Genomic DNA, 144,179 nt, shown 5'->3' with positions numbered 1-144,179 from the left:
GAAGCTCTAGTATTTCCCCACATACGTTACTGTTTAAGTGTGTGGGGAAGCTGTACGGTCACACAGAAGCGTCGCATCCAGAAAGCTATTAACTTTGGTGCGCGTATTGTTAGCGGTCTTAGACGGCGCGATCACGTGACTGCGGCGCTACGGGAACTGGGGTGGCCCACCGTAGACGAGTTGATCGCCGAGCGTGACCTCGCAAACGTCACTCGCATCATCGACTCATCTATCACTCCCGAACTTCTGCGCCAACAGTTCGCACTGCGAGCCGATGTGTCATCCCGCAGCACCCGCGCCGTGTCCGACGGCCGGCTGCGGCTGCCCCGGGTCCGCACCGAGTTTGCCCGCCGAAGTTTTCTTTATCGTGCGGCGAGTGCGTGGAACAGCCACAGGTAGTCAGCTGTAACTTGTCATGTAGGTATAGGCACGGTTCTCACATGTGTTTTATATTCACTGTTTTATGCCAGTGTGTCATTTTTTTATGTAGCACCTGTCTTGCCTAAGTGTTTTTACAATGTTTGTTTATTTGTCATTGACGTAGACACCATAAAAACCATGTCAATGGAGGGTCTTAATAAACTATCAATCTATCTATCAATAGGTCCGGCGAGGGTTAAGGCTTGACATTGTGTTGTCTACGATTAGACAGCTGATAACTCATTCCCGTACGTCGTAACTCTATAATGACCTTTGCTTATTGTCACATGTGCGCCGCATTCGCGATTGTTGCCGACGCCTGTTTGCACGTCAGCCCACCACAGTTGTTATACATATCGAAAAACCGATTAACTTTTAGGCGAAAAAGGCACTATTCCAGGCCCGTTTTTGATTTTTTTGCGATATTAGGTAAAAACAGAAGCTTCTTATCCTAGGAAAAATAAAATGGGAAATATTTCAAAGGTGGCACACTACCTTTAAATGCATTACCGACATTACCTGAGACATACCCCACCGCTTTGTTTGTTTGTTTGTTTGTTTTGTTGGGTTAGGCCCTTTCGGTCCAGTAAGACCATTTCAGAGCCGGGAGGATGATAGGATATAGGGGGAGACATTGGTCTGGGCAGGCACCCTAGTGAGTCGCCGGGGCTGAGCCCGTCCGAAGACAGGCCACCCAGCCCCAAGGCACTCACTGCACCCGGCTACGGGGTGCGCTCCCTCGGGAGCAGCGGTGCCGCTCCAAGGGAGCAGCCCGCATGAGATAAAGTTGCCTGTCCAGCCCGGAGGGGGGTGGCGGTGTGTAGGAGAAGGATTTCAGTATCCTGAGGATAGAAGCATGGAACGGTGTACCCCACCGCAGTCCGATTCACTACTCACTCATGTTTGCCCTGCTCCAGAATCTCCAAGCATTTGTGCCAGCGGTTTCTGGACTCGCGGCGGCCCGTCTTGTCAGCCAGGAAGCTACTGAGGAGGGCGATCACCATCGGCGAGCCCAGGCAGCGCCGGTGGATGACCTCCGCCTCTGGAGGCAACTGGTCGGGAGGCATGCCCAGACGGGTAGCCAGCAGCTCGCGCGATTCACTCTCGCTGAAGCCGCCCTTCAGCTGTGGCCGGAGGTCGGATTAGGTTAGATCAGAAGGGTAGGGTCAACTGGGTTCGGTCGGGTCCGCCCCTCGGTGCCTTGAGCGAACAGAGGTGAACAGAGCGGATTGCCTTCCGTTTGGTAGTTTGTTTTCTATAAAACAGCAACACAAGAGTGATGATGGCTGTCTTTGAAACAAGGGTACAAGAGAAGCAGATGCTCGTTACATGAAAATGATAAATAAATCGAGTACACAAGTTTCTGAGCAGGCGTTCACGTGATGGGGGGAGTAACTACCAGCAAAACTATTTACGGAACCAGCAGCAAGTCAAATGGTGGATAACGCCGATGACAGATCCGATAACTGACCTCCCACTCCCAACTCCGCCTACCGTCCAACCAGCGTCTGAGCCTGCTGGACGCAGGGGGTCGGGGGCACTCACCGCGACTGTCACCGAGCGGCCGTCCATGCGGTCGAGGACAGCGGCGTCCCGCGTCGTCACCGCCACGCACGCGCCCAGCTCGAACACCGCCAGCACCTCGGCCTTCCACACATCGTCCAGCACGAACAGGCACGGCCGCTCCAGCCGGTTGAGCAGCTTGCGCAGCCGCTCGCGCGCCACCTCAATGGTGGGCGGCAGCTGGGCGGCAGTGGAGCCATCCTCCGTCAGACGCTCGCACAGCGCCTGCAGCTTGTTCAGCAGCGCCTCGTGGTCGACGTCGCCGACGCTGATCCAGTACACGCCGCCCGGGAAGCGGTCGGGCAGCAGCTCGGTGTCTCTTAGTGCCTCGTTCATGCAGACGGACTTGCCGATGCCGGGCATACCGTGCACCCCGAGGAAATGATTCTCCTTGAGCTCCTTCAGATGCTGTCGGATTTCAGCGACGCACTGTTTGCGTGTGATGTGCGGGGCCGGCAGGCTGGGCACGGCGCCGGCGCGCAGACGCTCCTCCAGAGCTGCCTGCGCAGCCTCTGATTTAGAGTCGTTCAGCTCGTGGACGTACTCCTCCAGCTCGTCGGCGAGCCAGCGGTAGTTGCGTCGCAGCGCCTCCACCAGTGCCGGGAACGCATCGGGACCGCGCTGGGGCAGCAGCTTCAGCAACTCAGTCACTCGCTCCTTCCGAGTCGGCTGGCGGGCGAAAAAACAACGGTCAATGGTAGGGGAACAGGGGTAGCAAATTTTGTCTCAGACACTTTTGAACCGAAGGAATACCAGTTGATGTGGTGCTGGCCGCGACTTCGTTCATATTAGGCCCCTTTGAAAGATACTCTAAAGCGTTGTTGATAAATAATTTTCAAGTCACCAGCTAGTAGGATATACTACTCGGCTTTTGATATTTTCAATAAACAGTTTGACAAAAATTCAAATAAAACGACTTTCACTCCTCTGCGAAACTTCATGATTTAACCCGGCAGTTGCTGGGGTATTTCGCCACCCACCGTTTGCTGGGGGGGGGGGGCGTTAAACGCCCCCAGCCGATAACTCGAGAACCAATAGGCGCAGCGAAACGCACGAGGCGGCAAACGAAAGAACGTGACGAGACGCTTCAGATGAGTACTTCAAAGTTGAATTTTGAGGTCACAGGTCGGGTCAAGGTCAGGTCAAACACCTGAAATCGGGCTTTCAGTAGCATGGACTTCAGGAATTCGCAACGGGCGCCTCTCGTCATAAACTCTGTCAAAACGGTGCACAATCCATCATATAAGGCCTACAAGAGTGTCAGCTCCATGTAGGGGTCAGTCAAGCATAGGTCAGGGTCAAGGTCAGGTCAGCCGGGTAGGCACATATCCCCGAAAATCAAAACTGAAATTCGCAGCCTGTGACACATGTTTTATGGGTAATTTGGGGCGTAGAATACGATGGTGACATTCATTTTATCATATGTGTACGTGTTTGGCTTAAAAAGTTCAATTTAAGAAATGCATGTAGGTATCATGGTCGTGAAGTAGTCACGAGAAATTGCCAAGATTCAGTTCAAGATTTTGGAAAATGCGGAACGATAAGCAATAATCCAAGATAGCCATTTGATTGTCCATGGTATTGGCAGTGTAATGACGTTTACGGCATATCTGTATGTCTTTTTTTGTGATTTTATGATTGTTTGAACATATGCCGTTTTTGGTCGAAAACTCAGAAATCATGACGTCACTAAAACCTCGATATCTTAAAAAAATCCGACCGATTTCTTTGAAACTTTCGTCACAATAAACTTCAATCAATTCCCTACAGGTACCCAAAATTTGCGCCGTTTTTGGCCGGCGAAAAAAGTGGGGGTGTTTAACCCCCCCCCCCCCCAGCAACTCGGGGGTTAAGCCTGATGATTAGGGGGATACCATCAACTGAGTCATTAAAGGAAAAGGGCCACCTTTAACATGGGGATTGAAACTGAGATAGCCATCTTGTAGCCCGTGTCCGAAAACCTGGCTGTCTACCTCCTTACGGCCGATTTCGGCCTCCATTCGTAGTTATGTATGTATGTATTTATTTGAACGCCCACAGGTATGACACCCATTTACAGACGCAGTCCGATACTAAAACCTATAAATACATGTGCTCATGGGTTGTCAAATATAGGTACGTATAGTCATGTCAGAGAGATTAAGAAGGCTCTAAGAGACTTCATAAAAGTTCCTCGACTGGCGAATAGGTCCACAGATGCCACATGTTCGTACATGCCGTTCACTTGTCTCGGTAAGCGACAAAACATTCCGGCCCTTATCGTTTCCACCCTTGCGGTGGGTTCGTGCAGTATCGCCCGTCCTCGAGTCCGCCTACATGGAACACACAATCCAAACATCCCAACAATATCGGTGGACCTAATGCGACCAGAGAAAACCGAATGAAGAAAAGTGAGATCGCGCTGCACCAACCTTGCCCGAATACAACTCACACCAAAATGAGACAGAAGCTGATGGTAATCGAGAGACTGAGAGGGCCGTGTGGAATGAGTTGCCAGCCAGATGAGCATCTTATGCTGGATACGTTCCAGACGCTGTATATGTGTTTTTGAGGCCCCAGCCCATACTATGCTACCGAATTCTATCACAGAGCGAACGTGGGCATTAAAAGCAGTGATAAGAGGCTCAGGTCGAAACCGTCTCCCCCTCGCAGCACGAGAGGTCTGCAGCGAGCGCAAGTACACGCCAAGCGCCCGGTTCGCACTCCCGACGACGCCGTCGACGTGAGGCCCAAAAGTTAATTTTGAGTCCATGAGCACACCCAGATCGCGCATCACAGATACACGATCTAAGGTGATCCCATGGATGGAGTAGTCGAAATGGACTGGTTTAGTGCGGAGAGTGAATGTAATCTGTTTACATTTTGTGGGATTCAATTGCAGCTTCCAAGTAGTTGACCATGTACAGAATTTATGTATATCGTTTTGAAGGGCGACAGCGTCATCAAGCGTGCGAACCGGGCGGAGCAGTTTCATGTCATCAGCATACATGAGGCACGACGAGTTCAGGTAAGATGGTAAATCGTTGCAGAATAAAATAAACAAGATCGGCCCACATATGCTGCCTTCCGGCACGCCCGACCCAACACGGGCCCAGCCAGACGTCTTCCCGTTGACCACCACTCGCTGCTCTCTCCCACAGAGGTAAGACTCGAACCACCGCAGGGCAGAACCGGAAAGATGATAGGAGTGACGAAGTTTGTGCAGGAGAAGAGAATGGTTAACGCTGGTAAAGGCAGAGGAGTAATCGGTGTAAATAACATCAGTCTGATGGCCCGAGGCGATAGCGTCCCACAACTGCTTGACGAGGCAGGTCAGGTTGGTCTCACAGGAGCGTCCGGCCAGGAACCCGTGCTGAGCCGGAGACAACACAGGGGCCACGTGCACAAGTAACTGGTCACACACTACTCGCTCGAGAATTTTGGAGCAAATTGACAAAAGTGACACAGGGCGGTAATTGGCCGGGTCTTTCCTGTCACCTTTCTTAAAAATCGGCACCACATTAGCCCGTTTGTTGCGTCATCATCATCATCGTCATTATCGGCAATTTTAAAAGAAAATACGCCAGGAATGCGTCCTTATCCCAGGAATGCGTTCTTATCCGACAATACAGCCACCCGCGGCGAGGCTTTGGTTTTTTACCAATCAGCTCCAACCAGCTCAGCTTTAACCAATCAGCTTATCTGACACAATCCGACGAGTCTGTCTTCTGAACGCTGATTGGCTTGAGTGTGACGTCATCGCTATGCCATCATACAGTAGGTGCCGTAGAGAGTATCAACATAGTACCAATATGTTAAATAGTACCAATATGTTAAATAGTTTTAAATACTTTTTCGCGAATTGTGCACTTCTGGCACCAGTTTTAAAAAGAAAATGAAAAATAATAATGTCAAAATGAAAAACAACGATACCTATCTTCATATTTCACGAAGGTGGCCCTTTTCCTTTAAGAGGCCTTTATCGGTACACAACTACACATATATCAGTTCTCGCAGATGCCAGAGCGCCGTGAGGACAGTGATTACCTTTGAGGAGATGATTTCCAGGTGATCTTCATTAAGGACTCCCCTGGAGTGCAGGTGGTCGGTGACTGCGTCCACCCGGAGGTCCTTGACCAGTTTGGAGTGGGCCCTCTGCAGGGCGCGCCTCTGGCGGTCCTCCATGGCGGCCGGCCGCTCCCGGCGCCTGAGGGGGCACGGGTCGGGTCAGGTCAGACGGTACAGAAAGCGCCGTAGGGCACACAGGTCAAATACAGTCAGCTTTTGAAACATACAGGTCGGGTCAAATGATAGTTGATACAGTTTGTGACCGAGGCACACAGGCCAGTGCATATCAGGTCGGGCCAGGTTAACTGGTCAGTGAATCCACACACAATAGCACAAAGGTAAGAGCTATGGAGACAAATCGAAAACGCCTTTGACTTGGGCTCACATCAAATGTATTGATAAAGGAGCCCACCCGAACCTTCAGCTAAAGGTCTAGGCTGTTATCAGCAGCCCGAGCAGGATAAGATGACGCAACAAATATCGGTGCTTTGGACGCTATGGACTGCTGCCACACAGAGTCGCTGTTCTGATAGCATTGGGATTTGGGTGTTGTACGTAGCGGTACGTTCAGCATTGCCAACCGTCTCCAGTTCAAGCATATATTGCAACTTATAGGGGACAAACTAACTCACCTCCAATATCGAGGCTTAGGACACTCAGGGCTGCCGTCATACAAAGCCGCTATTCTGATAGCATTGGGTAGTTGGGTACTAAGTAGCGGTATGCTCGGCATTGCCATCAGTCTATAATGCAAACAGAGACTGCAACTTACAGGGGACAAACCACCTCAGCTCATCACCAAACACAAAACTCCAGCACTACGCACGTCTCTCTTCATCTTATCACATCCCATGTCATCTCACCCAAACGAACCTCACCTCACCTCACCCCAGCTCATCAAACCGTCCCTTATCATCTCACCTCGCACTGACGATATCTACGAGACGACACCCGACTCAGGTCCGACGGCCGCCGTATTTCCAAACTCCACCGCCTAACTCGCACATCACATCACATCCTCCGACCAACACATCCTCACACCGCCACGGCACGAATCTCGGCGCGGTCGCGTTCGCCCCTCTCCACAGCCTCGCTCGCCGCCCACTGCCCCAGCGCGCGCCGATGCCGGCCGCCGGCCGCCGCGCCGCCGGTGACTCATTGGTCTGACGTCACAAGGGGTAAGCAGCGGCAGCGATACCTGTCTGTCTCCTCACCCCTCCCCCCGCTCTGGGGTGTCTGCAGTCTGGAAGGCCCGCTGATGACCAGACGTCCAAAAACTCCCCAAGCAGTAAATGTATACAGAGAGGGACCTTGGTGTTTCTTCATCATGCATTGCGAGCGGCTACAGCTAGCGCCCTGCGTCGGCGGCGGGCTGCGAGAGGTAAAAACACGACTCTGCCATTCACAGCCCGGCGAGCCGCTCAATACCGCGACAAAAAGCTGCCCGGCAGCGGGGAGACGGTCAGGTAGACGGGGAGACGATTACATAGACGGGGAGACGGACAGACAGACGGGGAGACGACAGACAGACGAACGGGAGACGGTCAGACAGACAGGGAGACGGACAGGAATCAACATTGCAATGTTGAATTTTAGCATGACGCTAATGGTAAGCTGACACAGAAACGAGTGAGTTTGGTGCACATCGCTCCACTCCGCCTACCAACGATATCTCCTGCCTGGGCCAGTCATTGTCCCTGATATCAGACATCGACAAGCCCTTAGCGGACGCAGTGTCTGTCGGGCCATCAGAGCCAGGTGTAACTATGACCGATAACCAGCGACCACCGGCCATACATGCGCAATAGCCACGGAAATAGACCGAGGCCGACCTAGTTGCCACCGACAGGCTCCGACACGAAGGGATGTGCTTCGGGGGGGGGGGGGTGTCGACGGTAGGACCACTTCTGTGGTCACAACCGCAGCTGCGCAGTTCCTGGTCCCTTCCAAGCGGCGACAGCCTGAGATAACTCTCATCTGCATGGTGGCCACCGCACCGTGGGGCTGTAGCAGTCTACCCCACCCCACACAGTCGCTCATATAACTCGGATCCGGATTTTATCAGAGTCTGGGAGGCGGAGGTTTTTATACTCTCACGTGACAGCGTTCAATAGACTCCCACCAGCGATGCGTGATATGCAGCACCCTCTTTTTAAGAAAGAGCTGCGTGAGTGGCTTCTGAGGAGTCAGAATGACGGCTGATCAGACTCGCTGACGTTATTTTATATTATATCTGACGCCGTTCACTCACTCGTATGCATGCATGTGTGTTTTTATGTACCCACCTATTGCACCTGCACCGACTGTACCTTCTTGACTCGAGGCTATGAATAGCCATTGTATGATGGAATGCCTCACGACGTGAAATAAATAAATAAACTCCTTTGCCAGAAGCGGGGCGGACAGAAAATGTCACCGACAGATGGTCACCTTTCAGGCAGTTCAGTACTTATTCCGCATTTAGTGGGGATGAACCGGGTGCTGAGTATGTCTTTATGCTTCTTCATGAAATCACCGTCCCAATGTGTGTGGGCGCGCGGTGCTGGCGGCGGCTAAACCCGGAGCCAGGAGCCCTTCCCCCCCCCCGCCCGCCTCTCCACCGCCCGTCGCCCTGATAAGATAGCGTATCGGTCCGGTCATGGCTGCCACCGAGCGTGAGGGCGCGCGGGCAACGCGACGCGTCCCCGACCACAAAGACGACAGGGAACGCTCGAGATGGCGACCCACAACAGAGGCTCTAACGTCGCACGGCGCACGCAATCCACAGACCGCACACAATCATAACTGTGTCGCGCGTGTCGCTCACACGCGTGCAAAGATACAAAGGCCCGCTGATAGACTGACGAACAGAGAGACAGACGGAACCCGATGAAAAGAAGGACGGATGGGATGGGCGTGTTCGGTGGGGCCGTGACGCCTCGTGCTCGACTAACCCGTCACATTAGCCGTCCCGTGACGTCAGGTACGTATCCGTGACGCACTGTTCACAGCTTCTCGACGCCGTGACGTCAGCAGTAGACTGCCAGACGATAGGAGCGAGAGGGGCCGGCCACCAACCCCCTACCCACAGTCGCTGACCCGCAACCACACTGAGCACGGACGCAAACAAAGATTTCGAAACACCATGGCAGATAGGAGACCGATGAGTATGACCGAGCGACCGGTGAAGCCTACGGTGTCTCAGCTATCTTATCTGGGAATCAGGGATGCGGAGCCGTGGAAATTTCAGACGGCTCCGGCTCCGGCTCCGGCTCCGGAGAAAAAAATCGGCTCCGGCTCCGGCTCCGGCTCCGGGTGAAATGTTATGGCGGCTCCGGCTCCGGCTCCGGCTCCGAGTAAAATGGTCCGGCTCCGGCGGCTCCGGCTCCGGCGGCTCCGGCTCCGACTCAGTAAATCCCCTACGCAATCAATTAAATACGGGTGGAAGAAAAATTGGATTGGTTATACGCTTTAATAGTCGCTTTATATACGGTTATACGGTTGGTTATACGCTTTATATACGGTTATACGGTTATAAAGAGATTGGCTCTTTGCCATGACCGGCTCACCGCGTCCCCGCGCAAACGCACCTCGGAGAGAACTGGCAGAACAAAGGGCTAGGAAGCGATGGCATTGGAAACGCAGTCGCCGCGAATCGGAGTTCAGTGAACCATCGTAAGCTGACACCCGTCTCGGCTGCATTGGGGGGGGGGGAGGGGTGGGGGGTGTGTGGGATGAGACGGTGCTGGGAGTCGCAGTCCACTGCACTGGTTTGAAAACAATGGCCGTCACCTGATGACTGGTCCTCATGTTCTGGGGATGCAGTAGACGTGGGGGGGGGGGGAAGAGCAAACAGGAAGTTGTTTGCGTACTGTGGGATACTGGGGATATTCGGATTTTTTCATTCACTTGATGGCCCATGACGTAAGTACCATATGTTTTACTGCCTTGCACTGTCAAACCGAACTAGGTCAATTATTTTTTTTCCTCTTCAAAAAATAAAAAGGAGCCGGAGTCGCCCCCTTTTTTGGCGGCTCCGGCTCCGGCTCCGGCTCCGGGCTATATTGTTTCACGGCTCCGGCTCCGGCTCCGGCTCCGGGCAAAATATGCCGGCTCCGGCGGCTCCGGCTCCGACTCCGGCTCCGGCTCCGCATCCCTGCTGGGAATCCATGAAATACAAAGAAAATGGGGACGACTTTGTTGTTGAGTGAAACTCTCGTCACTTGGTGTCACCAGCGATGGGATGGTGCAACACCATTCGGAGAGTCCCTTTGAAACTGTCATCCTTTGAAGGTTCAATAAAGAGTTGCAAAAACTTACTTTGTAAATTCTAGCCATCCATTGCTGACACAGCATACGGCTTTCAGCACCATTAGCGAAGATAGTTCTCATGCATATGCTAAGCCTGTTGATAATGGGAAGCTATTTAATTGTTCCTGCTACCTCCTCCTCCCCGTGATCAGACAGGAAGCGGGATATGACACGTGCTGACTGGCCGGAACTCCCTGTGGGGTTCCGGACCCGTGCGGTGGGGTGAGACAAAGTGCCACGCGTGACCGACCTACGCTCCACAGTCCGGGCCACACACCCAGACGACACCCACTCGGTCGGTATACGGTGGTCACGGACGCTGCTCCTCGACATAGCGTATTGGGTAACAGACGGAACACGACACCCCCACCAGGATACAGATGCTGGTTTGGTTAGAGCAATTCGGCACTAACGTATCACAGCGTTACAAAAGACTTTCACTCAGACACCCGAGCGTCATACGCCATGATGTTATTCGTGACGCACCTGACATGATTAATTCATTCAAGTTCATCATGTCACATCCGTAACGAATAATGCCACACATATCTATCATGCTCTCACGCCGGGTAGACCAAGAATACGACGAAAAACACGGATTTACAGGGGTCCCGTGGCGTCTGTTATTATACTCCCCTTGACGGCGGGTTGGTCTCGTAGTCTCATCTTACACAGTGTCAACTGTCAAACACGTCACTCGTCACCAATGTCCGTCACCGAGCGGCGCAAAACATCACACCACTCCCGTCACGCCACCGTCACGCCGGTCTCGCAAGACGCGGCATGGCACGCGCCGTGACACAGGGAGATAAAGTTCCTTATCGCCGCTCGTCACAACCGTCACAGAACGTCAGATTCGTCACCTCAAAGGGACTCGGGTTTATTCTAGCCTAGTCAGGGTTATCTCGGCCCAGATCAGGTCAGCCTGGCTCAAGTCAGCCGTTCCGCCCAGGTCACCCCAGGCCAGCCCAGATTTGTCGTTCAGTCCATGCCAGCCCTTCAGCCCAGGTCAGGTCAGATCCCGAGGCCGTGGCCGGTTCGATAGACCATGGCTCTTCACCATGACTGTTCTCCAGCACTCTTTCAAGGCAAGACCGCAAGACGTAATCCATGACGAGCAAAGTGTGCCGTGACTCGGTTCGCTAGGCTTTTACTTCTGGACGGTCGCATAAAGAGGGATCAAATGAGTGGGAAGAATAACCAATTGGGGTCGTGCATACATACGATTGCGTATGTAGCAACTGGCATAGAGATCAACTGCATGACATTACCCTACCTGAGGATAGAGGATTCTCAGATTCACCGGCGTAAATTTGCTAACCATTGCAATTTTCAAGGTCACTTATAGCAGTGACCTAGCACAGGTTTCGGCACGAGTAGCGGTCACGTCAGCAGCAGGAGAAGTCTTCTGCGACACAGCACGAGCCAGCACGGCTGAGTCATTGGGCTGGCTGGCTCAGTGCGGAACCGCGGCGGTGGTCACAGCCATCAGCGCCAGGAATACAGAGGAAGGTAGGTATACACAAGTGACGGGCACTTCGCTCATGTTGGGACAGCCTCACACCAGGGCAAATTGGGAAACAGAGCACGGATCAAAGCCATGGGAGACGGGGTTCGGTTAACATGCTAGATGAGACCAGCCATGGCTTCAACAAAGGAGCACCTGACCTGTTGCTATGGAGAAATATGCCAGCTATCGATCCGCCGATAAGGATATCAGGCGTTCAGACGAACTGCCGATAATGCGGAATTACCGATAGCTAAATCAAACAGGAGATTATTGGACGTGGATAAACCCATTTTCACGAATGAACCGAAACATGCCTTGGGCATTATACAGACGAGCTTCCATCCATACGGAGAACACTGCATAATTACGATCAATGGATTAATGACGGTTTCAATTCCATAAAAGTCCAGTGATATGCAGACTGCAAGATACGTGTATACTTATTGCCAATGATACCAATGCCAGCCCAGAGCCAGCCACCGAGCCACTGATACCAGAGCGATCTCAGTCAGTTCAGCATTGTTACGACACGGCCCCCCTTCAGACCGTCAAAACAGAGGCTACGGGCGTTCCGTGTGCCGAGCCGAGCGGGACGGGGCGATGGTGAAAACGGAACACAGACCTGCAACGACAGAGACAGCGGCGTGCGGCGACATGACAGCGGCCCGTGGATATGACAGCATGCATATTAACAAGAGATGTCGCGAAAAGATAAGAACACAATACCATAAGAGGTGAGCTGCTCCCATATGGCGGTTTTAGTTAGGAACATGTCTGAGAAAGCTGCGCGGCGGGAGTGCGCATATCGCCACAGACTGCAAAGCATCTGCTATATCCGTGCATCCTTCCCTCGTTGGACATCGAATTTATAATGGGCGAGGTAAGGGAAAAACGCCGTTTTTGCGACGAGCTCAGTGGGCGGCATATGGACGGCACGGTGCCTTACTGACCCCCGCCTGTGACGCCTCACTGACTCCAGAGACTGCTCCACACCGATTACTCATCCGTTTTCCACCAGTCGGCTGGGCGCCACAGCCAAACAAAGAGCTCCATACTGCTCACACCGAGCGGCACGGTCCCAGTCGCAGAACTATAGACAAAAACGCCCTCACATAGGCGCTGCAATCCGAGGGCGATGTGTGTGGGCATAACGCACCGGCCCGCTGTAAGGTTGTTCTTCCATTCTGACCGTCCGATTCCGTCCCGCTGCCCCGCCCGCTACGTCAACTGTGATCCCCGAAATACCTAAAAGGGCGCTGGGAAAGCACTGGAGTTCGAAGTTCAAGGTGAATTCATCATCTAAGGGTGATCGTAAATGGTTATTGGCTATGATGAGGCATGGGGAATACCCGAGAGTAGGGCGTCACAGAGCCAGCTTCAGAGCCGACAGATGACTGGACTTCACTTACCGATACCTCTGTGACTCACCTCATTTATCACATACGGAAGGTACAGGAGCCAGTGCATCGCACACAGTCCCATATCACAAAGGTAAACAGGCACACGAGCCAGGGCATTAGGCAGCTCCAATATAATGGCGTCGGCTCAAACCGGAGGTGGAAGTCGGGACGCGAAACGCGAGCTGAAAACATCCGCCAAGCTGAATCATCCGCACATTACAATACCAAATCCACTCTGATTAGCTAACGGCGGACGGCCGACCGGGCGACATCGGACGGCAGGGATCTCAGACAACAACGCATATAGTCAGCAGCAAAGCCACACAAATTATCCAAACACAGAACGGTCGCAATACTGTACTGTAGGCAGGCAGCTGCTAAAATAGGCCGGAAGTGGCTAGTGTGGCAAGCATGGAGACGAGCGACCAAACCGCCGCGGTCTGCACGCTGCAGCTATCGTCAGCGTTCGCCAACGGTCATAAACTTTCCTTGCCACTAACAACATTCACGGACGCTCAACATTCACAACACTCACAAACTCCTCACAGCACTCACCAACTCTCACCAGTGCCCACCAACTCCACAGAACACACGATACTCACAAACAGCCTTCTCGTCAGCGCCTATCACACACACATGCACACATGCAGGCAGGCGGCTCCAGCAGGCGGATAGCTCGTAACAAACAGTCTGCTCAACAGGCAGACCCTGCGGACGGTAAAAGCAGAAGTTCGCCGCCCCGACTGAGGCCGGTTTGCAGCATAAAACCCAGCTGCAACGGCGACCGCGGTGGCGAGATAGAGCGGAGAGTGGGAGTGGCAGAGGGGCGGAGAGTGGAGGGAGAGCCATCGACATCATAACCGTCGTACACCACACAGCACAGCACCCCCGAAGACGAGAAACGAGTCAGAGAACCGCCGCAGCCAATATGTCGAGCGGCCGTCCGAGCTGCGAGCTGACCGGTGTTGCCAGCGGCCATTCTTCACGGTGACACGCTGGTAGGCGGTCCGACATTCCCTGGCAGGCCGGCGGACCGACCGGTGCCGCGGCAGTGAGACTGGGGAGGGGTCTCACGCGCCGCGCGGAGTCCGGAGGCCACATACTCCGGAGCGGGCCGCTCGATCGGAGAGGCCCCGATGGGTGACGGACCCGGGCTGACCAAACCAGTGTTCACAGTGTAGTGGTCAGACAGGCAGACTCTGGCACCCGCTCCGGCAGGCCGCAGACGCCGGCGGCTCGGCCGCGTGCCACGCACGTTCGGGGAGCGAGGAGCGGTGCCACCGTCCGGGCGCGGCACAAGGTCACGGCCGCCCGGTCACGGTTCGGTGGCCTGCGACAGGTGCCGGTCGGATCCGCCACCGAGGCAGCGCGCCTGTTGTGACGATAGGACTGCGGTGGCGATATCAGAAACTGCCGTTCAGCAGGCCATCTCTCGTAAAGAAGTTTTTGTCAGATAGGGAACACTCAGACTTAATTTAAAGCAGCTTGACACACCAACTAATTGGTATACCGAGCTGGTTCATCGTTATTCGGTGCAGACAAGTCTGACAAGCCAATGAGTCACTAGCATTGAGTGTTTCCAGGCCTGTCTTACATCATCTTCGGAAAAGGATTTGGGGATGACCAGGTATATAGGCGCTTAGACTCAGGCAACGAGCGAGTCGGTCGGCGGGGTCAATATCATTCCCGTCAACATGAAGCGAGCTGCGAAGGGACGGGCGTGAGGGGCGCGCAGCTCCACCGCAGCCGGCCCCTGACAGACGCATCCCGACTGCTGGTATTCTAATCCTGGCGTCATTGACATTCGATCGGAGCCGGCCTGACCGCCGGCAGTGCCATGTTAGTACGTTGGACCCGTGCAGCAGGTTCTCAGTAGACGGTTGTCAGCGCGTGTGTCTGCTCATCTCGCATCAGGCTAGTCAGTCGGGCTGATGTAGCGTGCGACCGTATCTGGTATCAAACACCTCTCAATCCCATGAGGTAGATAGTTTGACAAGGAAACAATCAGCCTGAGGATACAACAACACCATCGAGTCGAAAATCGGCCCAACACGACACCAGAGAAGAATATGCCCTCATACAGGACGGGCTGCAATCGTGCTAGCGTCTATCGTCGCTTAGAGCCGATCGTTGCAAGTGCACAACACAGCCACCAGCTACCTGAGGAGGCTATCTCATCGCGACTCAGGGCGGCGGGCGGCATCTATGCGATAGTCGCCTGATGGTCATAGCCCACAGACTCTCACCACGGCACGGTCTCAGATAGGACGGCGGCGCCGCGACACCCAAAGCCACGCGGAACCGGCAGCGGTCGCGCTACGACCGGCTTCCGGTCGCGGCCAGCTGACTGGACCGGCGCAGACGACGGCGTTCGACCTTGGCGTGGCGCTCGGTGGTGGCATGACCGGCACCGGGTCGGCCGGACAGTTCAAAGTCCAACTGGATAGGTGTTGGTTCAACGGACTCAGCGACCCAGAACGGGTCGTCGATTCACAGGTCGTGGCCCAGTGTGGGAAAAGTGGGATGGATTTGGCCTTGAAGCTATCAGAGACGGAACAGCCTGATCTGAAGTCTGATCAATCATTACATCAAAAGAAACCAGCCCCAGCAGCCGTCTAAAGCTTGCCATTCACCACAGCCCATCGACTGACCTCTGTCTGGCAGCTCAGCTCCGCGCAGATCCGGGCCACCGACACACCGTTCGCCGTCCGATCGAGGAACAGTCACTCCTCCGTCCTCCTCAGTCCTCACCTCAACACCAGCGGCTCAGCACTGCCGGACGCCAGCCTCACCCGCCGCCGCCGCCCACTGTGCGCATGCGCCCCCTGGCGAGACGGCCGGCGGAGGAGCCGAGCCGATACGGACGCCAACTCGAATGTTTGCAATGAACGAATCGAGATATCTGCACTCTGCAGTCACATGAGCCTCAGCGTATCGATAAATACCGCGCTAGAATGACTGCCAGTCGCGATTTGTGTCATATGAACCGGTAGACGGCGATAGAATTTACTGACTTTGCACAGTGGTCGCAGTGACACGGATGCCTACTGGCAGGTTGGGAGAGGATATGCCAGGCCCAGTGTTGTAATAACTTGAGTTGACAATGATTACATAATCCAGTCACATCTACCCAAAGTGACCAGCCGGCCCATCTACCTCGAGCGTCACAGAATCTGTACCTTTATATAAAGTGATGGAAAACGAGGCACATATCAGCGAGCTGTAATGGACAGGATAACTGAGCGATTCGCCAAAGTATAGAACCCAACAATAACCAATTTCTGTGACGGTCTGATTGCAATAGCAGGGAAATAAAACGAGCCCAATCAGCTCATCCAGTCAGCATCGGCCCAAACGCCGTCGCTCACAAGCTGCACCAGCAACAGCAGATATGCGCCTGACGGGGATAAAAAGTGTTGGCTGGGCGGAGGGTCGGCCGGCTCGTTCCAAACGGCGGGGGAATTCGACCTGGCGCTAACACGTGCCAATTGGAAGGCCGTCAACGCGTCGAACAGTGCCACGGGCTAATGAGTCAGTTGGGCGGAGGGCGATCGTAGGGGAGACGGGCACGGCTGACGCGCCGGTCGAGGGAGACAGGCAAAGAACTACGCGCGGTACCGAGGTCAAACGGAGTGGTACTTGGGAAAGACGTCATGACGGACAGATAGCAGATACAGCAGTCGATCCATCTTAGTGGAAGCTGGGGAAGTTGTGAGTTTAGCCAGGAGAGTTGTGAGTTACCACCATCACCTCCTGTCACGACTGTTTTGCTCGTCGCTAGAACCGAGTCAGAAGTGACAGCCGCTCCCGCAGAACTTTGAGACGCTCGACTGACATCGACCGGTCCTCACGTATTTGTTCTGGGACACACTACGCGGTGCATGTCCAGGTCGGCGACGGCGCGACGACGCGGTACAAAATCCTGCGAGTCACCACTCATCTGCCATGACGGGCGGAATACGGGAGAGAACCGACCGTAGCCCAAACGCAGTTCAAGAGGACCGACCGGGCCCATGGAGAGTGCAGGAGGACCAACCAGATCCCCGACAGGACACATGATCGACCCGGGACGTGGAGCTCGGGTCCTGTTCGGGGGTATCGTGACATGCCCCGAGGACTTGCGACAAATAAAGCACACGCGGTTTGTGCAATGGTACTACCCGTCTACAACCGCTCCCTCAACGCTGTCGTTTCTCTAACGTCATCAGTTTATACCACGGCGAGGCGCATACACATGACCATGAGTAGCGCCGTGGTCTGTTGTTGGGGTTGGGGCCTAGGGCGGTAGCGTACTGCATCCAATAATGCTTTAGGGTATCGTTTTTGCTGGAGATCGATGAAGACCATGACCTGCTGTTTTTCTTACGAGTTTCTTTTTCATCAGCACCGATGCAAAGGTCGTGTCTTCCTCGATGCCAACATTTGTGTCATACACGGTAACGCATGATTATTGGAAACAAAAAATTAGACGAATAAAGACCGCACATTGCAGTTGTCACTGCTACTTTAACTTATCAGTGCGACAAAGGAATAACGTGATCACCGAATTCGGGGTTCAAGGCCGTTAGCACAAAGCTAAGCAGCACATAGATTCAGATTGTCAAAGTTCAGTCAAAGTTCCCTTATAAAGACAAAGTTCTAAGTCTAATTTAATCATCGTCTTTCTCCCCGCCAGCCCCGATTCTCATCCCTGCAGGAACAGCGTACCACCGGCGGCCTATGCATTTCCGGCAAACCGGCGCCTGAAAGGTTCGTGCAGCCAGCCGGCGCCTGCAGTTCCGCTGGCCCCAGTCATACCCTCAGAGACCCGGCTACAGAGCGAGAGTCCGTGACGTCATCAGGCTGACGAAACTATCCCTAGCTCAGAAACATAGAGCACACCATCACCGCCCCCGACAATATACACCCAGCCCCCGCAGCCACCGACGCTGCCAGCCTGCCTGCCATTAGGTATACGAGTATCTGCAGATACCGCTGTCGACCTCTTAGTGACAGAGCAGTGACGTAAGCTGTCGTTGCAAACACTATGTCTAGCGCGAGCACAAACTAAAATCCCAGGACGGACGACTAGAAGAGGTGGAACAAAAACGAAATGTATGTTGTGAAGGTGAATTTTCACTTCAACAAACGCGCTCGAAAGCCGCCGAGTGCAGACGTAAAACAATACGTAATGCGTTGGCTAATCAAGAAAACGACGCAAATCTTGGGAAGGAAAACTGATAGCTACCAAATAACAAAGGCAGAGGCGATACGTTATATTTCCTATATCAGTAAACAACATACGCCTCACCAAGGACTTAGAGTGGGTGCTTGATAGACTGATATTAGTCGAAACTAAGAGGGCTTTAGTCATCTGGCACCAAAGGCACCGTCGGTCATCAAGCGATAACATAAACACGCGGTAGCTGCGCCTAGGTCATAAGCATTTGTCGCTGATGGTAGGGACATGGCAGGCGGCCAGCCGATCGGTCAAAATTAGTCGGTAGACACAGCGGCTGGTGAGAGCCGACATAGCCCGACACCACCAGTCATAACCCCTACAAACTGCCAGGCGGCCGCCGCAACCGGTAAAAACACACAGTGCGAGAGAGATGATTCAACAGTCATTTATCACAGGCGAAAAAAAGCTATGAGAGCCACCAAAAGGCCCGCATTATGCGTAAAAATGCAGCCGCTTCCTTGCTGCACATTGAGGCCATTCTGCATGAAGAACGATCGATAACGTATTCGTATCGCCTGCGTCGCACTTTTAGGATTACCGTAAAATAAAAAGTGACGGCATAAGATAAGATGATTTTGGTACAATCGATATAGGTCACAACAAGCAACGAAAGAGGTCATGGATGTTGTAAGGGCGCAAGGGAAAAATAGCATTTATTATTGTTTACTTCGACAAACTTAGATGCGCCATGGGGAATTGCACTTACCTCAATGCAGAACTGTGCCACTAGCTCTTCCTGTCAGGTGCGTTGCCGACGAAGTTCCTCTTTCAGACAAACTGAAAAGACAATATTATTGCATTAATGCCACCTTAAAAACGAAGACTATGGGCTCCATCCTAATAAGTTTCATAAATATGTTTTATGTGCCCGCACAATGAGTTAAAGTAAGGATCCAGTGAAGCAACTAGCAAAACCTCGAATTTCCTAGTTACAGTCACAGAGATGCAGAATGCAGATCTTTCATTTATTTTGGCCCCATACCATATTATAAGATTTACGAGATCTGACCGTATTCATCACTGATCATCTCACCAAGCGAACAAAATGACGACCTGAATTGATCTCCTTGGAGTTTTCTTTTCTTTTCAAAACATCAGAATTTTTTGAAAACCACAGATAGCATCGTAAAAGTACATAACAGACAAACATTTTCCGGACATCTCACATCATAGACAAAAACTTCCATACATAACACGTTTTTTTTTTTGCCAAACACACAATGTGGTGGTAACCCAACCACACAGCCCCTCATCACCAAATCACAGTTCACTTTCCCCTCGTATCAATGCTCACGCAACGGCACCCAGTTCCTACCCACGCTCAAATGGAGCTCCGCAATCATAACTCCAAAAACGCACACCATCGTGAAAAAAGTAAACAAAAGTAAATAATCTCATTGGAGTTTGGTGGCGATCAGTGTCTTACAAACGGTCAGATCACAGTTTTACACACATTTTCATCTACGCAGTTTCTAACGCGACATATTCGTTGTCACATGCACATTTAGTAGTGGTATGATCCACACTCCACAGTGCCCACTCAGAGCGCAAATCTGGCTATCGCCGTAAGCGTCCTGCCATCTGGTGACGGGTTCGCAAGCTATTGCAGGTGGCGAAACGGTCGCCTCCAGTCACAAACTCCCGAAGAACGATGCTTTACGATGGTTCGCTGACCAACAGAGGCAGGCATCACGCACGGGCAAATGCAAATTGATGGCCTTCAGGCAGCTTTCATCACTAGAGAGCGACTGAATCCAATGTTCAATGAATTCTGATACACCCAACTCATTCAAAGATGTATATAACAATTAACATCCATATGAATTAGGTGACCAAAAAAGCTCATGTCAAACATCTAAAAAGGTTGGCGTTTCATGTAACAGAAAATTTATACCTATAACATCACAAAATGTTAACCATCCATATTTCAAGCAGTTGTTCAACAATGTTGATGCCTGAACAATTAATTAAATTCACTCAACAAGTCACATAAAGTAACTTAATTCATAATGCACAAATAAACTCCAATCAACAACCCATCAACATCCGGCTCTCTTTCATCAAGTTTGGTCATGGGCCACTTGCACATGTAGATCCTCATCCTCATCCATCCAGCACAATAATGGGAATGATTCTGATTCTCTCAGAAACTATAGCAAAATAAAATGCTTAATAATTTCATTAAACTGAAGAATACCAGCTGTCCTGTTCACTCTCTAGTCTTCATTTGACCTATAGGTAGTTTAAAATTTGTCAATGTGGTAATGACTGATGGCTGAAGTGATGGGTGTGAACTGTGAGAATCCCCATTAAAGGAAATAGTTCACTTTTAACATGGGGTTTTGAACTGGAATAGCAGTTTCGTAGCTTGAGCTGAGACTAGCACAAATCAGGAGCTTTTACGGCTCAATGATCACCCTAGACGAAGATATTCCATTTCTCGTTCCGAAAGAGTGCCTTGCAGAGGAATGTGTGCCTTGCACAGGAATGCAGCCACGTCAGCGTCAGCCAATCAGCATGCTGCTTACAGCCAATGCAGTATGCGTAGGTTTGAACTACGCGATATGATTGGTCAACGCGTAATAAGCTTCCGCGTCAAACATTATTTTACGTAGAATATAGTTCGTCCTATATTAAAATATAGAAAAAAATGTTTTTATAAAAAGGTTTTATTTTATTTCATGATCATTTTGAGCATAAAAAATCATAAATCAATAGCAAAATACTAATTTCAGGAAAGTGAACTGTTTCCTTTAAAAGAAAATGGCAGAGTAGGTGGCAATTCCAACACTGTCTGTGTCTCCAAAGTATGAACCTAAGGGTAGATCTACTCACACTGGTTGGGACAGGGAAAACAACTTTTAAATAGGTACCTAGCTTTTCTCATAGAGTAATGCACTTTTAGACATGAACTCAGAAGTCTAACTAGACCTGCTCTTACCTAGGACTAAGAGATCTCAAAGGGAAAAATTAAGAACTGTGAGCAGATTCCTATGTATTGCAAAACATAAGAACTTCCTTAATAAAAAACTCTACAATTTTTTTCCTTAGTGTGGTTGGATTCAGCAGAAGGGGCAACTGCACCAAATTTCTCTCCTCTGTACACCTGCGGGCTGCCGGTGGCAATGGCAGTAGTACCTACATAATAGATGGTCACACTAAACCCTGGAGGATCGTGTCATGTATCATCATTAACCTCATTTTTATCTAGGCTCACAATCTTGAAGGGGAAGGGGAGCCTGACGGCTTGCCGTGCAGCTGTGCAAACTGCAATTGGTCCATAATTAAGAGGTATTGTAAAGTAAGCTTCATTTAAAAGCTCCTTGAAACAATGAACTTGCCATTTGAACTTCAAACTGACCCATTGTCATCATCAGGACCAAAATTGTGCAAAATTTTGTCTTTTTACTCGTAAGCAATCAATACCTCTATGAAATGTTATAAGAATACCGAAAGGTTGAAAAACAAAAACAAGTTTAAACAAGGCAGGTAGGTAGGTACCTGTTTCAAATTGATTCGATCAAAGTTCGGACAGCAGACTACAGGACATCTATTAATATCTTTCAGCAATAAAGCATTTGTAAATAAACAATTAAATTATCAAACTCATGGGATTTCGAATTTCAATGCTGATGCTGATGCAGATTGAATGTTTGTGTTCCTCTTCTTGGTGGAGATAAGGGATTCAATGTTGATACAGCCTTAAATGTAGATGCAGGTAACAATAGAATACGTACCAAGATGGAAATGATCAAGGCGATCAACATGGCCCTATTGATATAATACCGAAATAATTAAAAATTGCACAAATTCCACCGTGCCAAGGCAGTACCGCCATTGGCTAAAACGGCTAAAACAATGATTTTCGCGAACAGATGAAAGAACATGACACATAAATGTCTTACGCGTCTGACTAAAGAAATTGCGCACATGAGACAATCAATTATCCTGCTGTCAGCATTCACGGGCAGTGATCGCAATTTTTCATTGGTCCTTCAGTCTGATAACGTTTTTGCGTTTTTGGAGAAGTTTTTCGCTCGAAGCATTTTCGGGGTATTTGGAGATTGCAACACCAAGCGTCATTGGTAGGTAGCACGGATCAGGAGATTCGTGAATAGTTATCTGCTGCTAGTTTGGCGGACATGGTTCAAATCTACCAAGGCTATGACCAAGGCCTATATACGGCCTTGGTTCAAATGGCCTCCTCCGGCATGCATATTGTTATCCCCACCGAGACTTTGGTCGGTGTTTCAAAACAGTTCAAGTTGCGTTAATCGTAAAATGAGACTAATGTGCCCATCATGGGCATAATTAAGATAGCCCTTTTAGAAGTAACAGGACCAAATGCCCCTGCTGTCCTCAGTTCCCTGTCCCGTGTCCACCTTTCGCGCCAGTGTCGCCAGTCAAAAGACAATAATTCAATCATTGTGGTCATCACTCAACACCATCAACCAGCGCCACAATGAGCGTACGTGGTTAGCGTGAGAACGAGTTTAGCAGCCGAACTGAGTTGGAGATGAATGGTATTCAGGGCTGAAAAGACGAAGCACACATAGTAAGTATGATGCTAGCGAAATCTATTAACACCCCAGTAGGCCATTGATGAACATTCACGCATAAGCAAAAACACACGATACCACAATAGTGATGTAGCCGAAGGGAAGCTCACCTCACATTGAGACTACGTGACACTTGCATTGCGATGGTTAAAGCGCTGATTACATGACATTTACCACACGACATTCAATACCTAGTCGCAAATTAAATGTGTCAAATACAGCACTTATATATTATTCCATAGAGTGAATGTACTACCGTTAAGTGATCGATAATGAGTGCCGAAAACCTCTAAGGTGGGTAATAAAATCCAAACTATGACTTAAACCCGACCGAACAGACGCTGAAAGACCTCTTGGACGAAAACCCTATGACAATCGGCGGTAAGGTGCGGACTTTGACCGCTTAGTTCCACAGTTTGACATTTTTCAGATTGGACAGTACCTATTGAACCCCGTATCATAAAGCACGGGTCACATGTAAACGATGATTTATCCGCAGTGCTATGGTAACCTCTCACGGCAAACAGGCTGTGAGCCATACCCGGCTACATCGCGAATCGTCCACACCCGCGTACACGCCACAGCTCACAGTGCTCGGCCACAGGTGAATGAAAGTCCAGGCGCACAGTGACAGGCGCAAACCCAGCGCGCAGGCGTCCAGTGTGGTTCACAGAACTTCGCTTCGAATGGCACGCTTTTGCGTAGTCTCGTACCAGACACTTTGGAAAAACGTTAACTTATGTTCGTTACTTATGAGCTGTGCAAAGGAGTCGATTAGAGCCCTGCGCGGTCAGTGCCATACAAGATCGATTGGAAGCAATACCTCTCCTTTAGCTAACACAATGAGTCAAACTTGTCTTGCCAATTGCTGAAGTCTATTTTTGTTGTATACTGGAGATTTCGGAGCGCCTACTAGTGATCATTTTGCACACATGGAGACGTTTATAAGAATTCCACGTCGATTTATCGTCATTTGGAGCTCAACAGATTTCGGCATTATTGTTCCTTTCCTTTTGGACGTAAAGTTCAATAATTAATCGAGGACCTTTCGATAGCACGTCACGAATTCAAATTTCATCCCTTTCTCTAGAATGAAAGCCTGGAGCATGTCCAACTGCATTCAGATGAGCTAGAATACGCTTTTTACTTTTTTAGGTAATGGTTTGATCTACAAAGTTCATAACTGAGATGACCTGGTGAACCTGAGCCCCTTCCACGACGCTGTCACGCGTTTTGTTGGACCACCGACCGCGCAGGGCTATCATCAACTTGCCGAGGCAACTCCTAAATTTCCCTTACCACCAAACCTAACACCCCACAGTTCGTTAGCCCACCACACTGGACCTGCCGCCGCCGGACCCCCGGTCACGTCCCTAACTACCCGTCCTACCAGCCCCGCTCCCGGGCGCCGGTCAGCTGTCGCGCAGCAGCTCGGGCCGCTCGCGGAGCACGCGCTGCCGGTGCTCGGCGCTGAGCACAGCCGCCAGCACGGGCGCCACCTGGCGGTCCACGTCCTGGCGCCAGCGGCGCAGCCGGTCCCGCTGACGCTGCTGGTCCAGCAGGTCGCTGGCGATCGCCCGGTCGTAGTCGGGAGCCGCGTGAACGGTGGCCAGCCGGTCACCAGAGAGAAATCGTACCTGTGGACAAAGCAAGGATGGGTGGAGGTTAGATGTCAGATATGGAGCGAGAAAGGGAAAAATATGGATTTTACGTAGACTGTCACGCATATAACAAGTTGCCAACTACATCTGTTGCTACAGCCATGGTGACCACCCCTGGCAAGCACAAATAACAAACATGAAACCTTACAATAATAAGAGCTCAACAACTTACTAAACTAGTATGTTTTCCCAGCTCCAAAGGTTACTCCAGTAAAAACATAACAGTGAGCCGCCTCCATCACCAATCGAGCCGCCGACGCGCTACCTACCCTGGCCTCTCTGTTGGGCTGTCGGGGCGGCGCGGCGCACCAGTCCACCAGCTGCCGGTTGGCCTCTGCGATCCTCTGGTGCAGCGTGCACGTGCCGCCCGGAGAGCTGTGGCACGGTTCACACTCGTCGTCGCTGAGCTCGTCGTCGCTCGAGTCTTCCGGCTCGCTGTCACTGGGGTCTGTCTCGGCCGAGAGACCTGAGTCCACCTGATCGGCGGCCGTGGGACCAAACACTGCCGGAGAGAGGGGTCATAATGTCAGACAGTACTGCCGGCACCGTCAGATATTGGAGATAATTCCCCGGTACTGTCAGATACTATCAGATACTTCCAGTGCTGTTAGTTGCCGTAGATGTCAGCAAGGCACTGTAGATCTACAGTCAGGGGGAGGATTTATCATTATGATGGGAGGTAGATTATTTAATTGGCATCGCCAGGCACTGGGGGGAGAGTCTGGCATTGTCGGAAAACGGATTGTGAAACTGTGAATATGACATACTGCGCAAAACACTAGCTGGACAGGCAGCGCTTGCTAGTCGATGTAGATAACATAAGTAAGCGAAAATGCTATGCGCGTCATTTTAACAACACTAGAGCCTTCCCTACACGCAAAACGCTGGAGCGCGTCCACCTAAGTACAATAGCAGGGAAAACAGCACTGGGGCACAGTTCGCCACCAGCATGAGCGCAACCAGTGCTGTCGAAACAGCTCGTGTGACCACGGTCGTGTGGTATTGCGGAAACAAGATAAACGGGACAAACAAAGGCAGCCATGACTTACAACATGACGAAAGACTGAGACACTTCTTTGACATCTTTTCTCATGGTAAATAAACGCATGAAAATGTGACCGATAAGTAAACACTGAAACATAGCGCAGGACATAAAACCATGGCTAAAGCGACTGATTTTTGGCCCGACGTCAGGCTCTCGGCGAAGCCATCGCAGCACCGCACTGATGCTCGACACTCCCAGGTTACAGTAAGACATGTATAATGTGCTGTGTTGCCATGCTATGAACATGACTAAGTACATCTAAGTATAATGTGCTGTGTTGCCATGCTATGAACATGACTAAACAAACTGATCGTAATGTGTCGGTTTTATGGACCCCTCCCCTTCCCCCGATTGCATTGGTCATCGGCGAGGAAAACATGGGAAACATGCAGTGAGTCGTTGAATAAACGTGACTGATAACAGCGATGTTACTACTATGCGATACTGATAGAGGTAAGGTGCTGCAGCTAGAGGCACCAGACCCACAAGAAAAATATCAGCAATTGCGTGAAAAAGGGTAAAAAGAAGGCCTTAAGACAACGATATGTTTCGGAGTTGGCAGATAAACAAGCCGTGTCACTCCACAGACACACGTAACGAAACATTTATATAATTTTTCAAGACAGCCATGGATCGTAAATCGGTAGAGCGAAGCCAAGCTAGTAAGTGAGTGCGTAAGCATAGGAGACTATAGCAATTCCAATAATTCGTGCGTTTTTGGCGCATAATCAGTTTGAAAAAGAGAAGCGGTAGGATTATACGGGAGGCATTAAATCACAGACCACTGCAAAAGTATATGGTTAGCATAGATACATAGGTCTTTACTGAATGTGTCACAAAAGATGGCTATGAAAAATCAAAAGGATTAAAATAGACCGGGCGAAAATGGTACTAGTAAATAACACATTCACGCAGAATGCTTATAAAGTACATACACAATCTCATTTGATCGTCACCAAGTGTACAGACCGCATCGGGCGCACTCACCTGGCGTTCGAGGCGGCGCTGGCTCCGGCGCCCCACGCGGTTCGTCATCAGCGTCATCGGCGAACATAATGAAGTCATCGCCCGAGTCGACCGAGCTACTGGGCAGAAAGGTGGCCGCCGACGCGTCCCACTCCTCGTCACCGAGCGTCGAGTCGTCGTCGCTCGACTCACTGCTCGAGTCGTCACTGGACTCAGAGTTGGCTGAAAGAGAGGACGACGAGCGGCAGCTCCGCCACCGGGCGGGGCTGGTCGCCGCCGGCGTGGAGGGCTCCGACGGTACGTCCATATCGGAGGATGCTGATGATGAGGGCTGTCGCGAGATCACAGTGGTAGCCGCCGGGGGAGGACAGCACGCCCGGTCTCTCGGCAGCGGCTCGGTGGGACTGGGACGCCGCAGTTTCGTCGAGTCACTGCACTGGACCGGCGAGGGGACCCGGTTCGCCAGAGCACTGGCGGCATGGATGGAGATGGAACAAATGTCGCGGATCGTGTTCGGCATATCAGCCGGTAAGGGCCGGTCACCGTTCGGCAATGAGTTCACCTTGCGAAACAGTCGCGTGTTCGAGTCACTGGCGGGTATATCACAGCTGGTGGACGGCAGCGGCGGCGGCTGCTCGGTCTTCTGCGCGGGCGCGGCGGTCTCCTGGCCCGTCTGCTCCCCAGTCTCCCGGCACTGACCGGCCGGTGGAGAGCAGTGAGGGTGGATGGCCGAGCCGGCCGCCGCCTCCGCCCGCGGCCCGGTCACGGCACACCGACTCGCCGGCTGCCGGTCGGCCTTGGCCGGCTTCCCGTTCAGGGTGCTACTGTTGGTCACGGTCACCGGTCCGCCGCCGTTCACGTGAGCGGGCCGCGCTCCCCACCGGCCGCCCCGTGAACGGTACAGCCACGGATACTTTCTCGGTCCCGCCGGCGGCGGCGGTGGGTAATCCAGCGGCCACATCGGCACTCTGCACCCAAATGCCTGCATTGGAAACGAGTGAGCGGCGAGCCGGTGGCCGTCGCTCCAGAGCAGCGAGCCGCTGCCCAGCTCGACCGGCTGACGAGGGAAGAACTCCTCGGCGTCCGGGTTCAGGCGCGGGTCGTGGTCCGTGTGACAGTAGCCGCAGCTCCTCATGTTCCGCTCGGAGGGGATACACTTCAGCTGCAGACTTGACAACGGCTTCGCGATGCTGATACTTTGCGTTACAGACATTAACTTTTCTTTCATTTGCCATCCACTTGTTACAACCAGCATAAACCCTCATTCGGATACTGAAAAAGAAGGAACAATGTAAATATCAACAATATTAGTTCATTGGTGATGATAAGAATGGTTTGCCTTCTATGGCCCCAAGATTCTGGTGGTTCTTGACAGGCGAGTGATGTGATGAGTGATAGCTATAGCCTTTTAATTTTGACATGTTGAGTGGCAACTGATGACCATAACTCACTCCTCTCAACAGAAAAAGTGCCAGTGTTCTTTCACCTCATCCATCATAAGCTTGAAAAGATCATTAATCAATAATTTTGTCAATAAAATGTAGGTGATTAATAGTCTGCTGATTGATCCTGGCATATCTATTCAGTTGATCCTCATAGATATGCTCATTGAAAAAAAAAACATGAACAGGTGATGAAATAAAAACATAAGATATTGGTAATTAGAAATTACACATAACTTGGTTATTTGGTAAGTAGGTACCTAGATCACATATGGTGTATACTATTACATTTCACCTCATCTGGTAAGGGAATGGCCAACCTTATCTGCATGAAAACACAAAATCTAAATACTGTCTTATCTCCATAGAGGCATTAAATCTGCCCAGCTGACATATTAAGTTCAGTCAACTATTTAGATATGTTAGACCAAAAACCAGTCTCCGTCACTCTCTGCCACACCTCACAAAAAATGTAGCTTGAAAGGGCATGCTAATTCAATTATAAGGCATACGGCATACATAAAAAAAATCAAACATAGCCTGATCTAGCAGCACTGAGCACCTACTGTACACCAACCAAACAACTATCCTCTGGTCTAATGCACAAGAAGGGTGAACAAATTGGTAGTCATAAAGCAGGTAGTGTCACACTTTTGTTTTTGCAACCAAGAAGAGGTGCTATGCCCGGAGATAGAGGTTGTATAGTTTGTAGGTTTTCGGTTGTAGGTTTTAGGTAAGGTTAGTTTAGGTTAGTTTTGTGGCTGGGAAGAAGCATCTCTGGATCTAGCACCTCTCCTTGGTTGCAAAGGCAGGTGTGATGCCTACTTTATGACTGCCAAAAATCCATTAAAACTATTTTAACAAATTTGATGGATGATTCTTAATACTGTTTGATCAACATTGATTGTCAGTGTTACCAAATGTGAAGTTTCTTCTCAGTGGTGAGCTTCATAGTAAGTATAGTTGAACAATGAGAGGCCAAGCAATGCAAATAACTGATGTCTGACACTCATATTTCGTACGTGAAAACTTGCAGCATGGGGCATCCCGATTAAGCTGAAACTTAACAGCGCTTTTGAGCTTCGGACCTATCCCTTGAAAACATCAAGTAAGCTTGGCAGATTTCCGAAAGAAAAAGTAAAACTGTCATAACTTCTGTACCAGTACAAAGAGGAACCAGCATTCTTATAGCACGCGTCTCACATGCTGCCACCCGTTTATGAAAAGTCTCTAAGTCTAGACTCTTCGTTTCTTGAGATATTTACACGAATTTCTCTTTAGGTTGTAGGTTTGTAGGTTGTAGGTTCTAGGTTTGTAGGTTGTAGGTAAGGTTAGGTCAGGTTAGGTTATGTTTTTGTTTTGTAGAACACTCTAGAGATTTTAATAGCAAAATTTGAGGAAATATCTCAAGAACTGGAGAGTGTAGAGACTTTTCACGAACGGTGGCAGCATGTGAGACGCCTGCTATAATAATACTGAGGTACCTGCCAAGGGAGGGCAAACTATGCTAAAGAAAAAATCAATTCACAAAGTATTTATTAACAGCAAGACAAAACCAACACTGTACAGTTAAAAAGGAAAATTGATAATTATATAAACTGCCTTGATCCGCCAAAACGGAATGCGGCAAACATGGCGCAGATGAAAAACATTACAAATACAGTTAAATCTTTCCAAAAACATCATAGTCTAAACAAGCTTGGAGGGAAGGTGAGCAAGACGTCGGATTACAAGTGTTATTTACGAGGAATTACCAAAAATACTCACATTAAAGGCACGAGCCCAATATTGTTCAACACAGCAGCTGTGGCGCACAAGAACAAGAATGATGAAATATCTGCATGCAGCCTAAAAAAACAACAGCGACTGTCAGCGTCAAAATGACGTCATTGGAAATCGATCGTTTTTCTTATATAACTGCTATAAGCGTAATATTCTTTTTTTCTAGCTAATTGTAAAATTTCTGACGGTTTTTAAATCAGATGTGAATGCTTACGAACAAACTAGCTTCAGGCATAGCAAATAATCTACAATAAAATTGTATGACGTAGCTATAACTGTATGGTATGACTTCAATTGCTAACCGTCTGCTTACTGTTGGGCTGTCGCATATTTACGTCTGGACAACGAGTTGCGGGGAAAAGTGCTGATTTTGTTGCAGTTTTAGGAGCCGGTGATTAGGCTGGATTTTTGGGTTACTTTTTCGTTCCGATTCATGTATTTCATAGTGTTTGGCTTTTGAATATTTTAGTTCTTTCAGATAAATATTACTTGCCTTACAACTTTTGTAAAAACGTTTCATTTTTTATAAGCCGACCTTCAGAGTCCTAAAAATACATCAGCACTACAATCATTGTAAACAAACAAATGGAGCACCACTTGGCTTTGTTCCAAGACCATTTTTTAGTTTATCTGGTGGTTTTCTTGCTCTTGTACGTCGTTTTGTTGCATGTTTTGAATCCCTTAAGATTGACTTATATCATATTTAAGAAGCATGTTGACTGAAAACAATCTGAAGTATCCAGCAGGCTGACAGAGGTGCAACAGAGGTCCTGACTACTGAGCAATATCAATATCAAGTTACAAGTTATGAAATTTTGGTTGATAAACGCAAGTTGATCGGGCTCATATATCAGCAAGAAAAAGTAAAATTAAAAGAGCTTATTGTCCAAAAACAAGCTATAATATTGCAGACCTTGGAGCAATACCAGTTGGGCAAACTAGACTTTTGGAATCAAAATATGGAGGCATCAATAATTTGATTCTGGTGGGAGGAGCCATGACCAAATATGGGCATGGAATCAATTTTTTGATTCATTTGGGTACACTTTTGACTTCAAATGAATCGTTACGGTTGAAAAAAGGCCCATGACGGTGAGATTTTTCTTTTAAAAGGTAGAAAAATGTGGTAGGTTTGCAAAAAGTGTTACCTCAAAGCTGAGAAATTGTCCCTTTGGCCTTGTGAATGGGAAAAAGACAGAGCCACTGTCCATCACGTAAAAGCTGTTTTGAGGAAATCACACTGTATGTTATTTTTGTATCATGAATCACATACTAACCAATCAGTATTTGTGTAAAATGGCAAAATGAAATTTTTAAACCCCTAATTATCATTGTTGTAGTGCTTTTATATTATTTATATGGTTTTTACCTGTTGCTTCAGTTTTTGTATTCTTGACATTTAAAAATTGTGAATTGTTATCAAATGTAGTGAAGGTAAAGTACAACAATGCTATAGGTATCAGTTGTGGTGCTGAGGATACCACTAAATGAGAATAATAGCAAGATAAATGCTGTATTCTTGCAAGTCATTGTTGCCTATCTGTTAACATTACCTGTGAATCAAAATAATGATTAGCCAGCTGAACGGGAATCAATATTATGATTATCTGTTTAAAGTGAATCAATTCCTTGATTGCCTTTGACTACCTATATAATTCAAATTGTTATGATAGGAGCAATATTATTTTGCTTAGGAGATAGTTCAAGCATTTCTGTTCAAGATCAGGCATGCTCCTTCTTGAAACACTCTCTTATTTTTATGTGATTAGTAAGTTAGAAATGGTCTGCATTTATGCCCAAAAGGAATCAATCTTTTGATGCCTCCATATTTTGATTCCAAAGGTCTAGTTTGCCCAACTGATACCTACTGAAGAGCACACTGAGCAGGATCATGCCAGAAAATGTTGACTGATGAGCGCATATTGATGTATTGGCATGAATATTGAATGATAACTTACAACAGCAAGATAAATTAGTGCTAATTATCAAGTTAAAATCTAGAATGAATGGACTTGGGCAGTTTTACTATGCTTAGATGCATGCAGATTGTAATGTGCATCAGGTACTCAGTGTCTGGCAAATGAAACATGCGATCATTCCATTGCTACTGGAGGAGAAAGCTTGGATCACTAAATCCACTTTATGTTGATTTTGATGTTAATCATCATCAATGTATTTCTTGAAAAAAGGATTGTAGTAAAATTGTCTGTGACAATCCATGCAACGATGTGATCATACTATGTGTTCATATTCATTCGTGATAGTTATTATTGGTCCAATATACAATTGCAAAGCTCTCAGTCTCAGCGTTTCTTCCTGTGGATGGCCAGCAGTGACTCAGAGCTTAGAAGTATTAGTTTTCTTCACAGGGCTGGGATAAAAAGTACTGAGGGTAATCTTCCACCAAGGAACTCTACTTTGACATGGTATGAGATGTAGGCACAAGTAGGTACTAGGTAGGTGCTCAGTTCCTATAGTCAGTAGTTGTGTATGTTTAGTCGGGTTAGCTTAGATCAGATTGTTAGTTTTTTAATTTGCCAAATGTCCATAAAAATGTGATCTGAGCAATGAGCATACCTGAACCTGACTAACCTGACAGCTGACCTAACCTCAATCATCACACATATTTGCAGCCTACCCAAGACCTGCATGGCAGTAGCACCCAGTTATAGGTAGGTACTCACCCTAACTCAATCTTACCTGCTAACCTTCAACTTGCCAAAAGTTAGCTCACATTGCCAAGCTGTGTCCAGGGAAACAGTCAACTGAGGAACTGGCTCATTGGGTGGCTGGTGTGAGTCTGTGCATTTAAAGTGTTTCTTCTCTGAAGCTGCTCTGCACTGCTGTATGTCATGTTAGATGCTCAGAAAATGTGGGAAATGATTACTTAGCGGTACTTTAGTGCTTTGTTAATACTCGAGACATGAACAAGTACAGATCCTGCAGGGTACAGCTATGAGTTAGGTGCTAGGTCATAGGTGAGTATGTTATGTGAATGTGGTGTTCCCTGTTTGACCGTAAGTATACAAACAAGCACAGGGTCACAGTTATATTCAATCTCCACATAAACATACAACAAAAACGGCCATATAGCCTAACTCCGAACACACCACAGATAACTTAAGCCTTTGAAGGCACAAAAATGTTTTGATTAACAGGACAGGTTTACAATATATCCTCTGTCCTTGGGGGATCTTGCTGCCAAGTTGAGGTATGATGACTGAACTTCAGGATTGATCAACCTTTTCTTAGCCACTGCTTATATACGAGAAAGACCAAATGCTTGTTTGTTTTGATTTACAGGACATGTATACAATATATCCTCTGTCCTTGGGGGATCTTGCTGCCACGTTGAGGTACCATGACTGAACTTCAGGATTGATCAACCTTTTCTTAGCCACTGCTTATAAACGAGAAAGACCAAATGCTTGTTTGTAAACTGCGTTGAAAATTTAATGATCCACCTTCAATTCTGAGATGAAGGCACAAATGAAATAGTTCCCTCTCCTTTTGGAACACACAAAGCAAAATATTTAATAAATTTTAGTGGATGGACAAGAGCAATTAGCATAGCTTTCTGATTCCCTCAAGTTAACTTCTGGCACTGTTGATTATACGGCCTTGCTGTTGATGAATTACACTGACGCTTATTCGCTTCATATTTTGTAACAAACGCGCTAAAGCTGCAATATAACAGCACTATATGCTTCTTGACAAAATGCAATAGTATTAAAAATTTAGCCCTGATAGCATTCATTCTTGGTGGAAACGTAATTACAAAATATTTTGTATTAGCTATTAAATTCCGGCCGAAAACAGTGCACGGTTTAAGAAAGAATCATTCCAATGACGGTCCATTCTTGCGGTCCTGAAATCGCCACTATTTCCGGCCTTTCCAACGCAACTCGTTGTCCAGACGTAAATATGCTGGGCTGTCGTAAAGAATCGCACCACAAGGCGCCAAAATGCTGTTCTTGCTGTACCGTAATCGGTGCTGGCTTAGCCCGCTTAGCCTGCATCAAGCCTGCATGACGTCATTCATTCGCGCAAGGTGAATCATGACGGCCAAATGTTTCGTCAGACCGACCATTCACCAACGGCCGTAGCAAGAGACCGAGGCCCGAAACTTCGAAGCGGCTTGATGTTGTGTGTGGACTGTGGTGTGTGACAAACCACTGGCGGATCCAGAAAGGCGGTCTTGGACGCTGCGGGGGCCTGGGTCCGGTGGGCATACCTATCCCCAAAAAAAGTTTCTCCAAATTCCAAAAACTCATCGGATTTCGATTCATTACTGCACTGATGTGCAGTTTAACCCTCATTAGGCCAGGGGCGTTGATGCAACTCCTCCCTTAACCCGGCACCGCCTGGGCTATTTCCGTACCCACGACAGCCTGGGGGGGGGGGGGGTCGGATCCGACCCCCCCCCCCGTTATCTCGAGAACCAATGGTCGTATCGAGCCCCGCGAGGCGACGTTCGAAAGGTCTCTACGAGACCTTCCCAATGCACTCTTAAGATTTTAAGATCGAGGTCAACTTTCGGGTCAAGGTCAGGTCAAAGGTCAAATTCAGGGGTTTTGCATGAATCGGCTTACGGACAGCGGAATCGATAGCTGCTGCTCGAAACTCACCAAAAATGACCTCAAAGGCCTAGTGAAGGTACCATGTGCGTATAGGGGTCATATTAACCCGCGCCCTGGTGTGGGTCTGAGCCACCTTCGCCCTGGTGGGGGGGGGCCAAAATGACCCCCCCGTCTAACTCGAAAACGAAGAGGGCTAGGAAGACGCGGAAAAAAGCAAACGAAAGCCCATAACAAGTACGTTCGAAAGTATTTCGGTCATTTTTTCGCTAAGGTCAATATTGAGGTCGCTAGAGGTCATCATAGGTCAAATTTCAGTGTTTTCGGTGTTGCCGGACATATTCCGCTGTAGCTCGGAAACTAGAAGAGCTAGAGAGCCGCGGAAAAAAGCAATCGATAGCTCTTTTCAAGCTCTTTCGCCAAGGTTCGTCAGATTTGACCTCAGCTCAACGGTTTGGCCTACAGAGGTCATGCAAGGTCAACTTGGCAAATTTCGTTGAAAATGTTTTTAACTATAGCATGCATTCACGAGAAAATAGAGAAACGATTCATGCACCATCGTGCTTGGCTCGTCGAGACGCGTCGAATGATATATAGTTTGACCTCGAAAGGTCATTTTGAAAATTTGACCTCAGGTCAAGGTCATGACCTTACCGAAATAGGTCATGCTGCATATCATTCGATCCGCATTGACGAGACAAACACGATAAACGTCGAACGGAGTCTCTATCTCTATTCAATAACAAGTAAGTGCAGAAAAACCGCTGGTGACCTCTGGTGACCAGGGAGATGACCTAGCGTGACCTCAGCGAGGTCACAAGCAAATGGTTTCACATGGGCTGTGATTTGCTGACCCAAGACACTTCAATAACGAAATATAGGAACAATCACGCCCGATTTAGCTGAAAAACAACTACTTTTCGATTCTCCCATTGACTTATAATGGGGAGCAGCGATGACCTGACCTGACCTTAGGTCACATTTATAAAAAATCCGAGATAGCCATTTTGTAGAGCTGGGTGACATCTTCAAGTACTGTAAATTTTACATCGATCGGATAAAAGCTGTGCCTTTGAGAGAGCTTTGAACTTTTTTAGAGGTGGTGTCAGTTTTGGTGACCTTGTGACCTGACCTGACCTGACCCGAACCCCCAAAAAAAGGACATGATGTAAAAATGTTGAATAAACAGCTATACAAAGTTTCAGGGCGCTAACTCAAGTGGTTTCTGAGTTATCGCTGAAAAACCACAGGGGGGGGCCAAAATGGCCCCCCCCCCCCACCAGGGCGAAGGTTAAGTACAGGTCAAGGTCAGGTCAGGTCACGAAAGGTCACGGTTTTCACTTTCTGCTACATGGGAGTGCGACACATGTTTTATGGCTTATTTTTCACGCCGAATCCGATGGTAATGGTTATATGTGACCCCAAGTCACTGTACTGGTGATAAGTGTGCATTGAAAGCATAAAAAATCGTTTATACTATACACCAGTAAAACGCCTTTTGGGCGAAGAACGAGCGAGCGAGATAGTGAGCCCTGCACGTGCGGAAGGGCGAGAGGGTGCTTCCAACGGGCTTGCGCAAAGCACCCTTCTAAATGGTCGCTAGCGGTGTGCCAAATTTGAGCGCAATCGGCCCAGCCGTTCCTGAGATCTGGAAGCGGCATTCTGCACGTGCGCACGTGCAAACGGGGTCCAAAATGACTTTTGCACGGCACCCTATACTAACTGGTCCCCAACCGTGTACCAAATTTGAGCGCAATCGGCCCAGCCGTTCTCGAGATCTGAAAACGCCCCCTGCACTCGTGCGCACGTGCAGTAGCACCCTAGCCGCAACACATGGGAATGCATTGCCTGGTGGGTGCCTACCTGTATGTCAAGGTTCAGTCAAGTATAGGTACCGAGTTACTGAAATGGGAACAAATTTGGCACCTCTTATTGTTGTATTTTGCACGTGCACTGGGGGTGACCCACATGCATCGAGAGTATCCTATTTTGGGTAGAAGGGATGCTGCTACCCTACAAAAATTACCGCAAGTCAATCGCCCAAGCGGCTGCTGAGATAAGAGCCTCTCAAAATCACTACTTTTGCAAAACAGCTTGAACACCCTTGACTTTTCACAATCACGTGGCAGGGCACGTGCCACGACGGTCACTGAGATGTATCAAAAGTAGTCAATTACGGGGTAGAAGGGATGGGGCTACCCAGCAAAAAAGACCGCAGGCCAATCGGTCCAGCGGTTGCTGAGATATAAGCCTCTCAAAAGCGTTACAGGCCGGGCCGGGCCGGGCCGGGCCGCTCAGGGCCGCGCCGCTCATACTGAGATTTTTCCGTTATTTTGAAAAGACTCACTTCGCTCGCTCGCTCGTAATAACTAAACGAGGGCTAAGAAAGAAAGTCAATTTTCAACTTTTTATTTTTGACATAAAAATGCACTTTTCTAAACGAGCTTTGTCCCAGGGATCTAGTGGTGCCATTTGTTTTCACATGTGATGTTCAGAAGTGCCTCTAATTCACGAAAATGCTTATGACGTCACCATGCCCTATGCATGTTGGAGCTATTTTTTACAATTTGGGGGTCAAAAATCAAGATAGAAAGTTGAAATTTGGGGCATCTAATGTTCTAATAGAGCTCTACAACATATATTCCGTTTTTTGGAAATTCCCAAAATATTGGATTTTATTAGGTAGGTGTTTTCTAAAAAATATAGTTTTTTGAATTTTTAGGGGTGAAAAACGCATTTTATGGAAAATCCGCGATTGCCATTTTAAAGAACTCGTTAAGCTGCGTCTTTTCATGTCCTTAATTTGCAATTTGCTTCAAACCTTGATTTTTGGCGATTTTTTAAGCATGTACCTACCACTTTTTGACTAAAAACGCCATGTAGTTACATCACTAAAATCGATATATCTAAAAAGATTGGAAATTTTTTCTTAAAAATTGCACAGGAGACGTCAAATTGAAAGGGGGAGAAGGTATGCCAAGTTTCAAGTAGATAGCGAAAGTGGTTCATGAGTTATTCAAGAAAAACGGAGGGGGGTTGGATCCGACCCCCCCCCCCAGGCGGTCGCGGGTTAACCCGCGCCGGGCCGGTGCTCTGAGATTCCGCGCCGGGCCGGGGGGGGGGGTGTCTGAACACCCCCCCCCCTTCTAACTCGGCGCCTGGGCCACGTAGCGACACGCGGTAAGCGGCAATCAAAAGAACGTCCAAAATAAGGACGAAAACACTTCGGTCATCTTTTGGGTCAGGTCAAAGGTCAGGTCACCAGAGGTCACCAAAGGTAAAATGTTGACTATTTCAACATTTTGGAAACTGCCAACGGCTATCTCGGGAACCGATAGAGCTACAGCGCCGCGGAAAAGCGCATTCGATAGCCCTTTTACAGACCTTTCTGAGTAATGTTGTCAGATTTGACCTCAGGTCAACGGTTTAGCCTCCAGAGGGCAAAAACTCCAATAATAGCCGTTTTTACGAAAAACGTTTTTTCGGCAATAACTTTTGACTCAAAAGAGCCATAACATTACTTTTGCCAGCATCGTGTTCCTCTCGTGGAGACGCGTCGAATGAACTATAATTTGACCTCAGATCAAGGTCATGACCTGACCGGAAAAGGTCATGTTGCATATCAGTCGATCCGCAACGTCGAGCCGAACACATCTAAGGCGTTTTCGGCGCTCTAGCACGCCTCTATCAGAAGTTATTAGCGAAAAACTGTTAGATTCTGTTCGTGACCTGAGATGACCTCGGGGACATAGCCAGGGGTCACAGTTGCCATTTTTCGGTTCAGTGTGTCAATTTCACCTACATCTCGATGTTTAGTGTCTAGAATAGGTAGCGTTCCTGCAAAACAGGCGCTTTTCAATTTTCTCCCATTGACTTATACCATAGGAGAGGTCGCAAAATTGACCTGACCTTAGGTCACCGATATAAAAATTCCGAGAAATACATTTTATAGATAATGTTGCTCTAATCAATCGCTGAAAGTTTCAAGGCAATCGATCAATCGGTGTAGCTATGACGAGCATTCTTATTTTTTCTGAGGTGATGTCACTTGGTGTGACCTGGTGACCTTTTTGCGGAACAAATGCCTGAACAGGTGTGCCAAAAACGGCAGCGCTCCACGCCGCCGTTTTTGAGATATCTGCGAAAAACCGCAGAGGGGATCCGGCCCGGCGCGGGTTAACCCTCGCCGGCACAGGGGGAGGAGGGTGTTGATGCAACCCCCTAAGGTTTTTCGCGAATAACTCGCGTAAAAAGCGGCCGATCGCGACGAAACTTTCAGTACCCTAGCATTGATCAATTGTACACCTACCCTGAAAATTTCATGGCCTTGACCCAAATGACCTTTGACCTACTTTCCGAGACCATGTGTGGCCGGAATCGCGATTCAGCGATGTCAGCTCGCATTAGCCCCGCGTTTGCAAGCTTTTTGCGGTTTCAAACGTTCAAACATGTAATTTGCTGTTGCTAAGCACTCCCATGCATTAGCCCGCGCACCAACGGAGGTCTGCGCCAACTTAGAACCGACGGGAGGGGGCGGGTAACCGCCCCCCCCCCCGCGATTTCGAGAACGAAGCAAGATCCGTCTTACCCCACCCCCATGGGGTGGGGTAAGACCGATTTTTGCAAGGTTTTGCAAAAATAACTGTAGTTTATTTAAATCAGCTCTAAGTCTAATTTTCTGGCCAATGGAAGTAAAATGTCTAACAAAGGTTTTCACTCAGTTTCCCGGCCGTTTCTATGATGTTTCTAACCGACCGAAAAATGGCTCTAAAGTTAAGGTGCCCGTCTTACCCCACTTTTTCCTAAATGCTTAACCCTCGCCTGCACATGCCAGAAAATAAGACGATGCCTATGCGATACCTACATACCATACCTATTACCTATATAAGTAATATAAATCACAGTTGGCATCTTAGCCTAGCCTATTGCTATTTCTCCTGAGCTTCAGAGTTCAGTGGCGGCCTTTTGGGAATGATCTCCTGAATATTAGCTCGCGTCACGGGCGCTCGCTCCCTGCAGTCCCATCTTTGGCTGCCAGTTGGTAGGTATAGATATGCCTGAGTGATTCACTTCACTGGCATAAATAAAGAATAGCTAGCCGTCTTGATCAGACTTTTTCTCGCCCTACTCAAAGAGCCTGCAGCATGACGCAGAACTGCGTCGGCAATTCCTCAGATCTTTCGACAGAAACAATGACGCAATTTGATGTCAGTTCTAGCCTACAGCACTGAGAGTTGGCATCGACTGGGTAGTCATATAGGATTAAAGTTCTATTTTGGAAGTTCACTCAAAACAATCAATTAATTTGAATGCCTTACATTCAGCAATCAGCAAGCACCAAACGAATTAAAAAATATTTACTTTTAAATTCAATTCAATAATTGCCCAGGCAATGTTCCGTCGTGAAAACGGCTAATAGGCAGCTACTTGTATCAAATTGGGCTTGATATCTTATAGAGTGCAACACGTAAATCCCAAGAATAAAAATATTTACCATACCCCGAGGCCCGATCACAGCACAGCCTGTCATGTGACCACCAATTTCAACTTTAGAAATAATTAAAGGTAGTGTGCCACCTTTGAAAGATTTCCCATTTTATTTTTCCTAGGATAAGAAGCTTCTGTTTTTACCTAATATCGCAAAAAAAATCAAAAATGGGCCTGGAATAGTGCCTTTTTCGCCTAAAAGTTTATCGGTTTTTCGATATGTATAACAACTGTAGTGGGCTGACCTGCAAACAGGCGTCGGCAGCAATCGCGAATGCGGCGCACATGTGACAATAAGCAAAGGTCATTATAGAGTTACGACGTACGGGAATGAGTTATCAGCTGTCTAATCGTAGACAACACAATGTCGAGCCTTAAACTGTAAGCCTGTATTGGTATTGTTTCTTTTATTTGGCTGTCGAACATTATTTATGGTTTGAAATATGATTTTATGTAAAATAGGTAATTGATATGAAAAAGCCGTCTCTTAAGTTATGACCCCATTTCACCACACGCAAGTGGCAGAAATGACAATGATCAGCTGACGCATTTTTCTTGGCCGAAGTCAGAGCGCGCGGCCCGACGCACCACCACCGCACCACAAAGTATGAGCAGAAGCCGCGCCCAAAGCCAGGGCCCCGGTAACGTGAGGTAGCCGAATCGGGGCAGCGTGCGCTGACCCAAGCCGGGGCCGCAGCTTTGGGCGCGGTCTACCGCATCCCCGCGGGCAGCCCCGGGCTATCACATGACACAGGGAGGACGCGCGGCCCCGGCTTGGGTCAGCGCACGCTGCCCCGACTCGGCTACCTCACGTTACCGGGGCCCTGGCTTTGGGCGCGGTCTACCGCACCACCTAACAGGCGTGTTCGAAACCGCAGGAGATGATGATGAACGGGTTTATCGAAACTTGATTGGATGAGCATATCGGTAATAGCGATTTCAGTGTGTGCATTTATTGTTCATAGTGGTGTGAAATGTGGTTGGGGTACGACCGACAACCCGTCGGGGCGAATTTCGCACTGGGGTACTCAAAATTTGAAGAATTTAAGACGTTTCCATGAGTTTTGAAGGTATGGATAAGTTCTAAAAATCTGGTTCTCCTTATCCGGGCCATTAACTCCATACGGTCCAGGAAAGCTGGCACACTACCTTTAAAGGTAGTGTGCCAGCTTTCCTGGGCCGTATGGAGTTAATGGCCCAGATAAGGAGAGCCGGATTTTTAGAACTTATCCATACCTTCAAAACTCATGGAAACGTCTTAAATTCTTCAAATTTTGAGTACCCCAGTGCGAAATTCGCCCCGACGGGTTGTCGGTCGTACCCCAACCACATTTCACACCACTATGAACAATAAATGCACACACTGAAATCGCTATTACCGATAGGCTCATCCAATCAAGTTTCGATAAACCCGTTCATCATCATCTCCTGCGGTTTCGAACACGCCTGTTAGGTGGTGCGGTAGACCGCGCCCAAAGCCAGGGCCCCGGTAACGTGAGGTAGCCGAGTCGGGGCAGCGTGCGCTGACCCAAGCCGGGGCCGCGCGTCCTCCCGGTGTCATGTGATAGCCCGGGGCTGCCCGCGGGGATGCGGTAGACCACGCCCAAAGCCGCGGCCCCGGCTTGGGTCAGCGCACGCTGCCCCGACTCGGCTACCTCACGTTACCGGGGCCCTGGCTTTGGGCGCGGCTTCTGCTCATACTTTGTGGTGCGGTGGTGGTGCGTCGGGCCGCGCGCTCTGACTTCGGCCAAGAAAAATGCGTCAGCTGATCATTGTCATTTCTGCCACTTTCATGTGGTGAGATGTGGTCATAACTTTAGAGACGGCTGTTTCATATAATTATATTTCATATAATTATTTTGCATAAAATAATATTTCAAACCATAAATTAATGTTTGACAGCCAATACCAATACAGGCTTACAGTTTAAATTCGACATTGTGTTGTCTACGATTAGACAGCTGATAACTCATTCCCGTACGTCGTATAAACTCTATAATGACCTTTGCTTATTGTCACAAGTGCGCCGCATTCGTGATTGTTGCCGACGCCTGTTTGCAGGTCAGCCCACTACAGTTGTTATACATATCGAAAAACCGATAAACTTTTAGGCGAAAAAAGCACTATTTTAGGACCATTTTTGATTTTTTTTGCGATATTAGGTAAAAACAGAAGCTTCTTACCCTAGGAAAAATAAAATGGGAAATCATTCAGAGGTGGCACACTACCTTTAACCCTATTCCTGGCGGGCTCCGCCGGGACAAGAAACTGGCGGGGGGGGGGGCCGATTCGGCCCCCCCCTGAGATCTCGAGAACGAAGCAAGATAGCGACAAGCGGTAAACGGCAACGGATACGCACGGGCAAGATCTACAATTTTTACTAAGGTCATTTTCAGGTCAGGTCAAAGATGACGTCACAGGGGTCGAAAAAGTCAAAATGGCGGCACTAGATATGGAGAGAGTTTTTCTCGAATAACTTTCGAATTAGTCAAGATAGGAACAAACTAAGGGCATCATCGTGATCCTCTCGTCAATCCGCATCGAATGATATATATGTTGACCTCGAAAGGTCAAGGTCAAAGGTTGACCTCAGGTCACGTGACCTCGAGGTCATCATGTATATCATTCGATGCGTCTTGACGAGCTGAACACAATGAGACCATCCACGCGCGTCTGTATCTTGTTCCTGTACGGAGTTATTGGCCAAAAACCTTTGGTGACCTTTGATGACGTCACATGACCTCACAGCTGCCCAACAGCAAAACAGACCTCAAGGTAGTGAAGGTTGATCGTATATGAAGTCATGTATGGTATATGGGGCCATTCCGACCCGTTTTAGTGGTAAAAACAGGGAGTTGATTTTTCCCCCATTGACTTATAATGGGGAGGTCGCGAAATTGACCTGACCTTAGGTCACCGATATCAAAATTCCGAGATATACAAATTGCACATACTGGTACCCTAACTAAACCCTGAAGAGAAGAAATTGATCGGTCAAAAACTCTAGCTCTGGCGTGATTGCAAACTTTTCTGAGGTAGCGTCACCAAACCGCCTCTGGTGACCTGACCTGAGGTCAGATCAACTCAAAATTTTCAGACATGTTGCGTAGAAGCCTTTTAGGAAAAGTCAGAAAATTTGAGCTTCCTAGCTCAACGCGTTTGGGAGATATAACCAAAAAACCTCAGGGGGGGCTCCTGAGGCCCCCCCCCGCCAGAAATAGGGTTAAATGTGTCGTGGCCAGCGGCCAACCCTCCCCAGCCCGTCTCGCCAATCTTGTTGTTGTCGTAGCCCAACGGCTCTCGGTGACTGAGGTAGCCGCGGCTCAAGGCCGCCACGGCCCCACCGTCCCGAAACTGCATAGGGTCCGGTCTAATAGTAGCCGAATAGGCGAAGCCTCGCGCCATGAGCCAAGCTCGGGCACCTCAGCAGCACGTGCTCCGGCATGTCCGGGCCCTCGCGACACACTAGGCAGGCCAGGTCGCTGTATTGTGAGCAGTCGCGCTCGGGGCGGCGTCCGATTCTCGCTAATCTCGCTACAATGCTTCGTCTCGGAGAAAAGCGAGGCGAGTTAACTTCACTATTGAGGGTTCGGTTGAAGGGTCAGTCAAACCGTGAGGCAAACGTGGTCTTGGACCACAGAAATTCCGCTTAACGGCAAAATTTAGTCTCGAGCTTGTGAGTACAGCTATATAAGAAGAGCCGGGCACGATTTCGGTCCGCTCACCGTCCTCATCTGGTCCGCATTGCCATCACAACACGCTGTATGTATGTATGTAAATCTGACCTCACCTTATGCTCCACGAAAGAAGAATATACTGAGAAGATGAAGCTTAAAGCCAGGTCGCTGGTGTTCAATTAATGATAATAACGACACATCCATTGGGTAATTGATATGGGTAATCAATTACCTACTTCTTCCTGAAGTAGAGAAAATAAACGGCAATGCCGTAATATTATTCAATCACCGCATAAGGAACTTAGGTGCTTATTTACCTACATTGGATGTTATTGAAGAAGAAAAAACATGGAACTTAACTCACCATGCATCGTCAGGCTCTGCTGCCCAGCGTTCAATGTCTACACATGATCTATGCTTTAGACGAGGCTACTGAGCTATAACGTTAAGCGTTACCGCATATTATATCCCAGCGAAATTTGCTTTGTCTATGCTCTTCCTCGACGATCCTTAGTTGAGTTGAACCCTTTTTCTGCACAGTACACCTGCACGTGTATGCGGTGTACTAAACAGGAGAGCGCATGTATGCGTGCAAATGTATGCAAATTCAGTGCAAATCGCCTGTTATGCGCGCATCACGGTTGGTGGCGCTCACCGACTCGTCTCGTGCACTTGAGCGCCGGACCCTGACGGCCGAAGTTCAGCTTCCTATCGAGTCCACGCGCCGGCCCAGCCAGCGGCCAGAGGCCACCGATCTCGTGAACTTTGACTGACGCTGATGTGCCCAGCTGCTACCAAGTGACTAGTGAGCCTCTTGGGGTCTGTGAGAGTCATTCATGGAGACTACCACTCTCTTCTGAAGGTATAGCCCATGCAGGACAATTTAAAACGGCGGGAAGCGGGATACACATGGGCTTGCTATCCCAAAGGTATTGGGAGTATGCCCACTAAAATAGCACAAAATTGTTGCAGTTTGCATTTATAGCATTACTGAAACAAGACAGCAAGACTTTAACAACGCGTGAACATACCTACCTATAAAAAGTTAGAAACAATTTGCTCCGGTTTCGGTTTAACACGGCATAGGTTTATTGAAAGATCCATTCCATACTGGGCACTGGTCACTGGTCAGTTATCTTGTTTCCAAGGCAAGTGGTGATCGCCTTTAACTGGTGAAGTCAACCTATGTATGCATGCGGAAACAGCGATGAACATTGAACAGTTGGGGGGGGGGGGGGGGGCAATGGGGTCATCAGGTCAACAGGACTAAGACCTAACAACAAGCTCTGCTTAACATGAGTCGTGAGTCGTGACCTAGAAAATATAGCTTATACGGATGAGCTATGCTCTGTTTTAATTACGCATCAACTATCAAGTTAGCCGTCATTTTTGGGGGGAAACTCAACAATTTGAAGTCAGAGCCTGTATAAGTAAGATTTAATTGATCGAAAACAAGTTCCACGCATGATTTGCATGCTAATGATATATCACTATGCTAGAGGTGCATCTTCAGAACGGTTGTGATGTAGCCTGGACTTGTGACTAGATGCTAGGCACCGTTCTTCCGCACAGTGTAACAATGAAAAATTGGGCGTGAAAAACAGCTCATACGATTTCCAAACAGTCATCTATAAGCATAACGAAGGATGCATCGCACAATGTCAATCGAGTCCGTTTCAAATGTCTGTGAGTCAGCTTCGTAGCTCGTACACCGCCGAGAACTCCTGTGGCTGCCGCACTGCCGAAAACCCAGTCTCCATCGACAGTTTCTCTCCGGGAACGGCCGAAAACCGGAACCGCTGAAGGAGACACGCAAACAACATAAACATTTCCATGCGCGCCAACGTCTCGCCGAGGCAGAACCTCTTGCCGACACCGAACGGGATCAGACGCTCGTCGTGTCGCACTGCGCCGTCGGCCGTGAGGAACCTCTCCGGTCGGAAGGCCTCCGGATCTCCCCAGTACTCGGAGTCCATGTGCACAGAGCCCAGGTGCATCAGCACGATCGAGTCCTTGGGAATGGTGAAGCCGCGGAAGGCGACGTCACTGAGTGTGCTGTGCGGCGCCGCCTGGGGCAGCAGGGTCGCCCGCCGACTGATCTCCATCAGGGTGGCCTCCGTGTACGGCAGGCGCGGCCGGTCGCTGTAGGAGGGCAGCCGGCCGCCCAGCGCAGCGTCCAGCTCCTGCTGCACGCGAGTCTGCACGTCCGGGTACATCACCATCATCAGGACGGCCCACATGAGAGAAGTGGACGTGGTCTCCATGCCGCCGGCGAACAGATCCATGCCGATCACTGCCAGGTTTCGCTCGGTGAACTCACGAGCTTCGGCGTCCGGTGACTCCATTTCTATAAGAAACCGATCGATGAAGTCGCGCGGACTGGAGCGGTCCAGGGTGCTCTGGTGCTCGCGCACGAGCTCACGAAACATGCCCTCCACCATGTCCCGGTGCCGGATCAGCGGCGCGTAGCCGCTCCACTCGGGCATCACGTGCCGCAGCCACGGCGCCACGTTCGTCGGGTTCTTGGGACCCACCGTCTTGAAGAAGTCGTTGACGGTCGCGATGTACTTTTGGGCGTTCGGGTTGTTATTGTCGAGTCGCTGGTCGGCGACCATCCTCCAGAGGATGTTCAGCACCGTGAGGTTGAAGCGGAAGTTGATCTTCACCGGCTTTCCGCAGTCCTGCTGCATCTCTTTGGCCAGTTCCTCGAACTCGTCCAGCACTGTGGACTCCATGGAGTTCTTCCCCAGGCCGAGGTCTCGCAGGTGTCTCAGCGCGAACCGCCGGTGCTCCGACCACGTCGCACCGTCGTTGAACACAATGCCCAGCTTTTGCTGATAGCTGCGCACTAAAAACGCAAACACATTTGGCCGGCCCGAGAACTCGGGCATCGAGCAGGCCTCTTTGATGTCATCATATTTGAGGATATGTACCAGTTTTTGGCCAGTGGGTAGAACAAAGCCGAAAACGTCTCCATATTTCTTTTGAAAGTACGCAATCACACCGGTAAGATTGCCTTTTCTAGCCTCGATGATGGCCCAGAGGATTTCTCCGATTTGTAGAGTTGTGGGACCTGAAACAGTCATAGGACTGTTATCACACACACATCATTCGGACGAAAAAGCGAAAGACGACGTTTTCACCTTATCCATCGCACACGATATTCTAGAAACTGGAAACTAATTCACCATTCTGCATTGAACAATTTTGAGTTCATGCTCTCAATTATGAAAATGTATATCTGAATAAGTGCAAAATAAGTTTTAAATTAAGTGCGTGCTGTATGGTCGGAAAGAAAAATGCCCATCAGGCATTGGACGAAAGAGAACCACACATAGCTATTAGAGCCGGACCGAAACCTGTTCAGAACGTTCGGCTGAGGAGTTGAAGACCACTGACCTGGCGGGAATCCTACCGGCTGCTGCGGCCTCATGTACCACAGCGATAGCACCAGCACCAGCACCACCAGCACCAACGTGAGCAACATGTTCAGGACGCTCGCTCCCGCGTCCAGCTACGGTCACCTCGGGACCAGCGTCACGCACGCACTGCGCTCCGTGCCGCCGCCGTCTGGCGCTCGCAACGGGGCAAGCTTCTTGCCCGTCGAACTGTTTCCGTTTTTGTGGCGCGGTCGTTTGATGTAGGCCGGTTATGAAATGGTAGAGCGTGTTGACCCACTCTCCGCCACAGACGCCGCCGTCGCCACCTCCCTGCACCGACCCACTCCGGCCGGCCCGGCCAGCTGACTGGCGACGAATCACACCCCGCCGGCCGGCCCGGCGCGGACGGCGAGACGGGATGGCCCCGTCTGCAAACGACCTTGGGAACGGCCCCCGGCTATCGGCCCAGTCTATACGAATGGTTATGACCGGTCCGTGCGGCGTGCAGTGCGCATTGCGCAGTCTGCAGCCTGCTGACCTCCAGAGAGTTTCCAAATGAGCAGCTCATGGCCATTTTTTGCGAATATTGGTGTACAGAAATCTGACACACATTTTCGATGTAGGTACACCTATCTTTTTTACAAGGTTCATCTAAAGCAAAGTGCTTTGTTTCTCTTGTGTGATAATAAATAAGGTACGCAAGTGTAGTTAATTTCACCCGTCGACCAGTTCCAACCCTGATCAGTGATAATGCAACCAGGTTATGCTGGTATACCATTGACTAAGCTGACCTTGCCCTTTGAACCATTCAACCGGGCCAGGTGCTTCTCAGTTACACTCAAGGTCACCGTTTACGCTTCGGCGTCACTGCCACGGCTACTGCACGCTCGTCCGACCAATGGATCCCATGATTCTCTCGCCCTATTCGTGATCCACCCAGTCGCCTGAAGAGATCCTCTGGCCTATATTATACTTCCGCGGACCCCGCGCGTCGATGTGCGAGCGGCCACGGTCGCCGATCGTCGGTCGGCGGCGCGCCCCCGTCGGTACCGACAGTGTTCCGACGGTGGCGGGGGGCGGTGGACGCGGCCGCCGACGTCCGGCGCAGGGGCGACCGGTGACCTCGCCCTGGCCGCGACGGGTGCGGATGGTCAGGACCAGAGCAGTGTTGGTGTGAACACAGGTGAACAGCGGGTGTCATCTGAGACAGCAGGGGCGGCCTGCAGTGGCGTCAATCGTCGTGCTGCCGAGCCGAGCCCACCTGTAGCTGTTGCAGCGGTCCGAGGTAGGTCAGGGGCGCCGCTGCTGCAGGGTGGGAGCAGTCCAGTAGGGCGGTCAGTGTGGCGCGGGGAGGGAAGGCGGCAGTCAGATCGGCTGCAGGAGCAGACGCGTATTGTTTGTGCTGGCCCTTGAGCGGAGGAGAGAATGGATAGTGATCGAACTGGCTCGTCCGTCATCGCTGAACGAGAGAAAAACAGTCGACGATGCTGGCACTCGAACCCCTAGTCAATGCCAGGGCGCGCGTCTGCCTCGTGTGATTATGCAAAGTGCGTCCTCTGAGTAATTAAAGATCAACAGCATTGGAGGATACCTACCCTATCAGGTATGTCTACACACAAAACTTTAAAACAAAATCAGAAGCATGGTAATCATCGTACACGGGGGACACTGAAGGCGGTCATTGTTTCGATGCTTGCATTGCCATTGCAATGATCAGTCCCGTTTTGATTCACTACCACCCATTCATTTCAATTTTGTCCAACATTTCGGGTGCGGTATTGATTTTGAATGATATTAATCAAAAGAATTAACAAACTTTGAACTCGGTGAACACAGCTATAACACCTTTACAGATTCAATCAAATAAAGCGTGTTTTTCCACGTCAAACGATACTTAATCTGTAAATAGACATTAGAATATATTTTGTGCAAATATGTCCAAAACGTCGCGAGGAAAAAAACACCGAACTTCTCTCTAAATGAAAATTGACATTTTCAACGCTGCTGTTGTAACTTACATATGATCCAAAAGAGAGGGGCCGTCAAAACACCTCCCTCGTATATGCTATGTAACACATATGCTAGCTTTTTCCAATTGCTGGCGACGCTGTGAGTGACAGCCGAACATAACACGATGACAAGGTGTCCTCTTGTGTTTGAAGCACTGATGTACGTTTGACGATGATCAAACCTTTTAATATTTAACATACATGCGTCGCGATATACTGCCCACATGCATGAATCATGATGTACAGTAGAGTGTAGAGTGTAGGTCCTACATAATATCTGACATAAAACTTACCCATGTCGGTCCAAAAGATCCAGCGATTTTGGCCACCAGACGATATCTACAACGTTTAATTAAAAGACAAACTTCCCGTTTGTCATCTTACGCCTAACGTGGCCTTTCAGCTGAAATAATTTAAAACTTTTACTGTGCCGAAAGGATTCGTTTATTCCAATCATCCATTCTAGCATCAAATTCGGACTTATCATTTTCAAGGGCACCCGTTTTGATGCAGACAAAGACCGCAAAATCATTCGATGGCCGGGCCCGGGTGAATACACTTTAAGTCGGTAGCTACTTAAATATTGTACCTGTATTCAGCACATGTAACACGAAAATGGAAGCAAAACGCTTTATTTTGTCACTATCCCTGGATATTTCTGAAAACAGTACCCAGAAGAAAAGGGCACACAAGTGATACAGAGAATAAGTACGAGTAGATATACCAACCAAGCAATGCACATTAAAACTTTGTCCTGCTTTACAGATTCGAATATGTTATATGTTTCAAGAAATCCCTCATATTATATGAGCTTTCCATCGTGTTGATGGTTTATTCTCTCTTAAATTAGCTTAACCTCTCACTCTGTACAACAGTATAGAACCTTAATGATATCTAACGATTTTTTGTTTCTGTGGAACTTTATCGCTGAATAGCTGCTTTTCTGTCCATTCAGTTCAGCAATTCTCCCATTCCCGCGACCTTTTCCCGTAATCCAACATCAACAGACCGCCGAAATCCATTTTCCGTAGCGCCTCTCTGCAGCATCTGAAGCAGGCCAGGCTCTGCGCTCCTGACGCCCGTCCACTGATGGCGGAATTGCCGGCATCTCGCAACTCAATATCGCTCACCCGCTCGCTATCCACTGGTCGAGATTATCTGTCGATGCAGAGCGCCTCCGACGCGATGGGGCAGTCGTATCCATGACAACGGCGTCCGTTCATCAACACCTCAGATGCAGGCGACTCATTGTAGCGGCATCTCTATAGGAGGAACGAATGTCTAAACCCACAGATAGACGAGTGTCAGCGACAACCCAGAAACGCAGAAGTTCTCAGCGCTTTTCCAGCCTTTTGTTTGTAAATCACAATATCGCAGGCGACAGAAGCTCAAAAGTCTATCTTAAAAAAAGTTGAGGTACTTTACCAAAGACTGAGCCATATACCTGCCGCTTAATTTTTGTTGGGGAATGTTTTTGAAGTCAGTAGGTATATATTATGTTTTCGGTTTGTAAGATTTTAATGGACCAATAATGCTTTTTCACATACTACCTTTGACTGCGTGGAATACGGTAGTCTTTTAATCTTTATTTGACTTTGTATCGCAAGCTTCGTTCAAATAAGATCTATATAGTTGTATACACTTTTAGTTACGGAATGTGCAAATAACCAATTATGAACGATCCCAAGGTACTAAAACAATAAAAAATACACGAACGTTATCCAATACCCATGGTAGTATTAACTTTTTTTAAAGTTTGGGATGCATCTCAGTGGCGATAGCTATTTCTCAGGCGCCTTGATTCACTCGGGTCATCTCATAGGCATGAGACGAGCTAGAATGTCACAGGGGACAGAGACTTAGGACGCAATGATCCCAAAGTTCGCCCAGCGCAATACATCATCGTGAGGGGGTAACATGTATCTGATTACAGGCGAAACTGCATCACGATATGCAAGGGACGTGACGGAGTTAGCATATGCAGAAACAGAACATGATTTAACAGCTATTATCAAGTCGTGCATGGCTAAGAGAAGCATATAGTGCTGCAGTATTATTTTGGACCGTGTACTAACCATCACAGCCGTTTGCCTTCATTTAACCACTGTCTCGGGCGTCAGAACAGTACCAATTATTTGCTTACGTGGACGTAAGCCCTGCTGTGAAGAGAGCACTGGCACGTGCGCTATCTGTATATGCTTATGTTAATGCGCGTTACTTAGTGTACTGTGTGCTTCTCATCCACATCGCAGAAGCGACTGTATAGATTGACCGCGGTCAACTTTACTGAACGATTAGATAAGCGACTGATTAGATATCGCCTCCAGCAGCGAGACCCACATACCTAATATGCTTTGAAGCAGATTGTCAAACAAATCTCTCCAAGTACTGTTCCACTTTCTATACTGCGGCCAATGCTATACGACCAGGTACTTTGTGCTTCAGGATTTCTGTGGAGGCTGCGAATGAAAAATGCATAACGAGGTCAATTTACATATATCGAGACAGCTTGCACTCAGATTCGTAGCTTCACAACCCTATGGTTATGACAGCCCACAGCAGCTGGGCCGTAACATGTTATCTTTGTGCGACCCGACCCGCGAATAAACGTCGTAGACAGACTCTTCACGGGACAGAGTAAAATGACTTCGCATGTCTTGGAGATAATTTGTTTCGAAAGGGTCTGCAGGACTGGAGATAGGCCGAAATTTAGGGTAATGGTGGTGTGGTCAGACTAAAACTCGATAACTAAAAGAGGATCCTTCGCTCGTGATTTAAGTGAAAGGCAACATGCACTATGCAGTTCTGCTCAACATATCCAGAAACGTGAAGACATAGTTCCATTAAAGTTCCGTCTAAGAAAAGCGAGCCTGACCACCATGCCTTTGTTTGAACAACATTTTGAGGCATTGTATTTCAATAATATTGCATTGGAATTATTATGTGCCTTCTGAAGTGTAGGTTGTACCGGAGGTGAAGCATGCACACACTTTGCGGTACCCAATACACATACAGGAAGGACTCCTGCTGACCTCGGTGTCCCGCTTTCCCCGTCCCTGTCGCGGGACTTTACCGCTCCGCTCGCCTGTCCGTCCCGCGGACCAGCCTCTCCCCTCCCCCGCGGCCTCACCACGGGAGGGGGATGGTCGACTCCGACGCAGGTTTGGTATCATCTTACCTGTTGCTAATCAGGCGCGGGATTGCGACCGGGGTCATTGATCCGGCTCTGTTCGTCGTCGTTACGCGGCGCAGATCGCCGGCACGGCCACCTTCAGGCCGGCCAGTGAGAGCCGACGGGTGAGGTGGTGAGAATAGGGCAGGTGAGAGGGCGAAAAAATGGGGTGAGATGGTGAGCGCCGAGGGAATGTGAGATGCGTATGGCTGAATGCACACATCTCACTTATATAAGTGAGATGTATAGTCTGTAGACTATAGTCTGCTTCTGATGGTGTTGCGTGAATAACTGTAAAGATCCTTGAAAAAAACACACTGGAAAAACAAGATTCGATAAAAAGAGATGTTTCGGACCGATGCGGTTGTCGGTGAGCACTGTCCGTCCGTCGCTGAGCGCGGACGGCGCGGTGACCTCGATCACCGCCAGATGTATCCACTATCCAGCCCTGTCAGTCTCACCGGGCTCCGATCAACGTCCGCTTCTGTCGCCTCTGTCGCTACACCGTATTTGCAGCCGGCTTTGTGTGGGTGTGTGGTGTTGTATGCTGCCATCGAACCACCGCACCGTGCAGCATTCACCACACAGTGCACACAGGAACAATGTTTTTACCCGCTGCCCTTTGTACGCTGTGCTCGCTATACCTTTCACTGCTGGCCACAGTCTGCAGCGCGTCGTTTGTCTTCCTCAATACATCCAGTTTCAGTCCAATTCACGGGCTGCTATGCCCTCCATGACCAATGAGCCCTGCCTTTTCTTTCCGCTATCTTTCTCGATCCCTGTTCAGTACCCACTGCCCAGCGCCTAGTGCCTGGTGACCACTGTTTGCTGCTCTCTGCCCACTGTCATGTCCGCTTTTCTTCACCGGCGCTATCATGTCTTCTCTTCACAACTCGCTGCTCAACTGTCGCGGGCTATCTACCCGTCTGCTCAGTCCGCTGCTCTATGCTCGCTGTCTTCCGCCATCCTCCGGCTGTCATGCCGCTGTGATGTCTGCTGCCCTCTGATCGCTGCAGACATTCACCGGCTGTCATTTCCGCTGTCATTCCGCTGCCCTCAGCCCGCCGCGACCACCCAGAGCGGCAGCCTGCTGCCGGTTGTCGCGTCCAGACCATTCTCTCAGCCCGCTGTCCGCTAGCGTGTCCGCTATCGTGTCCGCTGCGACGATCCGCCGCCGCTGCCTAGGTCGATGGTCATATTCGTGAAATAAGACGCATCGATCTGGGAGCGTCCGACTCGGCGCAGCGAAAATACGTTTCAGCAGCTGCCCGTCTGCTCGGCGCCACGCGCCTCCCGGTCGTCCCGCTCTGGTCTCCGCTCTGCGGAAGCGGTGCTTTATCAGACAACAGATGCGTCAAATGATGTCAGTATGGCAATTTGTCGGGAGGGTTGAATGGAGTTTCAGCCAGAGGAGGAGATTACATGGATATGAGGACTGTGATTTATGATGGATGCTGGCAGTCCTTGCAGCGCACATGCCATCGGGAGAAATGCAGCTTTCCGCATATACGGTTATCGAGCGAAACACAGCGATAATATTTGTAAAGGGTAAATGTATCCACGGAAGCTTACGTAGGCTGCTGATTTACGATGCCATTATTAAATTACCCTTTCCATACATTTCTATACATGTCATATTGTGTAACAGAAGTTATCATAGTGTGATGCATTTCCACTATCAAAACCTATCGAGACAAAATTCCGGGCTTTGTTTACTCGACGGCTTGTGCAATGTTTGGGAGTGATCAGTACGTCGTGTAGTGTTCAAATAGACTCCTTTTCATTAGCCGATGACCTAATCAAGCGCAAATAACCTTTACCCACTGTTAGCTGCACGAACAATTACCACAATGCTTTGTATCGATAGTGTCGCAACTGAACTTTGTCGCACGGTCTCTGTGCCTCTGCGATAGCTGGGTGCCCAAACCATGTGAACTTTGAGAAATTAGCTGGCCACTGAGGCTAACCAGCGTAACTAGGCTAGGTAAGTACCATTCGGCTGCTAACAGTGAAAAGTATTCCCTGCAATCAAGAACACTCCAAATCAAACCGATCATATCAATCGCGACATTGCCATTTTGCCAAACAACAACTCTATTCGTGATGTTATGTGTTTAAATTTATGATAAAATTTTGTCCCTTAGTTCCCAAATGCCTAATTAGGCAATTGGCCGTTCAACGGTTAAAATAAGTAAACAATTTTTTTCTGACGCCATTTCATTCTCCGTCACCCACAGGTCAGAATGAAGTGAGAAGCTGACTACAAGCACAATCCATCGCTGGCCGGATATCGAACACATTCCTCACTTCTTCCAATCACGCCAGCCTCTTTTCTTTTGTTTCATTTTCGCCTGCAGTTCATCACTGTTTCTACCTTAGTCATTTTGGCGTTGACACTCTGTTTCTACCGCTGCAGTGCGATCCTCCAGGCTGTTCAGCACCACCCCCCTGAAACACCGGTTGTAAAAAATGTTTTACCAGACATTTTGGTTGATCTTACATTACTAACCACTGCCACTCCCTTCACCCAACCGTCGCTCTCTCTACGTCGGATCCTAGCCGTCCGTTAGTCCCTTTCATTCCCCTATTACCCCTTTATCCGTCTATCTCCCTCCCCGCCCGTCCGCCACCCGGCCCGGTCCCTGGCAGCGGCCCGCGCTCGGCGCGATCGGCCGCGTCGCGCCGGCGTCATGGGCTGCGGTCTCTGCACCATGGAGAAGTGTCACGAGGTGGGCGGGACGCACGGCAAGCTGCGCCGCCTCCTCCTCTGCCAGGGAGGAGAGACCGAGCCGGCGCCCAGCGTCCAGAAAATGGAGATCGGTGAGCTGGGAGGACGGGCTCGGGGATTGATGCCGGTATCAAACGCCGTATATTATAAAGTACATATACTCGTAAAACACGCTAATATATGCCATAAACAGACGTTGCAGGTCCAAAACTATGTGCTGGCTGTTGACAACTTCCCCGCCGTATTGATCACCTATTTATAGATGTTCGGGAAGGCGATCAGTGTGCCCGTTGAATGCTGCTAATGCTGAAACTTTCTGTGGGGATCATGAGTTCTGAACTGATCGATGAGCAGACATCTCGCTGTCTCGTGGCCTTAGCGCCCAGCTGATGGCATTCTAATGACCAGATATCACTCACTTCTGGCATAGTTTGAGAAACCAATTTAAGCAAAATCATGCCTACGTAATATTGGTTGGAAAAGAAAAATAGCAACTTCCTAAAACACACATTAATATCCGATATCTATTTCTATTATGCAAGTTCCAGTGGTGCGTTTCACTGCCTCCCCAGTTAAACATCCTATTCGGTGTGCGGCAGGTCTGCGGTCGGCGGTCCTGATCCAGCGCTGGTACAGGCGCTACCTGGCGCGAATGGAGCTGAGGCAGCGTTACACCTGGACCATCTTCCAGTCCATCGAGTACGCCGGCGAGCTCGACCAGATGAAGGTGAGTCTCGTGACGCGACGGTCCGTAAAAGGGTTAAAGAATTCAGATATAGAGGGAAAGCTCGACGCACAGTTTCCCTCACGTTTGAGTGGGTGGCTGTGGGCGTGGAATGCACAATATAGCTTGCAAACCAAGTGCTAATGTTCCTTTCATAGTAGTTCAAACGACCATAGGCTGGCAAGGCCACGTGTCTTACAGGGAATTTAATTCGATTTACTGGTCATGGAAGGCCAGGGGCCTTTCTCCCGCTTCCCACCGGGCAGGGAAATGTGTGCACTGCCAAGTCCCGATACTTCCGTAACGGCGGGAGGGAGAAGGTGCGCATCGTCCTATCTTTACGTGTAACAACGATGAGGCGCACTGACCAGTGACCAGTCTCTCCCCACACGGGTGGGTGGGGCAGAGGACAGAGGGTCCAGTGCCGATCAATCTACTCCGCCACGACCCTCGAGAGTCCGCAGGGGAGGGGAGGGGCCGTGCGAAATTAGATAGAGATCGTTAGTACAGTGATTGATCAATTAAACTGATCCTAATTACAAAGGAGAGTGTATATTGAAACTCGTGAGACTAACGTTGTGTGATCGTAGCAAATTAGGGGACCTAAAGGGGACGTGAGTGATGCTTCAAAGCTAACATTAGGTAGGTACTGTGTGACCCATTTCAAAGATAAATTCTTCAAATAATGTTTGTGACACTTAGCGACTGTTGCAGAAATTTGCCTTGAAATGACATTACCTCGTTATTTTTCCTTTGGATATTCGTTTTGAAAGATAAACTCAGACGCAAAGTTGTAATAATCCTTCACAAACGTTATTTTTCTTGCATAAAATGTCAATGTTCATGTTGGAGATCTGAGGAATTTTACATCTGAACAAAGCAGCTGTTTCAAATGTAAAGAACTCGCTGTCACAGCCCAAAGGAATGCTGCAGTACGTGCTCGACAGTTAGGGCACTTACGAATAAATTATATCTTAAATGCCGCGCCATACGCTTGAAACAATCATCGTCTTCATACATACACCAGAGTTGACGCATGCACGACGTGCCTTTCATAAAATATGTTTTTCAAATTTATTACGGAATGTCATGACATCAGCGAGTTAGCACTTTAATGTATATCTCCGCGCATTCTCCGTTGTCTGTCGACCTTCTAAACACTCACTCTGCAAGTCCACACGCCACATTGAAAAGGCCATTCCAGCGTACACCAGCAGCAGGGACGGCTCACCGGCTCACGGCCCCCGCTCACGTCCTGCTGTGATAGATCACCATTAGAACCCTGCGACCACCGCACGCAGCCCGTGCATTCAGCACGCAGCCCGTGCACTCAGCACACGGCATCCGGCCGCCAGTCGCGGCACGCCATCCCTGCACTACGGCGGCCCGTCTGTGGTTGGTGGTGCGGCTCTGTACCGGCCGCTATGCCCTCGTTAGGACAGCTCGGACCATTACACAGCCCCCTGCGGTCTGTGCAGCCACTGTGCTCATACACCAGCGCAGCCACAGCATGGAAACACTCCAGTTTTGGAATGTCCAGTCTGGAACTGACGGCAGAATGGCTCCAGCAGCCATGCCATGGACGATCATAAACATGGCGGCGAGGAAGTGGATGCCGGGAGGGGCGAGGGGGTAATGGCGGCGGGGCGGACATTGATCGTCCCTTCCCCTCCCACTTCCGCGAGCAGTGACACATTTGACACAGCAGGCTATGGGCCGACCCGGCGAAGCCTTTCTTGTGAGCTGGGCGACGACGGACGGGTCGCTGGGGTCAGACTTGTGAGTGAGTGAGTGTAGCTATGATACATTGCCAGCGCGATTCATTAGCCGTGTACATACACCAGCATTGTTGAGGAATATCAGCTAATTCTAACTGAAGGCCCACGAGTGTTTATGAAGGTATGACTTTTACGTTAGTTGTCTCTGTCTTGAAGTTTCAAACAAGTTTTATTTTTCAAGGTATTGGAATGATTATACGTCCTACACGGCGCAACCCGTTAAAATTTAAACGTTTGAATTTATCACTTTGTTATTTACAATCATATAATCGATGCTTCGAATGATCAATCATTTTGAATGGTTCTTGAAGAAAATGGAAGGAAGAAACTGCCGCCTCGTGACCTCCAACGTCACGCCTCGCCACGCGCCGCCAAGCCACAGTCACGATAAGCTGGGAACTAAGCGACGCGGTCTCAAAGTTCATCGGTTCAACTTATCAGACCTTATCAGCGTGTGCCGATCGTTTTGTAAGTACCAACCACTTACTCACATGGGGAGAAGATGGCCTATACTTCTCTGTCTGACAATCATGTGGCGAGCTGACCTCCAGGCCTGTCACGGTGACACCAAGCAATCAGAAAGGCTTGGTTCAAATCTCCTCAGAAAATTTTCAGTGTTGGTGGCAGCGCCAATTCATGAATACTAAGGGCGCAGTGCTTCGCTTCATGCAGCCTGAATTCCCCAAAATAATTTCAGCTTTAGTCACCAGCATTCCAATGCTTTGTAAAAAGGTCTGCATCTTATTTTATTCAGATACGAAGAGCTTTACCATAAAGGCGTCGATGTCCCCTGCACACAAAAGCCTCTGGCTATACCGAAACGATACAATCATGAAGCAGTCGCAAGCAGAACGATGCAATTGTCGAGCGTGGAATGCCTCTGAAGAATGCTTCGGACTGCGGCAGGCCGTTACAATCCGATCGCCGATGACGGGTGCACTGATACTGACTCATGTCTGATGACATCAAACATCAGAATGACGTTATCGCAACAGGGTTCTGCATGACCCGACGATGTCGTTACAAAGTGATTGGCGCGGTCCGGTGCCCCCGGGGCGGCTGGCGTGCTCCATAATCGGCTAACCGGCCGCGGGGGAAGCCGCACTGTGTGCCGGGGGTGGTGCCGGCCCGGCCCGTGGCACACGGCGTCGCCACTCGACCGGCCGGCCGCGACACGTATCATAAGTTAACCACGAGCCAGGGGCGGCGGCGGCGCCATCGATTGTGCCAGCTACTGCTGACCGAGCTCCGTCCTGGGACCGAGGACCGGCGAGTCGCCGCGCCAGATTCGTCTGACCACAGTCGGTCGGTCTCTGGTGTCTCTTCGGATGGTCGACGGCGAGCAAAGAGACAGTGACTGACGTCAGCGAGATTTTGCCAGGATTCTGATGTAGCCAAGCTCTCAGAGCGAACACCAGACATTTAGTTCTATTCACAAGCCACATAACATCAACGGTTCAAAGTCAACGTTCAGATGATGCCCAAAACCCACTTTAATATGAAAAAAAAACGGCCATTGTCCGGCTATGTGCGTGTCCAATCGTCCAAATTGGTTCGTCCAGTCGTCCAATATGTCCAAATACACGACTCAACTGCTCATTTCATCACCTGTCACTGAACTTTGGCGAGCGTTTTCATCTGCCACTCCATGGTTATACGGCACTTCCTAACGGCTACGGGATCAGGGGTCAGCGGGAACATTTAGTGAAACGTTACGAACATTCATAGGCTTTTAGTTTATCTAACCGTTTGTTTGCTTACCTTTATTACGCAATACACGCTGTTCCCCATCTCTCTTTTTTCCAATCCATTCCCACTTTTATGCACAAGCTCCTTCTACTCTTCTCAAGAACACCGCTAATGCCACAAGAAGGTATTTCTTCGTGTCCCTCAAGGCCGTTGAAGCATCATCAATCCTCTTCATTTTCATTTATTTATTTATAACACACATTACATAACCCATTGATACATCACCCTGAGAGTCCATTCGTCAGCCCTGCCGTCTCTATCTCCTCAATCTCTCTCTCTCTCTCTCTCTCTCTCTCTCTCTCTCTCTCTCTCTCTCTCTCTCTCTCTCTCTCTCTCTCTCTCTCTCTCTCTCTCTCTCTCTCTCTCTCTCTCTCTCTCTCTCTCTCTCTCTCTCTCTCTCTCTCTCACTCTGTCGCTCCACAGCTCACCATTCACCAGTCCCTGGGGCATGTCAGCCACCGTGCCCCGCTCGTTTCATCCGCCTTTGGGGTCCCGCGGTCGCCGGTCGCCGTTAGTTTGTCGGTCTTAATGCGCTGGGGCCGAGCGTGAGGTCCCCAGGAGCCATTTCAGACGCGTGACCCGCCACCGTGGTACTGCGGCTATCACCCACGTTCAACCGGGACGACAGAGGAACGAGGAAGGGCAGAAAACGAGGGTCAAAGGGGACGAGAGAGAGAGAGAGAGAGAGAGAGAGAGAGAGAGAGAGAGAGAGAGAGAGAGAGAGAAGAGAGAGAGAGAAGAGATAGCCGGAGAGAGAGAAGAGAGTCGGAGACAGACAGAGACAGAGACAGACAGAGACAGAGACAGACAGGGATAGAGACAGCAGTCAACATGAGCTGACGTGACCGATCGCAAGTCTGTCTTCTCTTCCACAGCTGTACAACTTCTTCAACGCGCTGCTGGAGCACTTGGAGGACGTTCAGGACCAGAAACCCGTGCTCCAGGAAATACACACAGGTGAGGATGAAAAGGGATATTCTCTCAACTAATCGCAAAGTGTAGCATTGAGTTGGCATTGAGCGGAAACTCAAATGGCATATGCACTATGCTTTATGCGCACTGTGCAGTATGCACCTGCATAAATATGTGTCAGGTGAACATGGCTGCGATTCTAAGCAGGCAGGAGAGGCATGTATTATTGTATTATGCTTGAGTCCCTTATATGCGAGTCCCATATTATCTTTTAATGCAGCGGTAACCAGCAATAAGCAGATCCAACGAGACGTGGTTTTCTTATAGACCGTCCGCTCTTTCACTTTGCGATGTTAACACATTCAAAGCCAAGGTCATGAGTGAAACGTCTAGGTACTGCAAAGACCGACAACTGCTTCCTGAACTGGCTGGCTTCGGCTGACCGGAATAGGATCCCTGTCTTCCGTCATGTCGTCACTTCAAATTAGTGGTGTGACATTTGCGGACCATGGCCTCTTCCTACTGCTTAATGTTTACCCTGGACGAGTTACAACCGCTTGACATGGACGAGGCCGTACATAGTTTACGACGATCGCATAGCCGTGTGATAGGTATTGTGAGAATTGGAGCTGAATGGTTTATCGATACACTATCCATCACTACTAAACACAGGTCTTGCTGGTGATTAGCATTTAGTAGCTGTTTAGTGCTTACTCTTTTAAAATGATAAATAGTAAGCATAAATTTTCTCTCCTACTCCACCGAGCATGGTCAACATTTGGCTATATTTACGACAGAAGACATCTACCCTATTAGTACAGTCTGCTATATATCGCTCCACATTTAAGTATTTTGTTATGAACGTGATAAAACCGGGTGCATCTGGTTTTTTCCTCAAATTTCTACACTGCCATATGTAAGCTTTACCGAGCAGGAGCGCCGCCCGCAGCGGCGCCGCCGCCAATGGTCCGTTGCGCTCACACGTGCCCAGCACTATCACCGACGGCACAAGAGGCGTGGCATCGCCGTGGCAAGCGAGAACATTCTTTTGAATTCTAACCAAAAGGTTTTACTGGATTCGCAGCTCCAAAAAATATGCAAGATGCTTTCAACGGGCCATGAACAACGATCACATTTTTCGTCGTCCCTAATACGGTATAAAAACAGGAGCCTGTTAGTAGGTAAAATCCTATGTAATAGACGTAACTGTAGCCAGCGAATTTTGAAGTCATTTGTGCTTTCATAAATACATTTAAAGACTTCTTTCCATGAGCCTGTTTGGATTTGTAGTTCGCGTTCCCATTTTTCTTGAGCTTTATTAGGAGTAGTTGTCACAGTGAGATTTATCATTTGTTTGTATGACCACTTTGCCGTTTTGTAAGTATTGTTTAATTCCTCGTATAAATCAACCTCATGATGATTCATTGTTTGTTCGGGCCTGTTCAGTTTGCATTTCCAATCTCGTGGAATTCGTTCCAAAATAGTGTGCCAGGTAAGGAAGTGACCACAATTATACTTCCTCTGTAGTTCATCACAGTGCATGATACGCCTAGCGCTGGCATTATACAAATCTTTAATTCTCAATACGCCATTCGACAACATCCTTCTTTTCGGAATGCTGGGATGGTTATCTAATCGCAATGCCTGATTGAGCCAAAGGGACTCGTTTATGATCGACAACTCAGTTAAACTGTTACCCTGTGAGATAGTCTGCCAGGCAAGTACCGTCTCTATCCAGAAAGGATTATGCACTACATCACATAACTCTTTCTTCGCTATGTTGCATTCAAAAATACTAAGGGTATCCGTAACACTGAGTTTGCTTTTCATCACGTCTTTCCATTTCCCTCGGGTATCATCGTCAAGGTATTTCTTGACCCATGTTATTCTAAGGCTGTCGGCCTGTACTGACGGATCTGGCACTTTTAGTCCTCCAAAGTGATAGTCATTTTTCATTGTTGTTCTCTTTATCTTATCCTTGCCTTTGTTCCAAATAAAATTGAACATTATCTTTTCAATCTCTTTTAATTGCTGTTTGTCTGGTTTCTCTATTACTGACATTGTGTATACCAACTGTGACAATGCAACAGATTTAATTAGATGGACTCTACCGTATGGAGTTAAGCCAAACTTGAGCCATGGGTTTAGCGTTTTTTTAAGCTTCTTTATTTTTTCAGGATAGTTTAGGCTTGCTAAATCTGATTTCACTGGGTCGACCCGCACACCTAAATATTCTATCGGACCTTGTGTCCAACAAAGTTCCAGGTCATCACAGATCTTGTCAGTCCTATGCTTATGTTTTCCAATCCACATTGCATTTGACTTGTGCCTGTTAAGCACTAACCCAGATAATCCACCAAAGCTTTCAAACATTTCCATACACACACGTAAGGACTGCTGAGACCCATCAAGTATTAATGTTGTATCATCTGCATAGCTCGAAATTTTTACCTCAGTGCCATTAAATGTCATACCCTTAATACGCTCATCCCTACGAATTGACTGAAGGAGCGGCTCCATACAGATGACGAACAATAAACAACTCAGGGGACATCCCTGTCTTAACCCCCTCTCAATCTTGTATGGCCTTGACAGGTGTCCGTTCATTGTTATCTGCGCACTTACAGGATTGTTCGGACATTGCGTGTAAAGCATTGAGACCCATTTTATAAAGTTCTCCCCGAAACCAAATTTGTGCAAAGCAGCTTTCAAGTAGTCCCAGCTCACACAATCATATGCCCGCTCAAAGTCACAGAACACGAACAGCCCTGGTAAGTCACGTTCACTCGATTCTCTTATGATATCAATAACCAATCTTACATTCTCGCCTATGTATCGTCCTTTTAGAAAACCAGTTTGGTCTTCATTAACCAGACACTGGATCACCTTTCCAAGCCTTATGGCTAAACTTTTTGTGATGAGCTTGTAAGCAACATTCAATAGACTTATTGGTCTTAGATTTCTTACCAGACGTTTATCCTTTCCCTTTTTTGGAATAATTGTTGTTATACTGCTCTTGAATAGTTTTGGTACGCTCCCGTTTACAAAAAATTCCGTTGCTACCTGCGCGAGGACGGACAGTCAGCGAAACATACTACCACGCGAAGGGGTTGGCTAAGCGTTCGCCGTTTTGTCCGCCAGGCAGCGAAGGGCAGTGGGCCGACGAGTGCAGTGGTGCCGTTCCACCCGTCGGTCGCGGCGCTTCGATCGCACTGTGCATCGCTGTCACCGACGTAATGGTCACACGTGACCCCTGTAAACCAGTTTCCGCCGCTTGCAGGAAGCGGGATTGTGTAAACAATGTAAGCGCATGTTAACACATCCAAAGGTTTGTAAACGAATGCATTGAAAGATGTACAAATAAACAAGAAAGTGAAAAAAAATACAAAAAAAGAAAAGAAAATTCTCTCCTGCTCGGACTAATGCCAGAGTGGTAATAAGAATTGGATTATGATAAAACGGTTGTTCAATACCTGATCTGATCATGCTGTTTGGCTCAACTTCTTAAGCATGAAAGTACAAAGCACAGCTGTCACCCTCATTTTTTAGGGCAGATGCTCAACTTTCTCCAACATCCGTAGAGCGATGACCCGGTTAGAAGCATAGCTGAGCTTCTGTAGGACGGTCACTGGACCAACAACCATGCACGCACTTACAGGGCATCCGAGAAGCCCCGACTACCTACCCCGATGTGATGCTCTGTATCGGGCGAGCTGGAGGGCCACGGACGGGGTGACCTAATGTAGGTATACCCTGGCCGTGGTTACGGACTGTATTGCGTCATTCGTGGTAGGCACTGAATAAAGACAGTTGATGCCATTAATGAAACAGGCAAGGACAGAGAAAGGGTATGTTTAAGCATCACCGCGATGGCTGTGATTAGAGATGTCAATCGGATACCGATTTTTGGTGTACCGATAGTCGATACCAAACCAATACCAACTTGGTATCTGGTATTTCAAGGCGAATCAATTTGGTATTTTGTTGGTATTATGAATCCTCACTTATGTAATAGGATGAGAAACAACAAACGATCTTTTTAGCATACATTTTGTTCACAGATGTTATTCGAATTGTGAGATGAAGCAAGTGAACAACAGGCATTTTCCCAAGGCATTCGCTATTGTCTTGAATAACAATAATCCTCTTTCTGGGTGTAAAGCTATCAGAGCCCCTGGGGGATATTGATAACATTATCCCCACTAAATCTCAATCTTAGTCGTTCATCGTGGATTTAGAAGCGCTAAACGACTTCATTTAAATGGAAATTGGAGCTAACTTTCAGTGAAATCACCTCTAATCGACCCTTTACAGTTCTAGAAGTGGTTAATATATGAAGCAGTTTACTACTGCTGGGGTCCATCCTATCTGCGACGCTTAAGGTCATGACCCCATTGGAGTGCTCGTACTAAATAAGGCCAGAAAAAAAATAATTCATTATAATTGGTTAGGTATGGGAAAGCATGATATGTGATCTGTCCTATCTACCTTAACACAATATTATTATATTCATCTTGCATCATGTTAGAAAGTCAACTGGCATGCCATACGTCCTTTAAATGCGCATTGCGCATTACCCGCTGAAGGTGTGAGGCTACCTACCTTACATGATGTTATTCCGTTTCAGACCTTCACAGTAAAATGTACAGCTCTCAGGAGGACCTCAAGCAGCTGACCGACCCACAGAAGGTACACGTGGACATCGCATATCGAGGGCCGCACGTCTCCTTCCCAATGGGACCGAATGACATCAGCAACCTCATCGAGGGATTCAAAAATAAAAAGGTCAGCTGATGTAACCAGCAAAGGGATCTAAAATCTTGCTGATTGAGTTTTTACTTGAGCCGAAAAAATAAGTAGTTTTACATTTAGCACGCTCTCTTACTTGATGCAGCCATTAATGCGTTAAGATAAAGTACGGTATATCATGAGCGCGCCACTGTCAACCTCATGAAATAATGCACCGCTATGAGGACATTAATCATCTCTAAAGCACCACTCCATTTGCGTCGCCAGCTTTCATACAGGAAACGCCCCCTTCGGATGACTATCACGTAATGCACACCCTATTAACACACCCACCCATCTCAGTCCCCGCCACCCCAGTGACGTCAGCGGACTCCAGTGACGTCACCGGTCTGTCTTCGGCAGCTGCTGCACATCCACTACGTGTACGGTATCCTGCACGAGGCGATCCGGGTGCTGCGGACGCTGGCGTCCCTGAACCACGCTTCCACGGCTGTGTCTGGACAGATCACTGTCTGCGGCGACCTGCACGGGAAGCTGGACGACCTGCTGGTCATCTTCCACAAGGTCAGCTCGGGTTGGGGGTTCTTAGCATGGATAACTTCTAACGATTTGCATCAGGGAGTCTCATACGTGATGCTCATCAGGGTACCGGATCAGTGACTAATGTGATCATGCCATATAACTTCGTAGAAACCCTACCAATGTCCTGTCACTATGTTGGCATATGTCTGCTGTAGCTGACATACATTTGTCTTGTTGAAGAAGCCGTAAATTCAGAAAAATTATAGCTTAACTTTTCCGACGATCTTTTCTTTGCGTTGCCGATGCTGGCCGATCTGATTTCTCATACCATGGACTCCCCGAGTCTTACAAGACCCTGCTTCATAGATGGCGCTAGTCGTCAGCGCCTGGAGTTATGCTGTGCCGCACGGCTTTCACTGAAGCATGCTGTGCCGCAAGGCGCGAGACGGACGCGAACGCCTACAGAAAGACATGTCGCTTTAGCGTCTGTACTCGCCAAGTTTACCAAGTAATCACACAGCTAGGGTTTGATATGTTGAGGGGTTATATTATATGCCTGAGTGAGTCCTTACCCTTGAATTATATAATTAGTTAGGAAAGGCAATTAGTATTCGGCCGGTGCAATTCACCCTCTCGGACGTTAGCAGGCCGACCGACATAAACCGCTCGGCTTGTATCCAATCACAATTAAGCCACGGTCAAAGTACCCTGTTAACCCCAGCTGTCCACCCCCGTTTAATCAGAGTATGGCCATGGCTGTGAGATGCGTTCCTGCAGAGTCATCGGGATAGAGTTAGATCTCAGAGACAGACGGGATTTAATTGGAAATCATTAAGAATAAACACACTTATGAACAATAGAGCATGAAACATCCTTTTGAATCATTACCAGTTAAGTTGAGCTAGCTGATACGTTTCTTTTTCAGAAGGGCGGAATCAATCATATGCCTGTATCTCATCCGTTACTGTATCTCATCCGTTACCAAACGAGTTACAATAAGCCAATGGAACTGAGCGCCTCGGCATGAAAGCTCTGCATCACTGTCATGGAACACCATTAACGTCAAATAAGCTTCCTTTTTCGGTTGAATTACGATACGACTCGCCAAAGCGCACCAACGCACGCAGTGATTTGCCTCCACTGCCCACCGTCCAACGCGCTGACAGCCTGTGCACTGTGCAGGCAGTAATTCGTTACCGTAAGTTCAGTACAATGCACCAGTTCACAGTTCATTCACAGCTCACCCCGGGGAGGTATTCATCATTCGTTTCTGCGGCTGTAGTACGGCACGACCCCCGCGGCTGCCGTCAGTCCCTCAATCCCTGCGTGATCCCGACTGTCGGTCGGCCGAGCTGCGTAAGCCTTTGGTCAAATATCCGCCAGGCTGCGCCGAGCCGCGCTGGGCGGGCCGACGTGTCGCCCCTCGGCGGCTCGGTCCACGGGCAGGGATCATAAGTCAGGCGGCGCACGTGCAGGGCTGGTGGCGCTCGCCGGACCCGGCGGCTAATGGTAGCGTCCATCAATCCCTGGAGACGTAGCGCCTCATCGGTCGGCCTGCCCAGAGAGTGGGCGGCGGTAAATGCAGAAAACACATCGCTGTATTTGGTACCGTGAGAAATCGAGCGTGAAAACGTACCAGAGTCCAAACAAGGCGGAATTGATCGCACCGATTGTGCACACTGGACAACCTCGGGTGGGTTTATAGGCGTCACCCCACATCTCCATCCACCCATGGTGCATGGAGGCGCCACAATGGCGCGGCGCATATCCATCACAGACTCTTGACCGTTGATGATGAAAGACGCGAGTCTGCCTCTCGAGACCCTTCGGTCTAGCGGACAGGATAGGGGGAGGAGGGGAGGGTGACGATCGATGGGGGAGGGGGTCCGATGACCTGCGAGCGGGCTCAACTGCAGACAGCTCGCACGCAACAGACGGCGCGCGGCGCGGCACCCGTTGCCTGCGGCTCGTCAGTGTCCATCAGGCCGACTGGTCGGGAGCTTCCACCGCTATCAGCCCGATCGGTACCCAGGGACGCACCCCGGGCCGCCGCGCGGAGCTGCCCAATGACGTCCGTATTGATACGGTGTAGCCGCCAACGGTGGCCCATACACCAATCGCCAACTCCCCGGTGGGTTCTTTCGTATTGGAGGGGATATTTTCGGAACCCTTTGACCCGTCAGCAAGATATATTTATCAAGCTTTAATGCTGATGAAGCAGATCTATCAAGCAATGAATCAGATCAGTCATTGATCGGATTTCCATTAATCATTCATAAATAGCATCGTTAAAATCAACGCATGAACCGCAAATCGTAAGCAGTTGAAATTAGGGGCTCAGTCCAGGTAAAACTCGGTAATGAAACTTCAGATATCGTTAATGCCATTTGCCTCGATTTCATTGGTAGCATGTTACGTTAAGGCGACTGATGTCTGCAAAATGTCTAATGCAGCCTTTTTCGTGACAAAACTGATGAGAATAAAAATTAGATCACGATTTTGGTTTTACGACTGATGTCGTGTGATCCGACAATCACCAAATATATTATTTTATATAAAATCACACCAGACAAATCAATTACCAAGGTCTAACGTCTCAGACCATAGTCTTGCACGAAACGTTACTTGATTGACATGCTTGGCATGAAAACAGCGTTTCATCATAAACAGAGTTTCATTGAGCCCGTTCTTAATCCCGCAGAACGGAATGCCGTCCATCGACAATCCGTACGTATTCAACGGCGACTTTGTCGACCGGGGCAAGAAGTCGATGGAGGTGCTTCTGATCCTGCTGGCGTGCGTGGTGGTCAACCCGCACGAGGTGTATCTGAACCGAGGCAACCACGAGGACCCCATGATGAACGCCCGGTGAGTTGGGGATGGGGTAGGATGGTACGGATGAGGGGGAGACATTAGTTGAATGAGACGAGACAACTATCAAAAACACCAACCAAAGGACGAAGCATTGTTCCTAACAAAGTCGTTTTTGATCTTATTTTGTGTCTAATACCTCCCATTCGGTGCCGATTTATCACCACCGTTTTTAACGCAAAATGTGACGAACAAATTTAATAGGATTCTCCTCCATGTCTATCTCCACTACGTTCTCCAGTCAGGAGGGATGGCTCCGACACAAACCACATTGCCGAAATTGATTTCCTGTCAATACATCTCGACTTCGGAGAGCTGTCAGCAGCAGTAGGGATCCCAACAACGTCCGTCGGTTAATTCACACAGCCTGACCCGGCGGCGGCCGCGGCCCGGCCACCGCCCGTCTCATTAGTGCTTGGAGTCGCCGCGACTGACGAGCCCGCCGCCCGGGCGCGCGGTGGTGAGGCCGTCCCTCGGCGCCGTGTACGCTCCTCGGTACCTACCCAGCTCGCCGGTACCCAGAGTTGATCGATGAGGCCACTGGAGCCGGTCGGCGGGCGGTGGTTAGGCCGCCGGTCGAGGTGGCAGGTCAGCGGTAATCAGCGCTAGTTGGGGCCTGTCACCGGTCAGCCGGCGCACGGTTCCTCTGATGCGGCCGGCGCTCCGTCGACCTCATCAGCGGTACAGCGGCGCCGAGCCGCCCGAGATTACCTCACCAGCGCCATTGAGCGAGCAGAGTGACGGCCGTTATAGCGGCCGGTTATTAGCCACCCGAGTCAACAACGAAAGCCTGACGGGGCGCGCTGAAACGACCAGCATATATACGACGGTATATACTATATTGTACACTTTCAAGCAATACTTTTCATACCTGCTCTTATATCATAAATCACTCGTCATAATCTGTTCACTTATAATTGATCTTCAGACAATGATAATCACTGTATGTGGCCATCCGACCATCGATTTCGACCGTTTACGTGTCGCTCACAGTATTTAATTATCATCGTGTCGCTGTAATAACCACTCCGTTAGTGTCGCAGGAGTGGACCCGATGTTTATGACCGGGTCACACTGGCCGGGGTGAATTAATCACATCAAATCCCATTAGAGCCAGTCGTGATTATACAGATGGGGAGGTCCTAGGCTCGAAACAGTAATGTAATGGGCGCAGGTGATGTGCAGAGAGAACAATAATTGATGGAGAGTTCTAAACTGGCCCCAGCGTCAAGGCAATGCATGGCAGAAGTAGGTGCTGACAAGCTAATATAGCATATGATGTAAACAGTAAATACCGTATTATAATAAAATCCACCGCACTATATTTTTGTCAAGCTTAAAATGCATCACTTTAAAAGATGCTGGACTTGATTTGTCACTTGACATTTTCAACACTCCAAAGTTAGAGGCAATACACTGTAAAAAAATGATAACACGTTTTGTGTTATATGGCCAAAAACGACTCGGTACAGCCGTATCTCATAACACGCCACCGTGTTTTCTCATACACGGTAAATCCGTGCTACATAACTCGGTATGAGTTTTGACTTTCCAAAAAGTGGTGTTCCGTAACTCGATAAAGACATGTTACCGAGTTCGATAACTCGCCAACATGTTTCTAGCGTATCGAATAACGTGTAAAATAGCTCGAATTAAAGATGTTAAGTGTTCAATAACACCACTGGTGTTTCTGGGCTCGGATAATTATCGGCTACATAAACTTATTTGTGTTAACATATCCGGAAATTAGATGTTAGTAAACTCGCCATAAACGTGTAACGTGTTTCGTAGCTCGGTTCGTGTTCATATACTTCCCGTCCAGTACCTCCTTTTAGAATGTATATTAACGCAAAATGAGCTGCATTACACGATTCAATGATCACGTTGAGTGAATATATGAGTATATAATTCATGTGGACTTATTGCGATGAAAGGCGTACCTTCTGTGATGCAAACGGGGCTGTAACAGGCCCAGCCGCGTTTAAACAGAGGTAACGTCTTTAACCGCAATAAATCGACATGAAGTATACATTTATACAACTCATTCCACATAATTATTGAGGCGTGTAACACAGTTCGTTTTGCTTTAACACACATCCTCGTTAGCCAAGTTCATTAAGTCTCAGAGTACAGATCTACTCATTATATATTTCAACAGATTGTTCACAGTAAACAATACACATGCGCTCTGAGCCTCATCAGAAGTAACACCACGGCGGACGAGCAGTGGACAGTGGTCCTCCGCGATCAGCAACACTAGTATTGTGAAAGACACCTATGAATAACACGTCTTTGGGCCTGGCGATGGGAGAGTAGAGGTGCCGTTTCACATGCATTAACTGGCGCGGTCTTCAGCTTGTCGAGCCGATCGTCGCAACGATTTTTTTAACGACTTTCCGGTCGACATTTGGAGAGCTATTGCGTCAATACTAGCTGGGAGTTCTGACCGCTGCACTATGGGTCCGATGCACGATTTAGCACGCCAAAAATGATTTAGGTGACTTTCTCAAAATTGCTTGAAATGTGACGCAAACAACGTAAAAATGTCCATATTTTGCGAACACAGCAGTAACTTTTGCCAAAAATGTCACATGTGCCCAATATTTCATCGCAAACTGACACATATCATGGAGCGCCATTGCCTTGTCCACGTCCGAGAGAAAAGGGACGCTGGAATTATCCGAGTATAGGCGCTTCTAAAAAATAGTTAAACGGAAATATTTGGTCAAAACTAATAATTTGAAGCTTGGGCAATGTGATGAATGCAAAATAAGTCAACTGTGTCATTGCTTTTTTATTGTTACAGCTAATTTAAATATCCATGTCACACATGTGTGCGCAATGCTTCAAGAGACTTACAAATACAGAGCAATACTAAATGCCCCCCAATGCCCCCCGGTATTTTTGGTATTAACTTGCTCCCCAATACTTGCCTAACCAGAAACAAGGTCATTTAGCTGCGTCCACCTGCGACGAAGCAAGTTATGAAGCTTTTTTCCGATGATGTCACTGCGCTTAGCTGCGGCTGTGACATACCGGCGAACGCTGCGGCAGGGTCACAAAGGCAAAAAGACCAGGGTATTGGTGGATACGACTAATATTTTATAGACATATATGACAGGAACTCATAACTGATGGTTTTGTAAAATAAAAACTGGCAGTTCTTTCGGGTTAGTGGTCCGAATTCCGGACGTTCCAGCACTAGTCTGGCGACCTGGCCCTCAGGCGGTTTGGCCGCGTGCCCGGCGCAGTCTGGCGACCTGGCCCTCAGGCGGTTTGACCGCGTGCCCGGCCCACTGCCCTGGCCGGGGTAGTTTGAGCTTGACGATTGTAGCAAGCGCACGTATATTCTTGTCGTTCCATCACTAGCAAAACAGGCAGATAAGCAATGTGTATTGCTTACAAAGCCATTCTTGACATCGTCTTGACCAGTCCAGATGGTGTAGGGCCGGCTCAAGTAGAGGATTTTTCAGCTAGCATCGCTCGTATTTTGAATGTTCAATTGACGACTCATGACATTCGAGCTCTGGGAAAGCTGCTTAACAAGTTAAAGGAAAAATGGGTGGCCGCTCATCGCAATAAAGATCGCTTTATGTCCAGAAACCAACATTGGACTCAGCTGACATTTTGTCTGTCAGAGCCTGTCTGCAGTCCGTCATCGGCAGATGGCAGAGGCCGCCGTCCGTTACCCTTTCCGGAGATGTCGCACCGCAGTAAGCTGAGGGCGACCGAGGACTTGCGTCGTGAAACCAGCTCAGGGACACTGGTGTTTGCCGCTGCCTCAAACCTGCAGAAAGATGGTCGCCGGTTATCAGGCCGGCTCGTCCAGGCGGTTGCATCTCCGAATCGCGGTCCACTATTAGCAAAGAAACTGGAGAAGCCTGATGCCTCTGTCACTCAATACACGCCCGAGGAGGCTCTAGCGCTCCTTGTGGACACCAGCCTCAGCAAGGAACAGTACCTTCACCTAAGGATGGAGGCTAAGGCGCGAGGGGCCGACATCTATCCCAATTACCATCGAGTCCGCACAGCAAAGGCTACCTGCATGCCGCCTGATGACAGCATTGAAGTCACTCCGACATTCGCTCAGGTCAGGCTCCAATCCCTGCTGGACCACACCACCGAAAGACTGCTAGAGGCACAGAAGGAGGTGACGGAAGGCCTCAAGCACAGTGATGGTCGAGATTTGAAACTCGTCTGTCACTTTAAGTGGGGTGTCGACGGAAGTTCCGGCCACAGCCAGTGGCAGCAATCCGGCGGCTATGAGGATGACCAGGTCGTAGTCACGTCCCTGGTACCCCTACAGCTGGCGACAGAAAATGGGGTGACTGTCTGGCACAACGGGACCCCGAACTCGCCTCGATTTTGTCGCCCCGTTACAGTCAGATTCGCCAAGGAGACGCCGTCGCTGGTGCAGCAAGAGAAGCAGACGATGGATGAGCAGATTGCTGAGCTCAATCCATTGAAAAGCGATGGGGTGACGTGCCAATACATGCTGCAGATGTCAATGATTGATGGGAAGGTGGTGAACGCCATCACCGGCACCACTTCTGCACAGAGATGCAGCATGTGCGGCGCGACGCCAAGGAACGTCAACAAGCTGGACGAGGTGCGCCGCCTGCCGGTCACTAACCTGGAGTATGGACTCAGCAGCCTGCACTGTTGGATCCGCATCTTTGAAGCGGTACTTCACATCAGCTACCGGCTGCCGATCGAACAGTGGCAGGTCCGCACGGACGAGCATCGGAAGCAGCTGAAAGAGAGGAAGACGTACGTCCAGAAGCGCATGCTCACCTCACTCGGTCTCCGCGTGGACGAGCCGAGGCCAGGCGGGAGTGGCAACAGCAATGACGGAAATACTGCGCGGAGAGCGTTCCAGAGCCCCGACAAGTTCGCTGCCGCCACTGGAGTCAACGAGCAACTCATCCATCGTCTTCATGTGGTGCTGCAGGCCGTCAGCAGCTGCCTTCCGCTCTCACCCGAGTCACTGGAAGCCTACTGCAACGAGACTGCAGAGCTCTACGTCGAGCACTACGGCTGGTACCCGATGCCAACCACCCTGCATCGTCTCCTGGTACATGCAGCTGCAGTCGTCCAGCAGTGCCTCCTGCCAATCGGCACGATGAGTGAGGAGGCAGCGGAGGCTCGGCACAAGCACGTGCGGCTCTATCGCCTGCAGAGGGCACGTCGAGACAGCCGCCTGCACACCATGGCCGACATCTTCGGGCGGCTCATGATCACGAGTGACCCTGTGATCAGTACCAAGAGCGCCTCATCCCGTCGCCAAGCCAGGGCCAGCAGCCGGATGCCGCTGTTGAAAGAGGCGCGCGCTCTGTTGGCTGAGCCGACACTGCCGCAGAACGACAGCCGGACATCCGACGACAGCAGCGACGACGACAGCAGCGGCTGTGACTCGGAGGCGCCCTAGGTGGGACGCGTCAGGTCCATCGTCAAGGAAACTTGACAGCGAGTGTATCATGTGATATGATGTGACGTACGTACACAGACTGTACTTTGTGTTCTTTCATTACATGTAGGAACTGTGATGCCTAAGGATGTGCTACCGTTTGGTAATAAACGACGGCAAATGTTCAATGATCTGTTTTGTGGGAAAATCATTATAACCAGAAGAGAACAATAATGCACCCTGGAGAAAAGGCAATAAGCACCCTGAATACGGTTTACATAAAAACGTCCAGCACTACTCTATAGGTACACACGTCACACATCACATGTCACACGGTACCTATATGTTTAGAAATCGCGCAAAATCCATTTAGAATGTTCTGTCTTTCATCTCTGGTGTAAAAGCAGCCATTAAAGGGCAGTTATTATTTTTGGCGTGCTAATTCCTGCATCGGACCCATAGTGCGCTGGGGCATTGAATTTTCTCATTGAACACGAGGAACATTGCCGCACAAACTAGGAGGCGCACACTCAGAGGCGTGTTGTCTTCGGAGATGGCAGCCTCGCTCCCCTCCACCCATGACACTATAGCGGTACGAGAGGAAATTCTAAAAAGCGTCCAACTTCTCCTGGTTCGTGTCTGAAATAAGAAAAAAAAATGTCAGTAAATGACGAAGTGCATGAATGAACGGCATAATGATACATACTCTAACCTTCGCACGGGTGGGGGGTCGGGGGGGGGGAGCGTTGGCCACACCTGCCAGTTTTTTTGCGTGTGTAAAAAAATCGGCGAGCAGCGCTGCGAAACTTGGTATAGCTTATAATACATCAATTTCACATCGTGAGTAATATTTTCGATCCCGGGTCACATAAGGTCAGGTCACAGTCCAAGTTAAGTGATCATGCCTCTTTAAACTTTGTGATTCAGTCATTTCTAAAGTATATTCGTACATCCCAGAAGTTTGAAACTCATGCTATTGCATGAGCTTGTCATTATGAACAATTTGCATTTCTCGGAATTTTGATATCTGTGACGTAAGGTCAGGTCGATTTTGTGACCCCTCCATTGACTTTTAGTCAATGGAAGAAAATTGAAATCCGCTTCTTTTGGCCGTAAATACCCTCAAACATCGGGACACAGATGAACATGGCACAATGAACCGGAAAATTGCACCTGTGACCCCCTTTAACCCGCGAGTTGCTGGGGGGGGCGTTAAACGCCCCCACTTTTTTCGCCGGGCCATAGCATAAAAACGGCGCGCCGCAGGCGCGCCAAATTCCGGGTACCTGTAGGAAATTGATCGAAGTTTATTGTGACAAAGTTTCAAAAAAATCAGTTGGAAATTTTTTGAGATATCGAGGTTTTAGTGACGTCATGATTTCTGAGTTTTTTACCAAAAACGGCATATGTTCAAAAAATCATATAAAATCATAGAATAGACATACAGACATGCCGTAAAAGCCATTAGACTGCCAATACCATGAACAATCAAATGGCTATCTTCGATTATTGACTATCATTCCGCATTTTCCAAAATCTTGAACTGAATCTTGGCAATTTCTCGTGACTGCTTCACGACCCTGATACATGCATTTCTTAAATTTAACTTTTTGAGCCAAACACGTACACACATGATAAAATGAATGTCACCATCGTGTTCTACGCCCCTAATTACCCATAAACATGTGTCACAGGCTGCGAATATCAGTTTTGATTTTCGGGGATATGTGTCTACCCGGTTGACCTGACCTTGACCCTGACCTATACTTGACTGACCCCTACATGGAGCTGACACTCTTGTAGGCTTTATATGATGGATTGTGTACCGTTTTGACAGAGTTTGTGACGAGAGGCGCCCATTGCGAAGTCCTGAAGTCCATGCTACTGAAAGCCCGATTTCAGGTGTTTGACCTGACCTTGACCCGACCTGTGACCTCAAAATTCAACTTTAAAGTACTCATCTGAAGCGTCTCGTCGCGCTCTTTCGTTTGCCGCCTCGTGCGTTTCGCTGCGCCTATTGGTTCTCGAGTTATCGGCTGGGGGCGTTTAACGCCCCCCCCCCCCCCAGCAAACGGTGTGTGGCGAAATACCCCAGCAACTGCCGGGTTAATGCTTCTGAGGTCATCTCAGGTCACGAACCGTCTCAAACAGTTTCTGAAGACACCAGGAATGTGTTCAGCTTAACAATACGAATCGAATGACTTGCAACATGACCTTTTCCGTGACCTTGACCTGAGGTTAAATTTTTAAGTTGACCTTTTCGGGTCAACTTATAGGCTATTCGACGCGTCTCTCCGACGTCATTTTTCTTTGACCTATGACATCACAGGACGGCAAGCAAGGTCAAATTGTAGCAGTTTATAATGACAAACATTTTATTAAAGTGACTTATCATTTAAAAGAGACGACAAAACGTTGATACCTATTTAGTCAGGAAGAGAGGGGCAAGTATCGTAGATATTACTCTAGACTACTTTCAGTACCTAACAAGTGCTGAAAAAATCGGACGTCACAAGAACAGTCGCTTTTTATTTTTTAGTCTTTCAAATAACTATATCACTGGCAGTTTTACAGACACATATTTTGTTAATTTTTAGGATGTGTATGGCTACGAAACGGGAGATGTTCAAAACCGTGACACTTTTTTGAGACACCCTGTAAAGGCAATAAGGAATAAGGATCTCTCCGACATATGCTCCGTTTTTAACTTCCCTAAATTAAAAAAAAACTGGAGGAGTTTTGAGTGTAGAAATATCAAAATATTGATATTTCTTTTTCGGAAATTTTGTGGTAGCAGTTTCCTTTGTCATGCATTTTGTACCTAATGTGCGATTTTTGAGTCTTTTGATTGAAAATCTATTTTGTGATTTATTCCCGTGAACGACCTTTTTATTTTTTAGACGGAAAATGTCCGAACATGACCTCAGTTTGACCCCCATAACTCATGACCCGAGGTGACCTAGGACGCATTTTTCAGGAGTTGAGTGAAATTGATGTCCGGAGGAGTACTAGAATCGGCGAGTTAAAAATCGCGGCCGTTTTTGAGTTATCAGCGTAAAACAACAGGGGTGCCTCCCACTCCCCAGCGGGTCGCGGGCGTCGCGGGTTAAGCCCGCACCCTTTACTGAAGTGACCGTCCCTTGACCTCTAAATGGCCATTCCCTGCCATTATACTCTACACGAAAGGCCAACGTTTATAAACTAACACATACTTGGCGATTAGGTAAGTTCACCATCGACTCTATAGTTTATACCTATTATCGGTAACGTCCAACATCAACCCTGATCAACCCAATAGCCAATGCACATCAAAACAAGATACCTATATTACTATAAGAACCATCAAAATACAGACGGCTGAGTTTCGGCGTCCGGATCCGTCCGCCGGAGGAGGCCGTCAGCCGTCGCTATGGCAACGGCCTGGCGCTTGGACAGCGGGACAGCTGACCACGGGAGCGGGACGAGAGAGGGAGAGCGCAGGGGTAGAGCGGGGCGCCGGTGCGCCCGGGCTCTCGTCGGATTTGGGTAATCGCACTAATCGGTTATGCTTTTGACGATAATAAATATGTTAAACATGTGATTTTAATTTTCAATATCGGCTTCATATTATAGAAGGCAAGACCCTAGTCTACTAAAATACAACAGAGTCCCATGCAGACACTAATTGTGATTTGTGATATGTGAAATAATAAATCGGCAGAAATAGGACAATACCTTCTTATCCTGTTAGCAGTTGAGCCGCATTCATCAAGGAATGAAGTCCTGCCTCACAGTCTTGAGCTCTGACTGTGGGACTTGGAGATTTACCTTCATTCGCTCATCTTGAGCCGTATTCTGAAATAAATAAATTGTGTCAGTTCGCAGCCAAACAGATGTCTACCTACTTCTTATCCACAGACAAATAGAAAAGCAGAGGGAGGTACCATGGAAAAGAGAGAGAGAGAGAGAGAGAGAGAGAGAGAGAGAGAGAGAGAGAGAGAGAGAGAGAGAGAGAGAGAGAGAGAGAGAGAGAGAGAGAGAGAGGGCAAGAGAGAAACCAGGCAGACTAATTATAACTAGCTGGTAGATACATGGCAAAAGTTGAAAAGGTACAGTCAAAATTATTCATGTAAGTAGCATGTTTACAAACGCACACATAGCCACCAGTGGTGGAGTGGCAAAATGAGAATCAGGGCCGAGGGCTCCTCCTTTCCATCCATAACGCCACCATGGGTGTCGATTTGTATACCTTTGGGGGTGCTGCAGCACCCCCAATGCTCAAATGAGCACCCCCAATGGTTTTCCGGGCACCCCCAATGATTTTGTCCCTCAATAACTCCCACTAACTCTGCTTGAGGAAAATAATTGTTCTGCAGTCTTTCACTACTAAAAATAAAACAATTACGCAATTTACAATGCATGAAATAAAGATGTAAAGAAAAGAAAAGTTAGATTTAAGAAGAAGGGCGAAAAAAGACGTTAAGTTGCAAAGACACTGGTGTGGGTCCGTCGTACACGGGTGTCGGACCCTTAGAGCTGCTGGTGCGTACCCTTTACAAGCCGGCAGGGGGCTCCAGAGACCGGCGACGGGCCCTCAGAGACCGGCAAAGGGCCATCAGAGGCCGGTGGTACCTTCAGAAACCCTGTGAGGTCGTCTTTAGAGACCGGAACGGACTCAGACGCCGATGGGGCCCTCAGAGTCGCCGGTGTGGGGCCTTCAAATGTCACCGGTGGCAGGGTAGCCGTCGCATGCGCACTTGTGGGGCCTTCAGAAGCTACGATGTTGGGCCCTCAGAGCCGCCGATATAGGGCCTTAAGAGGCATTAGTGTGGGGCCCTCAGATATGGCAATGTGGGCCCCTCGGACTGGATGCGCCGGTGTGGGGGCTTCACAGTCGCCGGTGACGGCCCTCACAGGCGCCGTTGTGGTGGCTCTCAGAGACACTGGTTTAGGGCCATCACAGGCGCGCGTGGGGCGCTCAGAACTGCTGTTACGGAACGGACCCTTCATAGGCCGACAAGAAGAAATCAAGAGGTCACCGGTGCCTTCAGGAGCCTTGTGGGGTTCTCAGAGACTGGCATGGTGCGCTCAGACGCCGCTGGGAGCCTCCGAGTCACCTGTGTGGGGCCGTCAGGGTCGCTGGTAACTGACAAAGGCCCTCAGAACCGCCCATGTAGGGTTTTTAAAGGCATTGGTGTAGGGCCTCAGAGTTAGGGGTGTGGGGCCCTCAGAGACGCCGGTGTGGCGCTCAGGGGCGCCGGTGAGGGCCCTCACAGTCGCCGTTATAGGGGCCCTCAGAGAAATGGGTGTGGGGTAGGGGTACCCATTTTTCCCGATTTTGGAAATTTGTGGGTGGGGGTGGTTTTTCCCATTATTTCGCGGCTTGTGATTCCAATGATGCCAAAAATATTGAAATCAAAGGTGGTTTAGGGGTCGCGAATTGAGATTGAAATTTGCGTATTTACCTAGAAATATGCCTATTTGACGCTGATAATAAATCGCACTAAAGGCAAAGTTTTCGTTTTGAAAGTCGGGTAGAGGGGTCATTGAGCGCTCATTTTCTCATCCAGATCGATGTGCTCCATCACGTGGTTCCGGTTAAATGCTTTACTAGCGATCATTACGATGTCGATATTGTAACATTTGGTGAAAAGCGCCGGTAATCCTGGCGACCAACAACAGGAGCAAAACATCCCGGACCGGGATGTTTTGCTCCTGTTGTTGGTATCATTCTGGTCAGCGTGTAATCATTTTTTGAAATCTTCTGCCTCTTGAAGGTCATGAGTTGTAATGGTGACCTTTGATGACCTGTGAGGTCAAATTAAAATGTGACCTTTCAGTTGCCACGTCTCTGTTCATGACAGGCTCTTTGTGTCCATATACAATTAAAGTTTGTGCAAATGAGCTCAGCATACATCTCACAAATCATGGCTCCGAATGGATTCAAATCATGTAATTAAAAAACGATCAAACCATTTTGACCGTATGCTTCCACAAGAAACTCCGTCCTGATCGCTCACGGCTACGATGTAATACACCTATGAGACAGGGTAGGATAAATCTGCAGGTGTTCTACCCAAAAATATCAACTTCTAATCCGAAAACAAACTCGAAAGCGTCGATTCTTTCCATGCCCACCAACCATGTACTATTCCATTTCTTCAGTGGGGACAGATACACACCGTTCTTGTGTAAGAGTTTCCGATACCATTGCAGATCATTTACGAGTTCATGTTCGACCACAGGCGACTAGCCATGCGCTGATACGTGCATGGTTGATATGTGACGAAGACCTTTCACAGCTTCTTGCACAGATCACTTGTGATCTCAGGTACCTTATTGGCGTCTGAGTCTGAAGAACCTAATGTAGCAGGAGATTTTCATCCTGCATGGGCCGTATGGTGGTAACCAGGACGTGGCGTCATATAAAGGATTGTGCGTGCAGAGACTGAAGACGAGGAGAACCAGGTCCGCCACCTAAGGTCAATGGCCCACCCACTGTGCCGGCCCCCAGGCAATGCCAGGAGTCAGTAAAAGGTTCTGCCTCGGAGTTGGCTGAGCCGTCTAGACTTTGGCACCTTCCTCATTTTCAGCTTTAGGCAATGACATTCGTCGACTTCAGTTCAACATCAGCTGAGGGTTTGGACTGAGCCTGTAGAGTGCAGTGTGCAGTGTAAGGTCCGTTATCTTGAAAGGATACTGCTGGCAGCGGCCGTCACCAGGCACTGGTTCCATGACATGCTATCTGCACCCGTCTCAAGTCATCAGCTGGTATAGGAGTGACACATGCCCAGAATTGGAGTCACGAGCAGTCGTGCACGCGTTCGGCCAGGCCAGTGCTGTCCGTCATCAGCAAAATTGCAAACATATTTCTTTCATAATGGGGAGGATGGAGTTTCGATGTTACTGTCCCGTGATGTTCTTGGCCAGCTTCCTTTCCATTATGCACAAACGCACATGCTGTGTGCGTGTTTGGGTGTTTGGGGGGAGGGGCAAAGCTACACTCATACAGCAGCCACCCGACGGTGGTGTAAAGCTTGCGCCCCTCCCTCAGCCGTCTCTGCAACTCCGGGACTCGGGGAGGTGGGCTAGCAAATTGGCAAAGGTCATCAACTCATCAGTCATGCATACCGGCATAGCTTAGTGCTGTTTTTATCTCGGTATAGATATACAGAAGCAATTGATAACTTCTTTTTCTATTTCATGCCATATTTCCGTTAAAATACGGCATGCGAGTTATATGGTTATACCGTAACGGTTTTTAATGCCCCTTCCGCCCAAATAGTATCGATAGGTCAATGTTCATGTCCCGGGGAACGGTCATTTCCTTTGCTGAATGAGACGACTCATTGAAAATTAGGTGGTTCCAATGAGAAAGCCTGGATCGCTGATTTTAGCCCCCTGACTACATAGCCATTCGTTCTAAGAGTTGCGGTCTTGCGTAGGTACTAATGACGGTCTAAGCCAGAGTGAGTGTAAATGAGCATTGAGCATATGCTGTTCATTGACCAAAATGATATTTTTGGTGCTCTCTTTTACCGCTGCACGTCGAATATACAACTAAAGCAATGTTGCACGGTGTCTAACAGTCATTAATACCACTGGAACACGTTGGCTTTGCATATTTATAGTCGTTCAAATGAAGTCATTTTTCCACTAAAATTAAAACTCCAATGCAAGCTTGCAACCCATAAAAGTGAGCTAATATACTTCTGTCACTGCTATAGATCCAGAACAGAGCAAATAATGATAAAATCGACCCCGACCTGTTGGCATGGTAACCTTGTCCCAACATAAAAATAATGGTAATTTAGTCGATGTTCTGCTAAAACTGACATGTTCGTTTTGAATTCGTGACCCCCAAAAATCGTTTGGCTTCGTTATTTTTGGCACAGATGGAATCAGAATAGACCAAATAATGGGAAAATTGACCCCAACCTGTTGGCATGGTAACCTTGTTCCAAAATTGAATAGTATTAATTTGGTCGATTTTTCGCTAAAATTGGCATTTTCAATTTGAATTCGCGACCCCTAGAAATCGTTTGATTTCGGTATTTTTGGCAAAGATGGAATCAGAATAGACCAAATAATGGGAAAATCCACCCCCACCTAAAATTTGAAAAATTGACCCAAAAATGGGTACCCCTAGTGTGGGGCCATTACAGGAGGGTGTGCAACTCGCTCTGGCCCCCTATAGGCCGGTTAAAACCCCCAGAGGCCGACAGGTGGCCCTCAGAGGCTGGCTTGGGGCCCTTATGGAGATCTTAATGTTAGTACTTGTGGGCCCATGAGGTGTTTTTACGAGCCCTGTGGGGCCCTTCTGAGTCCAAATATAGCCAACGTGGACCCTCAGCGGCCAATTGGCGCCGCAGGGCCCTCATGCCCGAATAACCCGATGGGCCCCTGAACCTGATGGGGGGGGAGCATGTGCCTAACGGGCCCACCTGGCTACGCCACTGAGGAAAATCGTAAACCCGTAAATATCGAAATGCGATCACCTGCCATTTTTTTCAGCGATTATTGTGATCGTCTGATTAACGCCGGAGCCTCGTAGCTATACCGTTGCCTCCCGCGCAATGTCCGCCCCTGCGGACCGCAGGGGCTGCTGCACCGGTGCTAATCGCGGTCATCGGTTTCTGTCACCTTATTACAGAGGTGCCGGGGCTGCTGCCGAGCTGCTGGCAAATGTACGAGTTTTTTTTTCGGAAAGATGTTTATGTAATGAGGAAGCCAAGTACTAGGACGACCAGAATGATTTTGAAGAACGTTCAACCTTTGGGAAATATAAGTGGAAATCCCGGGATTATCAGTACCTTATGGGGATGGGATACCCATTACCCAACCGTGCCTTGTACGGTTGTGCCCCATGGCAAAGCTGCAACCTTTCACCCGGTGCAGGGGTTGAGCAGTGGCCAGTGAGCACCCCCAACCATTTTGAAAAATCGACACCCCTGAACGCCACACTAGTCACTACACGGATAATATTTATGTAACCACGCCTAAAAGGCATTTATGTAATATCACTGATGTTATTGCTAAGAAAAATTTGGAGCAAGCATCACTTGTACTTACCAACAAGACGTCACACGCAGCACAGACACGACCTCCCTGGATCGCACAAAGATGGCGACTGAGGCCCACGCGGCGCTGCATTTGGCGCGAAACTGAACCGAGTAAGTTAACAACCCACAGTGTTAATTGGTGTTAATGTCCCTCAAGATCGCGGCCCAAATAACCCCATTCGGGTTTTTAAACTCGACGCAGAGGGGTAAAACACGGCAACGTGTCATTCAACACGGTAGAACCGTGCGCAAGAATGCTTCCACAAAATCGTATTCGTGTTTCGGAACACAGTGTCCGCCAATAGGGTTGGGACCTATCTGCATGCTCTGCATGTTTTGGTAAAATAAGAAAGCTCAGAATTTTTAATGATTTAATTTAAAATCAATTTGTTAAAAAAATGCCTACACGGAGAAAAATAATTACTCCCCCCGGGAATCACGATCCCCTATTTGGGAATCAACTGACACCCATGGTGTAATCCGATTCTGAAAAACGGTGTCCATACACCGTTTTTTAGTGTAAATTGATCTCGGTCAGAATCACATACCCAAGGGTCATTTGACTCCCAAAATTTTGACTCCCATTTTAGGTGTCGTGTCAAAAGATCCTGCAAGGTGTCAGTGTAAAATGACACATCTAAGCGTTTTTGACGCCATCATGAGGAGTTTTTATATCCTATAGGTGTCATTTCACACAGTTGAGCGTTTTCGCAATCCACGACTCCCTTATTAGGTGTAATTTGATCCTCAGTGGTGTCATAATATTCCGTACAAATGACTTATTGAGTGTAATTTGACCCTGGGTAGTGTCATAATATTCCGGTGTCATTTGAGCCCCATTGGGTTCAAATGACACCGGAAATGTTATGGCACCACTGAGGGTCAAATTACACCTAATAAGCGAGTCACGGATTACGAAAACGCTCAACTGAGTGAAATGACACCCATAGGGTTCATGATAGCAGTATAGCGGCGGAACATCTTCAATTAAGGGGGGAACCGATAGATCCAGCTCTCAAATTTATCGAGAGATCCGTAGGGATCACAGATTCGAGTCTCATTTTTTGCTTGAGATCCTGTGAGATCATAGATCCTCACTTATTTTTTGTCAGCACAGAAATAAAAAAAAACACTTGTTGCAACGCATAACCGTTCTGTTTGAGTGATTTTATGTGCTCGCACGTCATAATCCATAGTTTTGTGGCACTTATTGATACAGAAACCCTTTAAAACATGGTTTCAAATGTTGTGCATGGTGGGATCCACTCAGATCATAGATCCATGTTCTTGATTTATCGTCAGATCGTATGAGATCATAGATCCAAGATGAGTTTTTCACGACGGATCCGATGGGATCATAGATTCTAACCTGTTACCTGCAGTTTGCTTCGAGATCCACTGAGATCATAGATCCATCGCTCGGATCCATGCACATGTTTGGTGCTAGCCATGGCTGGTCCGCTACGAAGATGAAATAGGCAATAGCCCCATCAGCAGGCTGCACTGTCAATTTGCGGACGAAGATTTGTGGAAAAATGCGAGACGAAGAAATGCGGAGACGAAGAAATGTGCGGACGAAGAAATGCGAGACGAAAAAATACGGAGACAAAGAAATGCGAGACGAAGAAATGCGAGACGAAGACATGCAAGACGAAGACATGCAAGACGAAGACATGCAAGACGAAGACATGCGAGGCGAAGAAATGCGAGACGAAGAAATGCGAGACGAAGAAATGCGAGACGAAGAAATGCAAAACGAAGAAATGCGAGACGAAGAAATGCGAGACAAAGAAATGCGCGGACGAAGAAATGCGGAGACGAAGAAATGCGAGACGAAGAAATGCGAGACGAAGAAATGCGAGACGAAGAAATGCGAGACGAAGAAATGCGAGACGAAGAAATGCAAGACGAAGAAAGGCGGAGACGAAGAAATGAGCGGACGAAGTTTTGCGGACGAAGAATTGCGCGACGAAGAAATGCCATGCAAAGATTTGTCCGGATACGCTGCGGTATCAATTGATTTTCGGTGACTCAGACTCCGACTCCAGTACCGGCTTTCAAAGTCTACTCCGACTCTGACTCCGGCCACAGTTCTGTCAACTCCACCCAACTCTGACTCTGACTCTGTAACCCTGGTGCGAACCACAGCTCAGGTCCAGTGGTTTGAGTCAATGGCCGGCCAATCAGCAAGCTGCATTGTCGTGTGACGTCATTTGTGTTCTAGCCATGCCGGTCCGCCACGAAGATGAAATAGCTCGACCTTGCAGGAAAACCGTTAGGAAAGCCGTTGACTTCAGTTGCCGGAAGTGTGCCCACGTGGGTGCGTGTGGTGTGAGCGGGGAGAGGAACTTATTTGAATTAACGCGCTTGTAATGTCGCCAAACGTTGTTTAAAGTGTAGATTTACTTCAAGTGATAGTGCTTTAACGATAGACTTCAGATTTTATTTGTAGTTTGCTCAACATGCGTATTTAAATAACGAGGCGCCCTGCACTCGGCGAAATTTTGAAGTAGGACAAGATAGCAACGCCCCATGGAGACGGAGGTACGTTTTTATGTCATTAAGCAGCAGAATAACTCTACCTAAGTAAGTAGCAATAATCACCGGTTGATGGAACATTGACATTGTTGAAATGTGAGTAATTCCTTACGGTGAATGGAGTCACGGACCCATGAGCTTTACGATAAGTTTTCATTAGATTTCGCCATACATTTCGTGCCCAAATGTTTTGGAATTTATTGTTGCATATAAAATAAAGAATGACATACATGTATTGTTATTTGCGTCACGTGGTTAACAACTGCAATTATGACTCTGTTGGAGAGTGTATTTTGATCCCATAAGGTGTATGATTCCGAGAATCATTTGACAATATCTGGTATAAAGACTGATTGAAAAGAAGACGTCATCGTCAATAGATAAAATTGTAGCTGCAAAGGTGAAGACACATGTAAGCTACATTTAAAGTCTCGTTGCAGTCTGGCTAATCGTTCCTATAAGCTTCAGAAGCAGAACATACCCATGGGTATGTTGGTTAGTTGTACGGGGACCCGCAGTTGCTACTGTACAGCGACCCTGAGTAAATTGTCCCAGCACCCTCACAGGGAACAACGAAAAGCTGTCAGAGGGCACGCACAGAAAACCTCAGCTGCTCTTGTACACGGACCGACAGTCGATATCAATGTTATCGGTCGTTACTGGACAGGACAGACGGCTAGAGTTAGGGTTCGTGGACACTTCCTAGAGTATTATGACTCTGATTTGGGGTGTATTTTATACCACATGTCGTCAAATGATTCCCGGAATCATACACCGTGTGGGATCAAAATACACCCTCAAGATCCGATTACTCCCTGAAGTGACACCTAAAAGGGGTGTTTTTTGAAGCGTACCAAAAACGCGCAGTTTCCAGGAGTCAGATTACACCCGGAGTCAGACTTTTCAGACACTTCCTAGAGTATTATGACTCTGATTTGGGGTGTATTTATACCACATGTCGTCAAATGATTCCCGGAATCATACACCGTGTGGGATCAAAATACACCCTCAAGATCCGATTACTCCCTGAAGTGACACCTAAAAGGGGTGTTTTTTGAAGCGTACCAAAAACGCGCAGTTTCCAGGAGTCAGATTACACCCGAAATCAGACACTTCAGACACTTCCTAGAGTATTATGACTCTGATTTGGGGTGTATTTTTATTCCATAAGGCGTATGATTCCGGGAATCATTTGACGACCTACGGTGTTAAAATACACCCTCAACCAGTGTCATAATACCCTAGAAAGTGTCTGATTCCGGGTGTAATCGGACTCCAGAAAACTGCGCGTTTTGGTACGCTTCAAAAAACACCCCTTTTAGGTGTCATTATTTTTTTCAGTGTAGTTAGCTCAGAAATTAATTAATTGTGACTGAAAACAACTTGCTTCTGATTGGTCGGGCTAATCATGACGTCACATGTAGGTATATAGCTGTCTGTATATTTGGCGCAGTTGAGGCATACATTTTCTATGTATTTCCCTATGGTAAATCGGAGAGATTGGTCGTGTTTTCAGTGTCTCTTTATTTTGCGCTGGTATTGCGTGGCTAAGAAGTTTTATCAAGAATGACATATGTGATGATGCCCCCTGGGGGTCCGGAAACGGTGGGGAGTATGTTTAAAAAAAAAATTGTTTAATAAAATTTCTTTCATCGGGGGTGTTTTTCTTTCCGAGATGGTTGCCGACCTGCGCCGTGCTCTGGAACAACCTCAGGTGAGTGTTTTCGACTGGTAGATCCTCAAATGGTTGATTAACGAGTTGATTTTCTTGCTGTTTGACTTCTCTCTTGTTCAAACGCAATTGCACACCCATTTTCAATTGATGATCGGTCCGTTGGTTTCAAGCTGACCGATTCCTTTCCGCCACCGTTCCTTGCGCCTGGGGCTCGTCACAAACAATATTTATAATGAGGCTGGCTTGTCGCTTGTCAACATATAGTCTTCACTGCCTAGGATGGTATCTGTCTCATAAGGAATTTAGGACACGGAAGTCTCCCCAAAGTATATAATTTTGATGCCTCCCTTGAGGACATAACCTGAAGCCACCATCTGATACCTGATAGCTACCCACCATTCTCTCCTTTTCTAATGCCTATCATCCCAAAGATAATCGAGTACATCCCCATTTAATGTCGCCCTCAATGCTGAGATTAGATCTCCCGCTGGTCCTTACACTATATGACGCATACCTCAATCTCCCTCAGACTCACTCTCTTTGTCATACCTCTCTCATCCCACTACAATAAATTTGATCCCGCGTCGACCTCTCAGTCCCTCCCAGCAATTGTTCTAACTCCCTCCAGCGGTACATATCAGGGACAATAAACGTAATTTGTTCAATAGACTCCGTGATTAGTGTAAATTTCGTCTAAGCTTACTCTTACCTCCCAACGACTTATCGCGCCCCATTCCAACATTGGAATCGTGTGTGCTCTTCCTAGCACATCTTGGGCTCCCTGGCCCAATATCCTCGAACACCTACATCACTTGACCCTGATTACTTGTCTAAAGGTGCAACGCAGGTAGCGATTACATTATTAGCGTTCGTCGATGGGTGTGATTGGTTCAATCAATCTCTGCCGGCCCACTCTCTTCGAACACCTACACCATTTGACCCCGATTACTTGTCTAAAGATCGACGCGGGTAGCGTCAGTTATTAGCGTTCCTCGGTGGCTTATGATTGGTCCGTCAACCTCTGCCGCTCACGGCACATCTCTGTTTCCCTACCAAAACCCCGCGGCCGGACGTTGGTTACTGACCCTTGCAGCCCTTCTATGAGAGACCGTCTTACGCGTTTTTCACCTAACGAACCGGTGGACACAATCCTGCTGCCCCGGCGACCGCAGTCTCACCGGGCTCATAGACAGGTACCTACTCAGTACTCTCATGCAGTCATGGCACCCGCAAGTGGCGCCTTTGAATCATTGACCGGTGTGACTCGAAGACTCCATGACTGAATCTATCCTACAATTTTATCCGACGCCGTGGAATCCTGTCCTGCAGATGTGTGTTCAAGCGCGTTAGCGTCATGAGTGATACATGCTGCGATCCTTTCCGACGGTGGACTTACCTCACCTCATCCTGGCGGAATTACCCCTTCGCCTCAATCTATCACCTTCGTATTTTGTCACTCACCTTCGGCGGAGTGCCCCCTCGTCCTGTCTCTCTGACTCACCTCTCAGCTTGGGCGTCTTATGGCGTTCTTTGTTCTGATATCTGCCTAACATATTTACTTACTTACTCCGTAACGTGAGACAGTCCAATCCTAGAAGACTTAGACGTATCAGCAGAGTCAAAAACACATGAAAGTGTTGCAACATACCTCCTCTTCGGCTAGCATCCATCCTTAGATCTTTCCTCCTTTTGTAATTCCGGTTTCAATAGCTATCGACCACTTCAGGGTCACTCCTTCTGTATCTCCTTACCTGTCTGACCCGTAGAATCCATTCAGTCCATGTGCGCACCGCTGCGCGGTACGAATCAATTGTTACCCGCGACCCGAACAAAAAAAAAAAATCATTGGATAGAGAAATCTGCGCCGCCAAATACTCAGACCATCTACTACTCCTTTCATCTACACGATATTTACGCCTATCAGCCGAAACGTCTCTACCGTAGCTTACTATATTCACTCAGTGACGTCATATTTCTAGGAGATTGCCAGTTTCATACTTGTTGATCGGTAATGACGTCATAAGATCCTGTCGCCTGCGGGTTAGTACATCCTGACCTCTCATCGTTCAACCTTGGAGACGCTAACTTTGATCGGAATTTCAACTCGACTATTCTGAGTGTTGCCTGTGATTTAATGAAGTAATTCTCAGTAGTGCCCAATCATTTGTGATCATGAATATTTTTATGTGGATTGTTGTCTGGCGTCCCTCGCCACGTTGTCGCAAATTTCTCTGGGGACGTAAGTATTTGCATCAAGGGAATTCTAAGGTAGTGCGCCGGATTAGTCTCAATTTGGCATTTCAATTTAAAAACAATCCAACTCATGTGATTTCATGTTATCTTACTGAACCGATTTATGAGAGTCAATTTTATAATGCAGGTTTTATTGACATACTCGACTAGATGATATATTTAACTTGCAATTCAATTGCAATTGACAATCGACTTGTGTTCTAATTTAAGGAAGCTCGGTTCACCGATTGCTATGTTGTTGAAAGTATACAAATTTTGGCAAATGTGATATCCAATTATTTGAGTGGGAACATCAGCAATGAGAAATGGTTATATCAAATCAAGGGGGGACTGTAAATTACAATAAGCTAATGGGGAATGGACCATTGGAGAATGGTGCTAATTTCAAACTAATTTGATGGCTCGGCAAAGACTGGTGTAAACAATAGTACGCTCATTGCCATTTCTCCAGTGTTAATGGTAATTTGATTTATTTACCTAGTGGGTACTTTTGCTGGCAAACCTGCTATTATAATTTCAGTCAAGGTAGCTATCCAGGATAGAGGACAATCCGATAGACAGCCCTTCGTTGTATCTGTTCCGCCACCTGACAAAGTTTGTCATGTTCATTGATGCCTTATAAATTTCAATTCCAGGATATCCCTTTTAAGTGAAACCACACTGGTCCGAAACTGTTGTGTTGGCATCCAAGGCCAGATATGAGATCAGTTGTGACCTGAGGGGTCAATGGTCATTGACGTTGAAATTCCATGTTCAATAGATCATGTCAATAGAAAGAGATCTACTAACGGATGTTACTGGGAATAATATGACTTGAATTGTTGCATGTTACTGATTTATCATCTGAATTCATTAATTTCAGCGTATCCCTCTAAAACTTTGTAAGTACAGTTGTCAGTAGCTTTCACACCACGCATGACATGAGATGAATGTCCTAGGCTTGGGGTGGCAATGACCTTTGCCATTTTTGTTGTACATGTTTGTTAGGGAATGACACTAGAAATGTGACTGGGATTGGTGCAATTTCCTCATAAGTCCCTGGTGCGGCTCAATTGAATCTAGTACCATCTGACTCAGCCATGGGGTCACTTTCTTTCTTTCAATTTCTAAGTTTTAGTGATGCGCGCTCAATCATAACACAGTTAATTCTCCATTCCTGTCGTTAGCCTATAATTGTCTGCTAATCTGAGTTGGTAGCATGCCTCGCGATGTACAGTTTGGTTTCAACTGACAAAGGTAACCAGTTTCTCCCAGAATTAGACCGTAGAGTTGTTCACCAAGATTTACTAAATCTTGATCATATGTGACTGCTGTCTATTTCTCCCCTTTTTGACCACCCGCAAATTTGTCCGTCTTTCCTACTGAGGTCATCGTGGGTCAATCGTTGAAAGAGGGGTTCGTCCAGCTGTCTTAACAGATAATTTTGTTTCTCTCAGCAGGTCCATATTGGTGCATTGTTTGCGGTGCGGCTGAGGGCCGGTGACCAGCGCTCTTTCCGATCCAGCGGCGAGGGACCGGGTTGTACTCGTGAGATTCAACTGTGCTTGCCGTTGGCCTTATCTGGGTTAAATTAACATGACGGTCACTTTGCCTACTGGTTAAATGAGTTATCACGCCTCATTTGAAAGGACTTGAAGGGTTTCGACAAATTGAACGTAATTACATGCAATGATCTCTAAATGTTAATTTCTTTGAGAATGTGCCCTGTGATCAAAAGCTATCTTTGATTGATTCCTTCATATGTTTGGGTCTACCCGTTAGTCAATATTCTACGTTAAACCAAGATTAAACCAGCTCTCTCGCTCTCTCTCTCTCTCTCTCTCCCTCTCCTCTCTCTCTCTCTCTCTCTCTCTCTCTCTCTCTCTCTCTCTCTCTCCCTCTCTCTCTCTCTCTCTCTCTCTCTCCCCTCTCTCTCTCTCCCTCTCTCTCTCTCTCTCTCTCTCGCTCTCTCTCTCTATTGATCATTCACATTCGCTCTCTCACTCACCCACTCACTCACTCACGCCCCCATTCACTCATCCACTCCCGTGCGCGCCCATTCATTTACTCATTCTCCCCCTGTCCCCGTCTGTCCGTCTCTCTCCTACGCACGTTCCACGCGTGAGATGGTCGTGTAACGTCCACTCGCGGCAGAATGAATAAGCAGAGCTTGGCGTGCCTCGGTCATAGGTGGCGCCACTGTTTCCTTTCGGCCTTCTGGGCGGTCGGGCTGTACCGAGAGTTGGGTCTTGTAGGTGGCGCTAGGGGCGCTGCCGTCGGTGCGTCTTTATTCTACATGAAGGACATGAGCTGCGGTAATTTCTCGCTTCCCTCCGTAACCAACTCTAGATGGGTACAAGCAGGGTGACATTTTGACATAGTCACATCACATTGAACGCTAACTCGCTTGATGTTTATGATCAATTGTCTCAAATGATGCATCAATTTAACAACCGTGTCATTTCCACTTTAATCTTTGATATACCTCGAAGGGGGAGCTGGCATCAATATTAGTTAGGTACTGATGATGCTAGGAGAGAAAGGGGGATTGATTGGCAGCTTACGAACAGCGATAAATTTATAACGATTGAAATGGTGATTCAGATTTGTATCGGTTATATGAACGCGAATCACGAAACGACTCAATGCTGATTTAATAACAACCTGGAAGGCAATTCAGACTTGTTCTGGCGCTGAGCTGCCGAAGGAGCAGAATAATGTTTAACGTTTACGATGTTGTACTCTCCTTATCCAATTGTAACTGAACACATTACGACTTCTGGGCCGCCTTCATGACAAACCGTATCTAAATGATGAATCTATCCCAGGGACGTGACAATCCTACGCTGACCGTCGATTTATCTCGAAGAGCACTTTGTAAGAATTGAGAATCGATTGATAAGCCTTGGATTAACACTAGACAGATAGTGGATTGAAACGCTGATCTACCGAGACCAGCCAAATCAGATTGTAGAGCAGCTTATATTGACCTACTAGCAAAAAAAAAAAAAAAAAACGAATTTGTGGTGGTCGCGTCGTGAGGGCGTGATCATTGCGTTTCCGTTGGTTCGTGTCCGGATCGCCGCGGTGCAGTCCCGGTGAGCCTGTGAAGTGTGATGTTATGCCGGCGTAAAGTCGTGTGGTCGACGTGACAACTTAAAGATAATTACGTTAGCGGTCTCTGTGAATCCGAATCAGCAACATATCTGAAGTAACCCTCCCTTCTTTCCCAGACAGATTGTTAAATTTTCACGCTATATTTACAAACGGACGATACAATACTGGTCATTTTCCAACCGGTGTACCACGATCGGTTGTCAGCTCGCCAATGTCAACTTAGCCTTAATCTAATCCTAACGCCCTAACCGCAAAAAGATTATTTACAAAGCATCGCCAATTGAACTGTCATGACGTCATCTGACGTAGTTTGACGCGTCAGTGGTGACCAGCGCCCCAAAAATGACACCACCTGACCTGTTTCTCCTCCCCTCTCCCTGCATTGGCTCCCACACCTCACTGCGGCCAGACCGCGCGCGCGATGGCCGACGGATAGCGCTCCCTCCAAAACCAATGTAATGGTGAGCCATTAGCCTACACTGACCATTACTGACCCGCCCCGGCTGTCTCGCTAAACCTCTCCCTACCCCATTGGTAAGGCCGGACTAGTCGGACCCATTCACACCCCTCCCCGTCTTTACAAACAGACGCACCACTGCCGCGCTGCTCGGTCGGAAACGGAATGTAGCGACCATCTGCCCTCCCTTACAAACAGGTCGTACCGCGGTCTGCCCGGCCGGGACGCAATATGGAGCGCGCGAGACCATCCTACCGCCCTCCCCTGCACGGTGTTAACCCATTACCCTCCTAATGGTGGCTCAAGTTAGACCTCAGGGAGTGGCATTTGTAATCCAGATCAGAGACATCCGATGGGTAAATGGGAGGTGAATTGTCCATGACGGGAGGCAGTCTTGATGGGGCGGACAGATGAGATGACTCACTTGACAGTGTTTGATGATTGCTGTCCACTCCAGCTGAGGTCCGGTGCAGTGATGATCCGATCAGCAGAGAGGCCGCTCCGGCCGAAGCCGGGCGGGGCGGTGTCCCGCGCCGAGTCCCGAGGCGTTCTGTCTCTGGTGGTCGACCTCCGGTGATCCGTCCCGGGTCTGTCTGAATCCCCTTCTCCTTCTGCATTGAGTTTTTTGTTCTCCTGTGATTTCCGGGCCGGAGGTTCCGGGCGTCGCCGGGCCTCGCTGACCGGGGCAGAAAATTGGCGACATCCCGTCTCGCATCCGGAGTCGAGACCGTCGCCCTCCTCCTCCATTCCGCCGGAACGTGACGTCATCCTCACTTGCTCGGCTCATCCGTCTCAGCTGTCTCCTGCCGGATGACGTTTTCACACTCGATTTTCGCCGGATGTCGGTCCCTGCCTGTGCCGGACGGCTGACCGCAACGACATCCTCCCACCTTCCTGTCAGCTGCGTCGGCAGGATGTGCGTGGCGCCAGGCGTCGGGAGGCTGGTCCAGCACCGGGAGCAGCTGTTTCCGGCTGCGTTGCGTTGGTCGGCGGCCACTGCGCCGGCCCGGATGGGTGTGTTTGTACTCCACCCTTCGGCGAGCCTTTGATCTTCGCTTAATGGTGACCGGCCGACGAGTCGGGGATCGTTTGGTCGACCCCCTCCCCACGCCGGCTCAGCGCCGCGGCAGGCAGTGCGATCGTCCTTACGTATAGAGTGTGAGAGATGTCCTTTTTGATGTACGGAGAAAAAAATGTCACAGCTTCCAGCTGTTACATTTTCAGGCTTCTTCTTTTAATTGTGCCCCCACAATTAAGGATGGGCTTGTTCTGCATGGTAGTCGGCTGGCCTTCTTCGTCTGCCTTGGCTAGGACGTTGACGTCCTCTGCCTCCCTGCGATGCGAGGGTGCTGTTTCTGGAATCCATAGGTAACGTCTCCTCGATCCCCCGACAGCTGGTTGTGGTGCCGCCATCCCCCCCGAGGTCAGTCCCCTTGCCACCATTTGCCCTAACCTAGCTTACACCCTAACCATCCCATTAGTGACACTTCCCCCTTTCGGTATTCCATCCCCCGAGTTAATTACAGCAGGTCATGTCCTAATCGTTTTCCCCCAACATTCGTAAGGTGGTTGCCTGACAAGCCCGGTAACGAGTAAGCACAACACATCTGTTTTAAGTACTACACACCATCGGACATCTACCCCTACATAAAACCTAATGACACACCGCGCGCATATTGTCGCATCGGTACATACGTCGCTCCATGTTGGTACGACGGCCCGTTGTGACCCTCTGGTAGCCACTTGGACGAGATGTCTTGGGCCTTCCCCCTGACCGCCGCCTGGCGTGACCCCCTTGGTTGCTCGTGTCCAGGCCGGGGTCGGTCGTCGTAGTCGTGTAGTCCGCTTTGTTGGCGCCAGGGCATCGGGCGCTTTTAGAGCAGCGCCTCTGCCAACGCCTTGGTCGATCTGGTTCCCTCCATGGTTGGGCGCTGTTGTCGTGAAGTCCGGTTTGTTGGCGCCAGGGCATTGGGCGTCTTTGAGCAACGCCTCTGCCAACGCCCTGATCGATCTGGCTCTGCCATGGTTGGGCGCTGTTGTCGTGAAGTCCGGTGGCGGTAACCCGCGAGGGTGCTCTGGAGCTGCACGCCTCAACGCCACAGTGGTAACGTTGCTTGCTCTGGTACCTGGAACAAAAGAGAAGGGGGAGGGTGCTTCTTTGGTCGAAGGGGGGAAGAAGGAAAGTTTAAGGCGGTTGGACATGACCCTTGGAGTGGGTAGGATGGGGTGTGGAATGGTTGTTGGGCAGGATTGGTGTTTGTTGTTCGTCCTCCATGGAGCACATCAACTCTCCGTACCTCTCCTTGGTGACCACTAACCATGCCTTTGTTTCTGTATTGCAGTTATCTGGGTGGCCTGTTTTCTGTTTCACCAGCTGCTCCGTGCGTTCCCATTAGTTCGACTCACTCAGCTGCCCCGCATGCCTCGAACTTCTGGTTTCCATGAATTCCTTTCGGTGTTAGTGCGACTTATACCGGTCTTCGAATTGGTTTGTTGCAGGTCAGCTCAACACGATGTTCGATGGTTCAATGACATCACGTCCTCAGGTCCATGAAGGCGCTCTTGATGTTCATCGATGTGTATTGCAGCTGTTTCTTCTGATCCGAATCGAGCGTCTTGGTACCCAGAATCTTCGGATCCCTATTTTCTTCATCCTCTTTCCCGCTTAGCCAGACATCTGAGTGTTTTGTTCGCTGACACCACGACTTCTTGACTTCGTAACAGTTGGTGGTCTTGATATTTGGTCTTCGGCGTCTCCTCCTTGGGCGGTGGGTAGTTTAGGGGAGTCTTCTGCTGGTGGGTGACTTTTTCCACGGCTTGTCTCGACTCAGATGCTGATGGCGTTGCTGATCGGCTGGTTTTTCTCTTCAGGCTCGGTTGGATATTCCTTCGTTACTGCTTGGTCGACTTCTCCACTTCTCGGAGTGATGTTTCCTCCTGGAATAATCCATCTTGGTCTCTCCTTCTCCGACACCGGTTAGGTAGAGGCCGCCGCTTTCTTTTAGAGTGTCGCCTCCTTCCGTTCTCCAGGATGATTTTGTTGGCTACAGAGATTCAAAGCTTTCTTTTGACCGCTCGACGATGATGCTGTTTTTTTTTTGGACGAAACTAACTCCGATGATGGCGTCACGGTGAAATTCGGCGTGTGGGGAGGCGTCATGTCTTCTTCTGTACTCCTAACTGGAATTTTACTGCTGTTTCTCAGGTAACCGGTTATCGCATGACCTGAGGCGGACCGAAGAGCCACGTCCGCGACTTGGGAGGCTTGCTGTTGATGATGTCTGACGAGTGACGCAAAAATCAGTGCTGGTTTCCTTTGGACCTCCTTTCGACGAGAACACTTTATACGTCGGTCCATGTCTCATGATGTTGATGTTGTAGCGAGGTGGTGGGCTTTCGTGACCAGGTTAGCTGTTTTCTTCTCAGGCTGTCTTCGATCATCTCTGATTGAGATTCCCGTAGATCCTGGTGTTGTTTCCTGTGGAAGTTGAAGGAAAGTTGCGTCCATTCGTCACGCTGATCCCCATGCGAACGATGATGTCAGTTTCCCTGATGCTGTTGATCTCTCGGGAGGTATTCGAAAGCTCGGTGCCGCGGGTGGTGGTAATTGTAGCACATATTCAGAGTAAGTCCCTCTCTCGCCTGGCTTGGTTGTCGTATTTGTTGAACCCCTGCGGTCTTGAGGTCCGGTACGTCGCCATTCCTGTCCGATTGCTTGGCTTTGCTCTGATCGACTTGCTCTTGGCACGTAGACTTCTCCCTTTTACCGTACTCAACGCCAGGTCAGTTTTTGTTGTGGAGTTTGGAACCGCAAGATTAGCGTAGCATGGCTGGTGTGTTTCCTCCCGCTCCTCTTGATCTCCCCCTCAGATTTTCCCGTTGCTCGCTGGAGGCAGGCTTTGCTCTTCGCGTTCCAGTCGTCCCGACGGCGCAGGCTTCTTCTCAGGTTCCTCCTCCCGCGTTTGGAAAAACTGCCACGATCTTTCCGACTACTTGTTGCTGCGGATTCGGGAACCTTCTTGTGTAGCAGCTCAGGACCTCCCCTTCCCGGTGGCTGGCTCCCACTGCTTCTTCTTCATCTGCCATTTCACTTCATGGTCAAATGTCTTGCATTTCCTGCACCCTTGATCTTGATCTTGTTGTGATCTAGGCTAAACCAGTAACATATGCTTGCGCATGTACGAGTTGGATCCTTGTGATCAGATTGCTGCTCCTCTCGAACCTCTAGATGTTATCTGGTCTTTGTTTCTTCGTAGTGCAGTGTCTCCTCTAATCTCCTTTACCGTCGATCTTGTTTCTTTCTGGGCGGCTTCTCGATAGGTGCGACTCTGCTGATTGCATGTTGCATTTTGTGACGGCAGTTCCTCTTGAATAACTGGGTCCAATTTCGTCCCTTCGATCGCAAACTTCTTGAGATGTCATGATGGTTCTTCACCTTCTTCAGTCTTCTTTCTCCCCTTCCTGGCTCGGTTAGGTGTAGCACTGTTGATTGTAGGTTCCGTGCAACATAACTGAAACGCATCTGAACAGCTGGGTATGATTCTTCATTCTTGATTATCAATTCCTGGAACGCAACGTCAATGCTTTTCTTAACTTTACCCGTCTTAGATTTCGCTTTCCTTGATTTGGATTTTGTGCAACATTGCTGAGTCCATGTTGCTGTTGCATGCAATAGAACTGCAACGCCACCGTACGACTGGATCCGTCTTTCCTTCTTGCCCGCAGATTTCTTGGACACAACGCCAATACTTCTTTTTACTTCTCTGGTCTTTGGTCTCGTTCTTCTGGATTTGGATTTGTGCAACATTGCTGATTTCTTCTTGCATGCAACCGCATTACAATGCCTCTGAACAGCTGGACCTGCTTCTGTCTCCTTGGCTACTAATTCCGTAATTGTTAATGTTTCTCCTGAAACTTTCCAGTTTTGACCTTGTTCTTTTGGGTTTGGGTATGTGTAGCTTTGCTGATTGCATGCAACAGGACTGCAACCTTCTAGATAGCTGGATTCAATTGTGTCTTCTTTAAGCTCAACCTTCTTGGATTTTATGAAGTACCTTTGTATTTCTTCTGTCTTCGGTCCTGTTCGGTCCTGGCTTCGGGTATGTGCCACATTGCTGACTTGTGTTGCATGCAACGGAACTTGCAACGCCTCGAAACAGCTGAAGTACTTTCGGACATCTTGACTATCACCTCCTTGAATAGTGTTCTTGAATGTAGCTTGGTATCCTCCTTGATTTCTAGCGTTTGGTTTCGTTCTTATTGGTCCATGTATGTGCAACATGGCTGATTTTCATGTTGTGTGCAACCGGATTGCAACTTCTCTGTACTGTTGGGTTATATCCTGTGTTCATAGCCATGACCCCAGTTGATACGTGGTTCTTCTCCGTAGCTCCTCCGGTCTTCGATCCTGTTTTTCTCGAGCTCGGATATGTGCAACTCGGCTGATTGTATGTTGCATGCAACTGAGCTGCAACTCCTCTGGGCTGTTGATGACATCCTGTTTTCATAGCCAGTGGATACAACGTGTCTCTTCTCCGTAGCTCCTCCAGTTCGTCGATCGTATTTTTCTTCTTGGGCTCTGGTATGCGCAACTCTGCTGATTACATGTTGCATGCAACTGGACTGCAACTCCTCTTCCTCCTCTGGACTGTTTGATGATGTCCTGTCCTGTCAGTGAGTACAACCTGTTTCTTCTCTATTGCTCGTTCAGTCTTCGGTCTTGATTTTTTTCTTGGGTTCGGGTATGTGCATCTCTGCTGATTGCATGTTGCATGCAACTGGGCTGCAACTCCTCTGGGCTGTTGATGGCATCCTGGTTTCATAGCCAGTGGATACAACGTGTCTCTTCTCCGCAGCTCCTCCAGTCGTCGATCTTATTTTCTTCTGGGGCTCTGGTATGCGCAACTCTGCTGATTGCATGTTGCATGCAACTGGACTGCAACTCCTCTGGACTGGAACTCCTCAGGACTGCTGGATTATATCCCGTCTTCATAGCTAGTGGATACAACGTGTTTGCTCTCCATAGCTCCTCCAGTCTTCGAACTTGAATTTTTTTCTTTGGGTTCGGGTATGTGCAACTCTGCTGATTTCATGTTGCATGCAACAAAGCCATTGCCCCACGTTGGGCGCCACGAATGTGATGATGCCCCCTGGGGGTCCGGAAACGGTGGGGAGTATGTTTAAAAAAAAAATTGTTTAATAAAATTTCTTTCATCGGGGGTGTTTTTCTTTCCGAGATGGTTGCCGACCTGCGCCGTGCTCTGGAACAACCTCAGGTGAGTGTTTTCGACTGGTAGATCCTCAAATGGTTGATTAACGAGTTGATTTTCTTGCTGTTTGACTTCTCTCTTGTTCAAACGCAATTGCACACCCATTTTCAATTGATGATCGGTCCGTTGGTTTCAAGCTGACCGATTCCTTTCCGCCACCGTTCCTTGCGCCTGGGGCTCGTCACAAACAATATTTATAATGAGGCTGGCTTGTCGCTTGTCAACATATAGTCTTCACTGCCTAGGATGGTATCTGTCTCATAAGGAATTTAGGACACGGAAGTCTCCCCAAAGTATATAATTTTGATGCCTCCCTTGAGGACATAACCTGAAGCCACCATCTGATACCTGATAGCTACCCACCATTCTCTCCTTTTCTAATGCCTATCATCCCAAAGATAATCGAGTACATCCCCATTTAATGTCGCCCTCAATGCTGAGATTAGATCTCCCGCTGGTCCTTACACTATATGACGCATACCTCAATCTCCCTCAGACTCACTCTCTTTGTCATACCTCTCTCATCCCACTACAATAAATTTGATCCCGCGTCGACCTCTCAGTCCCTCCCAGCAATTGTTCTAACTCCCTCCAGCGGTACATATCAGGGACAATAAACGTAATTTGTTCAATAGACTCCGTGATTAGTGTAAATTTCGTCTAAGCTTACTCTTACCTCCCAACGACTTATCGCGCCCCATTCCAACATTGGAATCGTGTGTGCTCTTCCTAGCACATCTTGGGCTCCCTGGCCCAATATCCTCGAACACCTACATCACTTGACCCTGATTACTTGTCTAAAGGTGCAACGCAGGTAGCGATTACATTATTAGCGTTCGTCGATGGGTGTGATTGGTTCAATCAATCTCTGCCGGCCCACTCTCTTCGAACACCTACACCATTTGACCCCGATTACTTGTCTAAAGATCGACGCGGGTAGCGTCAGTTATTAGCGTTCCTCGGTGGCTTATGATTGGTCCGTCAACCTCTGCCGCTCACGGCACATCTCTGTTTCCCTACCAAAACCCCGCGGCCGGACGTTGGTTACTGACCCTTGCAGCCCTTCTATGAGAGACCGTCTTACGCGTTTTTCACCTAACGAACCGGTGGACACAATCCTGCTGCCCCGGCGACCGCAGTCTCACCGGGCTCATAGACAGGTACCTACTCAGTACTCTCATGCAGTCATGGCACCCGCAAGTGGCGCCTTTGAATCATTGACCGGTGTGACTCGAAGACTCCATGACTGAATCTATCCTACAATTTTATCCGACGCCGTGGAATCCTGTCCTGCAGATGTGTGTTCAAGCGCGTTAGCGTCATGAGTGATACATGCTGCGATCCTTTCCGACGGTGGACTTACCTCACCTCATCCTGGCGGAATTACCCCTTCGCCTCAATCTATCACCTTCGTATTTTGTCACTCACCTTCGGCGGAGTGCCCCCTCGTCCTGTCTCTCTGACTCACCTCTCAGCTTGGGCGTCTTATGGCGTTCTTTGTTCTGATATCTGCCTAACATATTTACTTACTTACTCCGTAACGTGAGACAGTCCAATCCTAGAAGACTTAGACGTATCAGCAGAGTCAAAAACACATGAAAGTGTTGCAACATACCTCCTCTTCGGCTAGCATCCATCCTTAGATCTTTCCTCCTTTTGTAATTCCGGTTTCAATAGCTATCGACCACTTCAGGGTCACTCCTTCTGTATCTCCTTACCTGTCTGACCCGTAGAATCCATTCAGTCCATGTGCGCACCGCTGCGCGGTACGAATCAATTGTTACCCGCGACCCGAACAAAAAAAAAAAATCATTGGATAGAGAAATCTGCGCCGCCAAATACTCAGACCATCTACTACTCCTTTCATCTACACGATATTTACGCCTATCAGCCGAAACGTCTCTACCGTAGCTTACTATATTCACTCAGTGACGTCATATTTCTAGGAGATTGCCAGTTTCATACTTGTTGATCGGTAATGACGTCATAAGATCCTGTCGCCTGCGGGTTAGTACATCCTGACCTCTCATCGTTCAACCTTGGAGACGCTAACTTTGATCGGAATTTCAACTCGACTATTCTGAGTGTTGCCTGTGATTTAATGAAGTAATTCTCAGTAGTGCCCAATCATTTGTGATCATGAATATTTTTATGTGGATTGTTGTCTGGCGTCCCTCGCCACGTTGTCGCAAATTTCTCTGGGGACGTAAGTATTTGCATCAAGGGAATTCTAAGGTAGTGCGCCGGATTAGTCTCAATTTGGCATTTCAATTTAAAAACAATCCAACTCATGTGATTTCATGTTATCTTACTGAACCGATTTATGAGAGTCAATTTTATAATGCAGGTTTTATTGACATACTCGACTAGATGATATATTTAACTTGCAATTCAATTGCAATTGACAATCGACTTGTGTTGTTCTAATTTAAGGAAGCTCGGTTCACCGATTGCTATGTTGTTGAAAGTATACAAATTTTGGCAAATGTGATATCCAATTATTTGAGTGGGAACATCAGCAATGAGAAATGGTTATATCAAATCAAGGGGGGACTGTAAATTACAATAAGCTAATGGGGAATGGACCATTGGAGAATGGTGCTAATTTCAAACTAATTTGATGGCTCGGCAAAGACTGGTGTAAACAATAGTACGCTCATTGCCATTTCTCCAGTGTTAATGGTAATTTGATTTATTTACCTAGTGGGTACTTTTGCTGGCAAACCTGCTATTATAATTTCAGTCAAGGTAGCTATCCAGGATAGAGGACAATCCGATAGACAGCCCTTCGTTGTATCTGTTCCGCCACCTGACAAAGTTTGTCATGTTCATTGATGCCTTATAAATTTCAATTCCAGGATATCCCTTTTAAGTGAAACCACACTGGTCCGAAACTGTTGTGTTGGCATCCAAGGCCAGATATGAGATCAGTTGTGACCTGAGGGGTCAATGGTCATTGACGTTGAAATTCCATGTTCAATAGATCATGTCAATAGAAAGAGATCTACTAACGGATGTTACTGGGAATAATATGACTTGAATTGTTGCATGTTACTGATTTATCATCTGAATTCATTAATTTCAGCGTATCCCTCTAAAACTTTGTAAGTACAGTTGTCAGTAGCTTTCACACCACGCATGACATGAGATGAATGTCCTAGGCTTGGGGTGGCAATGACCTTTGCCATTTTTGTTGTACATGTTTGTTAGGGAATGACACTAGAAATGTGACTGGGATTGGTGCAATTTCCTCATAAGTCCCTGGTGCGGCTCAATTGAATCTAGTACCATCTGACTCAGCCATGGGGTCACTTTCTTTCTTTCAATTTCTAAGTTTTAGTGATGCGCGCTCAATCATAACACAGTTAATTCTCCATTCCTGTCGTTAGCCTATAATTGTCTGCTAATCTGAGTTGGTAGCATGCCTCGCGATGTACAGTTTGGTTTCAACTGACAAAGGTAACCAGTTTCTCCCAGAATTAGACCGTAGAGTTGTTCACCAAGATTTACTAAATCTTGATCATATGTGACTGCTGTCTATTTCTCCCCTTTTTGACCACCCGCAAATTTGTCCGTCTTTCCTACTGAGGTCATCGTGGGTCAATCGTTGAAAGAGGGGTTCGTCCAGCTGTCTTAACAGATAATTTGTTTCTCTCAGCAGGTCCATATTGGTGCATTGTTTGCGGTGCGGCTGAGGGCCGGTGACCAGCGCTCTTTCCGATCCAGCGGCGAGGGACCGGGTTGTACTCGTGAGATTCAACTGTGCTTGCCGTTGGCCTTATCTGGGTTAAATTAACATGACGGTCACTTTGCCTACTGGTTAAATGAGTTATCACGCCTCATTTGAAAGGACTTGAAGGGTTTCGACAAATTGAACGTAATTACATGCAATGATCTCTAAATGTTAATTTCTTTGAGAATGTGCCCTGTGATCAAAAGCTATCTTTGATTGATTCCTTCATATGTTTGGGTCTACCCGTTAGTCAATATTCTACGTTAAACCAAGATTAAACCAGCTCTCTCGCTCTCTCTCTCTCTCTCTCCCTCTCTCTCTCTCTCTCTCTCTCTCTCTCTCTCTCCCTCTCTCTCTCTCTCTCTCTCTCTCTCTCTCCCTCTCTCTCTCTCCCTCTCTCTCTCTCTCTCTCGCTCTCTCTCTCTATTGATCATTCACATTCGCTCTCTCACTCACCCACTCACTCACTCACGCCCCCATTCACTCATCCACTCCCGTGCGCGCCCATTCATTTACTCATTCTCCCCCTGTCCCCGTCTGTCCGTCTCTCTCCTACGCACGTTCCACGCGTGAGATGGTCGTGTAACGTCCACTCGCGGCAGAATGAATAAGCAGAGCTTGGCGTGCCTCGGTCATAGGTGGCGCCACTGTTTCCTTTCGGCCTTCTGGGCGGTCGGGCTGTACCGAGAGTTGGGTCTTGTAGGTGGCGCTAGGGGCGCTGCCGTCGGTGCGTCTTTATTCTACATGAAGGACATGAGCTGCGGTAATTTCTCGCTTCCCTCCGTAACCAACTCTAGATGGGTACAAGCAGGGTGACATTTTGACATAGTCACATCACATTGAACGCTAACTCGCTTGATGTTTATGATCAATTGTCTCAAATGATGCATCAATTTAACAACCGTGTCATTTCCACTTTAATCTTTGATATACCTCGAAGGGGGAGCTGGCATCAATATTAGTTAGGTACTGATGATGCTAGGAGAGAAAGGGGGATTGATTGGCAGCTTACGAACAGCGATAAATTTATAACGATTGAAATGGTGATTCAGATTTGTATCGGTTATATGAACGCGAATCACGAAACGACTCAATGCTGATTTAATAACAACCTGGAAGGCAATTCAGACTTGTTCTGGCGCTGAGCTGCCGAAGGAGCAGAATAATGTTTAACGTTTACGATGTTGTACTCTCCTTATCCAATTGTAACTGAACACATTACGACTTCTGGGCCGCCTTCATGACAAACCGTATCTAAATGATGAATCTATCCCAGGGACGTGACAATCCTACGCTGACCGTCGATTTATCTCGAAGAGCACTTTGTAAGAATTGAGAATCGATTGATAAGCCTTGGATTAACACTAGACAGATAGTGGATTGAAACGCTGATCTACCGAGACCAGCCAAATCAGATTGTAGAGCAGCTTATATTGACCTACTAGCAAAAAAAAAAAAAACGAATTTGTGGTGGTCGCGTCGTGAGGGCGTGATCATTGCGTTTCCGTTGGTTCGTGTCCGGATCGCCGCGGTGCAGTCCCGGTGAGCCTGTGAAGTGTGATGTTATGCCGGCGTAAAGTCGTGTGGTCGACGTGACAACTTAAAGATAATTACGTTAGCGGTCTCTGTGAATCCGAATCAGCAACATATCTGAAGTAACCCTCCCTTCTTTCCCAGACAGATTGTTAAATTTTCACGCTATATTTACAAACGGACGATACAATACTGGTCATTTTCCAACCGGTGTACCACGATCGGTTGTCAGCTCGCCAATGTCAACTTAGCCTTAAATCTAATCCTAACGCCCTAACCGCAAAAAGATTATTTACAAAGCATCGCCAATTGAACTGTCATGACGTCATCTGACGTAGTTTGACGCGTCAGTGGTGACCAGCGCCCCAAAAATGACACCACCTGACCTGTTTCTCCTCCCCTCTCCCTGCATTGGCTCCCACACCTCACTGCGGCCAGACCGCGCGCGCGATGGCCGACGGATAGCGCTCCCTCCAAAACCAATGTAATGGTGAGCCATTAGCCTACACTGACCATTACTGACCCGCCCCGGCTGTCTCGCTAAACCTCTCCCTACCCCATTGGTAAGGCCGGACTAGTCGGACCCATTCACACCCCTCCCCGTCTTTACAAACAGACGCACCACTGCCGCGCTGCTCGGTCGGAAACGGAATGTAGCGACCATCTGCCCTCCCTTACAAACAGGTCGTACCGCGGTCTGCCCGGCCGGGACGCAATATGGAGCGCGCGAGACCATCCTACCGCCCTCCCCTGCACGGTGTTAACCCATTACCCTCCTAATGGTGGCTCAAGTTAGACCTCAGGGAGTGGCATTTGTAATCCAGATCAGAGACATCCGATGGGTAAATGGGAGGTGAATTGTCCATGACGGGAGGCAGTCTTGATGGGGCGGACAGATGAGATGACTCACTTGACAGTGTTTGATGATTGCTGTCCACTCCAGCTGAGGTCCGGTGCAGTGATGATCCGATCAGCAGAGAGGCCGCTCCGGCCGAAGCCGGGCGGGGCGGTGTCCCGCGCCGAGTCCCGAGGCGTTCTGTCTCTGGTGGTCGACCTCCGGTGATCCGTCCCGGGTCTGTCTGAATCCCCTTCTCCTTCTGCATTGAGTTTTTGTTCTCCTGTGATTTCCGGGCCGGAGGTTCCGGGCGTCGCCGGGCCTCGCTGACCGGGGCAGAAAATTGGCGACATCCCGTCTCGCATCCGGAGTCGAGACCGTCGCCCTCCTCCTCCATTCCGCCGGAACGTGACGTCATCCTCACTTGCTCGGCTCATCCGTCTCAGCTGTCTCCTGCCGGATGACGTTTTCACACTCGATTTTCGCCGGATGTCGGTCCCTGCCTGTGCCGGACGGCTGACCGCAACGACATCCTCCCACCTTCCTGTCAGCTGCGTCGGCAGGATGTGCGTGGCGCCAGGCGTCGGGAGGCTGGTCCAGCACCGGGAGCAGCTGTTTCCGGCTGCGTTGCGTTGGTCGGCGGCCACTGCGCCGGCCCGGATGGGTGTGTTTGTACTCCACCCTTCGGCGAGCCTTTGATCTTCGCTTAATGGTGACCGGCCGACGAGTCGGGGATCGTTTGGTCGACCCCCTCCCCACGCCGGCTCAGCGCCGCGGCAGGCAGTGCGATCGTCCTTACGTATAGAGTGTGAGAGATGTCCTTTTTGATGTACGGAGAAAAAAATGTCACAGCTTCCAGCTGTTACACATATACTAAAATGTTCCTTTAATAGTGGAGCTTCAATATCTGTAAGTTTTAATGGCAAGTGAAAACTGATTTCGCTGTTATTTTATCTGGAAATTACTCATTTTTTAGGTCAATATTCAAAATATTTTACTGGAACAAGTTGACACTTGCTCTTGATTTTTGCACTCAAATCGCGTGCGAGTCAACTATATTGGGACTTGCAAAGAATCTTGCTGATTAATTAACTGTGTTGTTATGGCACTGTTTGCAAAGCATGGATAATGAAACTGTGCTACATAGCAATGCCTCAAGTAATAAGCAGGAGGGACAGAATTCAGAGTCCAATCGAGAAGAATCGGTGCAAATGCTACGAGGACCAGGCAGCTCTGATACGATGGCTACTCGTCTCACTCCATTAGACCAGCTGATTCCTGACCAGGGATGCGGAGCCGTGGAAATTTCAGACGGCTCCGGCTCCGGCTCCGGCTCCGGAGAAAAAAATCGGCTCCGGCTCCGGCTCCGGCTCCGGCTCCGGGTGAAATGTTATGGCGGCTCCGGCTCCGGCTCCGGCTCCGAGTAAAATGGTCCGGCTCCGGCTCCGGCTCCGAGTAAAATGGTCCGGCTCCGGCGGCTCCGGCTCCGGCGGCTCCGGCTCCGGCGGCTCCGGCTCCGACTCAGTACATCCCCTACGCAATCAATTAAATACGGGTGGAAGAAAAAATTGGATTGGTTATACGCGTTACTCTTTGCCATGACCGGCTCACCGCGTCCCCGCGCAAACGCACCTCGGAGAGAACTGGCAGAACAAAGGGCTAGGAAGCGATGGCATTGGAAACGCAGTCGCCGCGAATCGGAGTTCAGTGAACCATCGTAAGCTGACACCCGTCTCGGCTGCATTGGGGGGGGTGAGGGGTGGGGGGGGGGATGAGACGGTGCTGGGAGTCGCAGTCCACTGCACTGGTTTGAAAACAATGGCCGTCACCTGATGACTGGTCCTCATGTTCTGGGGATGCAGTAGACGTGGGGGGGGGGGGGGGAAGAGCAAACAGGAAGTTGTTTGCGTACTGTGGGATACTGGGGATATTCGGATTTTTTCATTCACTTGATGGCCCATGACGTAAGTACCATATGTTTTACTGCCTTGTACTGTCAAACCGAACTAGGTCAATTATTTTTTTTTCCTCTTCAAAAAATAAAAAGGAGCCGGAGTCGCCCCCTTTTTTGGCGGCTCCGGCTCCGGCTCCGGCTCCGGGCTATATTGTTTCACGGCTCTGGCTCCGGCTCCGGCTCCGGGCAAAATATGCCGGCTCCGGCGGCTCCGGCTCCGACTCCGGCTCCGGCTCCGCATCCCTGTTCCTGACAGCACCGACTCGGATACAAAGATGGAGCTCATCTTCCAAGCTAACTAGAAACCAGTTCTTTGATGGAAGATGTGATGCTGCCTCTGTCTGCTTTGTTGGCCAATTTGGACGGGGCCGAGCTCCGCGCTCCTTGCGTGAGCGGCTATTCGCCTGTCATCCAGAAATAGTTCCTTCGTCTGCTGACCGTTCCCTAATCATGTGCAATACGGGGAGCTGTAATAAGGGAAGCAACTTTCCATATGAAAGGGGTGTAGGTAGGTGCTCCCCCATCCACTAGAAATGCACTCCCATCAAGTCAAAGTGCACCCCCATAGGCTAAGCGGCGCCCCACACGCCGCCCAACACCGATTAGCTCTATAGAGCAGATGGCGAGGGTGATTTCCCGGCTACATCCCATCTCGGTGTCGTGATGCTTGCGGGCTTGGGAAGCGTCCAGTCGTATGTAGGGTAGTGTAGGGGTACGGTTGAGTTCAATAAGGCCCTTACATTTGAAAGGTTTGAACAACCCGCAATCAGCACAACATACCACAAGTTAAATAAAAAACTACCAAACTCCGCCCAACTAATATTAATAAACAGGTACAAGTTTTTAGAGTCAAACTAATCATGGCCTAAATAAAAATATATCTCAAATCATAACCGTTATCGCGCGTGATGGCGCCATGATTTGCTAATTGCTGTTATCCAAAACGGATGCAAAATAAACATGTTTGTATGTTATATGTATGTATGTTTGTTTTAAAAACGTTGCAGCGGCGCTGGGGACTGCAGTCTTAGATCTGGGTATGTTTGGCATCTGCACAACTCTTGATATACACATTAACCCTATTTCGGACGGGGAGGCCTTTCAGGATTTTCTTGTGCAATTGTCAAACGCCGCGAGACATTCAGCTCATATTTGGTGATTTTTCCTAAATGCTCATTGCGCACATCTCAGCAAAAAAAAAAAATGACGGGTCAGGTCAGGTCAGGTAACCAGAAGGGGTTTGTTGGCTACACCTCAGAAAAGTTTGCAATCACGTCAGAGTTTGATTTTTTTCACGGAGCTATTTCCTCTCATAAAACAATACCTCCAGTATGTGTCGTTTGTACCTATATCTCAGAAATTTTATCTGTGACAGGTCAGGTCAGAGTCGCGACCTTTACATTGCAAGCCTATGAAAAAATATTGAAATGCTACCTGCCTCGAGTAAACGAGTCCAAACTACCCAATTCTTTAAGAATTTTATGACAAATTATCTTATCTGTAGGTAATGATCCAGGTGCCATTTACTGACAGGGGCACCGGAGAGGGTTATCTGAGGGCGGGATCATGCGAGGTGAAATCTACCATACATCAATGCTCACAATACTTACAATATAGACAATGCTTACAATACTGTTACAATACTTACGATGAGACAAGCAAGCACTCTGCCGTTACAGTTCTAACTTCTAACTTCTGTTTCGAAAACCAACGTTACACACATTCGCTGCCAGCATAACATGTATTGTTTGACAGTAACAAAATACAATTGACATCTGAACCCCCAACGGACCGCCATCCACTCAAATTTAATAACCCTGACCGGTCAGGGGGCGAACGGAGGTCATCTCCTGGGCATTACACTCAGACCTTGCACAAAATATCTCACCTCACAGTGATCATCACAACAATACCGCCGACTAACTAGTAGATTTCCAGGTACATACTTGCATCAGCTCTTCTTGCTATTGCAGACGATCATCTTCTCAGGGTAATGTTGTTCGGGACATGAACAAAGATCTTTTTCGGAGTTTCATGAGTGCTACTGCAACAGCCTGGCATAAAACAGGACTTGTACGCTTTTCCCTGCACTTTGCCCTTCAGTATCTCACAAAAGAATTGTTTAAAATCCATCTTACGCTTCTTTCACAGCCTCCCTTGCCACCGTAGATGAATTGCTGTTGCTGGTAGGTAAGTTAGGGCACGGTAGATAGAAATTACCTCGGTTCTCAACGCCTTAAGTTATTTTTATGAAAAAGAACAAAGAAATTATTAACCCGCGCCCCGTTGGGCTCTGCCGAGCAACGCGCCCCGTTGGGGGGGGGGGGCATTTTGGCCCCCCCCCCTAAGATCTCGAGAACCACGCAACGTAGCGACAAGCGGCAAACGGTGTTGGATAGCCCTATCAGGGAACTACCTTGTGACCCAATTTTATTGACCTAGGTCAAACCGATGACGTCACAGGTCAGGTCAAAGGTCCAATTTTCACCGTTTACAGGCATTTCAAGAAATGCGTTGTAAAATCGAGTAAAATGCATTTCATTGAAAATAATCGATGGGGAAATGTTCTTCAAACACATATTTTGCTAGTTGAGGTCACTGATACCAGGTCAGGTCACTGAGGTCAGGTCACTGGGGGGTCACAATATGAAAGTGTCGTGTGATACATGTTTTATGGTCCATTTTACATGACAAATGCGATTATGTGGGTCAGGCAGCCTTTGGGGCCAGCTTAGGTCACGTTTTGGTCAAGGTCAGGTCAAGGTCAGGTCAAGGTCAGGTCAAATAAGGTCAAATTTCAAAGTTGATATTTTTGCATAAAATGGGTATCGAATCGATGCAGCTTGTCACGGGGAGTTCAATGGTGCTCTTTGTTTTGACGTACGAGGTCTAGAATCGCTAAAAATTGAGTTCAAAAATTTGACGTCATCATTTTTGAACAGTTTTTTTCGCTATAACTTGGCCAAAAAACGAGATATCGATCTGAAATTTGGTATGTATATAGAAGAGCGCAGGGACTATCACATATATTCCGGTTTTTTTCGAAATTCGGAAAAATTTTGGATTTTTTTTAGTTTTTCTAAAAAAATCAATTTTTTGAAATTTTTTGGGTCAAAAACTCAAAATTTTGAAAATCCGAGATAGCAGTTTTGTAGCGCCGCTTTTTGTCTATTAGACCATATAAAGAACTTTGAAATTGCTTGATAACTGTAGATTTGGTGAGCGTTTCAAGATTGCATGTTTTTTGCTCATTTTTGCTCGAACATGACCTCAGTTTGACCTCAATAACTCCTGACCTAAGGTGACCTAAGACTTGAAATTTGGTGTGAAGGTGTCAAATTGATGCCCGAAAAGGTACTGAAAATTTGGCGGCGCTGCGCGCCGCCGTTTTCTTGCTATTCAGGAAAAACCACAGGGGGGGCCAAAATGGCCCCCCCAACGGGGCGAGGGTTAATAAGATTAGATAAATGTTGAAATATTAATTGTAAATTAGGCGAAATGCGTATTGGAAAGGGCTTTTGCCCTTCAGCGTCTTCCGATTCATCATGTTTTTCATTTGAAAATTCGAGGTACACAAAATGTTTACCACGCGCTCAATGTTAAATGGGAACAGTACACGGCAGAGCACCAATTTTTGACACTGAACCTTCATCCGTGAATGATTTAGCATAATTTAAAGCTAAAAACAGCGCGAATGGCAGAGTGAAACAAGCAACCTCTTTCACACATAGAAATAACATGTAATCGGTGGTGCGCCAGATGCGCCGTTATTTGTCAACCGCAGAAGGTGACATGTGACGTAACAGCATCAAGAGCGTCTTTTTCAAGAACTTTGAAAAACATGTTTTCTATCTGTCTTCTCCCATTTCTCTCAGCATATTGATTTTATGAGGAAATTGTATGCACCATAAATTCTGCGAAAACAGTTTGATCATTTCTATACATTCTTAAAAAATCGAGTTCCCAACCCCATTGCGGGTATGAATACATGGCGATTACTCGAACAGTGTCATTGTACATGGGGATTCCGAGCTAGTTCATCCTGATTTGGACTAACCGTTTTTGCTTCGCAATAAGGTTTAAATTACTCGATAAATACGGATTCATTAGCAAGTTAGTTGTTTGAACACATCGTTAAAGTGAGTCAGAAAACTCAAACTGTGCTAACATTTTTTACAGTGTATGTACAAAGTCACGTGTCGCGTCGCTGCCTCCGCGTAGCTGTTTCTAATTCAGTGTCACCGGCACCGTCTCCTGTTCAGATATTGGAAATCCTGCTTGATGCGCATGTACGAGTATATCGTATACCCTAAACTGAATAAAACTCATGTTCTAACAGATAACGGTTCTCTTTACTTCGTCGTGACAATCCGACTTCTGAACTTCACGGTGTAACCTGACCTGAAATCGAGGAGTTTTAAATAACAAACGGAACACTCAAAGACGTCATGGTCAGACCAGACGCTCAATTTTGTTGAGTTTACTAGTCAAACGGCTTCACAGACAAGAGCGCGACATAAAAACAGCGACCCAAAACAGCCACTGAAAAACATCAGCTCACAATAGTATCCGAGGCTAAGGCGGCTGCCACAGCGGCCACTGCACGCCTCAGCAACTGTTTGAAACGGTTACTTACTGGCGAGATGGCGCGACCGCCGAGGAACGGCGACCGAGGGGAATAGCGAGCTGCTAGGGGGAGGGGGAGAAGACACTGGTGGGGAATAGACGGGCTATCATGCAAGGATTTTTATATACCTACATTGTATACCTAGGTACTGTTTATTGAAAAAAAGAACTCTTTTTTTGGATGGAACGTTATTTCGCTTCATATCAATATCATTGTCAAGCATTCGAATACACTGATATTTGATTATCGCTTGGAAAGAAATCCGTGAATGTTATGGATACAAACGATTACAATTTTTCCAGTAATATTTTCATTTCAGTACATCATGTTCTTATTTTTTAATTATAGGATTTCACTTGAGTTGAGTATTCAATGTGCATAGGTCGGTACAAATGCGAAAGTATTCACTAAGTTGCGTGATTTTCTTGCAGGTACGGATTTACAAGAGAAGTGATCGCAAAATATAAGGTAAGATTCATACTGGTTATCCATCACAAAAACAGACTGTGCACTTCATATCCTGCTTAACCTGATGGACTAACTGATGCAACATATACTAACTTCTATAACTAACTTACTTTATCCCGTTGGATCTTTGAAGTCTTTGTATCTCTATTTTTCTAGTGTAGCAAAAACTATTATAAAGTTTGTCTACCGAATTATAAGTTGTTAGTCATAATACCATTTTTAAACTTTTAATGCGCCTAACATCCTTATTAAAAGACGTTCACCATTTCCACTCTCGCTCAATCTGTCCCTCCCATCCTCTGAGAAACTCGGGGTGTGAAACTTCTCACCCCGACCCTCCCTCACCCACCCTAACGTTTTCCCACTCCTTACACCTCTCTCTCTCTCTCTCTCTCTCTCTCTCTCTCTCTCTCTCTCTCTCTCTCTCTCTCTCTCTCTCTCTCTCTCTCTCTCTCTCTCTCTCTCTCTCTCTCTCTCTCTCTCTCTCTCTCTCTCTCTCTCTCTCTTCTCTCTCTCTCTCTCTCTCTCTCTCTCTCTCTCTCTCTCTCTCTCTCTCTCTCTCTCTCTCTCTCTCTCTCTCTCTCTCTCTCTCTCTCTCTCTCTCTCTCTCCCTTTCATAGAACAATCGACCGTTAGGCGTCAAACTTTTCCAGAAAGTCGCGCCAGCCCATCAGGCGCAGTCATGGTCGCCCGTCCTGCGACATTTGTCTCCCGTGGAGATACTCAATCTACCGCAGACTACCAGGTATCTCTGAATGACCTCGAACGACAGAGCCAAATATAGCACCTTTTCTGGGCACTGCCATGATGCCAAAGCAAGACAAAAGACACCGCTCGTTGGTGGTTTAGAGACCTGCAGTTCAACTATGTCGGAACTTAATGTGCGCTGTGCGATTTTTGTCTCCATTCTTCAAATAGCCTCAGCTAATTTGTCGTCCCGTTATCCATTTATATGCAACATTTCCATTCAACCACTTGTTGGCAGTAGGATTGTCTTCCAAGTGCAGCACTTCAAAGTCACAACAGCAGGACCGCAGCCATTGTTGCTACTGGATGTGAACAGCGGCAGTACAGGCCGAATTGAGGCCAGGGCCGCAGAATATAGCCCAGCGGATCAAGAGAACGATGCAATCTGGGTAGCCATATGAGCACGATCCCAAGCCAGCGGCAGAGATATCGCAAAAATCCCGCGGCGTGGTTGTGTTATCGGAATACATCGAGGAGTCTGGAGTAGGTTTTCAGTGAAGAGCTTCGCGAGACAGTCACATCTACCCCCTGATCTACCCGACGTATTCATCTGTCAATAGAGCTTTGATATCGTGAAATAGTCAATAGTGGCCTGGAGTAACCCGAGGGCCATGCTGTCTGCCGAAGAAAAACTTGGTCTGGATGGCTCGTGTCCAGCTTCCGAAAAAGCTCAGTGGCTGCTGGTTGCGCCCTATCTCAGCCCGATTAGATGCATCGTGACTTGAAATAGACCATTCTTGTCACTATTTCGGCATATAAGGCTATTAGAGTTGAAAAAACCGATGCAGATGCAAGCTGTAAATGGTGCTCATTTCATCTAATTGTCATCCATGCCATGCCTAGCATGCCATACCATACCATGCCACATCATGTCCATTGTCCATATACATATGTAAAGCCTATCGACTTGAATACCGAGGCGAGCGAGCCGAAGGGCTTCTATCCTTGGTAAGTGAAGTCTGTCAAAAAGCCAGTGACGTTATAAATAAACGTCAGTCGTTAGCAGATCTTTGGTTCGACGCCTGCTTACGCAAGTGGTCAGGCAGTATGCCTCCATCTTATCCACTAGTAGAAATAATGAAATATCTAACATTTGACATACTCTGGTCGCAGACTGGTTACCTGATACCAAACTAATACGCGAAGCCTTTCGACAATACGGCCTTGACAGAAAGCCTATGTACAGTGGATCTAGTAAGGATCTCCAGACGTTACTAGATGGCGTTGAGCCTCAGTTGAGTCCATGTCAAATTCAAGGGGAGGTCAGTACCGAGCTGGGCCCGATGGGGAGGTGGGCGGTGGGGGGGGGGGGGGCGGTTGGCGAGGTCACGGTGCGGGTGACCTGTCAAACAGCCCCGGCGCGGTGGAGCACTGCCGTAGGCAAATGGCGCACTCCAGTGTTGTTCCATATCGCGGTGGTGGGCCGGGCGGCCGGTTAGCTTGGCTGCTTGGAGGAAAAGATAATGAGGCATGGGTTTGCTGTGGCCGGTTCATCTACGGTCAACTATGATGAACCCAAAGTAATGCAAATATGATGTTGGTAATGCAGCTGGCAATGGAATGCTAGCGAATGCTCCGAGCGCCCGAAGGATTAAGATTATTTATGTCTCCTGAAATTTTCATTGAATATAATTCAAGCACTAGAAATATCGTATAGTTCGCCAATTTTTTTGACCGGCTGGCGTTTCTTGCGTAGAGCGCCCTTGGGCAAATAATTATCACGCAGGTGATTTATTTTTTGCTGGTAAGATTTAAGGTCAAATCAAGTCGGTGACAGGAGATGAGGAAAAGCGGACGAATGCCACATTTTTGTGCATAAAGTCTCGATTGAAAAAAGCTTAAAGTTATTATACGTGTAAGCTAAAAAACAATAAGATCAGTTAATAAAAATATTTGACCCGAAATTGGCCTCTGTTTTCTCTGACCATGATTGCGTGTAAGACACAGGTCCAACCGGCTTCAACCCGACCCAACACGGCTCGGCTCCCCCTTTTTTAATATAAATTTGGCCCGAACCTTTTGAATGAAAGGAATCATAAGGAAAGAGTCCCCGCTAAGCTGAGCTTGTTGCGTTGACCCTACCCTCTACCCTCCGATCAAGCAATTTCTGGTCTATGGCAGAATTTAGAGTCCAAAGTTTAACGTGCGCACATAGCCGCGCACGGCCGATCCCCTCACTGACTTCGTCTGGCAGCGGCCTGCCACCAACCACAACCATACCCGTCAGGAGCTCAAAAAACGTCAAGCACACGTCGCGTTTCGAACCCGGACTTTTGCAGCCGGGACGTGCGCTCTCACCACACGGAGTCCAACGCCCTACCGACCGAGCTACCGGGACGGACATTTACCTAGGGGCTTCGCCTCGTGACAATGACAGACGTCAGACACTTTGGCCTAACTATAGCCGTAGCACTGAGCAAGCTGCGCGGGGCGACAGGTGCTCGTAGCGTTTAGGTTGGGTAACCTGTGAGCTGAACGCGATGTCGTGAGTTCGAGCCCCACTCCCGGGTCCATGGTTTTATCTGGACACGAACCAAAACCTTTGCTTCTACTGCAACACAGACAAGCACGATGACATCTTTCGCCAACATCTTTCCCCAAAATCCTCTAAAAAAAAGTCAAAATTATCGCTTATAAATGTCTAGCTAAGTTTCATTTTTAGAGAAAATATTTTTGGTCATTTTCCGGAGCCATTTTAACTCTTTCTTTTCGGATTCTATTCGACCCGATAAAACTCATCAAAACTGAACGTGCCAAATGAAAAAATACCCAACTCAAATAACATTTTAGAAAAGCCTAAGACTGACATCATGCAACTATCGGCTGAATAGTTGCATGCTATGAATACGTCCTAGATTTCAATTATCATTGTTCAAGATTTTGGCTGGAACTGGCGCTGCCTCTCGCTTGTCCGTTTGTTTGAGATAATGATTCCCTTCAGTCGCATTCTTGCTGGTTCCACATGAACAGGATACCACCATACCGGAGTGAACGCACCCGCAACCATCATCCCCTCCCCTCAGCCTCGGCGCAGTGGCGGGCGGCCCTGGGCGGCCCACTCCCGGCGCTACGCACGCCCCATGCGCCGTGATACCGCGTCACTCCCCCTCCCTCCTTCCCCCACAATGACCGGTGACCTCACTTCCCTCGGGATTTGGACTCGCCCTACCCCGACCGTAGCGCCACGTGGTGGCTCTGGAGATCTTAAATAGACCCACTGTACGGCCTTGACAGAAAGGATCTTCGCAAAAAGATGGTCGCTTTTCCAGGCTCAAGCTGCCGCAATCGGTTACGGTATGATCATGAAGCGATTGGTAGCTGAGAATCCTTGCGTGGTTTGCTCGAGGTTAAGGTATATTATAAGTTTATTTTCACTAAATAAATATTTTACCATGCTTACACCATCAACAATCGATTTCCAGAAGAAGGAACATGCATAACAAAATTTATTCGTTCCAGCGAGCCATTTTGTTTTATCATTTTCCGAAACCGCTTAGGGACAACTGCTGCTGAGTGGTTTTGTTACTTCGGTTTTCTTGGTGTAGAAAAATGCAGTGTTGAAACGATATTCACACAGATTACACATATCTATTGTCCAGTAATCAGCCGCCACATCAAAAATTTACCGCGCCCTGCCCTCTGCCGTGGCTCTGACTGCCATTTCCGCAGTCAGGAGACTGTCATACCACACTACCCCAGTCAGAAGTCCTGACTGGTCCCCGAGCGCACAGAGAAGACCTGTGTGCTGGAGCGCCGGTACAGACCGGCCTCGGTAACCCTTCTCGCCTGCTTAGCACTGTGTGTATGTGTAATTTGACAAATATATTACTGAGCATAAAAATACCCGTAAAACCCTCCTCCTCTTGCTGCAGATGCACGCGTCCCCGCTGCTCTCGCTGCTCGCTGAGGTGTTCTCCTGGCTGCCGGTGGGCACGGTGATCGACAACCGCGTGCTGGTGGTACACGGAGGAGTCACCTCTCAGCTGGACATCGGATGGCTGCAGGGCGTCGACAGACATCTGGTGAGTACACAACACACCCCCTTGCGCACCCTGGCGACAGCGAGGGGAGGTACTGACGTGTGTGGGTGGAGGGCAATGATGACCATTGTGGTTCACAAATTGTGTTCTTTAAAATGCACGATGAGATAATGCTGATCAAAGATTATGTACGTACACCTGTCCCTTGAATTAAGTAATATGCCCAAGTCACTAACGTTATTTATTCATTGATTCATTTATGTTTTTATTCATTTGTTTCTTTAGGCATTCTAGCATATTGCCTTTCTTTTCCTCCCCCTCGGCAATAAATGTGTGTTATAAACTCCTCACGAAAACCTATATGGTGGAAGCCATTATGTTTGCCGACAAGCTAGTATTGGCCGCCCCAGGCAGATCGCGACAGATGCTTGGCTTACTCGACGGCAGAAGGACGCAGCGTCACCAGGACGCGCTAGTGGCATGGTGCAAACACATATGTAAAATACAATAAAGATTGCCACTGAGGACAGGTACTACAATGCTTGCTGCGTCCTAGGCGAACTTAACCTAAATAAAATAGCAATATTGAAATAACAGCGAGGAGAAACAAAGAGAAAATCAGTATTACAGTGTACGTTTATTCCATCTTTACACACTCTTGATCAGACCGTGGATGTAATGCACAAAGTCCCTTCCTATTTCCTTGTGTCGCTAACGTCAGTGCTAGGGTATCAGCTACAGCACGTAAGCCACAGCAAACTGACAATAGCTCCAAACAACTCCTTCACAGATTCACAGAAACCCGAAATATCTCCAGAGCCCGAGAGAGCGTCACGTAAACAACGGACCACCGAGGATGATTGTTTATCAGAGACCATACTACTGCAGAGCTTTCGAGGAGAAAATTGGAAACGGAATTTGATCTGTACCGTAGCAGCCAACTTCGGAAACGGAGAGCAAGGCAGTGAGATGAAGTAATGCCAGAGTCCGCCATATCTTGAATGGAAGGGAACTGGGTGCTGTTTCAGCAGCATTTGTATAAGAATAATAACGCATGGCTTTCCCTTTTCAGTATACTTCCGTTCTTCGGATGCCCGATCAAATGCATCGAGAAAGCCCAACGGAACTTCTGCGTCGTAACTACGAATGGAAACAGGTAGGTGTGCCAACCAGCGTGACGGAAAATGGCTGTTAATCGTCTGAGTTGTTCTTCCCCGCGCTGCATTAGCCATTTATTGTTCAGTTGTTCCCCGATCGCTGCATTAGCTGCATCACTGATCAGTGACCATAGCATATGCCTTCTTTTTCTCGGCACCACTTACCATGCCTGACAAATCCATTAAGCTTTAGAAGTACGCCTAAAGTACTTATAGTACTTACATATGACTGTGTGTTTCAATCTTGGGCCGGCGATGCTTTCAAGTCATTTGGCCGTATTACACCCATCCTCATTGGAACCCAGGATTATTGTAGGCATAAAGCTTCGTTCGTATGTATCCCGGGCAAACCATTGCACGAATGCATCATTCAGCATCAACATTTTATTCCTGGACTAGTTTGACTTCTTTTGTGCCTCCGGAAACAAATATAGTCAGGAGTCCCCTCGCTGATTTTATGGTATGGGCCTATTTTAGTCCTTGTTTATAGGCTCAGTCAAATATCTCGCGAATTTGTGAGCATCCCCTACGAAAATTGATACGATGTCATGAATGGCCTGTTAAGGAAATTTATAACGGAAGAGCTGTACTTCCAAACTGCCAGCTTTACGATACGAGCCTACGACTCCCTATCCTGTGACAGCTAAGTGGCCCTTTGATCTGATTGTCCACGAACTTTGGTAGTTGGTACGGCGCTATCTTAATTCGCGGCACGTCTCAAACGAAGCAGACATGCTATGTGGATTTACAGGCTTACAGTGCAATAGTACCACTTGGCGACACCCATCGCAGAGGGCCTAGCTGAGGGCACGTATGTCCTGGACTTTGCTGAAATGAAAGAGGTCTTCATGAAGTTCATTTACCAGCATTGCATCGCATAACATACAAAGTACAAGTCAAGTAGTTGGTGGCTTCTGGATGGGTAATAAGTTGGAAAGAGAATTGCCGCTCTTTTGTAAAGAAGAATAAAAAACGATATAACTATGTTCTATGACATTATATGCTTTCATTTTTCAATGGGACGTTATATGTCATTGTCAATGATCTAGTGGCACTTGTGCCGGGTTCAATAGCGTACTGAACTCATGCTAACATTTTTGGCTAATGTATCTAACTTCTCATGAATGTGGCATGGTTATAACCCGAATACTACCAAAGCATCATGCTATACATATTCTGTGCGCCCCACGTTTCCATTACCCTAACACGCCGGTGAACTTTGTCGCCTGCAGATGCTGGACGTGCTGTGGAGCGACCCGCAGAACAGTCCCGGCTACACCCCCAACACGTTCCGCGGGGGCGGCTGCTACTTCGGCCCGGACGTCACAGCCACGGCGCTGCGCAACAATCACCTCCAGCTGCTGATCCGCTCACACGAGTGCAAGGCGGATGGATACGAATTTACACACGAGGGGAAGGTGAGTGAGACACAATAGCGGGAAGGTGGGACACAACAGCGGGAAGGTGGGACACATGGGACTTATGAAGTATGGTGAGACGCAGACGAGGTTATAAGGAGGTACAACGGCGGGAAGGTGGGATAAAGGATGAATGGTGAGACACATAAGAGACATGATGAGATGGCATGGTCAGATGAAATGCGAGTACTGGAGTCAAAAGAGTCGGTAGACGTATCCAGAGTCTGCGTAGTGTGTATGTATTTACCGTATGTGAAGTAGTTTGCAACGTGAATCGATTCTGGAGCTTTTCAGCAGTAATGCGTTATTCAAAGAAGCTAACTTTCAAATACAGAATGCATCAAAGGTTCTGAATCGGGTACGTCTTCGGTTGGAAGCTCACAATGCTTCTCAATATTCGAATTTGATGGATCTATCGAAATGTTCCAATTCCTAGAAGCTGTTCTTGCTTGCAACGAGCTAGATCACCATCCTAGCACAAAATTAACCAATCTTATCAGAGTGTTTTTGAGTCGGCAGATTCCTTGAAAGCTGATTGGTTGATTCAGACGATCGTTTTATTACCCTGATTGAAAACATGCTCAAGCGGAAACTTACTGGAATCACTACAGCGGTATTGGGCATACAAACCCAATTTTCTTGCACACTTAAAGATCTTCACTCGCTGGCTAGAGCCAATTGAAGCATAATTGATAAGAAAACCGTTAAATTACGTCTCCTACAACGTAACCAAAGTTTCAAGTTCAGCGCAGCTCTAAAGAAGTATGCAAACTATTCTCTTTAAAGCATCTGAAGATGTTCTGTCCTGAACGTAAAACTATGTTCACACTTCACGAGTTGACGTAGTGTTATTACACTCTGTATCCTGTATTCCCATATCGCTTCGAGCTGCTGACATTGCGCTGAGAATCTTTGACTCGCCCACATTTTCCGGCAGTGTTTGACGATATTCTCGGCGTCCAACTACTACGGGCCGGGCTCGAACCGGGGCGCCTACGTGGTGCTGCAGGGACCCGAGCTGAGGCCGCACTTTGTCCAGTTCACCGCTCAGACCAAGACCAAGTACATCTCGATGAGACAGCGTGTCGGAGCTCTGGAGGCGTCTGCGCTAGCCGAGCTCCGAAATAAAATACTGGCCTCCAAACAAGTGTTGATACACGAGTTCAAGAAATGCGATCCTTCTAGGAAAGGTAAGGATCCGTGAGAGAAGAGGATGAGATCGAATGCTTATGCTGTTCACTGTTCAGTTCAAGAGGTATTGTTGGATTGTGGGTTTTATTGAACTACATGCATCTGCTCCATCTGTTAGAATAAAGCTATTTCATCTAAAAATCGTTTTATCCTATCTAACAACGAAGTGAGACTACATAGAATATACGTCTGTGTTGAATAGCTTGCAGCTGAAGCAGCGACCTTCAAAAAGCGAACCTCTGGTAAAAGTTTGGCAACAAAACGTTCGGAGGAGAGGAGATGTTGGAGCTTAGGGGTTTTTCCCCACGTGCTCGGACAAAATCTGCCATTCTCAGCAAGTCCATTCAGCCTAAATTGCGACTGTCGCTTGGCGTACCTATTTTTATCATAATCCGCCCAACAGTGGCAAACTGAGATATGAAATGATTTCATCTCTCGAACTGGCCTTGGCGACCGGATGTATGTCAACTTCAGCATTCCTTAGATAGAAAAGTTTCACCGGGAAAATATAGGAAAAAGCGGTCAGCGGGCCCGGTCCGTGCACAGCTCCGGCGCTGGGTCGATGGCGCGGGCGGCGTGCCTTCGGGCAGCCTTTCATCCTCCGGCTCGTTGGGACTAAGTGCTCTTTGACAGCCTCCTAAGCACAACAGCCGCTCTCAGAGTGGTAACGAAGTGTCGGACGGCGTCCGTCGGACGAGACTGCCGCCACACCGTGGGGCGTAAATGGACTCATTTGGGCGGCACTTCCGACAAAGGCCTGTTGATGCCAACGATGTGAAACACAGGCGAAGAGCGACGAAATATCTTCCAAAAACGGACAACTGCTTGTTTACATGGCTACCTAGCAGTGTTGTGCCTCTATCACTTATCAATCACCGAGGATTGAGCACATGAGTTTGTCCACATTTTTTTAAAAGTTACATGCAACGGCAAGCCTCAAGTGCACAACTTCACAAGTGCTAACTTCTTGCTCAAGTCGCTGACATTTCCAGGTGCTTGTTGGCGTTGATGCTCTTGTATTTAGGAAGGAAAGCAGCTGTGCGGTGACAACATAGTTCCCAGCCGAATAACCGGAATGGAACCAAGTTCTCGTTACACAGGCGACTTTATGGTTAACCAGATTGGAATCGCGTGCTCTCCTAGCCGAATGGCAATTTATGGCGCTGTATTGACTGCAAAATGGCCGGTCACCTGTTGAATCCTAATTTTCGTGTCGGCGGGCCAGCTACACGAAGCGGCTGAAAAATTGCAGCTGAAAGGCACCATCAGAAACGCTTTACATCGCTTATGTAGATGATCTTCCCATTCTGATCATCCTATCTGTTAAGATGCGACTGACTGGCATCGCCCTGGTGACAGAGACAGACGGCAGTGTCCGAGTCGCAGTCTGGTTAGTAGCCTGCCGACCGTGACTGAGTCTGACAGACTGACTGACGTCTGCCCTTAGGACTGATTTCGCCGGCCGACTGGGTGTCGGTGATGGAACAGCACTGCTCCCCGAACATTCCCTGGAGGACCCTGCGGGACAAGATCGTCCCCCCGCGGCCAGACGGACAGATACGCTACCTGGACACATTCAGCGAGACGGCCACCACGCCAGGAGCCAAGGTGAGGAGTTAGGGGCCCGCGTAGATACGGCCACCACGTCAAGGGCCAAGGAGAATCCAGTTACTTCACAGGCTCCTCCACCATGCGAGGTGCCGAGTTGAGGGGTTAGGGCCCCACAGATACCGCGGCACCACACCAGGGGCCAAGATGAGGAAATATAGATATAAGGAGCCAGCACCGCGCCTGTGATTATATGTAACATATTCTGTTTTATGTGCTGTTATACTCAAAATCATAGCACGGTATTCAACTGCAGTAAATTAACGCTTTTATATACTAGATTTGTGTCTCTCTTGGCCTCTTGGTCTCTGCTTCTCTCGGCAGTAAATTCCATTCGTTCGTGGTGATTCATTAACTTATTAAATCAAAACAGATTAAGGCTGCACTTCATTAAATGCAAATGTACAAGTGGTCTTTCTAATGTTGCGATTAGTTCCACGATCGCTGCCCAAAACTTATGTCGAGTTATCAGTCGCTGTAACAGCTAGCATCTTTATACGCGTATGTACAGTTAGCGCTCCAACACTTAAAACGTCGGGACCACGCGCGCCAAGAAGCGTTGTTTACGAGCTCGGGGGACTCTGATTTCAAAGCTGAGGTCGTCTTCTGCAAATGAATGCGAAATCCGAGTGGAAAACTCGCAGCTCAGTTTCTATCCATAGTGAAGCATTCGGAATACATCTCTTGAAAGAAAAAAGAACGTAAGTTTAGAAATACACAACATAAGGAATGCAAAATAAAACGTAACTTTACCTTTCTGGCATTTGCCTGTCGCTATGCATAATGTGATGGCAAACACTTCCAACAATAGAAACTTTACATTAGCGTAATAGTTAGTCATCCCAATTAGCACTATCTAGCTAAGTGACTTACGCAAACAACAAAAATGCGTCCAGAAAAGACAAGCCAGCTCTGGAATAGCTTAAAACTCGCAAGCATCGATATTTCTGCTGGTTCTTCAACCTCACAAATCTCTTTTTGAGCCCCCACGTCAATACCTATCACGGAGAAAGCCATATATTAGCTCGCCTCACGTCCTGCTGGGGCTGTTTTTACCATTTTCGCAAGGCTACTGATCTCAGCATGTTTACACCAGGAGCCTTTACGGAGTTACGGCACCTAAGGGAGGCGGGACAGAGACCCAATCAAGATCAAACTGACACCACATACGGGGTCCGATTAGTAATATACCGCTTTGAAAGGCTCTCCCATCGCTGAACTAAGGATGCACATTGCACATTTGCTCCATGTCCCAAATGAATTTCTTAATCATGATGATTTGATTCCACAGTTCCATAATTCACTTTGCCATTTTCCTTCATTTACTGATGTGGCATGATTCTTGATCTAAGCTAGGAACCTTTCATCTGAACCCGTAAATATTATCAAGGTAATTGAGCAGCTTCCCGTCACCATATTTAAGTACACCTACTAAGAACCACCCAAACAACCAACCAGCTATAGGTGCCCTGGCCTGAGCAACAGATCTATAGCCTACAAGATGTTGTCCTTTTTCAGCGAGACCGACCATCGTTTAAGCGTGACCGTTTCTCATTTCCGTGTCGTCGCGAAAGTCATTTTGAAATGTAACTAGCGGTTGGCACGAGAAATGGGCAAGAACAAAAAAGAACTGTGGAACATTTTGTCTATACCGCTGACTATTCTGACCTTGTTCGGTTCGGATAAAAGGGAGAACGTGTTTGTTGTAAGTATATCCACCATCATGGTCCCATTGCAGGCTGCTGTTTATTCCTCGCCTATTCCCGGAGCTGTTCCATCTTTTTGGCTGTCACACTAAGCGGATTCATCGACCGCACGTAAGCCTTCATATCCCGCGGGGGAAAAACATACCCTTTTCCCACCCAAATGGAAAATGATGTAGACAAAGATAAAGGCAAGGCTCAATCTTCCCCTACATTTATGAATTACTTTACTGCGCAGAAGCTCAGTAGGAGCTTTCAGTGACCTACCGCTCCCTATGCCTACATTCCCGCAAACTTGCAGCTGGCTAAAGCTGACTCATGTAGGCTAAAACTGACCCAATTGCTAGGCCGCAGTTGGGCTACAGCTAGTCCGAGCTAGACCAAAGCTAGTCCAAGCTAAACAAAAGCTGTTCCGTGCTGGCCGCAGGTGCTCAGCGCCGAGCCACAGCGACTGATCAGAGCCGAGTCACCGCGACTGCTCGTCCGCTGTCGGATAAAATGTCCCCTGGCGTGACTCCATCAGTGGACGCGTTCCGCCCGAGTCTGGTGGGACTCCCCAGTCTCCATGGCGGCAGAAGACGATACATGCACCCGTCAGACGCCCCAGTCCCCAGACAGAGACGCTATCGGAGATGTGACGTGCTGGCCTGCTCCTGCCACTCATCATATACTCGGAGAATGACACCCGAGAAGGCTGGCATCTTTGCAATGTCACATTGAGTATTAAGCGTCTTGGGATATTTCTTAAGATATTGCGTGTATCGCGCGCTTGATAAGATGGTACCTTGCATCACATACTGTAATATTGACCCACCGGCTTACGAGTAATAATGACACATCATGCCATCGCTCATCATGTATTGGATTTTTTTAGTGCGGTGTTGTTGTTATGTATTATTCATCATCAACTGTTTGCACTTCCCTTCTCACGCACACACAGCTTGATTATGTATGCATCATTCAGCGTGCGGTGGGCCACGAACAACGATCAATGGCCGGGACACCGCCAGCCCGTGTATGACGTCAGTGGGTCAGTGTGTGACGTCACCCGGGGTTCATGTGTGTGTGCCACAGGAGAGTCCGAGCGTCGTCGAGGCTCTCTATCGAAACCGGGACCGGCTGGAGACGATATTCCGCATACTCGACAAGGACCATTCAGGTAAGATTGACCTTTCAATTCGGCCATTGAGTTGGAGCTGAAAGAGTAATGCACCTGCATTCTGCAAGCTCTGATGGTTGCGATCCGACGTCGAAATACAACTTTGGAAATAAAGTGATAAATGCTAACAGTGGAGTGTAAAGTTCATGAAACAGAGTAAATAAACTTACAATAGTTCGTGTGAATTACATCCTCGCATCAAATATAAATTGATAGTAGCCAGTCTGCTATTTATCACGATTGATATTGACATTACCTGCCACATTGTCAATAGCTTGTGAGGGGCCATAATGAGTGGTATTGCACCGGTCAGTGCTTAGAGTTCAGTCGTTTGTTCTTATTTACGAGAAGGGCAAGTGCCTTCCACATGCCATCTTATATTGCCCTCCCATTCCCGTGCCGATAGGGTTTCTCTTGTTATATTCTCTTCCCTCTCCCGTGCCGTCAGGTTTTCTCTCATCATAACCCCGTCCCATTTCCGTGCCGTCAGGGTTTCTCTCTCTGGACGAGTTCGCCGACGCGTGCTCTCTGCTGCGTAACTACCTCTGCGAGCCCATCCCCTACGACGAAATGGTCAACATGGCTCGCAGTATGGACATCAACAAGGACGGCTTCATCGACTTCAACGAGTTCCTGGAGACGTTCCGTCTGGTAGACATGGACAGCGGCTATGTCACCGACGACACCTGATGCTGAGGAAGGAAGACGACGCTGAAATGATATGTGTGTGACGTCACACATTGACGTCACGAACTGAGGTTTGACGTCAGACTCACGTAGTGTGCAAAGAACTCGAGTGATGAGATACCTATGTGAACCCACGATGCCAGTTGGCTCGGATAAGTGATGACGGATGTTATCCTCTTGCATGGTGGCGACATTAGTCCGATGTTCATTGAGGGGTTTGAGGAAGATAACGCCCGTCTTTTCCAGCACAATATGACCAATGTGTGTTTAATTGTTGACCCACGTGGGCGGAGAATCTATCCTGACCGGCAAGGACCATTTCCTAGTCGATTACGGCTATTCCCGAACTGTTATATCCAGATCTCTATTGTTAGTCATTAGCGAATGTGGCTACTTGCTATTGTGTGCGTACATTAGGGTCGCATTATCCTACTTTGTCGCTTAAAGCGAAACATACAGAAGCTTTCAACGGACCCTGGGCTCGCTGCCGATGCGCTCCTCCAATGCGTTTCGCCCCATCTGATATTATTGTGGTGCGCGAGTTGTTTTTTACTGTTGGTGTTACTGATGCGCCGAGAATAAACCATTGGAAGGGCTAATTAGGTATGCAATGCCATCCAGAAACCCAATAAAATGCGAGCAGTTTGGAAGCTATTCAAGTAGAATTGCTATTGTAGAATTTAAGCAAGCTAATGAGAATGAACAAGGCGATAGCAAACAACAATTTCACGGCAACTTTTCGGAACATAATTACCTACGTTAGGCTACTCAGACATACGAGCATGTAGTGCTGGAATTCGTTTATTACTGAGTGAAGTTACCGAATTATTGCGATATCAATTATATGCGGCATACCGACATGGCCTCATTATACTCGTATGAACGGTGCTTTGGGAGTTTATCACCTCGCGCTACATTTGTACAAACGGTGTGTGCGGCTGAAATGTCCCAAGGCGGCGAAAGAGCCCTATTTTTGTGGACCACCCGCTACGATACCGCACTATAGCTTGCATGGGGTACTGAGGCACGGAACGGTAGCCTAATTCTTTCGTGTGAGGTCGGTTTTTGAATACCGTTTGGGGAGTTGAATGTCAATGGCCTGGCGCTGTTTCATGTTTACTGCGTGTGCAAAAGGCCTGTGGAATTGAGCGGTGCATATTGAGAGGAGTATTGTATCGAATGAAACCAGTCTGCTTCGCGAGCTTCTAAAGGTCGAGTGTTTTTCTCGTTGAATATTTCATCTCATTGCTGTTAATAAACATTGCTCCAGTCCTAGTCTGACGCATAATTACATGGCATCAGGCGGAAAATGAGTTAGCAGCGCGGCATGTAAAATGATTCAGCAAGGCATGGGCTGAACAACGCGGGCTTGAAACAAGATTTTGGTTTCCAAGTATTAACAGTTGATTTGTTAAAAAAAAAATAGTCAGATCACGGATTACCTTGTACCTATACCTATCTCGTGACCTGGGAATGGGCTTATCGGTAAATCTTTGGGTGCACTGTCGTTTGTCCACAGAGCAAAATAATTGATTGACTGTTGCTGATTCAATTATCTGATTGTTCAGTGTCAGAATGGGCAAAGTAATTATTTATGACGCTATGATAAGGAGATACGATTGACATGCAGGAAGTACGGAGTGTCGGGGGCACGGGGAATTACCACCGGGCCATAGGGCCAGGGAATATGGTCATATGGCCAGGGAACTCTCACATCGCTGTCTCCTCACATAGCTCACATAGCTGTCTCCATAATCTCAAGCTACTTACAAGTAAAATTTAAATGTTTTTGATGGCGTGCGCTCCCGTTGCTGCACTGGTCGGACCTCAATGTGCAGCACCGAGCCCCCTCCTTGAGCATGAGTATTGGTCCCTCCCACACCAGAAATGACCCATCGCTGACCAGAATCAACCCTTCTCAACATCCCTGGTTACCTGCCTGTCAGTGGACCAATGCCTGGCCTGACAAAGTACAAACAACTTGAGCAGCAGATGAGGCGAGGACTCACAACGCACCACATTCCCTGCAGTAGTGCTATCTGGCGGAAAACACGGACGTCGGGACGTGCCGCCTGCGACCTCTACAGGTCGATGGACCAAGCGGACGGCGCTGGTGGATCCGAACAGCGAGACAGGGGAGAGGTGGCGCTGCAACTGGGCGAGCCACACAGCGGAGGCGCCACCTGCCTCATGCCTGCCCTCGCCGCATACTGAGGCTGTATGGGAGGCAAGGGAAGACTGAAAAGCCCAGTTGAAGCCTTTAGGAAATACTTTTAGGGCAATTTACATGCTTATGACTTTTTCGCACGCACATAAAACATTGGTTGAGTTCCAAGAAGTAGATAAACATTTATAAAGTTAGAAATAGGTAGGTAACAGTTAGTTAAAAATGTTTCCTTCCTCCTGCAATGTTCCAAGTTTTATCAATGAAAACTTGGAACTCAAAAATAATAAAATAACTGCATGCATGCATTTCAATGTTGTGTATTAGAGATGTCATTCGGATACCAACCTTTTGGTATACCGATACCAAACCGATACCAACTTGGTACCTACACCTGTATTTGGTATTTCAAGGCGAGTGGATTTGGTATTTTTTGGTATATTATGAATCCTCACTAATGTAAAAGAGGCTGAGAATTTGGTATAAAGTCGGTATTTTCTTCATATTCCCAAGTCGGTTTGGTTTCGTTATTTTTCCATGGATATTGTTGGTATTTGGTTTGGTATCGGTATCTCGATTTTCCGTAATTGACATCACTATTGTGTATCGTACTAACATCAAAAGCCCTGCACATACGGTGTGGAAATTACGGCTTTGTTTGTTTCACTTTGTCGAGACGAATTAACATGTCACAGGTCACCCTATTGATTTTTGACAGCTCGTCCAGCTCGACAGCTCGACAGAGGTAGCACAAACATTTTTTCTACAATGCAGCAAGAAACACATGGCTTAAATATGACATTTCAAAACGAGACAAAACGCTGAATAAGTATGACGCCTAATACCACAGTATCATCACTAAGCCACCCTGCGCGTGAGAAGCCGCAGGCGTCCCACAGCAGCTGCTCGATTCTCCGAGAGTGTCCCGTCATCACAGATAGCAGGCGGCGGCTCGGCAGATATACCCCCAGCGCCCGTCTCCGCCATTGGCAGTCTCTGCGGTACGCCTAGTGGACCAGTCGCCAACACTTCTGCAGGAGGTACCGCGGCGGTCAGACATCGTACAACTCGCCACCTCTCCAGTCACCGCCGTCATGACGCCCTCTCTCCGTGCGCTGCTCGTCACGCTCTCACTCGCCGTCTCGGTAAGCTCGGAGGGCTGTCCCTCCGGCTGGGTGGCGTTCCGCGACAGCTGCTACTACCGCTCCACCTACACCATCGAGTGGGAGACGGCCAACGAGATATGCGCCGCCATCCAGCCGGCCGCGCGCCAGCCCTCAGTGCACGACCTGGTCACAGACGCGTTTATCGCCGAGACCCTTCTGGGCGGCGACCGCGCCTGGCTCGGGCTGAGCCGCGTGGATGGGGTCTGGAGCTGGTCGGACGGATCGGCCGACGACTGGCACTACTGGTACTGTGACCAGCCCGGCCCCACTGGTGACGCGTGCGTCATCACCAACTACGCCGGCACAGGGAAGTGGGCCACCTACCGCTGCATCGACCCGCACTACTTCTTGTGTCAGGTGGAAGCGGAGAATGTTACAGCGACGGCCGTCTAGTGAGGCTGAGGAGCAGGTGGCCCTGCATGGGTGATGGCCCACCTGATCTGAGGACTGAGACTTGCATACAATGTATTTGAGAACATCGTGCCAATACTAAAAAAGCATCTCCAAACAGAATTACCCTGATACCAAGAATGTCGTGAGCTTATGTAAAAACAGCGCGACAAATGGACTGCAGCTAGGTATTTATGCGCAATAATCAAGTGTTCGAAACCGAGCTAAAATGACAAATACACATGTAAGAAACAAAAATCAATTCTCACAACTATGGATCGCTACATCACAAAACATATGGTATGAGTCACAGGACAAAGTTGTATCGCTGGCTAGCGCTATTGTGGCGAACAGTCGCACGCTCGCTCTTCACAGGAGGCGATGGGGAGGGGGGGGGGGGGGGGGAGCAGCGCTAATGGTCCCTGGGAACCGGGCAGCTGCCGGCCGTGTGGCCTTCTCCACAATGAAGGCAGAAGGTGGCTCCGAGTGGGCCACAGCTACAGAGTGGAAACAACGGAAGCGCTGTTGACATCTGTAGTAGTGGGAAAGGCGCCGAAAATACGAAATATAGTGGTAAGTTATGATGCATCTGAAGTCTGAAAGTGGCGGTGAACATCCGAGGCGTACAAAGGGAAAATTCATTGTTGAAGCTGATTTGGCTTGACTTTGAGCATTACCTTGAAAACACCTTTCATAATCAATTTCGAACGTTTCACGTGAGCACCCAGCTTTGGAACCAGAAATGCCGTTATCCTGATAAATAGTTAATCACCATGGTAAATCATCACCATTCAAACTGAGCGGTCAGAGTAGGTCAGAACTCAGAGCCAGCATTCACTAATCAGCGCAGCGGCTAAGGCCCTAATTTGCCACTCACCAGACTGTGTGGGCGGCATTCACACACTTATGAATACATCATTTGTAAAGCTTAATGAAAGCGTCGTTTATTCAATTGCCAATGGGTTAATTGCGAACATTGCCACTAAGCAAATTGGCAAGGACAATACCTGCATTCCGACAGTTCTGACTTCTGACACGCCCCAACTTATTGAAATATTTCATCAGAAAATAGCCTCGCAAATATTTTATGACCTACATAGCCGCTTCCATCGTCCATCAAAAGATTCGTGGTTCAGAACCGATCAACTATCTATGAGAAAAAAAAAAAGCTTCATAAATAGCTGTCCTATACAACCTAGCTTTGACTTGTTATCACCAGGGTCAAGAAGGCAACTGAAAAGTAAAATATTGGTAGGCGGCGTCAATCTTTCGTAACTCCTTGCAGCCATTCATAAAAATAATAAGCAGTCAACATGTCAGTGACATTGGCTCGCTAAGCTGAAGAACAATGAATGAAAATAAACATTTTTATTCATAAAAATGCCACACGATCATTTGATGAGTATTGAGATCTACTGACGGTGCATTGTAATTCTGCCGGGTCAGAGTTGGCCGACGAAAGCCTGACTGCGTGGATTGTGGCGTTGGTTATTGACGGCATCATGCCGGTAATCCTTTGTTTTGACGGGAGCAGAAAAAGGCGTTCCGGCTGGCGAGATATCGAACGGCCAGATTCACACTGCTATCAGGCTAACGTGCGGATATTTTTGGTAGCCATTCACGCACAAAAAGAAGCAGCGCAGCCATTCATTTATGTCATCACAATCGATATGCAGCGCAGTTATCCCCCCCCCCCCCTCCAATAGTAGTCTGTAGGCCAACTCGGCCCGTTCACCCACGCTCTCTCAGCCGATACCTATGCAGCATAACCATCCCCCGAACAAACTCCCGCCCATACGGCCCATGCACTATCACCGACCTTCGAGCCTCATCTGCCGCCGATCTCGGCTCGACGATCGCGTGGCGGCCGCCCTCTATCTCCCTACAGCCGGGCCAATCGGGCAAAACGAGCGGAAAGTGCGTCCATCGGCGCCGACGGTCGGGTTGGACGGGGGCGGCCGAGCGTGAGCCCCCCGGCACGGCCGTTTGAACGCCCCGCGACCTCCGTCGCGTCGGCCGTGCTCTGTGACGATCTGGCGGTGCGGCGCTGGTGACGCGGAAGCGACGAACGCCGTCGGGAAATCACTATGCATTGGTGGAGTCAGAGGACGACTGCAGTGACGCAGTGACGCTCAGCAGTGACGACTGCACCGGGGAGGGACTCGACTGATCTCGAAGGTCCCGGGTGTCTCACAAAGGCGCTGACATTTGGGACTGCTGAGTGCTGACTGGGACACAGTTGGGCGTATTGTTTGGACGGATCGGTACCTATGCTATCAGCTATTAACAGCCATACACATTACACATTGCACAATGTGCATCGCAAATTTAGAGAATTTTCATTGCTCCGATGAGTGGAAGATCAGGATCTTCTTGAAAATCTGTGAACTGTGAATCGTACCAATGCCCAATTTCTGAATGAATATATTCCTTTTCTGTCAAGTATCATGTAAAATACAAAGCTATTAAGTAATTAGCTGTTATATAGCAGCAGTGGCCACTTTTGTACTACTATGTGATATTTGCAGTGCAGCATCTGCATTCTGCATCCTATGCTGGTTGAAATTTCATAACCATTGCCTTCATCAGCCGAAGACTGAGTGCGGTGATAATCTCAAACAGTGGTGCCAGATGTCCCTTACGATGTCCAACATTGTATAAGCTGGTCGCATTTCAACTGTGCTCTGGCCTAATGTCCATGTTATATCCATTAGTAGCCGGGCCGTCTGACGGCAGCTGGTGCTCGGTTCAGTCGGTAGCAGCTGCTCTCCAGTACAGCTGGCGGCAGCTCGTCACATTTTCATCAGGCCGCGCGGTGCGGCCGGCGACTCGGGCGGCCTGACCGCGCCCGACAGCTGACATCTGTCGTCTGCCAGCTTACTGTCATCCGGCGCACGGCTGCCGTCCGTCAGCCCAGCCGTCAGAGGTCGGCCGAGCGGCCGGCGCAGCCGCCCGCCGCCCACTTAGTGGATTAAACTCGGCCGCCGCCGCCCCGGTCCGCTGCGAAACGGGCGGCCAGAGCCCAGCAGCCGCCGCGGCGCTCGCACAGTGATATTGCCGGCTGCATAGGGCGTCTCAGAAGCCGAGCAGCAAATGAGTTTGAAACAACAGAGCTGCCGCCCCTGTTATTACTTCCGGCCGCTCGACTTCCGAGAGGGTCTGCGTGGGGCGCTCGTGCAGACCTTTGTTTAGGCAGCCATTGTAGCTTAATTACTCGCAATGGAGAACGCAGAATAGACCGACATGTTTCAGTTGAATACTAAGACAGAGAAGTAAGAGAATGCAGACGGACAAATTATCCCTTTGCATAACACCAGTTATCTAATGAAATATTAATTCGTCTAAGATTAAATCGTCCCCAAATGAGCGTGCATAACGCATAGAACAATTCTCATCAGCCACCCATATCCTTACACGCAGGCTAAAACGACACACAAACTGCACCACAAAACTTAAATCACCTTGAAACCGCACCCTATAAACCATGCAATAGCCCCGCCAATAAAAGCCGCTCCGTTTCTGCAGCCTATAGCCGACGCAACAGCGGTCGTGTAGGTCCATTTGGGCGCCGATCCGCCTATACCAGCACCAGCAGCGCCTTCAGACGGAGCGGGCCGGCGGCCGGTCGTTTTTACGAGCCATGTGTGCGGCCAATGTGCTGAAAATGCTGATGGACGTCCGTTAGTGAGGCGCTGTATCGTGCCGACGCCACTGTATCAAACCGTGCCGCTCCATTGGGGATCGATGCGCGCCTCGGATTATCGGTCACCGAACGCAGTTCCGAGAAGGGGTGACCTTGACATGACCGGTCACCGAGCGCAGTTCCATGGAATGGGGGACTACTATAACATGGCCGGTCACCTAACGCGAGACATATATGTAGGACGGGCGACCAGCATACCCCAATCCAAAATCAAGACAGGCAGCTGCTTAAGGCCAAGAAACATTGTACTTCTCATTGACGGTGTAAAGATGACAAAAACAGCAGCTGCTGCGCTTCGAATGAATGAGGTAGCGTAAAGCTTTTAGCACCCATCGCTAATTGCGGGACAATCACCGCCAAATTATACATAGAAGTTGCAGTTCAAAGGTTATGGACATGCCATGTTACATCGAAGCTTTCAAATCCTGAATTAGACAAAGGACATTTAGACGGGATATTATATAGGTGTTTCAACAAACCCGTCTATATCGGATTTTGTGTCATGTAAGGACACGCTGTGAGCGACGATCGAAAGGCGGATAAAACATAAAGTAGGTAATTATATCGGTAATTGTTCCTGGCCAGATGAAATGTCAGATCCCAGAGGTAAACGGAGGTCAAAGAAGGCTCAACAAATGAAACTCGAAAAAAAACTTTTTTTCCTACCACATCAGCAACACAAGAGTACGACACAAACAGTCATCCGGCGTATTTGGCAGATCTCGACGCACATATTACACCGAGATCCGGGCCGCGCCGACTGTGATCCGTCGAGTGAAGGATGATGATCTCTCTGACTGCAGCGCAGAGCTCTCGCTCGGACGGACAAACCGCTGACTTGTGGTTTCTGTCTCAGCAGCTCCGCACTGAGCCGACCGGATTCCATTTGGACCGTCAAAAACAGTTTCAGCAGGGAATCAGTGGGGCGTATAGAGACCTGTAGCCAGCATTGTTTGTGTTGTGGCTTGGTCCGCTTACGGCATTGACCTTACTTGGAAGTGCTGCATTGTTGTGGTGTTTTCGTTTCTAGATTGATTTGTATGTACGCTTGATAGCACAATGCCCAAACGTTGTGGGCAGATGAGCTCTGTCTAAGGCATATGAAGTGTAACCAAAACATACGCAAACAAAGGATATTATGAAGAGATCTAATTAACGAGAGAGGGGGCAAGAGGAAAAGAGAGAGAGAGAGAGAGAGAGAGAGAGAGAGAGAGAGAGAGAGAGAGAGAGAGAGAGAGAGAGAGAGAGAGAGAGAGAGAGAAAGAGGGAGTGAGAGTGAGAGAGAGATAGAGAGAGAGAGAGAGAGAGAGAGAGAGAGAGAGAGAGAGAGAGAGAGAGAGAGAGAGAGAGAGAGAGAGAGAGAGAGAGAGAGAGAGAGAGAGAGAGAGAGAGAGAGAGAGAGAGAGAGAGAGAGAGAGAGAGAGAGAGAGAGAGAGAGAGAGAGAGAGAGAGAAACGCCGCCGGCGGGTACATTTCTGTCCAAGACACATTACTATGTTAGCAAGTTTAAATTGGATTGGGATTCATTTCGGCAAGTTTGCCCGTTGCGCCGGGTAACTGTGGTGATCGGTACCCCGGGGTCGGTACTCGGGCGTCGGCCGCGGCCCCGGGGACTCGGCTCGGCAGATTAAATTTCTCCGTCGTCGGCCCGCCGGTCCCGGCTCCGGTGACTCGCGGTGCTCCATTTCTGGAGAGCGGCCCACTACTTAGGTTATTAGTTCCCCCGACCTCCTACCTGCAGAGGCCCGGTGAGACAGCGCCGAGACGCGGCTAAAATTACACACAGAGGACTTCGCGGATAATAGTAGGCAGCAAAAAGTGCCGCCGTCTTTTTCAACGAAAAGACTCACATCGTCCGTAACCAGACACTCTTACTTTGATTGATAAATTAGTATTGAGGCCGAAAATAAAGAGCTTTTACTCCTCATGGCAAGCTGCTTGCGCTTTTGCTATATAGACACATCCCTGCCCAAAACATGCTTCGCGGCTGGCAGAGATGCTCCTCCCCGGTCGCCGCCTCTTTTACTGCTGCTGGCCAGGGACATCTCCTCCTCCTCTCCATCAGCGTCTATCTGACCAGACTCAGAGACACCCCTCCCGCCTAACCACAGGCCACAGCGTCTGATCAGAAGGCAGAAGCACATCTCTGCCCGTCTCTATCACGGCGTCTGCACCTGCTCATCACCTCGGTCACGTGGTGGTGCGGCCAGCTCAACAATCACCACACGCCGGATAATCTAATTACGGCCGGCCACCGACAGACCCGGAGGCCCTGCGCCGCGCCCGGCCGGTCAGCTAACTCAATCAGCACCGCCTCTGGCGCCCGAGGCCAACCGCAGTTCATACAAAAGAACATCAGACCCACGCCCGCCGGGGCCAGTCCACGGTTCATACAGAGAACGTCAGACTGGGACCCACCCGCGGCCAGCCCAATGCTCATACAGAGAGAATCAGATTGGGGCCCGCCCCCGGCCAGCCCACAGTTCATACAGAGAACGTCGGACCCACGCACATACTTGGCCAGCCCACAGTTCATACAGAGAGCGTCGGACCCGAGCAGACCTTCATACAGCAGGTCGGACTGGGGCCCGCCCCGGCCACTCCACAGTTCTTACAAACTACTAAGAACGTCGGACCCACGCCCATACGCGGCCAGCCCACGGTTCATACAGAGAACGTCGGATCGGGGCCTGCGCCCGGTCAGCCAATTCGCCCATTCCCCTAGTCAGCAGGCAACTAAAAAGAGACGAGCCCATTACTGAGACGGCCCACGGCTGCCTCAAAGATGCAAAACGCGTTATTGAGTGATTTTCCGATGAATCATAGCTTGAGCAGCAATGGAGTACAATGCATGTTCCAAATCAACTATTGCTCAAAAATATTTTCACAAGAGTACGTATTTGCTACAAACTTAACAATTGGTAATTTCATCCACTTCAATACAATACAATATGCTTTCTATACAAAACAATGGCTGCAAATACTTCTAATATAGCACAAAAACAATAGTTTTTTAATCGTTTGTGTAGCCAATAAACTTTCTCAGAAGGGGTAAGCTATTGAAACAATACATAAATATGGGTAGGTATATCAGTGGTTAGAGTAGGCCATCGCGTGCGGCGACAATGAACGAAAACCATCAGCGCAGCCAGGTAACCAAGCTCAAAACCATCAATTAATAACAGGGACGCACTCAGTCCATTCGATTCCACTGCACCAGTAATCAAGCCAAACTATCGGCTGCACTTCGCTAATGGACAATTACCAATGCTTTCGCCATGGTTATGCATGGCCCTCAATCAACCACTGAACAACGACAACTCTAATGGACACATAACGTCAATTTTCGCGTGACTCACATGATTAAGTCATGAAGGTTCGCAGTACTGCATGCAAAAGTCATGACTCGGTCGCGGCGACTGATTGCTGCCTGCCCCCTTCCCTCCTCCCCCTGCAGCGCCAGTGACGTCTACCGTCGCCCGAGCCATTGCTGAGCGGTGTTCGTCGCGAGTAGGCCATAAATCAGCTCGCCATCGGTGCTATTGAATACGCATTGATCGCCGCGAATTAGTCGCCGATCCGGGCTGGCTAGCCAAGGAGTCCTGATGAGCAATCGATGCCAACTGAGTGGGCCCGCGGCAGCAACACGCCCCAAACGTGACGGTCGGCACTTGACGAGTAGTGTTTGGAGGGAATTCTACGAATATAGGGTCGCTTTCCAGAGCATTGTAGTTTGTTAGTGATTATGAACAGTTGAAGCCAGGCTCATCGTGGTCAATATGGTTGCATAGCGAGCTTACTGCAAGTTGTGACACTGCTGTTGCTCGTTGACGGATTGTTATCAACAGATACCTAGATAGAATAAAGCGCAATAAAAAGACCACCATGGACAAGAAATGGCGAGGGATTTTAGTATAAAAAGGGTGCTTACTACAAAACACTGACTTACCTTCTACCTGCATGCCTGTCCATAACAACAAAGATCAAATTGGTTAGCTTGCAGTCAGCCTGAGCATACCTTTCATTTCTCAAGCATACCAAACTACCCACAGAAACAGCGAGATTTAAAAAAATACCCAGATGCGCCATTTTCGCATTTTTGTGGTGTCTAATGTAGCTGTTCAATTTTTGTATTGATCTGTTTTAGTGTTTTGTACCAAGACTGACGAAGAAAGCTGCATAGCTTTCGAAAGCTCCCATTAAATAAAGAAACAGCTGGTGTCCAATTATTATCGTCTATGACTAATCTTTATGTATCATCGTAAAAATAAAAGCCAAAGTTTTCACTTCTTCCATGCATCTTCAACATTTATGTGTCCCTCTCTTTCTCCACCTCTTTCGGTCTCTCTCCCTTTCCCTCTCTCTCTCTCTCTCTCTCTCTCTCTCTCTCTCTCTCTCTCTCTCTCTCTCTCTCTACCCCGCCCCCACCCCTCCCCCGGATGGGATGACCGTGGTGGGCACGGACGGCCGTTTGTAGCGGCAACGTTGGCCGCTGATGGGATAATTGGGCTCGATAACAGATGAGAATCCATTGGCCCGGCCAGTAACAGCGCAGTAGACAGCGCTGATACATTGTGGTTACGCTCCGTATAAGTGTGCAATGCTAGATGTGCCTTTGTTTTGATAAAACCGAATTGGATGTTCTGGCTTTTATCGAAATTGGTTCTCATTCAGATGACGTTCAACATTGGGACATCAGGGCGCATTGGGACAGTAGTGCCAGGCCATAGATAACGCAAATTACATGATGGAAACTAAACCAGAGGAAGCCTTTCAGGATATTCGAATACCGGATATCTGCAGCATAAGCTGGCATATACGAGTGTGTACTTACATAAGTGCCAGCCATGAATATCGAATGGATAAAGCGTCTAGAATGCTCAGAATTACATCCATAATGGAAGCAGCTTTATATACTTATTATTTACTACCTCTGAAAGCTTTACGTTCTTTTCAGCAAAATCACAGTAATCCACATTTCAATTCAGAACTGAAAAAAATGCAGGAGAAATTAATAGAATATGAAGTTCTAAAAATAGCTGGTTCAGAGTGCATCTTCAGAGATACTGCAAACAATGATCATGCAACTGCAAGACCATACATAATCGTGGAAAAGCAAGATATAGAGTAAGGTCAAGAACTGCGACAAAAAATAATAAAACGGGTACACTAAGAAGTGCACAAGAAAAAGAGCAATTAGAAGTGAAGAAGAGGAGGAGAGAAGGAAATGAGAGAAAATAAAGCAAAAGATACTGCTTCAGCGCAAGATGGCCGCCAGCCACTCAAGCCTGAGGGTAAACACACTCGCGGGGCACTAATTAGATTTCTTACCGTCGGAGCGACTGAAGAATAGACGGTCGTTGACTGACGTTTGTTGATTCATTAGTGTTGGCTCAGCACACAACAGTGGTACTTGGACGGAGGAAGGCTATTGCGCGCCCCGGGCCAGAAGCACTCAGCAAACGCGACGGTCGGTGGTCGGTAGAAAACAGAGCACGAATATTGCGTACTGAGACGGAGAAAGAAATTATCTACAATCGATCTGAGAATAATTAAGATGAGTCGCTGGTATGATATGTCTGATATCATAATACATGCACTTGTGCAATTCATTGAAACAAAATGTTGCTAGAGATGGCGTTCAAATTGGTACAGCAATGGCCATATTCCTGCCATGCCATGTTATCCACCGTTTCCCGCGTAGTTGTTACAAGTCATCGAACATAATCGAGAAGGATATGCTTTGCTGAAATCGTGTGCATCACATATGCACTGGCATACTAATATGCATTAAGGGAGGTGATTCCATCTGTGATAACCTTGTGGTACAGATCCCAGTGAACACATCAATGGTTAGCTTTCCAGATTAGTAAAACATAATTAAAGTTGCTGAAATGTTTTCATGTCTAAACGTAGCCATGTAAAACTCACAAGCCCCGTGGTTCCTCCCATGCTTATTTCATCCAGTTCTGCAATGGGCATCTACCATGCATCATAATTCATAAGTCAAGCTTGTCAGAAACTTGAAGTTGACACTGGTCTTTGCATAAGCGCTCGCTCGTCGTTGTTTTCCAGATGCAGAAGATGGTGGACCAATGTTTAACTTTGCCATTAGTCTGCAAACTTCACAAGAGCAAAGAGAATAATAGATCAAAGGCGTCCGTATTACACGCGACAGATAACACGGCGCAAGAAACCAGTTCCGGGTCTGAATGCTTGGAAACGACCCTTGCAATTCGCCTAACTCAGTTCAAAACATGAGAATGGTTGAGAGAGGCAAGCCAGAGATAATGGATATGTAAGAGTACTCTTACATTTTGCAAAGCAGGTATGGAAATTTATATGCCAATTATGAGAAATAATCACCCTATACAAGATCATTTACCGTTCCACTAGAGCAATGCTTTACTCATGAAACCGCAACTACATATGAATTGATAGGTATATCAAATTTGCAAATTCCACATTGCAGGAGATTAAACAAAAATCACCGAGCTATAGCAATATCAGGTCTACTGACGGCTTAAACAATTTCTCTGTTCGGGGGTCTCCGACGAGAGAAAGAGAGAAACAGCCAACCGCGTCTCACTTCCAAAGCCTTCATGGCGGCGATGCATCGGCGAATGGAGCCAACTATCGATTAGCATCATTTCTATTTGATTTAGCACGGGCGAAATGGGGTTCAATTTTGGCCAACTGCAGCTGGCGACTATTGAGGCCGAGTTTATGGCGCGGATTGGCTGTCTCAGTCGATCGCCTGACAACGATGGCTACGATCTAAACGACCCCTTTGCAGGCTGCAAATTGCATTGATGATATGCTGCTGCCACTATGACTTAGAAGTCCCAACTCAATTGCGTTTGTTGGTAAAATGCGGCGCCGTTTTGAGAAAAGGAACGCAATATTGGACCAAACGCAACCAAACAAAGTATGTGCTTGGCCGCCCTGCATATTGCAGTTGAATATTTGGCGCAGATTTCTCACGATTGGGTCAGTAAGAATTGTGACGGAAACAGCCCAATGGATGGCATATCATCATAGGATATACAGTATACACTATACAGAGCTTCTCAGCTGACATACGACTTGTGGAAAGGTTTCCAACCTAAATGAGGCAATTAAGTAACTGATGTGGAAATTATCTGCCTAAACCCTTATCAAACAACTCAAAACAACCTCAAAACCACCTTGCATGCATGATTATCCTCGATGAACACTAAGCGGGGTTTCTAAGATTCACCTATGAATCTTATTATTACACGCCACTATTACACTATTAACCCGCGCCCCGCTGGGGGGGGGGCAGAATCTGCCCCCCCCCCCTCCCGTTTTTCGCCAATAACTTCTAAACGCGTTACGCCAGCGACGTCAAACTTTCACCTACCTTATCATACATCAATTTGACACGATCCCTGAAAATTTGAGCGAAATCCGTCGGAAAATTTTTGAGAAATTGACGTTTTAGTGACGTCATGTTCGCCATTTTCGCCTCAAAAACGGCAAAATTTCAAACGCCGCTAACATCTTCATTTTTAAAGGAATCAAGACGTAACAAAAAAGGTTATACGTGATTCTACTTTGTCTATCAAATGGCTATCTCAGTTTTTTGAAAATTTTGGATTTTGGCCAAAATTTTTCCAAAAAACAGACTTTTTTGGGAAAATATTTATAAAATCCAAAATTTTGGGTTTATCGAAAAAACCGGAATATATGTCAAAGAACTGGTCTATGTGCACCTACATACCAATTTTTAGAAGAATCGGTTCAAAAATGTGGGAGTTATTCAAAATTTTATGACGTCACGACACACAAAATTTTTGAAAAATGATTTTTTTGGAAGTTCTAGACCTCGCACGGAAACAAAAATAGCACCATTCGATTCGCCGTGAAAAACTGCATCGGATAGACACCTTTTTAGGCCTTAACAACCAACTTCAAAATTTGACCTCACTTGACCTGACCTCGACCTGACCTCGACCTAAAATTCATCCAGAGGTGGTCCATATCACTTATTGAATGTGCCTATTGAATTCCATGAGTAAAATGACCCATAAAACATGTGTCGCACATGCCCTTTTCTATATTTTGTTTTTGGTGACCTGACCTGACCTGACCTGACCTTGACCTTGACCTTTGAATGACATTGTGTGCAACGAATATTGTCTTGGTAGTCTAAGAACACGTTTTGGGCAATCAGTCTCAGTCCATTCTTCGGCAACTACGGTGCAAGGCCGATACTGTAGAAACTTGCATTTTGTACCCTTGACCTGACCTTGACCTGACCTCTGACCTACTTAAGCAAAAAAATTTGGGCTCCTAAGATCCGCCTTGTTGAGAGCTTTCGATTGCCGTTTTCCCCGTCTTTCTACGACCATCGGTTCGGAAGTTAGACAGGGGGGGCAGAATCTGCCCCCCCCCCCAGCAGGGCGCGTATGGCTGAATAGCCCAGCGGGGCGCGGGTTATTATACACACCATAAGCATCTGTATTCCTGTGAAAATCGTAATCGCCGTGTTCGAGTTTATTTGCCTTTACCTTTGAGCCTTTCCTCCCCTTCTTTTGGGTATCCCGTGTCAGCGGCCGAACGTCGCGACGGTGTCTGTCGATACCAATCTGCGGGGTGCCCGGGACCGGCCAATTTCGGTCTGTTTGCACCGGGCCCGTCCCCCGCCGAGCGCTCGACTGTTGGCCGCCTCTCTGTGTTGTCCCGTGCCGGATATTGAGACCGCAGGAGCGACAGGCTGGACCCGCAGGCGACAGACCTTCACCGGGGACAGTGTAAATGGTTCACCGATCTTATAGCGCGCTTCCCCGTGACAGATATTAGGTACGGTGGATATACTGCCCAGACATCCTGTCACGCTGACATGCCGTCGTGATGGTGGACGATATTATACACCTCCGGGTGATTCACTCATTTTGTGCTCCCTTACCAGGCTGACGACTTTTTTTGTCGAGGGGTGAATAGCGATCAATTTATTTGGATGTGGTTTACAGCTAAATTATTTCGCAGCGCACCATATCGATGAACGAATTGTTTGCATTGGATAGCTCTGGCCCTGCCTTTATTGTGACTTTCTAAAGCGATCAGAAGTAGAAACGAGCACACTACTTAAATCGCCTGCGCCGATATCCCGCCCTCTCAATACATACGAGGCGGCTGATATCTGATGCGGTGAGCTCAAATACCATCTCTGCCGGGCCGGTCATCGGCCAACATTGGTGGTCGGAGGCCAACAGACGACGAGAGGTGGCGCCATCCGATCCGACTCCGTTCGAGGGGCCGCTGCAGCGCCACCGGCGACGCCATCGGGGGGAGGGGGGGGGGGGTCGGTCTGCGACTGGAGCTGTATACAACTCCAGTCAACTCCGTCCCTATAGGGACGTGTGCTGCTTGAAACGATTTCTTACAATGGGTTACCAAGTGCGTTCCTGACAACGAATAAAATATCAAGAGCAGTTTCAGCAATAATCAAACGCGGTCGTTGGTTCAGCTAGAGGCTTGTGAGGCGGAACTGTCTAAAAAAATACATTTATATATGAAGTCCTATTTTAAGGTAATACCCATAACCCTACTGAGCACAAGCAGCATTTTCACATTGCGAGATCAAAAGCGATCATTATAGACCACGCCGCCGAAGTAGATATTCCATGCAGAGGCTTCTTCATGATGAAGCTTTCCATGTTAGCCACCATTTTATTCTATCATAATCTTTTCTTGCCGGACATGATACGTCCTCAAAAGGTTCCCGGCTCAACATTTTCCTATTTAATTCACCATCAACTAACTCTTCGAGTCGAGAAACTGCCGGTTCCGGCAACTCATCTTTCTGGGGCGCGCTGAAAGCAAGCACGCCGCCGAAGCCTTTTGTCTCCATTAAGTCCGGCGAATGTGCAATTATCTTGCTTAACGGCGTGATATTCGCTGTTAGCTACCGGAGGGAGTCCTATCAGTCACGATGCCAGCAACACTGCGAAATGGGCCTACCGATATCTGAGGCTGGCGCATGAAGACGGCTTCCTCGCTCCTCAAGGCTTACTGCTGACGGACAGCTCGTGCCTTCGCAGTGTGAAGGGACAAGTGGAATGAAAGTGTTATCGGACCTTCTCATGCCGAAGCTGGCGCCTTAAGAACCGCTTTCACAGGAAACCTTCTGCTGATAAGAGACTAATTTTTTCTCCATCTTTGAATCAACATACAAACACAGTGACAGAGAACTATTTCGGAAATAGGTGCTTCCGAAATGGCTCACTTATGTAAATTCTATACAGCGATCAAATGAGAACGAGCCTGCATCCATGACTACTTCGGATTTTTTTTAGGGTCGAGTTATGAGACAAAAGGACAAGCTGTCAAGTGCAAACACTGCTCTCTTTCTACACCTCGCTATTGGTGCCGTAAAATTCGGACCTTTGTGAGCTTGGGCATAGCACCACGCGTTGGCCTACTTCAAATCCCATGCTTCAAACGCGGTCGCGTGTTCGGCCATCGTCATCTTCCATCCAATAGGGTCGGCCTGGCAGCAGTGGCTGCTGATGCCGGCCCGGATCGACCCGGTCAGCCGCACCCCGTCGCCGGCGGGCACGACGAGCTGGGCACGCTACCTTCGGCTCCTGTCGAGGGCGCGCCCGCCGACTCGTTAGCGACTCGTCCGGCCGTCGTGCTGGCTCGCTGCTCGCTCGCGGTCGCCTCGAGTGGCCTCATAATAGCACCGGAGCATTCGACAGACCCCGCCGACGCAATGTTGCCATGGTAACAAAGAAGCCACGCCGGTGAGGACCGCCGAGGGCTCTCGTGGGTGCCGAGTGCCGGCCAGAAAAGAGCACGAGGCAGAATAGACCACTCAGCAGAGCGCGCTAAGGGGAAAAGCGGACCGTAAAATTGGGATAAAATTGATTTGTCAGATCTGCCAGTTAACAAACCGTGCCAGCTCAGCGAGTCAATGGTATAAGGCGTGTGTCGTGTACCTGACTTACCTC

The 144,179-nt window shown here is 48.3% G+C and overlaps 5 protein-coding genes across 26 annotated transcripts in view; 2 read left to right on the top strand and 3 right to left on the bottom strand.

Moving 5' to 3' along the window:
• Positions 1-22,366, bottom strand: part of LOC122364579 (apoptotic protease-activating factor 1-like) — a 41,642-nt gene extending 19,276 nt beyond the window's left edge. For 7 of the 22 annotated variants that reach the window (XM_043335096.1, XM_043335108.1, XM_043335101.1 and 4 more), the window contains exons 1-4: positions 15,882-16,007; positions 6,010-6,169; positions 1,966-2,652; positions 1,318-1,544 (exon numbers count right to left, since the gene is read on the bottom strand). In XM_043335096.1, coding sequence (XP_043191031.1) covers positions 1,318-1,544; positions 1,966-2,652; positions 6,010-6,147 — 1,052 coding nt within the window. In that variant the 5' untranslated portion in view covers positions 6,148-6,169; positions 15,882-16,007. The other 15 variants (XM_043335095.1, XM_043335100.1, XM_043335103.1 and 12 more) reach the window with 11 other exon arrangements.
• Positions 22,367-23,013: 647 nt separating this feature from the next.
• Positions 23,014-29,992, bottom strand: LOC122364578. The gene is made up of 4 exons (XM_043335094.1): positions 29,892-29,992; positions 26,704-27,954; positions 24,941-25,173; positions 23,014-24,647 (listed from the first exon to the last, which is right to left on the bottom strand). Exons 2-4 carry the CDS (start codon positions 27,935-27,937, stop codon positions 24,423-24,425), a joined length of 1,692 nt encoding a protein of 563 aa, XP_043191029.1. The 5' UTR covers positions 27,938-27,954; positions 29,892-29,992; the 3' UTR covers positions 23,014-24,422.
• A 14,726-nt stretch (positions 29,993-44,718) lies between these two features.
• LOC122364583 (methyl farnesoate epoxidase-like) lies at positions 44,719-48,237 on the bottom strand. Its single transcript, XM_043335136.1, has 2 exons — positions 47,047-48,237; positions 44,719-46,720 (listed from the first exon to the last, which is right to left on the bottom strand). The coding sequence occupies exons 1-2, from the start codon at positions 47,132-47,134 to the stop codon at positions 45,339-45,341; spliced, it is 1,470 nt and encodes a 489-aa protein (XP_043191071.1). The 5' UTR covers positions 47,135-48,237; the 3' UTR covers positions 44,719-45,338.
• LOC122364582 (serine/threonine-protein phosphatase with EF-hands 2-like) lies at positions 48,187-127,052 on the top strand. Its single transcript, XM_043335135.1, has 15 exons — positions 48,187-48,312; positions 54,446-55,028; positions 55,536-55,663; positions 60,063-60,144; positions 64,727-64,884; positions 65,251-65,412; positions 68,072-68,238; positions 112,091-112,127; positions 116,747-116,896; positions 117,927-118,010; positions 119,244-119,429; positions 120,367-120,619; positions 122,068-122,228; positions 125,006-125,090; positions 125,581-127,052. The coding sequence occupies exons 2-15, from the start codon at positions 54,899-54,901 to the stop codon at positions 125,778-125,780; spliced, it is 1,983 nt and encodes a 660-aa protein (XP_043191070.1). The 5' UTR covers positions 48,187-48,312; positions 54,446-54,898; the 3' UTR covers positions 125,781-127,052.
• Positions 127,053-129,035: 1,983 nt separating this feature from the next.
• Positions 129,036-129,500, top strand: LOC122364575 (lectin BRA-3-like). Its single transcript, XM_043335093.1, has one exon. The coding sequence runs from the start codon at positions 129,036-129,038 to the stop codon at positions 129,498-129,500; it is 465 nt and encodes a 154-aa protein (XP_043191028.1).
• The last annotated feature ends 14,679 nt before the right edge of the window (positions 129,501-144,179 follow it).

The sequence above is a fragment of the Amphibalanus amphitrite genome, unplaced genomic scaffold (assembly GCF_019059575.1).
Source record: "Amphibalanus amphitrite isolate SeventyFive unplaced genomic scaffold, NRLGWU_Aamphi_draft 000684F_arrow, whole genome shotgun sequence".
Classification (NCBI taxonomy): Eukaryota; Metazoa; Arthropoda; class Thecostraca; order Balanomorpha; family Balanidae; genus Amphibalanus; species Amphibalanus amphitrite.
Note: the sequence above shows the minus strand (reverse complement) of the source record. Positions and strands in the feature narration are given on the sequence as shown.

Coding starts and splice junctions, on each gene's coding strand:
- LOC122364578 (XM_043335094.1), bottom strand. CDS start 27,937: ATGCTGGTTGTAACAAGTGGATGGCAAATGAAAGAAAAGTTAATGTCT. Junction 25,174..26,703: donor AGCGCCGCCTCGAACGCCAG/GTGAGTGCGCCC, acceptor TCTCTCCGGCAG/TGTTTGGTCCCACGGCCGCC. Junction 24,648..24,940: donor AGCCCAACAGAGAGGCCAGG/GTAGGTAGCGCG, acceptor CTTTGTCCACAG/GTACGATTTCTCTCTGGTGA.
- LOC122364582 (XM_043335135.1), top strand. CDS start 54,899: ATGGGCTGCGGTCTCTGCACCATGGAGAAGTGTCACGAGGTGGGCGGG. Junction 55,664..60,062: donor GCGAGCTCGACCAGATGAAG/GTGAGTCTCGTG, acceptor TCTCTTCCACAG/CTGTACAACTTCTTCAACGC. Junction 116,897..117,926: donor AGGGCGTCGACAGACATCTG/GTGAGTACACAA, acceptor TTCCCTTTTCAG/TATACTTCCGTTCTTCGGAT.
- LOC122364583 (XM_043335136.1), bottom strand. CDS start 47,134: ATGTTGCTCACGTTGGTGCTGGTGGTGCTGGTGCTGGTGCTATCGCTG. Junction 46,721..47,046: donor GCCGGTAGGATTCCCGCCAG/GTCAGTGGTCTT, acceptor TGACTGTTTCAG/GTCCCACAACTCTACAAATC.
- LOC122364575 (XM_043335093.1), top strand. CDS start 129,036: ATGACGCCCTCTCTCCGTGCGCTGCTCGTCACGCTCTCACTCGCCGTC.